The sequence below is a fragment of the Loxodonta africana genome, chromosome 11, assembly GCF_030014295.1.
Source record: "Loxodonta africana isolate mLoxAfr1 chromosome 11, mLoxAfr1.hap2, whole genome shotgun sequence".
Taxonomy (NCBI): domain Eukaryota; kingdom Metazoa; phylum Chordata; class Mammalia; order Proboscidea; family Elephantidae; genus Loxodonta; species Loxodonta africana.
The window spans coordinates 755,656-857,589 of NC_087352.1; the positions used below are offsets into that span (position 1 = coordinate 755,656).

Below are 101,934 nucleotides of genomic sequence, written 5' to 3' on the forward strand. Positions count from 1 at the left end.
TGAAGGATTTTCTTTTTTTGGACAGAGCTGAAGATATATCCAGCAGAAAATCTATATTTTGTATATTTATTTTAAAATTTTTTGTACTTTAGATGAAGGCTTACAGAGCAAACACATATTGTTTTTTGACATTGATTGCCAACCCCATGACATGTCAACCCTTTCCCCTTCTTGAACTTTGCTTCCCCATTAGCAGCTTTCCTGTCCCTTCCTGCCTTCTCATCCTTGCCCATTTAGTTTTGTTTTATGGGCCTGTCTAATCTTTGGCTGAAGGGTGAACCTCAGGAGTGACTTCATCGTTGAGCTATAAGGATGTCTGGGGGCCATACTCTCTAGGTTTTTCCAGTCTCTGTCAGACTGTCATGTCTGATCTTTTATATGTGTGTGTGAATTAGAATTTTCTCTACTTTTTTCTCCAACTCTGCCCGGAACCCTCTATTGTGATCCTTGTCAGACCACTCGGTGGTCATAACCTGGCACCATCCAGTTGTGCTGGACTCAGTCTGGTAGAGACTGTGATAGTTGTGGTCTGTTAGTCCCTTGGACTAATTTTTCTGTTGTGTTTTTGGTTTTCTTCTTTCTCCCTTGCTCCAGACAGGGTGAGACCATTGGTGTATCTTAGATGGCCACTTATGAGCTTTTAAGACCTCAGATGCTACTCACCAAAGTAGAATATAGAACATTTTCTCTATAAACTATGTTATGCCAATAGAGCTAGATGTTCGCTGAGACCATGATCACCAGGTCCCTCAGCCAGAAATTCGGTCCCTCAGGGAGTTTGGATGTGTCTATGGAGCTTCCCTGACCCTGTCTTGGACAAGTTGTGCTGGCTTCCCTATGATTGTGTACTGTCTTACCCTGAAAGAAAGATTTGAATGTTAAAAAAAAAAACTTGAAAATTCTAGATAAAAAAATACAGTTGAATATCTTTTAGACTTTGGGCAGAAAAATATTAAACAAAAATTACAGTGTTAATTAGAAAAGAAAGAATTGTTAAATTTGGCCATTTTAAAATTAAGAATATATTCATCAAATTATACCTTAAAGGGAAAAAAAACAAGTTAGAAATTAGGAAAATACATTTGCTATACACATAATTGACAAATAATTGATACCAAATATATATAAATGGTCAGTTATGTGTATATAAACTTCTACAAATCATTAAGTAAAAAAAAAATAGAAATATTGACAAGAAACATAAGCATTTCAAGAAAAGGAACCCTGTGAGGTTAATAAATACATGAAGCGATGAGACCCTGGTTCAGCTCCTGGCCAGTGCACCTCGTGCACAGCCACCGCTTGTCTGTTAGTGGAGGTTTGTGTGTTGCTATGATGCTGAACAAGTTTCAGCAGAGCTTTCAGACTAAGATGCAAAGGCCTGGCAACCTACTTCCAAAAATCAGGCAATAAAAACACTATGAATCCCAACAGTCCAGTCCCCAACTGAGCATGGGGATGATGCAGGACCTGGCAGCATTTTGTTCCATTGTGCATGGGGTCACCATGAATTGGGTCCAATTCCTCAGCCGTTGGGTCTACAGAAACCACAAGAGAGAGTATTATCCTGGAGCAGGGCTCCATTATCACTGCTAAGACTGAAGGCTTGGGGGAAGGGAGTGGTACCAGAACCCAGAGACAGAAAGGGCTGTGATAGAAGGATGCTTGTCAAGACTGTGACCTTCAGTTAAGGAACACAGACAGCCTGTTACAATCCCCCAGGGAGGGATCGGGGATGAATATCTCAACCACTCTGTTCTCTCTACCTGATCTCCTGGCAGAGGTCCCATTCTGGATGAATCCCACCAGAAATCAGGAGGGGAAAAAAAAAAAAGCTACAAATTAAGATATTTGCTATACATAACTGACAGAGATGCAGTCCACACAGGTCAGCCTCTGGGGCACAGAGGAGGGTAGAAAAGGGTGGCAAGTTGATCAGGAGGGAGAGATGGACGCTATTCAGCACAAACACCAAGTGCTGGAGAGGGTGCATGTTCCCAAGTTCAACAGAACAATTCATTGCAAGTGGGAACATAAATTGGTGAGCCGCTTGGAAAAAGTGTTATCTCCTAGGGTTGAACATTTACATGCCCCCAAATCCAGGAATTCACTCTGAGGTGTATATCCAAGAGAAGCCCTCACACATGTACATCAGGAGACGTATACAAGGACGTTCATTCTCTGGAAATATCCCCGAAGCCAACTCTTCAGACGCGGATTGGACTGGACCATAAGACAGAACATGATACTGGTGAGGAGTGAGCTTCTTGGCTCAAGTGGACACATGAGACTATGTGGGCAGCTCCTGTCTGGAGGGGAGATGAGAAGGCAGAGGGGGACAGGAGCTGGCTGAATGGACGTGGGAAACACAGGGTGGACAGAGGGAGTGTGCTGTCTCGGGAGAGAGCAGCTAGGCGTACACAGCAAGGTGTGTATGAGTTTTTGTATGAGAGACTGACTTGACTTGTAAACTTTTGCTTAAACACAAAACAGAAACAACTCAGATGCCCATCGATAGGGGAATGTGTTTTATTCTCACAATGCAGCATTTATTATATAGCAGTCAAAATGAGTGAACTGCAGCAACACACAATAGTATAGAAATCTTAGTGACAAAATAATAATAGGAGAAAAACTAAATTGCAGATTACATACAGAAATTATCCTTTTAATGAAGTAGAAATTAATGAAATAAAAATACACTCTTCAGAAAAACATGTTGTTGTTGTTAGGTGCCGTCGAGTCAGTTCCCGCTCTTAGTGACCCTGTGTGCAACAGAACAAAACACTGCCTGGTCCTGCGCCATCCTCATGATTGTTATGCTTGAGCCCATTGTTGTAGCCACTGTATCAGTCCATCTTGTCAAGGGTCTTCCTCTTTTCTGCTGATCCTGTACATTACCAAGCATGATGTCCTTCTCCAGGGACTGATCCTTCCTGACAACATGTCCCAAGTATGTGAGACACAGTCTCACCATCCTTGCTTCCAAGGAGCATTCTGGTTGTACTTCTTCCAAGACAGAAACACACATACGACTTTTATTTAAATTATTGTATGTATCTATATAAAATCCGATTGAGTAATATGCCTGTTGTAAAAATGGCATGGGGATGGCATCTGACCTCCTCTAACTTCACAAGGGGAAGAAGAATCAAGATCAACAGCCCAAGGCTGATTTCTGTGAGGTGGAAGTCAGACATGCCTCCTCTCTCTGCCGTCTTTACCAGTTCTGACACCAACCATCCCTCCCATGGCACTCTCTACTTTTCTACTGGATTCAATAATTCATTCCAATGGTCACACACAGCTCACAGACAGTACTCACAATTAGAGAAGTAACAGAGTATAATTCAGGCTTAGGAACACTCAGGATACAGTTCTTCCATCAGGACAGCATCTTTCTAGCCATGCTTCAGGCACACCTCTCTCTGGCCCCTTGGCCTCTGCCCTGCTCGGGCAAGTGTTATAAAGCTTTTTTAGTTGTGCCAATAAGTACCCAAAGGCACCGTACTCCACCAGTAAGCCTTGGCCTGAAGGTGCTCAACTCTAGTTCTGTGGGTCAGCAATCCTAGCTCTGCCAAGTGCCCAGAGGCACCCTCCACCTCAAGCAAGCCTCCTGCCCAAAGGCACTCAGCTTTCTCTGTTGGTGGTGTTTCTCTGCCACTGTTTCTTGCCATCTTCGGTGTTACAGCTCTCTTTCTCTCTCTCTGGGTCTTCTGGTTCCAGGAGCTTCTCAGTGCAGGGATCCCAGGTCCAAGGGCCCTCCTTCCTCTTTACTGCCTCTGGGATGGCTCACTTCAAGCCCATCAGGATAGCAAAACTGACCAATCCCCTTGGTGGGTCACAATTACCCTATTTGTACTTGAGTGGGAATTACAAATCTATAGCGAGAAAAGTCACACAAAAGGGATCTATCACACCACACCTGTCATTTAAAAATTTAAAGACATTTCATTATAAATGTTCATTTTCATCTTTTATTATATTTTAAAGCCTATACGTATTTTTAAGGCCTGGAATATATTTGTAGGTCCTTCATTAGTCCATAGGTATCAGCCTGTTTGCCATTCATTACTTCTTTCTTCCTCTACTCTATCCCTGACTCATGTCTCTAAAACTTCTGCACTTGCTCCTTAACTAAAGTGTTTATTGGTTTTTGTTTTTTTTTTAACTTTCTCTTTCCTGTTTAAAAAAATGAAGGATGATTTATAGGTAGTAAAAAATAAAAATCTTAAGTGTGCAATTTGTTAAATTTTCACATATGTATATCCCTGTGTATCCACAATCCAGATAAAGAAATAGAGTATTTTCATCCCCCCGAAAGCTTCCTTGGCTTCATTGCAAACAATCACTACAATCCACATTCTGAGTTAACCACTATTCTGACTTCCATCTCTATATATTAGTTTTGCCTGTTCTAGAGTTTCACGTAAGTGGAATCAAACAATGTCTTTGGTATCTGTTTTATGCTGGGTTCTGTAGAGAAGCAAAACCAGTAAAGCATATAAATATATATAGACATTTATATCAAGGAAATGGCTCACGCAGTTGTAGAAGCTGGAACGTCCCAAGTCCATGGATTGGGATAGAGACTTCTCTCAATTCATGTAGCCACAGGGGCTGGTAACCCAAGATCGGCAAGTTGAAGAGCGACAGATTCCAAGATCTGCAGATAAGCTGATAGGTCAAGTCCCAAGAGCCAGAGGTCAGACAAACAGGAGGCAGCCACAGGATCCAGAGTGAACAAAAAGCCAGAACGACTGCTATATTTGGATGCAGGCCACGCCCCCAAGGAAACTCCCTTTCAACTGATTGGCTACTCACAGCAGATCCCATCAATGGAGTGATCACATATAAACACTGAAAATCATGGATCAACCAAGCTGACACACAATATTAACCCTCCCAATATTTGACTTCATCTGCTCAGATATTGTGAGATTCATCCATGTTGTTACATGTATCAGTAGTTTATAGATGAATAATGGTACCAATGAGACTCTGAAACTTGCTCTTGGATGTAGAGTACCAAAGCAAATGGAAGAAATGATGAAGTAAAAGAGCTGAACAGAAGATTTCAAGGGCAGGTTGAGAAGATAAAGTATAACGAAATGTGCAAAGACCTGGAGTTAGAAGAGCAAAAGGGAAAAACTCAGCATTTCTCAAGATGAAAGAATTGAAGAAAAACATCAAGCCTCAAGTTGCAATTCTGAAGGACTCTGTGAAAATATTGAATGACACAAGAAGCATCAAAGGAAGATGGAAGGAATACACAGAGTCATTGTACCAAAAAGAATTAATTGGTCGACGTTCAACCATTTCAGGAGGTAGTGTATGTTCAAGAACCGATGGTATTAAAAGAGGAAGTCCAAGCTGCACTGAAGGCATTGGCAAAAAACAAGGCTCCAGGAATTGATGGAATATTTACCGAGATGTTTCAACAAACAGATGCAACTCTGGAAGTGCTCACTCGTCTATATCAAGAAATTTGGAAGACAGCTACCTGGCCAACTCACTGGAAGAGATCCATGTTCATGCCTATTCCAAAGAAAGGTGATCCAAGAGAATGCAGAAATTACCAAACAATATCATTAATATCACATGCAATTAAAATTTTGCTGAAGATCATTCAAAAACAGTTGTAGTAGTACATGGACAGGGAACTGCCAGAAATTCAAGCTGGATTCAGAAGAGGAAGTGGAATGAAGGATGTCATTATTGATGTCCTGTGGACTTTGGCTGAAAGCAGAGAATACCAGAAAGATGCTGTCTTAGTTATCTAGTGCTGCTATAACAGAAATATTACAAGTGGATGGCTTTAACAAAGAGAAGTTTACTCTCTCACAGTAAAATAGTCTAAAACTCCAAATTCAGGGTGTTAGCTCCAGGCGGAGGCTTTCTTTCTCCGTCGGCTCTGGAGGAAGGACCTTGTTATCAGTCTTCCTTGGTCTGAGAGCATCTCAGCACAGGAACCTCAGGTCCAAAGGACACACTTTGCTCCCGGCACGGCTTTCTTGGTGGTATGAGGCTCCCAACTCTGCTTGCTTCCCTTTCCTTTTATCTCTTAAGAGAATAAAGGTGGTGCAGCAACTGGTCTAAACGAAAAGCAAAGAAGTTTCCTGAATAAACTGAATGCTTCGAAGGCCAGCATAGCAGGGACAGGGGCTTGGGGACCATGGCTTCAGGCGACATCTAAGTCAATTGGCATAATAAAATCTATTAAGAAAACATTCTGCATCCCACTTTGAAGAGTAGCGTCTGGAGTCTTAAACGCTAGCAAGCAGCCATCTAAGATGCATCAATTGGTCTCAACCCACCTGGATCAAAGGAGAATGAAGAACACCAAGGATACAAGGTAATTATGAGCCAAAGAGACTACATCAGCCTGAGACCAGAAGAACTAGATGGTGCCCGGCTACAACGATGACTGCCTTGACAGGGAATGCAACAGAGAACCCCTGAGGGAGCAGGAGAGCAGTGGGATGCAGACCCCAAATTCTCAAAAAAAAGACCAGACTTAATGGTCTGACTGAGACTGGAAGGACCCTGGTGGTCATGGCCCCCAGACCTTCTGCTGGCCCAGGACAGGAACCATTCCCAAAGCCAACTCTTCAAACAGAGATTGGACTGGACATGGGTTGGATAGGGATGTTGGTGAGGAGCGAGCTTCTTGGATCAGGTGGACACTTGAGACTATGTTGGTATCTCCTCCCTGTAGGGGAGATGAGAGGGTAGAGGGGGTTAGAAGCTGGTGAAATGGACACAAAAAGAGAGAGTGGAGGGAGGGAGTGGGTTGTCTTATTAGGGGGAAAGCAATTGGGAGTGTGTAGCAAGGTGTATTTAAGTTTTTGTGCGGCAGACTGACTTGGTTTGTGAACTTTCATTTAAAGCACAATAAAAATTTTAAAAAAAAGGTGGTGCAGGACACACCCCCGGGAAATTCCCTTTACATTAGCTCAAGGATGTGACCTGGTAAGGGTGTTACAATCCCACCCTAATCCTCTTTAACATAAAATTACAACCACAAAATGGAGGACAGCCACAGAATACTGGGAATCATGGCCAAACCAAGTAGATATACACATTTTGGGGGGAACATAATTCAATCCATGACAGATGCTTACCTGTGTTTTACTGAGTATGAAAAACATTCAACTGTGTGGATAATAACAAATTATGGATAACATTGCAAAGAATGGGAATTCCAGGATACTTAATTGTGCTCATGAGCAATCTGTGCATAGACCAAGAGGCAGTTGTTTGAACAGAACAAGGGGGCACCATGTGGTTTAAAATCAGGGGAGGTGTGCATCAAGGTTGTATCCTTTCACCACATTTATTCAATCTGTATGTTGAGCAAATAATTGAAGAAGCTGGATTGTATGAAGAAGAATGGGGCATCAGGATTGGAGGAAGACTCATTAACAACGTGCATTATGCAGGTTGCTTGCTGAAAGTGAAGAGGACTTGAAGCACTTACTGATGAAGATCAAAGACGACAGCCTTCAGCATGGATTATATCTTATGTAAAGAAAACAAAAATCCTCACAACTAAACCAATAAGCAACATCATGATAAACAGAGAAAAAGTTAAAGTTGTCAAGGATTTCATTTTACTTGGATCCACAATCAAGCCCATGGACGAAGCAGTCAAATCAAATGAATTATTGCATTGGGCAAATCTGCTGCAAAAGACCTCTTTAAAATGTTGAAAAGGAAAGGTGTAACTTTGAGGACTAAGGTGCACCTGCCTGACCCAAGCCACGATATTTTCAACTGCCTCATATGCACGCGAAAGCTGGACAATGAATAAGGAAGACTGAAGAAGAATTGATGCCTTTGAATTATGGTGTTGGCGAAGAATATTGAATATATCATGGACTGCCGGAAGAACAAACAAGTCTCTCTTGCAAGCACAGCCAGAGTGCTCCTTGGAAGGAAGGATGTTGAGATTTCATCTTACATACTTTGGACATATCAGGAGGGACCAGTCCCTGGAGAAGGACATCATGCTTGGTAAGGTGGAGGGTCAGCAAAAAGAGGAAGACTCTTGACAAGATGGACTGACACAGTGGCTGCAAGGATGGGCTCAAACATAGCAATGGTTGTGACAATGGGGCAGGGCCATGCAGTGTCTCATTCTGTTGTACACAGGGTTGCTATGAGTTGGAGCCAACTCGATGGCACCTAACAACAACAACAATGGTACCACAACTTGTTTATCCAGTCACCTGTTGTTTTCAGTTTGGGATTATTACAAATAAAGCTACCATGAACATTTGTGCACGAGTCTTTGTATAGATACATCTTTTTGTTTCTCTTGGATAAATACCTAGGAGTAGATTGGCTGGGACATGTGGAAGGCATGTGTTTATAAAAGTTCCTAATGATTTCTGCTGTTAATCTAGTCTCAGTATTTTCATTTTTCTTAGCTTGGCAAGCCATGAAACATTAGACGCACTGGTAATTCCAACTGATAACTTTGTGTACCAACAAATACAGACGAATGTCAGCTGCACCAGCCCTTGGGCAAAGCGCCAGTACAAAAGCCAAAGCAATTGCCCCAGCAGCTGCTTCTGGGACATAATTAATGACTGTCTTCTAAAGACATTTTTGCCTTCCTGTGTAACCAGCTGCTGTTTCTCCTCTAACTAAATTTAACAACCAATAGAACATGAGCAGCCATTTTACCAAATATTCCAGTGTGGCCTCTGTTAATTGAGCTTGGCAGAGGGCTATGCTATGACTTGTGCCCCGTTGCAAAGTGGTTTCTTAGATACTCCTGCATGCATTAGACAGGGCCGTGCAAATTTGTTATACTAGCCTCTGAACCTTTGTGAAATTTGACTTTGCATGTTGGGCAGTAACTTTCTAAGGTCTCCTGGGATCAAGACAGCAAGGTTGATTTCTGCTCTGGCTGGGAGTTCCTTAAAAGGACAAATACTGAGGGCAGAGGGTAAGCCCTAAGTGCTACCTGAAAGTGTTAACTGAATCAAAATTATGAAGTGGACACAGTGGTGGTTGAGTTTGCAGCAGAAGACAGTAGGGCATGTCCCATGGGGTAACTGATGCCCCTAACATTAGTGGTGGAAAAGGAGCACTTTTAAATAAAATAATTTTTCTTCTGCACTCTCCTAGTTAGGATACTGGTCTTTAGTCATTTGGGGACATACAGGTGCCATGGGAGGAAATTACTGCTGGGCTTGTAACTTTCACTATGGATGCAGCCTTGATCTTTTGTCTTGAGTGTCTTTGGTCATATTAACTAAAATACAGATAAGCACTTAGCTATTTCTTCAAAGCAGAACATGTAAATATATCCCATCCCATCCTTTGTTGTTTAGAGCAGTGCTTCTCCAACTATCTGTGGTGAATGACAAGTTGTTTTTTCTTTTTTATAATTTGCAATCTGCTATGGGCCAAGATTTTTGGAAAATATAATAAATATGAATTTCTAGAAAAATAAAAAGACATACAAAACACGAACCTCACTTTTTTAATTTTTAGATTCAATAGTCATAAATTTCATTTTTATAAATATAATCAGAACAAACATAAGGAAAAACACAATAACTACAAAACTGCTCACATTGTTCATTAAAGCGTGCATGGGTGATTGACAGAGAATTGCGATTAAATTTGTAACTGCCCCATAGAGTTTCCAAAGAGCACCTGGTGGATTTGTACTGGCGACCTTTTGGTTAGCATCCGTAGCACTTAACCACTACGCCACCAGGATTTCCACTGTGTCACCAGAGCCCCATATCCATGTGACGCGATTGAAAATATCATGGCTTGGGTCAGGCGCATCTTAGTCCTCAAAGTGACATCTTTGCTTTTTAACACTTTAGAGAGGTTTTTGGCAGCAGATCTACCCGATGCAATATGTCTTTTTATTTTTTGACTGCTGATTCCATGCGCGTTGATTGTGGATCCAAGTAAAATGAAATCCTGGACAACTTCAATCTTTTCTCCATTTATCATAATGTTGCTTATTGGTCCAGATGTGAGGATTTTTGTTTTCTTTATGTAAGGTGTAATCCATACTGAAGGCTGTGGTCTTTGATCTTCATCAGTAAGTGCTTCCAGTCCTCTTCACTTGCAGCAAGCAAATTTGTTTCATCTGCATATTGCAGGCTGTTAATCTGTCTTCAATCCTGATGCTGCATTCTTCTTCATATAATCCATCTACTCAGATTATTTGCTCAGCATACAGATTGAGTAAGTATGGAGAAAGCATACAACCCTGACACACACCTTCCCTGACTTTAAGCCACCCACTATCCCCTTGTTCCATGTGCCTTTTTATCTATGTACAGGTTCCTCATGAACACAATTAAGTGCTCGGGAATTCTCATTCTTCTCAATGTTATTCACAATATGTTATGATCCACACAGTCGAATGTCTTTGCATAGTCAATAAACACAGGTAAACCTCTTTCTGGTATTCTCTGCTTTCAGCTGAGATCCATCAGACATCAGCAATGATATCCCTCATTCCACATCCTCTTCTGAATCTGGCTTGAACTTCTGGCAGTTCCCTGTTGGTGTACGGCTGCAACCCGTTTTTAATTATCTTCAGCAAAATTTTACTTGCATGTAATATTAACGATGTTGTTTGGTAATTTCCGAATTCTCTTGGATCACCTTTCTTTGGAATGGGCAGGAATATGATCTCTTCCAGTCAGTTGTTGAGGTGGCTGCCTTCCGAATTTCTTGGCATAGAGGACTGAGCGCTTCCAGCTTTGCATCTGTTAGTTGAAACATCTCAATAGGTATTCCGTCAATTCCTGGAGCCTGTTTTTTGCCAATGCCTTCAGTGCAGCTTGGACTTCTTCCTTCGTTACCGTCGATTCTTGATCACATGCTACCTCCTGAAGTGATTGAACGTTGGCAGATTCTTTGTGGTACAGTGACTGTGTATTCCTTTCACCTTCTTTTGATGTTTCCTGCATCGTTCAATATTTTGCCCATAAGAATCCTTCTATATTGCAACTAGGAAGGACCTGGCAATCTACTTCTTAAAAAATTGACCAGTGGAAACCTTATGTATAGCAGTGGAACATTGTCTGTTAAGTGATACATGGTAAGAAAATGTCCTTATTCTTAGGAGATATGTACTGACATATTTAGAGTGTAGTGTCATGACATTGAATTTATTTTAAATGGTAGAGTGAGAGGAAGAGAATCAAAAGGGCAAATTGTTAACAATTGGTGAATCTAGGAGAGGGACAATAGGAATTCTTTGTACTATTCAATGCTTCTAGAGATTTGGAAATTTTCAAAATGAACAACTGGAGAAAATGTGCCTATGAGTTGACTCCACATTATCATGTAAAAGAAATGTGAGAGGGCACTGAGCAGCATGGGTGTGTACCCAAAGACCCCCACAGGAAAAAAAGAACTAAGGAAGCTGGTCCCTTAATTTGTTTCTTTAAGACAAGAAGTTTCAGGAAAAGCAATGCAGAGGTGTCCATATTTTGGAGGTAGAGGTGGCAGGGGGTAGCATTTCAGGAAGTAAGGAGGAAGGATACAGCTTTCAGAAGAGTGACAGTTCATTCTGTCCTCCTGCTCTGAAGGAAGGTTCCCTCATCCAGAGATTGGGTGTTCAAATGTTCTGGCCTAAAGTCTAGGAGGTCTGGCTGCTATTTTAGGTCTCTCATTATTAAAACTCCTGGGTTCTAGAAGCATCTTAAATTTTGCTCCCAAACCTTTCCTAACACAAAGAGATGGTGAATGCCTTCCCCTGTTGTTTCTGAAACAAAGCCAAAAATCGAACATGGGCATTATCCAATTCCTTTGAAATCCTATGATTATCTCCTAAAATCTCGAAATCCTGAACTCCATGGTAAATGTGTCTAAGTTTTCAATAACTATAATGTTTAAAATACTTTTAGTTAAATTTCTTTCGTTTTTGTCCCTTCCCAAAGTTGATGCTTCAGGAAGATGGATATTTATCGTGCATCTTCATATATTCTTCCTGGGCTGTGGTGTACCACCAGGGGTGCAAATACCCCAGTGTGAGCAGCTCGGTGCTTGTGAATGAGAGAAATTTCTCTAAAGATTTCAACCCTGGAAGAATGAAAATAACATGGGTTTTTGAGTCAGACACACCTGTATTTGGGATTTGGCTCAGACAGTTTTAAGACAATTCATTGCCACACAAAACGCACAGACCACACTCACGATTATGTGGTTTATTAGGGAAGTAACAGGCTACAACTTGGAATCAGGATCAACTTGAAAGTAACAGGATACAGCTCAGGATACAGTTCATCAATCAGGATGGCTTCCAATCAAGATAGCTGTCAGCTCTCTCTCGGCCATGCTCACAGGCAGGCCCCTCTCTCGGCTGGCCTCCGCCTGTGGCCTCTCTCTCGGCCATGTCCACCACCAGGCCTCACTGGGCCTGGCCTTTGCCCTGCTCAGGCAAGTGTTACAGCCCTTTAGCTCCACCAAGTGCCTGGTGGCACCCCACCTGCAGCAAGCCTCCTGCCTGAAGGTGCTCAGCTCTCTCTTGTTCCATGAGTAGGCAAGCCTAGTTCCACCAACTCCCCAGAGGCACCCCACTCCACCAGGAAGCCCAAAGGTGTTCACTCAGCTCTCTCATTCCATGGGTCTGCAAGCCCACTGCAGCCACGTAGTAAACTGACCAATCCCTTTACAGGATTGTGGCTTAGTAAATCATCTTGGCACCATTACAAACCCTGGGTCAGAAAGGCTATATGTAAAGAGAAATCTGTTGCACTAAAGATGTCAATACTACCCAAAACAATATAAGGATTTGTCTTAGTTCTCGAGTTCCGCTGTAACAGAAAGATGACAAGTGGGTGACTTAATTAACAGAAATTTATTTTCTCACAGTTTAGGAGGCTAAAAGTCTGAATTCAGGGCACTGGCTCTAGGGAAAAGCTCTCTCTATCTGCTCTGGAGGAGAATCCTTACCTCAGCCTCTGTAGAGTTCTCAGCATTCCTTGAAGATCACCGCGTGACATCATTTCTCCATTTGTGCTTGCTTGTCTCAGTACCTAATCTGCTCTTTTTATAACTCAAAAGTGATTAGGTCTAAGGCACACCCTACACTGGTATGGCCTCATTAGCACAACAAAGAAAACTCTAGTCCCAAATGGGATTATATCAACAAGTATAGGGGTTAGGATTCCAACACATATTTTGGGGGGACACAATTCAAACCATAACAAGATTCAATGCAATTCCCATCGAAATTCCAAGTCTTTTTTGAAGAAATGGAATTGCCAATCCTCAAATTTCCATGGTACTGCCAGGGGCCCTGAATAGTCAAAGCAATCTTAAAAAAGGACAAAGTAGGAGGACTCACACTTCCTGATTTCAAAACATATTATATAATAATCAAAACAGCCTAGTACTAGTATAATGATAGACATATAGACTAATGGAATAGGATTGAAAGTTCCAAAATAAGCCCATACAGCTATGGTCAATTAATTTTCAGCAAAAGTGCTAAGTCCATTCAATGAGGAAAGAATAGTCTCTTTAATAAATGGTGCTGGGAAAACTGGATTTCCACATGCAAAAAAATAAAGCTGGACCCATACTGCACAACATATACAAAAATTAACTCAAAACAAATCAAGGACCTTAATGTAAGAACTAAAATCATAGTAATCTTAGAAGAAAACATAAGGACAACACTTTGGGATCTGGTATAACAATGTCTTACATAAGACAACAAAAGCATGAGCAGCAACAGACAAAATAAATAAATTGGACTTCATCAAAATTAAAAACTTTTGTGCATCAAAGGCCTTTATTAACAATGTGAAAAGACAACCTACAGATTGGGAGAAAACTTTAGGGACCATATATTGTGATAAGGGTTTAATATCCAGAATATATAAAGAACTCCTACAACTTAACAACAAACAGACAAACAGCCCAACAAAAAATGGACAAGGGAATTGAATAGACATTTCAGTAAAGAGGATATACAAATGGCCAACAAGCACACAAAAAGATCATCAACATCATTAGTCATTATTAACCCCAAAACCAAACCCACTGCCTTCTAGTCGATTGCAACTCATAGCAACCCCACAGGACAGAGTAGAACTTCCTCATAGGGTTTCCAAGGCTTGTAATCTTTACGGAAGCTGACTGCCACATCTTTCTCCCATGGAGCCACTGGTGAGTTCAAACTGCCAAACTTTTAGTTAGCAGCCAAACACTTAACCACTGTGCCACCAGAGCTCCATTAGTCATTATTAAACAAAAAAATCAAACCCGTTGTCGTCGAATTGATTTAGACTCATAGTGACCCTACGGGACAGAGTAGGACTGCCCCATAGTCTCCAAGGAGCGCCTGGTGGATTTGAACTGCCGACCTTTAGTTAGCAGCCTAGCATTTAACCACTATACCACCAGGGCTCCATTAGTCATTATTAGGGAGGAGATGCAAATCAAAAACACAATGAAATAACACTTCACCTCCACTAAAATGACTATGATTTAAAAAAAATAATAGTAAGAACAACAGAAAATAACAGGTGTTGGTGAGGATGTGCAGAAATTGAAACCCTCATTCATTGCTGGTGGGATTGCAAAAATGGTACAGCCCCTATAGGAAACAGTTTGGCAGCTCCTCAAGAAGTTAAACATAGCCAGCTACCATACGGCCCAATAATCAATCCCAGGTATGTACTCAAAAAAATTGGAAGTAGGAACACAAACGGAAACCCATTCACCAATATTCATTGCAGCCGGGCTCACAGTAGCCAAAAGGTGAAAACAATTGTTCATCAACAGATGAATGGGTAAACAAAATATGGTATAAACATACAATGTAATGTTATTCAGCCATAAAGAGAAATGAAGTCCTGATATGTGCGACGGCATGGATGAACCTTGAAGACATTCCTCCAAGTGAAATAATCCTGTCACAAAAGGACAAATATTGTTATGACCCTACTTATATGAAATAAGCAAATGTATAGAGACCAAAGTTTATTAGTGGTTACAAGGAGTAGGAGGGAGGGAAGGAGGATGAGTCTTTCCTTAGGGAGCACTGAGCTTCTGTTAATGGTGGTGGAATAATTAGGAAATGGATAGGGATGACAGTTGCACAACATGAAGAACATAACCTATGTCACTGAATTGAACATGTAAAAAAAAAAGCTGAATTGACAAATGTTTTATTCATTTTTAGCAAAACAATAACGAAGGTACCACATCCAGATGGTTTATAGAGGAGTATTAGCTAATTTTTGAACTAATAATTGTTATTTATTCATATCCTAGGAAATGATGCAACAGTCTCTAATTTTGTCTATTGTTGTTGTTAGGTGCCGTCGAGTCGGTTCCGACTCATAGCGATCCTATGCACAACAGAACAAAACACTGCCCAGTCCTGCGCCATCCTTAGAATTGTTGCTACGCTTGAGCTCATTCTTGCAGCCACTGTGTCAATCCACCTCATTGACGGTCTTCCTCTTTTCCGTTGACCCTGTACTTTGCCAAGCATGATGTCCTTCTCCAGGGACTGATCCCTCCTAACAACATGTCCAAAGTATGTGAGATGTAGTCACCATCCTTGCTTCCAAGAAGCGTTCTGGTTGTACTTCTTCCAAGACAGATTTGTTCGTTCTTTTGGCAGTCCACGGTATATTCAATATTCTTTGCCAACACCACAATTCAAAGGCGTCAATTCTTCCTCAGTCTTCCTTATTCATTGTCCAGCTTTTGCATGCATATGACACAATTGAAAATATCATGGCTTGGGTCAGGCGTACCTTAGTCTTCAAGGTGACATCTTGTGTCTAACTACCATAAAAGCTGGTAAGGACACACCAAACAGAAGTATAAATCAATTTCATTTAGGACCATAGATATAAAAATTCCAAATAAAAGGCTGATTTTAATAACATAGGATAAAATTTATACAATGAATTATGTCAAAACATTTCCTAATGTTGGGAGAACATTAATAAATCTAATGACAAAATGTGCTGCATGAATAAATTACAAGAAAAAAAAATACATATATCAAATGACACCAATAAGATGATGTGGTAGACAGAATGAATAATGGCCCCCCAAAGATGTCCGTGTCCTAATCCCCAGAACCTGTATGTTAATTTATATGGCAGGAGGGACTTTGTGGATGTAATTATGTTAAGGATGGTGTCTTAGTCATCCAGTGCTGCTATAACAGAAATACCACAAGTGAATGGCTTTAACAAAGAGAAATTTATTTTCTCACAGTCTAGTAGGCTACAAGTCCAAATTCAGAGCATCAGCTCCAGGGGAAGGTATTCTCTCTCTGTTGGCTCTGGAGGAAGGTCCTTCTTGTCAATCTTCCCCTGGACTAGGAGCTTCTCTGTGCAGGAACCCCAGGTCCAAAGGACGTGCTCTGCTCCCAGTGCTTCTTTCCTGGTGGTATGAGGTCCCCAAGTCTCTACTTGCTTCCCTTTCATCTCTTGTAAGATAAAAAGTGGTACAGGCCACACTCCAGGGAACCTCCCTTTATACTAGATCAGGGATGTGACCTTAGTAAGGGTGTTACAATCCCACTCTAATCCTCTTTAACATAAAATTACAATCACAAAATGGAGGACAGTCATACAATACTGGGAACCATGACCCAGACAAATTGATACACACATTTTTGGGGGGACATAATTCAATCCATGACAGATGGTGAGATGGGGAGCTTATCTTGGATTTTCCAGTGGGCCCAATGGAATCACAAGGATCCTTATAAGAGGAAGGCAGGAGGGTCAGAGTCAGAAAATAGGATGACAGAAGCAGATGTTGGAGAACTGTGTTTAGAAGATAGTGGGAGAGACCACATGCCAAAGACTGCAGGTAGCTTCCAGAAACTGGAAAAGGCAAGAAAATGAATCTCTCTAGAACATCCAGAAGGAACGCAGCTCCGCTGACACTTTGATTTTAGCCCACAACACTCATTTTGAACCTCGGACCTCCAGAACTGTAAAATTAATAAATTTGTGTTGTTTTAAGCTCCTGAGTTTGTAGTAACTTGTCATAGCAGCATAGGAAACTAATACAGATGATAAAATTCAGCAGTCTTTCCTAATAAACATTCATATTAAATGATTAAGTAGTAAAACCACTACCATTAAAATCAGGAATAAAACAGATGCTTAAATCACATGATGACTTAACATTGCTTTTACTTGTAACTAACGATCAAGGTCCTTTCAACACATGAAGAGAAATACTGAGAAATACGTGACAAAATGTATTTTATTTACACATAATTTGACTATAAGCCTATACAACCCAAGAGATGGAGATAAAACCTTAATAAAAAACTATTAAGAGAATAAACAAGATATGCTGAACCACTAGCTTTTGTTTAAATTAGAAATAATCAATTAAAGATATAGGGAAAAAACATACACTATAGAAATATAAAATGCATGAGAAAAAATTTTACAAAAAAAACCCATGAGACCTATTTGAAGAAAAGCATAAATTTCTCCTGAAGGATACTAATAACAACCTGGATAGATGGGAAGACACCAAGACTTCTCAAGGGAAAGCTTAATAGCCTAAAAAATTTTCATCCTTACCAAATTAACAAATAAATTTAGCACAATTTTAATAACATAAATTCCAATGTTGTCTTTTTGTGGAACTAGACACAGTGATGAGAAAACACATTTATTAAATTTGACCAAATAATCTTGAAAATAATAATGAGGGATTGCCTACCAAGTATTAAACTGTGCTATAAACTTACAGAGTTTCAAACAGGATAGAATCAGCATAGCCATTAAAATATAAACCTGTAAATCAGAATAATGTGATCAGAAACAGACTTCTCCTTTGTCTATTTTTAAAAGTTGATAAAAGAGTCAATGATAACTTTACTCTCGCCTGGGGGCAGTACAGGTGCATACAGGTCACGTCATGTGTCACTGCTGTGTATTTTATATGACCGTGCATGTGACAAAAACCCTTTAAGCCTCCTATTATCTCTGAAATGGGGTTAATAATGATGCATTTCCCTGAAAACATCAAATATTCTTTAAAATCAGGATAAAATGAGCTAAATAATTACCTGGTAAATAATTTAAAACAATATTTACGTTTAAAAAAAAAAAACAGATTTATTATTGACTAGAATACAAATTGGGCTTCAATTTTTAACAGATTTCAAAGGAAGTTCCTGCTATCAGGGCTGGTTGGGTTTTGTCCCAGATCCCATGGGTAGGCTTTCTTCACTGTTTAGGAGAATGCTGGGAAAGTCTGAGGACCACTTGACCTGGGATAAAGGTTAGCTCCTCAAGAGGACAGAAGTAAGAAGTCCTATGTCACACAGTGGCATAGCGGTTAAGTGCTACAGCTGCTAACCAAAGGGTCGGCTGTTCAAATCCGCCAGGCGCTCCTTGGAAACTCTGTGGGGCAGTTCTACTCTGTTCTATAGGGTCACTGTGAGTCGGAATCGACGCCAGGGCACTAGGTTTTTTTTTTTTTTTAAGTCACACAGTAGAAACCCTGGTGGCACAGTGGTTAAGACTTTGGCTGCTAACCAAAAGGTCAGCAGTTCGAATCCACCAGGTCTTCACTGGAAACCCTATGCAGCAGCTCTACTCTGTCCTGTAGGGTTGACAATGGGCTCAAATATAGCAATGGTTGTGAGGATGGTGCAGGAGCCGGCAGTGTTTCTTATACATAGGGTCACTATGAGTCGGAAACGACCCTGTTGGCACCTAACAACAACGTCCTCAATTGAGTTAGGCTCCATTATCCCCATTTCCTGAATGAGGAAAGGTTGGCTGAAAAAGGTCAGGAAACTTCTTTAAAGCTGTGCAAAGTAGTCAGTCAGGCCTGAGTAGAAGCCAGGGGTCCTGCCTGAGTCTTCATTCAGGTAAAGGTATTTCTAACCTGCTGAGCTGCAAGGCTGGATTCTTCTCTAGGGTTTCTTTCTCCCTCTCCAGTTTTAGTTTCTCATTTCAGGAGTTTAGAGGAACACAGACTGGTTACTTCATGCCTGTGAATTTTAATCCAGGTCTGAGGAAAGATTATTTAAAAACGATTCTATCCTGTTTTCCTCACTACTTGATACAGTGTCCAATTAACAAAATCTAAAAAGTAATGTGTTCACAAGTACATGATAATGTCTAAAACATAAGGCTATTAAACGAAAAAGAAAAAAAGTCACTCACAATTACACATCCTGGCAATAGTTACCGTTAACAATTGTTAGTGCAACTTTCCAGCGTTCGTATGATCCAAGTGCCTATCTATCTGTATCTATATATTTATAAACATTTCGAAAACAGTATTACCTGTAGGGTTTAGGAACACCTTTTTTCACCCCAAGTGTTTCTTGAACAAACTTCTGTCATTATTCTTTTGCAGCTTCATTTTTATAATAATTACATTGCATTCCCCTACACTGGTATTCCACTGTTTCACCCCGAGCCCAGGGTGGTCCGCTTCCCCTCTTTTCCAGGCCTTCCTCAGGCCCCCATCCTGATTATAAGGCTGCCTCCGTAAATCGTCTCTCCAGCCGCGCCCCCAGCCCGCTAGGCCCCAGGGCTGCGCCAGCACCAGCCGGCGTCCCAGCGGCCAGAGCTGCATTCCGCTCGGAGCTGCCAGACCACCTGTCCGCTGGCATCACTGCGTTCCCCGCCCCGGACTGACGTCCCGGAGGCGCCCGGGCCTGGGGAATGAATTTCCAGCCCTAACGACCACCCCGCGGCCCCGCCGGGGCTGTGGGACGCCAAGGTCTGAGCCGCCCAGGTTGGGGCCCCGAGATCCGAGCGCGGCTCCTTGACCAGAAATTGCTGGACGGCCTGCTCCCCAGCTTTTAACCACGGTTCCCAAAGGGCTGTGGTCGCCTCTCTCCTCCCTCTACCCGCCCGGTTTGGAGCCAGGGACACCGAGGCCGGATTGGCTTCGGGGACTCGGGACATCTTGGCGGCGGCCTGCCGGAGCTTTTCCGGGCTCTACACTACATTTCCCATGAGCCTCCGCCCCTCAGCGGCCGCCTGTTGGTCCCTCGGCCTATCGGTTCCCCTAGGTCCTCGGAGGAAGCTCAGGCCCATCTAGGCGGTCTCTAGGGTTTCTTTCTCCCTCTCTAGTTTTAGTTTCTCATTTCAGGAGTTTAAGGCAACACAGACTGGTTACTTCATGCGTGTGAATTTTAATCCAGGTCTGAGGAAAGATTATTTAAAAATGATTCTATCCTGTTTTCCCCACTACTTGAAACTGTCCAATTAACCAAATCTAAAAAGTAATGAAGTAATGTGTTCACAAGTACATGATAATGTCTAAAACATAAGGCTATTAAACGAAAAAGAAAAAAAGTCACAATTACACATCCTGGCAATAGCTACCGTTAACAATTGTTGGTGCAACTTTCCAGCGTTCTTATGATCCAAGTGCCTATCTATCTGTATCTATATATTTATAAACATTTCGAAAACAGTATTACCTGTAGGGTTTAGGAACACTTTTTTCACCCCAAGTATTTGGGGTGTCACCTTGGAACACGGTGCGACTCGGCGGGAAAGACAGTGCGGCCGAGGCCGGGGAGATGGTTTTCTCCGCTGGACTACATTTCCCATCGGCCTCCGCGGTCGACGCAGCTTTCTCTCGGAGTTGCGGGCCGAGCTGAGTTGGCGGGAGTTCGGACGCGAAGTTAGGGTGTCCTGGGCGGGGAGCTCGCTAGTTTGGAGGTAGACTCGGCCAGACCGCACTTCTAGGGCCCCGAGAAGTGGACGGTGAGGAGTCCCGGGCAGTGCTGGGCTCTTTGTGGACCTTCAAATCTGGACGACTGTCATCATGTCCGGACTGCGCGCCGGCGTTCGGGGAAAAAACGGGGGGGGGGGGTGCATTAGGGGTCGTGTGCTCGGGGCCCGAGGTGTCGGGGCTGCTCGCGCTCGCTGGGCGGAGGGAGGTCTCGGTCTCGGGCCGAGCCTGCACAGGGTGGGTGCGGCTCGAGCCCGGCGCGGGAGCTGGCTGGGGGTGTTTGGAGGTCAAGTGTCTGGCAGCTGCGAGTCCTACTGCACGGGCGGAAAGTCTGTGCGACATTCCCCGGACGTGGGCGGTGCGCTCGGCGCCCAGTGCCCGGCCACCCGTGATGGGCTCCCTCTGTGTGAGAACCCCGTGTGGCCGCGTCGCCGACGTTACGTTTGGGGCAAGGACTGAGAAGGAGGTGGGGCACCTTCTTCGTACATTCTAGGTCGACGCTGGGCAGTGTCCGGTCGTGACTGTCCTGGGTGTCTGTTTCACACCCCGATTTTGCCAGCTCTTGTAGCTCCCATTGCAGCAGAGCCAAGTCTCTTCTGCATTCCTGGGTCCAGGCCACAGCAGGGGCCAATAGCTCTTCAGCACAGTGAGTAATGCTCTCCCCAGGCGGTGTCTGGTGTCCGGAGATGTCTGGAGCTTGGGGCTGGGGAGCCACTGCTGCTTCTACTTCTCCAACCTTTAACCTCTAGCTGGTGGAGTTTCAGGCCCATAAAGGTGCCACCAGCCTACAGGACAGGAGCATGGAACCCTGACCGCTGGGTCCACTTAGAGAGAGCTGTCTTGGAGTCTCAGACCCAGTCCCAGTGTAAGATGTTGGGCCTGGATGGACCCCAAGTCAGGCTCCAGTGGAGGAAGGTGGCCACAGTGTGAGAGTGTCCCCCAGGATGCCCATCTGGGGCCCTAACGGTCCCCTGTCATTCTCTGTGATGCTGGAAGTGGGTGGTGGAGTTGCAGGCTCCTCTAGCCTCCCTCTCAGTGCCTGGGGTGGGGCAGGGGCTTATTCTCACTTGACCTCCTCCAGGCTCCAGGAAGAGGCCGGTATCTCATGGTTTCTTAAACCTTTTCCACCTTTTTTCTTTTCCAAGAACCCAGAGGAGTGGGGACAGCTGCTGTACATTCAAAACTATGGGGGAGGTAAGTTTTTGTCCCTTTCTTCTTGGAAAGGACTTCTTGATTTTCAGGACAGGGGAACATATGTTGGTAGTGTTATGGTAAAGGAAACAATAAACAACATTAACAGTGAATGAGCAAAAAAAAAAAAAAAAAACCAGTGAATGAGCGTAGCCAAGAAATTGTTAAATTTGATTCAATTGTTAATACCATATAGGGATTTGTAAGATGTTTTGAAAGACTCTGTCCAAGAAATTTTCTAACATTAGTGATTCAGTAAAGGGAAACAGATGAGAAGACATGTATGGAGCAGCTTTCCTGAACCAGCCCCACACTGTCTGCTTTGCACACGTTGTCTCTCGTAATCTATGTTTTCTGTTTCCCTGGAGCTTGTTCATTCCCAGAACCCTCTTGACAGTGAAAGTGTCTCAGTGAGGGTACTTTTTCAGTGAAGTAGAAGAATAGGTTAAGGTTACTTCAGTCTCACTAATTTCTTTGTGGTCCCCTTCCAGGTCATAGGTAGTAGCCTATTTGTTTACAAATTTCTAACAGCCTGTGATGCCTGCCTCCTCCCTTCAGCTCTAGATATTTTTCCCCCGAAGTAGAAATAACCTTATTGTTCTCTGTCCAATGATTAAAGTGATATAGGATTCTTGTCAAAATTTCAGAGATTTATTAAGAAAGTTTGTCACCCATGGTCCTACCATTTAGAGATAGTCACTGTTGATATTTTTCAAATATTTTGTCTGCAGTTATGTGTGAGTGTAATTTTGTTTTCAGAGTGGGATCTTGCTAATAATAGAGGCAGTTAACATGTTAAGCATGCACTTTGTGCCATTTGTAGTTTGAAGTTCTTTACGTGTTATCTTGCTTAACCCACATAATAACCCTATCAAACAGTTATTGCTATATTGCATTAATTCTGTGATACACATCCCCCCTGCCACATTTTAGCCTCTTTTAAATCAGGACTGGTTTTACAATTTTTGACAAATCGTGGTTTCATTGACAGCATTTTTTTTTTCTGATTTTTTTAGCGATTGCCCCAGAGTTTGCAGTATACATTTAAACTAATGTAACCTCGCTTTCAAATAACACAGCACTACTTCATGGGAATTACAGGTACCTTATAACAAAGTATTCCCAATTCCTCCCTCCCATCGTTTTTAACATTGCTGTCATACATTTCACTTATCCATAATCAATAATCATCTAACATACTGTGCAATTATTTTAAACAAATTATTGTCTGCTAGATCAGTTAAGAATAAGAAAAAATAAACAATTTTACCTTCATTTATCCCTCCTTGAATGTTCTTCCTTTATGTAGATTCAAGTTTCTCACCTATATTATTTTTCTTCTCTCCGAAGAATTTCTGTTAACATTTCTTGTAAGGCAGGTCTAGTGGTGACAAATCCCTCAAATTTTGTCTGAAAAAGTCTATTCTTCACTATTGAAGGATAATTTTGTTGGGTATGGTATTCTAGACTGGCGGGTTCTTTTCTTTCAGCACTTTAAATATTTCACTACACTTTTTTCTTGCTTGCATAATTTCTGACAGAAGTCTGATATAATTCTTATCCTTATTCCTTTAGTGTAATCCTTGTTCCTGTTGTATATTCTTGTTCCTTTGCTATAATTCTTATCCTGTTCCTAAGGTGTTTTTTGCTCTGGCTTCTATCAAGATTTTTGTCTTTGTCTTTGATTTTCTGCAGTTTAAATATGATATGTGTAGGTGTACATTTTTTGGTATTTATCCTACTTGGTATTCCCTTGGCTTCTAGATCTGTGGTTTGGTGTCTGTTAACTATTTTGGAAAGTTCTCAACCATTATGTAATTACTTCTGTTCCTTTTTTCTCATTCTGGTATTCCCATTATGCATGTTACACCTTTTGTAATCTTCCCACAGGTCTTCGATACTATGTTCATTTTCTTTCTGTGTTTTTTCTCTTTGGTTTTAAATTTGGGAAGTTTCTTCTGACATAGCTTCAAGCTCATTGAGTCTTTCCTTGGTTATTTCCAATCTAATGAGCCCTTTCAAGGCATTCTTCATTTCTGTTACTGTGTTTTTTTATTTCTTGTATATCCTTTTCAGTATTTCTCATAATTTCAGTTTCTTTGCTTAGATTACCCATCTGTTCTTGCATGTTGTCCACTTTTTCTGTTAGAGCCCTTAGCTTATTAATCATAGTTATTTTAAATTCCTTGTCTGGTAATTATAATGTCTCTGTCGTATCCTAGTCTGGTTCTGATCTTTGCCCTATCTCTTCAGACTGTATTTTTTTGCTTTTTAGCGTGCCTTGTAACTTTTTATTAGAATCTGGACACAATGTATTGACTAAGAGGAACTTAGGTTCTTTGAGTTCTGATGATATGATGTGGCAGTAAGGTATAAGGGGAGGCACAGCATTCTACAGTCCTATGATTAGGTCTCAAACTTTTAGTGAACTTGTGCTCTGGGTGGTGACATTCACAGGTACTTCCCAGCCTTTTTTCCCTACCCCTTAGATGAAATGTACCTAGAGTTGCATATTTCCTTTTCCGCACATCTAGCACTAGAATGGTCAGCAGACTCTAATAAAATGCCGTTAGCTAGCCTCTGTAAAGCGTTTTCCTTGAGTGCAGGCCATTGTCAAAGGGAAACAGAACACTATTTTGAAATGGTTCCTGCTGGCGCATGATGAGATTTTTCTCTGAGCTTCACAGTGAAAACTGGGTAGGGCTTCTGAAGGTTAAACTCACTAAAATGTGTGCACTCCTTTCCCAAGACTGGACCTCCAGGAGTTTTTGTCCCTTAAGCTCCTCCATACTCTGTCTCCAGCAATTAGTCTGTTACCCGTTAAGTGTTCCCACCTGACGCTGGGTCTGGTGGCAGTGATGGTGGTCTTTGCTCCCATTAGGTGGTGATTCTCTGTATTAGTCTGTCTTATCTCTCCAGCTTTGGGGGCAGCAGTTTGCTCTGTGACCTCAGTCTCCGATGGACCTAAGAAGAGTTGTCAATTTTCAGTTTTTTTCTTAATTGTGACAACAAGAGGCATCACTTCCAAGCTCTTACATGCTAGATTAGAAACTAGAAGTCCGTTTTAACCATTTTTGTGTGTACAATTCAGTGACATTACTTTCACAATGTTACGCAACCAATCACCATTGTCAGTTTCCAAAGCTTTTTTTTATCACCCCAAACAAACTCATTTTCTGTTTCTTCTTATTTTGAGTCATGCCACATCAGCAAATGACGGTCCTGAAAGCTTTACTCCATCGATGTTATTAAAGTTGATCTATTTTGAAGCAGCAGCTCTTCAGCAGTTGTATTTTGAGTGCCTTCCAACCTGAGGGCCTCATCTTTCAGCACTGTGTCAGACAGTATTCCATTGCTGTTCGTAAGATTTTCACTGGCCAATTTTTTTAGACAGTAGATCGCCAAGTCCTTTTTCCTAGTCTGTCTTAGTCTGGAAGTTCTGCTGAAACCTGTCCACCATGGGTGACCCCGCTGGTATTTGAAATATTGGTGGCGTAGCTTCCAGCATCACAGCAACACGCAAGCCACCACAGTATAACAAACCGACAGACCAGTGGTGGCATTAAACAGTAACTCCATTTTCCCCTACCCTCAGCCTCTGATAACCACTAACCCTCTATGATCTCTATGCATTTACCTACTGTAGGTATATATAAGCGGGATCATGCAGCGTTTGTTCTTTTCTGCCTGACTTATTTCACTCAGCGTAAAGTTTTCAGAGTTCGTCCATGTCATAGCATGTATTGGAACTTCACTCCTTTTTATGGCTAAATAATATTCTGTTGTATGTATGTACCACCATTTATCTGGGGGTGGATACTTGGGTTGTTTCCACCTTTTGGCTGTTATGATTAATGTTGCTGTGAACATTGGTGTACAGTTATCTGAGTTCCTGCTTACAAGTCTTTTGGGTATATAGACCTAAGAGTAGAATTGCTGGGTTATATGGTGTAAAAATGACAGGGGAGTGGTGCCTGACCTCCTCTAACTTCCCAAGGGGCAAGGAGAATCAAGATCAAAGCCCAAGGCTGTTTTCTGTGAAGCAGAGGTCAGACATACCTCCTCTCGCCAACCTTTTTACCAGTTCCAATACCAGCCGTCCTTCCCATAGCATTCTCTACTTCTCTGCTGGGTTTGATAATTCGTGGCAGTGGCCACACAGAATTCACAGACAATACTCACAGTTAGGGGGCTTATTAGGGAAGTAACAGGTTACAATTCAGGATCAGGAACAACTCAGGGTACAGTTCTTTAGACAGGACAGCTTCTCAGCCGTGCCCAGAGGCAGACCTCTCTCTTGCCCTCGGCCTCTTGGCCCTTGGCCCCTCAGGGCTCTTGGGCCAGCCTGGCCTCTGCCCTGCTTAGGCAAGTGTTACAAAGCGCTTTTAGCTCTGCTGATAAGTGCCTGGGGGGCACCTCACTCCTCTAGTAAGCCTCAGCCCAGAGGTGCTCAGCTCTCTTGCTCCATGGGTCAGCATCCCTAGGTCCACCAATGAGTGCCAGGAAGCACCCTACTCCACCAGGAAGCCCCATTCCGGGAGGCTCAGCTGTCTCGCTCCATGGGTCAGCACCTTGCTCCGTGGCCTGGGAAGCCCACTGCGCCATCTCGTGCCAGTCTCCTGGTTCTGCTGCTTCTACTTCTCACCGCCTCTCACCATCTCTCGTGTTACAGCTGTCACTGTCTCCTGGGTCTAGGAGGTTCTCAGTGCAGGGACCTCAGGTTCAAAGGATGCACTCCACTCGTGTCTCTTCTTCTTGATGGCAGTGAGATTCCCCACATCCATCTCTGGGATGGCTCATTTTAAGCCTAGTGGGATGGCAAAACTGACCAATCCCTTGTTAAGGTTCTATACACCTTATTTGCATGGTCCCACCCTCCCCCCCCCCACCCGAAAGGGTACCATGCACCTTATTTGTATTATTGCCAAGCTACCCAAGCCCCTTGGTGGGTCACAAGAGCCTCATAGTCCTCCCCAGTCATTCGGTGGGAGCTGTAAGACTGTGGTGAAAAGGGCCATATGAAAGCAGTCCATTGCATGGCTTCTATTTATTTATTTCTTGTTTTGACACCCTCGATGATGATTTGACTTCTTAAGTTTTCGGGAATGAAATTAAGTTTTTCTGTTTTCTCTGTGGTTGTTGTTGGTGAGTGGTTTAATTTCTGAGGAACTGCCAAACTTTTCCACAGCAGCTGTGGCATTTTCCATTCCCTGCAGCAGTGGACAAGGATTCCGGTTTTCCCACGTCCGCGCCAAGGCTTGTTTTCCATTTCGTTTTTGTAACAGTCATCCTAGTGGGAGTAAAGTGGTATCTCATTGTGACTTTGGTTTGCATTTCCTGAATGATTAATGGTGTTAAGCATTTTTCATGTCTTTTTTGGCCATTGGTGTATCTTTGGCGAAGTGTTCATTCAAGTCCTTTGCCCATTTTTTAATTGGGTTTTATCTTTTTTGGTGTTGATTTGTAGGAGTTATTTACGTGTTCTGGATGTTAACCCTGCGTCAGATAAATACACGACTTTGAAATGTTTTCTCCCATTCTGTAGGTTGCTTTTCCACTCTTGGATAATAATATCCTTTGATGCACAAAAGTTTTTAAATTTGATGGCGTCCAAGTTGTCTTTTGTTGATCATGGTTTTGGTGTCGCGTCTAAGAATCCATTTCCTAATCCGTGGTCCTGAGGCTTTACCCCTATGTTTTCTCCTGTAAGTTTTGTGGTGTTAGTTCTTATAATTAGGTCGTTGATCCGTTTTGAGTTCATTTGCATATTGGTGTTAGGTAGGGAATAATGTCTTTTTATTTTTTATATTTGTTTTTCGATGCAGTTATTTCTCTATTCCAAAATATTTATTTCACTCTATTATTTAATTTTAAGTATAAGTCAGAATCGACTCAAGGGCAAAGTTCAGGAGGGTTCCCAGCACAGACTAGCTTACGTCTCAAAAGGGACCTGCTTACCGTTCCGGAAAGCCAGTGTTTACTGTTATGGCACTGGGCAGGTACACCATAACTCAGGTATCAGCAGGTGCTCTGTGGTTCAGATGCTGGATTCACGTTGCTACGTCAGGTATTGGCAGCTGCATTGTGGCTGCTGCTGTTTCCATGGTCTCTCTAGCTGTCCCTCCCTCTTTCTGCGGCTCTTCTGGACCAGCTCTGCCCTTATCATTGACGGGTCCACCTCTCAACTAGCAGCCTTGGGAGCTCTCTGTGCTGGCTGAACCGTCAATCACTTCTTCCCAGTGGGTACCCCCATGTGCTCCACGGGGGTCCTGTGCACAGGTTTTCTGCAGCCCTGTGCCACCTGCTCTGTGAGCCAGTTTGGCCCCACCACTGTGTTACAGCTCCCAGCTGGGGCATCTGGGTCGGGACCCCTTGCTGGTTCTCTGGGCCTCTCACCACTGCCTCCCAGCTGTGGTCCTTTGCCTCTGCCTCTGTTCCTCTCACCACCAAGCATTATAGCCCTTGGCTGGGGTTTCTGCCATTTTGTATTCTAAAATATTTTTAATATTCAGTTTATCATTTTTTCTTTGTGAGCTTCTTAAGGACAGGAGCTTGGTCAAAATCATCAGTGTACCCAGTACCCACACAGAGCTGCAGGCATGGTGGTTTTTTTTTTATAATTTTTATTGTGCTTTAAGTGAAAGTTTACAAATCAAGTCAGTCTCTCAAACAAAAACCCATATACACCTTGCTACACACTCCCAGTTACTCTCCCCCTAATGAGACAGCCCATTCTCTCCCTCCACTCTCTCTTTTCGTGTCCATTTCACCAGCTTCTAACCCCCTCCACCCTCTCATCTCCCCTCCAGGCAGGAGATGCCAACGTAGTCTCAAGTGTCCACCTGATCCAAGAAGCTCACTCCTCACCAGCATCCCTCTCCAACCCATTGTCCAGTCTAATCCATGTCAAAAAGTTGGCTTCGGGAGTGGTTCCTGTCCTGGGGCAACCGAAGGTCTGGGGGCCATGACCACCGGGGTCATTCTCAGTCAGACCATTAAGCCTGGTCTTTTTATGAGAATTTGGGGTCTGCATCCCACTGCCCTCCTGCTCCCTCAGGGGTTCTCTGTTGTGTTCCCTGTCAGGGCAGTCATCGGTTGTAGCCAGGCACCATCTAGTTCTTCTGGTCTTGGGATGATGTAGTCTCTGGTTCATGTGACCCTTTAGCATGGTGGTTTTGACTGACAGTTTTTGATAAAAGAATTTTGTTTGCAGAATTGCTCCTTTGCTCTCCCTCCTACCTTTGATTTCGCCGTTTGCCGGGATTTGTGGTGACAAACAGCAGACTAAGCATTTTCTGCTCTCCCAAGTGCAGGGCTCAACTCGGGGTTCTTTCAAAAGATCAGAAAGTCCTAGACTCCATGCAAGAGCCAGAAGCTGAAGCCAGCAAGCTATGAATTTGGGGAAATACTGATTCAAAACCCAACAATGCCACTGCTCACGGTGAATTTGAACAAATGACTTCACTTATCCATATGAATTAGGCTCCCTGGACCTCTCCAGAGGATTAATACAAGAGACGTAAAGTGCATCCTGCTGGCTAAGTGTAACTGAGATGCAGTCAGTGCTGTGCTCCTAGCACTGAGGCTCAGGGGAGGGGTGAGGAAATAACGTCAGGCAGGAAAGCCATGGGTACCTAGTGGGATCTGGGGTATACTAGCCAGAGGATTCTGGGAGTTGTGGTTTCATCTAAGCCCACTGTAACATGCATTTGGGGTTTGCAGAGGCTGCTCAGCCCACAAGAATTTGTGGAAAGAGGTTTCAGTTTGGGTTCAGAGGCCCCTTGCCCTGAGACAGGACCAAAGCCAGGGAGTGCCTGGTAGACTGAGTCTGTTAGGCTCAGGCTGAAGGCCTCTGTTGGAGAAACCTTTTTCCACGGCTGGGTCTGCCAGGGTGTCCTGTGCTCCTTGGCCCCAGGACTCCACTATGTCCTTGGAGTACCCGCATGGATGAGGGGCTCAGTGTCTTCCAGGTTGTAAAATCAGGGTCTGCCCAGGCCATGTTAGAGCAGACCCTCTGGGCTCAGATCAGCTCGTTGTAGTGGGAGACTTGTCCTTTCTGAATCTGTTATGCTACAGTTAGGTACCCAAGAATTCAGGGAAGGCTGAGGTTTATTGATTCTCCCTCAAATCTCTGTCAGTTTGTGTGTGTGTGCCACGGGAGGAAAACTTACTCTCAGTCCCTTGGGAACTGTGAGGTCAGTCTGGTTGATTCAGGGCCGCTCTTTCTTCTTCCTTTTCCTTCACAGACTCTGCTTTTCTCTAGGACAAACCCAGGATAGAAATGATCTGTTCTCGCAATTCTGAAAGCCACAATCTGTGTGAGTTGGTGCTTCTCTCCTTCATGGAATGTATTCTTTTTGTTTTAGAAGAATTAAATAGTGGGTTTTGTTTTCCTGTAACTTTCTGCTTCCCTGAGCCCCACCAGGAGCATACTCCCCAGTTCTTCCCACTCCAGTGAGTGATGGTACCAGGGACTGTTAGCCTTCTTCCCACTCCAGTGAGTGATGGTACCAGGGACTGTTAGCCTTCTTCCCACTCCAGTGAGTGATGGTACCAGGGACTGTTAGCCTTCTTCCCACTCCAGTGAGTGATGGTACCAGGGACTGTTAGCCTTCTTCCCATTCCAGTGAGTGATGGTACCAGGGACTGTTAGCCTTCTTCCCACTCCAGTGAGTGATGGTACCAGGGACTGTTAGCCTTCTTCCCACTCCAGTGAGTGATGGTACCAGGGACTGTTAGCCTTCTTCCCACTCCAGTGAGTGATGGTACCAGGGACTGTTAGCCTTCTTCCCACTCCAGTGAGTGATGGTACCAGGGACTGTTAGCCTTCTTCCCACTCCAGTGAGTGATGGTACCAGGGACTGTTAGCCTTCTTCCCACTCCAGTGAGTGATGGTACCAGGGACTGTTAGCCTTCTTCCCATTCCAGTGAGTGATGGTACCAGGGACTGTTAGCCTTCTTCCCACTCCAGTGAGTGATGGTACCAGGGACTGTTAGCCTTCTTCCCACTCCAGTGAGTGATGGTACCAGGGACTGTTAGCCTTCTTCCCACTCCAGTGAGTGATGGTACCAGGGACTGTTAGCCTTCTTCCCACTCCAGTGAGTGATGGTACCAGGGACTGTTAGCCTTCTTCCCACTCCAGTGAGTGATGGTACCAGGGACTGTTAGCCTTCTTCCCATTCCAGTGAGTGATGGTACCAGGGACTGTTAGCCTTCTTCCCACTCCAGTGAGTGATGGTACCAGGGACTGTTAGCCTTCTTCCCACTCCAGTGAGTGATGGTACCAGGGACTGTTAGCCTTCTTCCCATTCCAGTGAGTGATGGTACCAGGGACTGTTAGCCTTCTTCCCACTCCAGTGAGTGATGGTACCAGGGACTGTTAGCCTTCTTCCCATTCCAGTGAGTGATGGTACCAGGGACTGTTAGCCTTCTTCCCATTCCAGTGAGTGATGGTACCAGGGACTGTTAGCCTTCTTCCCATTCCAGTGAGTGATGGTACCAGGGACTGTTAGCCTTCTTCCCACTCCAGTGAGTGATGGTACCAGGGACTGTTAGCCTTCTTCCCACTCCAGTGAGTGATGGTACCAGGGACTGTTAGCCTTCTTCCCACTCCAGTGAGTGATGGTACCAGGGACTGTTAGCCTTCTTCCCACTCCAGTGAGTGATGGTACCAGGGACTGTTAGCCTTCTTCCCACTCCAGTGAGTGATGGTACCAGGGACTGTTAGCCTTCTTCCCACTCCAGTGAGTGATGGTACCAGGGACTGTTAGCCTTCTTCCCACTCCAGTGAGTGATGGTACCAGGGACTGTTAGCCTTCTTCCCACTCCAGTGAGTGATGGTACCAGGGACTGTTAGCCTTCTTCCCACTCCAGTGAGTGATGGTACCAGGGACTGTTAGCCTTCTTCCCACTCCAGTGAGTGATGGTACCAGGGACTGTTAGCCTTCTTCCCACTCCAGTGAGTGATGGTACCAGGGACTGTTAGCCTTCTTCCCACTCCAGTGAGTGATGGTACCAGGGACTGTTAGCCTTCTTCCCACTCCAGTGAGTGATGGTACCAGGGACTGTTAGCCTTCTTCCCACTCCAGTGAGTGATGGTACCAGGGACTGTTAGCCTTCTTCCCACTCCAGTGAGTGATGGTACCAGGGACTGTTAGCCTTCTTCCCACTCCAGTGAGTGATGGTACCAGGGACTGTTAGCCTTCTTCCCACTCCAGTGAGTGATGGTACCAGGGACTGTTAGCCTTCTTCCCACTCCAGTGAGTGATGGTACCAGGGACTGTTAGCCTTCTTCCCACTCCAGTGAGTGATGGTACCAGGGACTGTTAGCCTTCTTCCCACTCCAGTGAGTGATGGTACCAGGGACTGTTAGCCTTCTTCCCACTCCAGTGAGTGATGGTACCAGGGACTGTTAGCCTTCTTCCCACTCCAGTGAGTGATGGTACCAGGGACTGTTAGCCTTCTTCCCACTCCAGTGAGTGATGGTACCAGGGACTGTTAGCCTTCTTCCCACTCCAGTGAGTGATGGTACCAGGGACTGTTAGCCTTCTTCCCACTCCAGTGAGTGATGGTACCAGGGACTGTTAGCCTTCTTCCCACTCCAGTGAGTGATGGTACCAGGGACTGTTAGCCTTCTTCCCATTCCAGTGAGTGATGGTACCAGGGACTGTTAGCCTTCTTCCCACTCCAGTGAGTGATGGTACCAGGGACTGTTAGCCTTCTTCCCATTCCAGTGAGTGATGGTACCAGGGACTGTTAGCCTTCTTCCCACTCCAGTGAGTGATGGTACCAGGGACTGTTAGCCTTCTTCCCACTCCAGTGAGTGATGGTACCAGGGACTGTTAGCCTTCTTCCCATTCCAGTGAGTGATGGTACCAGGGACTGTTAGCCTTCTTCCCACTCCAGTGAGTGATGGTACCAGGGACTGTTAGCCTTCTTCCCACTCCAGTGAGTGATGGTACCAGGGACTGTTAGCCTTCTTCCCACTCCAGTGAGTGATGGTACCAGGGACTGTTAGCCTTCTTCCCACTCCAGTGAGTGATGGTACCAGGGACTGTTAGCCTTCTTCCCACTCCAGTGAGTGATGGTACCAGGGACTGTTAGCCTTCTTCCCACTCCAGTGAGTGATGGTACCAGGGACTGTTAGCCTTCTTCCCACTCCAGTGAGTGATGGTACCAGGGACTGTTAGCCTTCTTCCCATTCCAGTGAGTGATGGTACCAGGGACTGTTAGCCTTCTTCCCATTCCAGTGAGTGATGGTACCAGGGACTGTTAGCCTTCTTCCCACTCCAGTGAGTGATGGTACCAGGGACTGTTAGCCTTCTTCCCACTCCAGTGAGTGATGGTACCAGGGACTGTTAGCCTTCTTCCCACTCCAGTGAGTGATGGTACCAGGGACTGTTAGCCTTCTTCCCACTCCAGTGAGTGATGGTACCAGGGACTGTTAGCCTTCTTCCCACTCCAGTGAGTGATGGTACCAGGGACTGTTAGCCTTCTTCCCATTCCAGTGAGTGATGGTACCAGGGACTGTCAGCCTTCTTCCCACTCCAGTGAGTGATGGTACCAGGGACTGTCAGCCTTCTTCCCATTCCAGTGAGTGATGGTACCAGGGACTGTCAGCCTTCTTCCCACTCCAGTGAGTGATGGTACCAGGGACTGTTAGCCTTCTTCCCACTCCAGTGAGTGATGGTACCAGGGACTGTTAGCCTTCTTCCCACTCCAGTGAGTGATGGTACCAGGGACTGTTAGCCTTCTTCCCACTCCAGTGAGTGATGGTACCAGGGACTGTTAGCCTTCTTCCCACTCCAGTGAGTGATGGTACCAGGGACTGTTAGCCTTCTTCCCACTCCAGTGAGTGATGGTACCAGGGACTGTTAGCCTTCTTCCCATTCCAGTGAGTGATGGTACCAGGGACTGTTAGCCTTCTTCCCACTCCAGTGAGTGATGGTACCAGGGACTGTTAGCCTTCTTCCCATTCCAGTGAGTGATGGTACCAGGGACTGTTAGCCTTCTTCCCACTCCAGTGAGTGATGGTACCAGGGACTGTTAGCCTTCTTCCCATTCCAGTGAGTGATGGTACCAGGGACTGTTAGCCTTCTTCCCACTCCAGTGAGTGATGGTACCAGGGACTGTTAGCCTTCTTCCCACTCCAGTGAGTGATGGTACCAGGGACTGTTAGCCTTCTTCCCATTCCAGTGAGTGATGGTACCAGGGACTGTTAGCCTTCTTCCCACTCCAGTGAGTGATGGTACCAGGGACTGTTAGCCTTCTTCCCATTCCAGTGAGTGATGGTACCAGGGACTGTTAGCCTTCTTCCCACTCCAGTGAGTGATGGTACCAGGGACTGTTAGCCTTCTTCCCACTCCAGTGAGTGATGGTACCAGGGACTGTTAGCCTTCTTCCCACTCCAGTGAGTGATGGTACCAGGGACTGTTAGCCTTCTTCCCACTCCAGTGAGTGATGGTACCAGGGACTGTTAGCCTTCTTCCCACTCCAGTGAGTGATGGTACCAGGGACTGTTAGCCTTCTTCCCATTCCAGTGAGTGATGGTACCAGGGACTGTTAGCCTTCTTCCCATTCCAGTGAGTGATGGTACCAGGGACTGTTAGCCTTCTTCCCACTCCAGTGAGTGATGGTACCAGGGACTGTTAGCCTTCTTCCCACTCCAGTGAGTGATGGTACCAGGGACTGTTAGCCTTCTTCCCACTCCAGTGAGTGATGGTACCAGGGACTGTTAGCCTTCTTCCCACTCCAGTGAGTGATGGTACCAGGGACTGTTAGCCTTCTTCCCACTCCAGTGAGTGATGGTACCAGGGACTGTTAGCCTTCTTCCCACTCCAGTGAGTGATGGTACCAGGGACTGTTAGCCTTCTTCCCATTCCAGTGAGTGATGGTACCAGGGACTGTTAGCCTTCTTCCCACTCCAGTGAGTGATGGTACCAGGGACTGTTAGCCTTCTTCCCACTCCAGTGAGTGATGGTACCAGGGACTGTTAGCCTTCTTCCCACTCCAGTGAGTGATGGTACCAGGGACTGTTAGCCTTCTTCCCACTCCAGTGAGTGATGGTACCAGGGACTGTTAGCCTTCTTCCCACTCCAGTGAGTGATGGTACCAGGGACTGTTAGCCTTCTTCCCACTACAGTGAGTGATGGTACCAGGGACTGTTAGCCTTCTTCCCATTCCAGTGAGTGATGGTACCAGGGACTGTTAGCCTTCTTCCCACTCCAGTGAGTGATGGTACCAGGGACTGTTAGCCTTCTTCCCACTCCAGTGAGTGATGGTACCAGGGACTGTTAGCCTTCTTCCCACTCCAGTGAGTGATGGTACCAGGGACTGTTAGCCTTCTTCCCACTCCAGTGAGTGATGGTACCAGGGACTGTTAGCCTTCTTCCCACTCCAGTGAGTGATGGTACCAGGGACTGTTAGCCTTCTTCCCACTCCAGTGAGTGATGGTACCAGGGACTGTTAGCCTTCTTCCCATTCCAGTGAGTGATGGTACCAGGGACTGTTAGCCTTCTTCCCACTCCAGTGAGTGATGGTACCAGGGACTGTTAGCCTTCTTCCCACTCCAGTGAGTGATGGTACCAGGGACTGTTAGCCTTCTTCCCACTCCAGTGAGTGATGGTACCAGGGACTGTTAGCCTTCTTCCCACTCCAGTGAGTGATGGTACCAGGGACTGTTAGCCTTCTTCCCACTCCAGTGAGTGATGGTACCAGGGACTGTTAGCCTTCTTCCCACTCCAGTGAGTGATGGTACCAGGGACTGTTAGCCTTCTTCCCACTCCAGTGAGTGATGGTACCAGGGACTGTTAGCCTTCTTCCCATTCCAGTGAGTGATGGTACCAGGGACTGTTAGCCTTCTTCCCACTCCAGTGAGTGATGGTACCAGGGACTGTTAGCCTTCTTCCCACTCCAGTGAGTGATGGTACCAGGGACTGTTAGCCTTCTTCCCACTCCAGTGAGTGATGGTACCAGGGACTGTTAGCCTTCTTCCCACTCCAGTGAGTGATGGTACCAGGGACTGTTAGCCTTCTTCCCACTCCAGTGAGTGATGGTACCAGGGACTGTTAGCCTTCTTCCCACTCCAGTGAGTGATGGTACCAGGGACTGTTAGCCTTCTTCCCACTCCAGTGAGTGATGGTACCAGGGACTGTTAGCCTTCTTCCCATTCCAGTGAGTGATGGTACCAGGGACTGTTAGCCTTCTTCCCACTCCAGTGAGTGATGGTACCAGGGACTGTTAGCCTTCTTCCCACTCCAGTGAGTGATGGTACCAGGGACTGTTAGCCTTCTTCCCACTCCAGTGAGTGATGGTACCAGGGACTGTTAGCCTTCTTCCCACTCCAGTGAGTGATGGTACCAGGGACTGTTAGCCTTCTTCCCACTCCAGTGAGTGATGGTACCAGGGACTGTTAGCCTTCTTCCCACTCCAGTGAGTGATGGTACCAGGGACTGTTAGCCTTCTTCCCATTCCAGTGAGTGATGGTACCAGGGACTGTTAGCCTTCTTCCCACTCCAGTGAGTGATGGTACCAGGGACTGTTAGCCTTCTTCCCACTCCAGTGAGTGATGGTACCAGGGACTGTTAGCCTTCTTCCCACTCCAGTGAGTGATGGTACCAGGGACTGTTAGCCTTCTTCCCACTCCAGTGAGTGATGGTACCAGGGACTGTTAGCCTTCTTCCCACTCCAGTGAGTGATGGTACCAGGGACTGTTAGCCTTCTTCCCACTCCAGTGAGTGATGGTACCAGGGACTGTTAGCCTTCTTCCCACTCCAGTGAGTGATGGTACCAGGGACTGTTAGCCTTCTTCCCACTCCAGTGAGTGATGGTACCAGGGACTGTTAGCCTTCTTCCCATTCCAGTGAGTGATGGTACCAGGGACTGTTAGCCTTCTTCCCACTCCAGTGAGTGATGGTACCAGGGACTGTTAGCCTTCTTCCCACTCCAGTGAGTGATGGTACCAGGGACTGTTAGCCTTCTTCCCACTCCAGTGAGTGATGGTACCAGGGACTGTTAGCCTTCTTCCCACTCCAGTGAGTGATGGTACCAGGGACTGTTAGCCTTCTTCCCACTCCAGTGAGTGATGGTACCAGGGACTGTTAGCCTTCTTCCCACTCCAGTGAGTGATGGTACCAGGGACTGTTAGCCTTCTTCCCATTCCAGTGAGTGATGGTACCAGGGACTGTTAGCCTTCTTCCCACTCCAGTGAGTGATGGTACCAGGGACTGTTAGCCTTCTTCCCACTCCAGTGAGTGATGGTACCAGGGACTGTTAGCCTTCTTCCCACTCCAGTGAGTGATGGTACCAGGGACTGTTAGCCTTCTTCCCACTCCAGTGAGTGATGGTACCAGGGACTGTTAGCCTTCTTCCCACTCCAGTGAGTGATGGTACCAGGGACTGTTAGCCTTCTTCCCACTCCAGTGAGTGATGGTACCAGGGACTGTTAGCCTTCTTCCCATTCCAGTGAGTGATGGTACCAGGGACTGTTAGCCTTCTTCCCACTCCAGTGAGTGATGGTACCAGGGACTGTTAGCCTTCTTCCCATTCCAGTGAGTGATGGTACCAGGGACTGTTAGCCTTCTTCCCACTCCAGTGAGTGATGGTACCAGGGACTGTTAGCCTTCTTCCCACTCCAGTGAGTGATGGTACCAGGGACTGTTAGCCTTCTTCCCACTCCAGTGAGTGATGGTACCAGGGACTGTTAGCCTTCTTCCCACTCCAGTGAGTGATGGTACCAGGGACTGTTAGCCTTCTTCCCACTCCAGTGAGTGATGGTACCAGGGACTGTTAGCCTTCTTCCCATTCCAGTGAGTGATGGTACCAGGGACTGTTAGCCTTCTTCCCACTCCAGTGAGTGATGGTACCAGGGACTGTTAGCCTTCTTCCCACTCCAGTGAGTGATGGTACCAGGGACTGTTAGCCTTCTTCCCACTCCAGTGAGTGATGGTACCAGGGACTGTTAGCCTTCTTCCCACTCCAGTGAGTGATGGTACCAGGGACTGTTAGCCTTCTTCCCACCCCAGTGAGTGATGGTACCAGGTACTGTTAGCCTTCTTCCCACTCCAGTGAGTGATGGTACCAGGGACTGTTAGCCTTCTTCCCATTTCAGTGAGTGATGGTACCAGGGACTGTTAGCCTTCTTCCCACTCCAGTGAGTGATGGTACCAGGGACTGTTAGCCTTCTTCCCATTCCAGTGAGTGATGGTACCAGGGACTGTTAGCCTTCTTCCCACTCCAGTGAGTGATGGTACCAGGGACTGTTAGCCTTCTTCCCACTCCAGTGAGTGATGGTACCAGGGACTGTTAGCCTTCTTCCCACTCCAGTGAGTGATGGTACCAGGGACTGTTAGCCTTCTTCCCACTCCAGTGAGTGATGGTACCAGGGACTGTTAGCCTTCTTCCCACTCCAGTGAGTGATGGTACCAGGGACTGTTAGCCTTCTTCCCACTCCAGTGAGTGATGGTACCAGGGACTGTTAGCCTTCTTCCCATTCCAGTGAGTGATGGTACCAGGGACTGTTAGCCTTCTTCCCACTCCAGTGAGTGATGGTACAGGGACTGTTAGCCTTCTTCCCATTCCAGTGAGTGATGGTACCAGGGACTGTTAGCCTTCTTCCCACTCCAGTGAGTGATGGTACCAGGGACTGTTAGCCTTCTTCCCATTCCAGTGAGTGATGGTACCAGGGACTGTTAGCCTTCTTCCCACTCCAGTGAGTGATGGTACCAGGGACTGTTAGCCTTCTTCCCACTCCAGTGAGTGATGGTACCAGGGACTGTTAGCCTTCTTCCCACTCCAGTGAGTGTTGGTACCAGGGACTGTTAGCCTTCTTCCCACTCCAGTGAGTGATGGTACCAGGGACTGTTAGCCTTCTTCCCACTCCAGTGAGTGATGGTACCAGGGACTGTTAGCCTTCTTCCCACTCCAGTGAGTGATGGTACCAGGGACTGTTAGCCTTCTTCCCACTCCAGTGAGTGATGGTACCAGGGACTGTTAGCCTTCTTCCCATTCCAGTGAGTGATGGTACCAGGGACTGTTAGCCTTCTTCCCATTCCAGTGAGTGATGGTACCAGGGACTGTTAGCCTTCTTCCCATTCCAGTGAGTGATGGTACCAGGGACTGTTAGCCTTCTTCCCACTCCAGTGAGTGATGGTACCAGGGACTGTTAGCCTTCTTCCCACTCCAGTGAGTGATGGTACCAGGGACTGTTAGCCTTCTTCCCACTCCAGTGAGTGATGGTACCAGGGACTGTTAGCCTTCTTCCCATTCCAGTGAGTGATGGTACCAGGGACTGTTAGCCTTCTTCCCATTCCAGTGAGTGATGGTACCAGGGACTGTTAGCCTTCTTCCCATTCCAGTGAGTGATGGTACCAGGGACTGTTAGCCTTCTTCCCATTCCAGTGAGTGATGGTACCAGGGACTGTTAGCCTTCTTCCCATTCCAGTGAGTGATGGTACCAGGGACTGTTAGCCTTCCTCAAGCGCCCGTCTGTTCTCAGATGAGCGTTTGGGTGTCCAGTCAGCAACTCACTTAGTATTTCCTAAATGCATCTCCTTCCACCAGGAGTGCTGATGGAGCGGAAAACCTACCCTTGCTGGAAATTTTAGATCTCCCTTGTTAGAGCTGTGCTTTGATGAAGTGGAGGTGAGTGCTAAAGTGGGACTACATGTTGCAAACTGGGGTTTCCAGTTAGACCAGAAGGGAATTGACGTTGAGTCGTAGTCTCAGTATCCGCCCATATCTCTAGTTCTCTGAGGTTTTAGTTCTGGAGATATGATGGTGGATATAATAGATTGACTTTATGGAGTTCTGGGATAGTCCCAGGGAGCCTCTGCGAGGCGGACACCAACAAATGAGTCCATTTTGAAGGTGTGCAGTGCGTGCTCATTCTGGGTCACACTGATGTTAGTCTGTACCTTCCTTCATTAGTTTTAGTAGCTCAGGAACAAGGAGAGTGTAGTTGGGAACAATTTATGGTAACAAGTACAGTTTAGCCATTGTCGCTGTTAAGAAGTAACAAATGTTGAGGAATAGTGACTTTCCAAATTGCGAAGGAATATTAAAGAACCTGTCCAACCAGTGCCAGTAAAAATGGGGACTGTTAAAGAATTTACAATAGTAGGGAAAAGTGATAGGGGTTTAATATCCTGACATATTTATGAGCCTGAAATTTTAAGGAATCATTAGATTGCATAAGTTATGTTTAAAGCATATTTTCAAAAATAAAGATTTTACAAGATAATTTAAAATGATTCAGACTTTTAAACAATTTTCTTTACTGAATGAATGGGAAGGAGGCGATCACAAGTGTTGAGAATTCTTGTGTACCAGGCATACAGTGTGCTGTGTACCTGTGTGTGTGGTTTTGTTTGTTGGGAAACACCAGTTGTCTGGACTTCCTTTATTCCCAGACCTGGGTGGAGTTACATCTGCAGGAGCAGGAATGTTCAGGAACTGTGGGAGTGGCAGCCTCTGGTTTCCACACCTGTGACCTGTCTGTGTTAAAGCGCCCAGCACAGCCTTGTTTCCCAGTAATGTCCCCGTTCTATATTGCTTTCCCCATTTGTTTTATTCCATCGTAAGGATGGCTTTGTTTGTTACTTTCACAAATAGTATATTTATTTATGGTTTCAGGGTTTGAAGTTCGAAGATGTGGCCGTTTACTTTTCTCAGAAGGAGTGGGAATGCTTGGAGTCAACTCAGAAGGAGCTGTACCAAGATGTAATATTGAAGAATTACGACACCCTGGTCTCGCTGGGTAGGTTTCTTTGTTCCCCAAAATTCAGACCTGGCCTTTTGAAATTTCTCTGTTCTTTGCTGTGAATTTCTTGTGAGCACTTTTCAAGTGTGTGGCTGAAGTAATGATTTGTCCCTTGTGGAGTTAAAAATAGGCTGCCTTATTCTGCCCTTCACCCCTTACTCTACCCCTTAATCGATTTGCTCTTCTTTCTTTGCTAATCACAGACTGATTTTAATTCTGGGACACCCGCAGCATAACCTTGTCCTTTTCTCCCCCCTTTTCCTTGAGCAGGACTTTCTGATTCTAAGCCAAGCGTGATCTCCTTATTGGAGCAGGGGAGAGAGCCCTGGATGGTTAGAAGGGAGGAGGCAGAAGGATGGTGTCCAGGTGAGTGACGGTGAATTGCATGGGAGGCCATTGTAGGTAGTAACTGAGGTGGCCTGGGACAAGTCAGCGCTCCTGAGATGTTGCTACTAAAGTTCTCTGTAAAGGCCTGAGGCTCAGAGAAAAAAGTACAGGTTTTCAGCATAAGCTTCCAAATGAATTTCAGTTTTTACAACTCTTACCACTCTCCTGCTGCGTTCTCTCGTATACCCTTCTCATTTCAGAGAGGATGTGCCCTCCTCCTTGCCCTCTGACAGCCATTTCAACTGTACTTTGGGTCCAGTTTTGTCCTCTTTTTTGAAAACAGCTTTGTTGGAATATAAGTTATGTATCGTAAAATTTACCCGTTTGTAATTTGCATTGTAAACTTTCACCTAAAACACATTAAAAAAAATATCACCCAGTTAAGGTGGTTTTTAGTACCATATTTTTACACAAATAATGCGCGCGTTCTGTGTTTGCCAACTGCGCCCAAAATACATTACAGACTAGTGCAACCATCACCACGGTCTAATTTTAGTACATTTTTATCAACCCCAAAATGAAACCCCAGACCCAATCACTGCCCTTTCTTTTACCCCTACACCCAGCCCTAGGCAACCACTAATCTACTTACAGTCTCTATGAATTTGCCTTCTGTACGTTTCATGTTAATGAAATCACACAATATGTAGTCTTTTTGTGACTGGCGTCTTTCATTTAGCATAATGTTTTCAAGGTCCGTCCATGCTGCAGCATGTATCAGTATTTCATTCCTTTTTATGGCTAAATAATGTTCCATTGTATAGCTATAGCACGTTTTATTTACCAACTCATCAATCGATGGACCTATATAGGTTTTCCCATTTTTTGGCTGTTACGAGTAATGTAGCTATGAACATTCACATACAGGTTCTCTTCTCTTCCTAGTTTGTTGAGTGTAATTTTATCATGGAAGGGGATTAAAATGCTTTTGTTAAATGCTTTTTCTGCATCTGTTGATATTTGTGTGGCTGTTGTCCTTTGTTCTGTTAATATGGTGTGTTACATTGATGGACCCTGGGGGCACAGAGGTTAAGAGCTCAGCTGCTAACCTAAAAGGTCATCATGTTCGAAGCCACCAGCCGCTCCTTGGAAGTAGTATGGGGCAGTTCTACTCTGTTCTGTAGGGTTGCTGTGAGTCGGAATTGACTTGATCGCAACAGGTTTGGTTTTTTGTGTTATTACATAGGTAGATGTTTGGATGTTAAACCAACCTAGCATTCCTGGAATAAATCCCACTCGGTCATAGTGTGTAATCCTTTTTATATGTTGCCGGATTCAGTTTGATAGTATTTTGTTGAGGACTGTACTTCCGTGCTCAGGGGATACTGGCCTGTAGTTTTTCTGTGATGTCTTTGTCTGGTGTGGTGTCAGAGTAACACTCACTTCATAGATTCGGTTGAGACATACTCCTTCCTCTTTGATATTTTGGAAGCGTCTGAAGGATTTGCATTCTTCTTTAAATATTTGCTGGACTTATCAGTGAAGCTGTCTAGTTTTGGGCTTTCTTAGTTGGTAGTTTTTTTTTTTTAATCACTTATTCAGTCTCTTTAATTATTATAGGTCTGTTGAGACATTCTGTTTCTTCTCGAGTCAATTCCAGTAGTTTGTGTCTTTGTAGGAATTTCATCTGCGTTATCTAATTTGCTGACATATAGTTGTTCATAGCATTCCATTATAATCCTTTTTATTTCTGTAAGGGTGGTAGTGATCTCTCCACTCTGATTTCTGATTTTAGTAATTTGAATTTTCTCTCATTTTTCTTAGTCTAGCTAAAGGTTTGTTGATTTTGTTAATCTTTTCAAAGAACCAGCTATTGGTTTTGTTGATTATTTTTGTATGCTCTATTTCCTTTACTTCTGCTCTAATCCTTATTATTTCCTCCCTCGTGACTACTTTGGGTTTAATTTGCTCTTTTCCAACTTCTTAAGGGGTGAGATCAGGTTATTATTTGAGATCTTTCTTGTTTTTCTTACTGGCTTTAACAGCTGTAAAATTCCCTCCAAGTCCTTTTTTAGTGGCATCCTGTATGTTTTGGTACATGGCCTCTTCATTTTCATTCATCTCAAAGTATTTTCTAATTTCTTTTATGATTTCTTGTTTGACCCATTTAGGAGTATTGTTTAATTTCCAAATATTTACCACATTTTTTGTTATTAATTTTTAATTTTTCTACATTGTGATTGGAGAACATACTTGGCATGATCAGTTCTTTAAAAACTTATTGAGGCCTGTTTGTGGCTTAGCATATGGTCTGTCCTGGAGAATTTCAATGTGTGCTTGAGAAGAATGTATTCTGTCATTGGGCGAAATGTTCTATAAATGTTTGTTACGTTTAGTTGATGTCTTAGTCATCTAGTGCTGCTGTAACAAATACCACAGGTGGATGGCTTTAATGAATAGAAATTTATTCTCTCACAATTTAGGAGGCTGAAAGTCCAAATTCAGGGTACCACCTCCAGGGGAAAGCTTTCTCTCTCTTGTCGGCTCTGGGGGAAGGTCCTTGTCATCAATCTTCCCCTTGGTCTAGGAGCTTCTCAGCACAAGAACCTCAGGTCCCAACATGCTCCACGCCCAGTGCTTCTTTCTTGGTGGCATGAGGTCCCCTATCTCTCTGCTTCTCTCTCCTTTTATCTATTGTAAGATAAAAGGTGATGCAGGCCACACCCCAGGGAAACTTCCCTTACATAGAATCAGGGCTGTGACCTGAGGAAGGGTATTGTATCCCACCCTAATTCTCTTTAACATAACCTAATCTTGCCTTATTAACCACAGAGAGTAGAATTTACAACACATAGGAAAATTACATCATATCACAAAACGGAGGACAACCACACAATACTGGGAATATTCCCCCCAAGTTGACACATGTTTTGAGGGGAATACAGTTCAATCCATAACAGTATTTTGGGCCTCTGTTATCAGGTTCATATATGTTTATAATGGTATAGCTTCCTGATGGATCAATAATCTTACCATTATAAAATATCCTTCCTTGTCTCTAGTAACAATTTTTGTCTTAAAGTTCATTTTGTCTGATATTACCATAGCAACTCCAGCTAACTTTTGGTTTCTCTTTGCAAAGTCTTATCTTTTTCCACTCTTTTACTTTTAACCTATTTGTATCCTTTAGTCTAAAGTGAGTCTCTTCTAGATAGCATGTACTTGGATCATGTCTTGTTGTTAATGTTTTTTAATCCATTCTACCAATTTCTGCCATTTGATTAGAGTATAAATACAGTATAAGCTCTGGAGTCTGTATCAAAGACACTTAAAGTACAAGATTTTTTAGAGATTATCTCTCAGGAACTGAGGGCAAAGACCAATTTTTTGGGTAAAGCTAATGTAAATCCCATAGTACCCTTCATCCAGCTTTCCGAAGTAATAATATAACATTAGTATATTGTCAACACCAGGAAATTGATGTTGGTACGATAGTAGTAACTACAGACCTTATTCAGATTTTATTAGTTTTTATATGCACTCATATTTTATTTTTTGGTATCTAGTACCATGAAGGAAAGCCTGGTGGCGTAGTGGTTAAGTGCTACGGCTGCTAACCAAAGGGGTCGGCAGTTTGAATCCGCCAGGTGCTCCTTGGAAACTATGGGGCAGTTCTACTCTGTCCTGTAGAGTCGCTGTGAGTTGGAATCGACTCAACGGCACTGGGTTTGGTTTTGGTTTTAGTACTATGAAGGAGCCCTGGTGGCGCAGTAGTTAAGAGCTCATCTGCTAACCAGAAGGTCAGCAGTTTGAATCCACCAGCCATTCCTTCTAAACCCTATGGGGCAGTTCTACTCTGTCCAGTAGGGTCGCTATGAGTCAGAATTGAGTTGATAGCGATGGGTTTAGTACGTGTGTATAGATTCTTGTAAATTTACCACTATGATCAAAATGTAGAAGCCTCATCATTTAAAAAAAATTTTTGTGTGTGTGTGTGTGGTAGGTACATTTTTCTTTCTTTATATTATGCTTTAATACAAAGTTAAAGCTGTAAAGCTGTGGTCATTGAACTAATCTTGTAAGATAGCTGATGCTAAAAATACCACTACAATGAAATGGAAACCATATTTCCTCCTGATTTCCTCCGATAACACCCTGCCTTCCATAAGGGGGAAGAAAAAAGCAAGACATTCAGACATTTAAATTTTATGTCCCTCTTTATCCTGTTTGTTGTTGTGTGCCATCGAATCGATTCTAACTCATAGTGACCCTATGTGACAGGGTAGAAGTGCTGTCCCATAGCGTTTCCTAGGCTGTAATCTTTTTTTTCCCCTAAATTTTATTTATTTTGTTGTTGTTGAGAATATACACAACAGAACATAGACGAATTCAACAGTGAATAGTGCTGCAGTGAACATTGGTGTATAAGTCTCTGTGTGAGTCTCTGCTTTCAAGTCTTTTGGGTTTACCTAGGAGTGGAATTGCAGGGTCACATGATAGTTCTGGAGCCCTGGTGGTGCAGTGGTTAAGAGCTGCGACTGCTAACCAAAAGGTCAGCAGTTTGAATCCACCAGCCGCTCCTTGGAAACCCTATGGTGCAGTTCTGCGCTGTCCTGTAGGGTTGCTCTGAGTCAGAATCATCTCATTGGCAATGGGTTTGGTTGTTTTTTTTTTAAATGGTAGTTCTATTTTTAGGTTTTTCTGGAACTGCCACACCGGTTTTCACTACAGCTGTATACCATTTTACTTTCCCACCAGCAGTGGATATGGGTTCCAGTTTTCCCACATCCTCGCCAACATATGTTCTGTTTTTTTTTTTTCTTTAATTTTTGCCATCCTAGTGGGAGTGAAATGATATCTCATTGTAGTTTTAATTTGCATCTCATGGCTGATGACACTGAGCATCTTTTCATATGTTTGGTGGCCATTTGAATGTCCTCTTTGGTGAACTGTCTTTTCATGTCCTTTGTCCATTTTATGATTATTTGTCTTTTTGTTGTTAAGTTGTCAAAGTTTTATATATATTTTGGTTATTAAATTCTTGTCATATATATGGTTTCCAAAGATATTCTCCTGGTCAGTAGCTTGTATTTTCATGTTTTTGGTAAAGTCTTTTGATGAACAAAACCTTTTTTCGTTTTCATGATGTCCCCTTTATTTTTTTGTTTGCTGTTTGTGCGTTTGTTATTATATTAGATAATCCATTGTTAAAAGCTGGGTCTTACAGCATTGCTCCTGCTTTTTCTTCTAAGAATTCTATTGTTTCAGTTTACACATTTAGGCCCTTAATCCATTTTAAATTTATTTTTGTGTGGGGTGAGACATGAATCCTGTTTCATTTTTCTGCACGCGGAAATCCAGTTTTCCCAGCACCATTGAAGAGACCTTTCGTCCCCCATCGAATGGACTTTAAATTATTCACCATTTTTAGTTTGTCATTTCTACCTTAGAACTTTCCTTTCTCGTGCGATATGAAAATACCACCTGTTTTTGTTTATCTTGTTATCTTACAGATTGGGAATCCAGAACGGAAACCAAGAATTTTTCTCTAAAGGGAGACATTTACGAAATTGAATCATTGCAACAGGAGATAACAGAAAGACTTAGAAGCTCTAACCTTGAGCGTACCAGACTCAGAGATGACAGAGAAGGTGAGTTCCAGTTAGAGGGACAGTTCAGCCCAGCAGTAATGACACTCGATGGACGACATCAGAGATTTCATACTGAAAAGAAATCCTGTGAATGCGGGGAGAGTCAGAAAGCTTTCAGGTACCAGCCATGCCCTGTTCAACATGAAAGAATTCATAGTAAGGAAAAAGACTCTGAATGTCAAATATGTGAGAAAACCTTTAATAGTAGATCAGACTTGATTCAGTATCAGAGAATTTATGATAACAAAAAAAGTAATGAAAATAAGAAATGTGCCTTTACTTGTGACTCTGAAATTCCTCAGTCTCAGAAAATTAATACTGATGAGAAACCCCATAAATGTAAAGAATGTGGGAAAGCCTTTAGTTCAGGTTCTCAGCTTAGTCAACATCAAAGAATTCATAGTGGTGAGAAACCTTATAAATGTAATGAATGTGGAAAGGCCTTTCCATCTACCTCACAGCTTAATCTACATCGGAGAATTCATACCGATGAGAAATACTATGAATGTAAGGAATGTGGGAAAGCCTTTAGCCGTCCCTCACACCTTTCTCGACATCAGAGAATCCATACTGGTGAGACACCCCATAAATGTAGGGAATGTGGGAAAGCCTTTCGTTATGACACACAACTTAGTCTTCATCAGATAATTCATACTAATGAGAGACTCTATGAATGTAAGGAATGTGGAAAGGTATATAGTTGTGCTTCACAACTGATTCTGCATCAAAGAATTCATACTGGTGAGAGACCCCATAAATGTAATCAATGTGGCAAAGCTTTTCTCTCTGATTCACACCTTGTTCGCCATCAGAGTGTTCATACTGGTGAGAAACCGTATACATGTAAGGAATGTGGGAAGTCCTTTCGTCGTGGCTCAGAACTTACTCGACATCAGAGAGCTCACACTGGTGAAAAGCCCTATGAATGTAGGGAATGTGGGATGGCCTTTACTTGTAGCACAGAACTTATTCGACATCAAAAAGTTCATACTAGTGAGAGACCCCATAAGTGTAAGGACTGTGGGAAGGCTTTTATTCGAAGGTCAGAACTTACTCATCATGAGAGAAGTCATAGTGGAGAAAAACCTTATGAGTGCAAGGAATGTGGGAAGGCCTTTGGCCGTGGCTCAGAACTTAGTCGGCACCAGAAAATTCATAGTGGTGAGAAACCTTATGAATGTAAGCAGTGTGGGAAGGCTTTTATTCGTGGCTCACATCTTAATCAACATCAGAGAATTCATACAGGACAGAGGGGTGAATGAAGAAATGGGGGAAGGCAAAGAACTTCACTGACATGAGAAAATTCATACTGGTTAAAAAAATACGCCGACTATAAGGAATGTGGGAAAGCATTTGAGGTTAACACCTTATTAAATATCAGAGTTTATACCTGTGGAAACAATATCAGAGTTCGTCCTATGGATGTAAGGCCTGAATGGTCCTTGTTTAAGGCCAGGATTTATTTAATGCTTGTTACTAATGAGAAGCCATATAAATGTTTAGAATGGGGAGGATTTATTTGTGTCTCAGAGTCCAACCAGTGAAAGATGGAGAAGCCCCATGATATAAGGAAAGCAGGAGGCTTTTCCTGTGGCTCAGAGAAGGTAACGTTGGGGAATTCGTAATTAGGAGACGCTTAGAAAGGATTTGATTATGTTAGAGACATCAATCATTTCTCAACAGTAGGGAATTCGTATTGTTCTGAGAAATCAGAGGATTGATGATAAAAATGTATGTGTGAGATACCAGTTTGCCATAGCTAACAAGCCATTCATCTGATAATTCATACTTGAGGAAGACTACATTAGTGTTAAAAATGTACAACTTAAATCTTGGTAAATATTAGTGTGCCCATTCTCTAGAATTAACCTGAATTGAATGCAAGTGGGAAAGGATTTAACCAATATTTTGTCTTTACTTACCCTAGCCATTATAACTTGTTTCATAAAGGGCAAATTCCTTAACGCTGAGTTTTCTCATGTATAAATTAGCGCAGTCGCCACATTTCTTAGTAGCATTGTGAGGATTGAAAAAATACACTTATGTCCCTGAGAACACTGTCCAGCTGGTAATGAAAGTGTTCAGAATGAGAGCTGCTTTTATTATTCCTTCACTTTGTTATTCTCACGGTTGCATCCTATTAGAGATGACGGAAGGAAGGCCATGTGCACGGTGAATGTGGGAACATCTTCCATCACCTTGCTGTCTTCGTTGAGTGTTAGGTAATTCTTTCTGGAGAGAACACAGTAACTGTAAAGCTTTCATTCATAGTTCACCCTTGTGCCCATCAGGGGACTCCTAATGTAATGTAGAGTAAGTGTGGGGTGCTGTGAGGTCAGCCATTAGGAATTCAGAGGGAAGATGTAGATGATTTATTAAAACCTTTCACATAACAAAAGACGTGCCACAATCTCTGGCGTCTGTCTTAGAGAATTAGAAAATAACAATGGCTTGGCAAAATCTGGAAAATCTAAAAGATATCTGTCTAAATAACTCTGTTAAAAAGGAGATCAAGGCAAATTACCACTAGGAACGAATGACAAAGGATGCTGCATGTTGAAATTTGTAGGATGTGAACAAAGCTATACTCTGAGAAAAGTTCTTACTGTGTGTAGAGAACAGGGGCAGTCAGGCCAGGATTCATCCCGACCTCACAGCACGTGGTGAACTGCCTGTTCCTGGGAGGTTCCCAGTAAGTATCTGTTGATCGAAGGAATGAGAGAGTGAAAAATCATTCAACTCAATATGTAGAAAAGCTTTAACGGGAAGTGTAAAGCGAAAAAGGAAAGGTGTTGAATTCATGAAATGGAAAAAAAAAACTATTTGAATGAAAAGAGTGCACCCTAAACCTTGGTAAGTTTGCAAGAAAGCAAGCATCACGGATGAGAAAGAATATGTTACTACAAAAATGGAGGAGATTTAAAGAAACAAGGCAGTGTTGTTCTGGCAGACACTGTTGGCCACCTACCTTCCGTCCGTCATTACCAATTTCCCTTTGCCATGAAGAGCCTGCCACCCACCTGAGGTTGTCAGTGCCAGAACCTTGCTCTCCTAGCTTGCTTTGCAGAAGCCACGGAAAAGGTGAGCCTGAGTCTGCAGCCGAGCTTCAATTTTCTTTCCTAACAAAATGGGAGGAAACATTCACCTTAGAATCAGTGTGCATATCTGTGTGAGTCCTAGAATTGTGGTCATTTTGCATCCGGAGGGGTGATGGGATGAGATTGCCACAGGGCATGGGTTGGAATTACCCATGTCCTTGACATGAGCTGCTGAAACAACTCAGAGCCGCCCTGTCCCTGAACTTGTGTGAAATAAACCCCATGCATATCTGGTAACAACCAAAAGCATCTCAAATGTTTGTGTTTATACCCAGCCTTTTGCAAAATATCTGATTCCTGGAAATTACCATTAAAAAAAATTATATATACAAACAGTCCCCAAGTTATGAGTGTCCGATTTATGTACAACCCTTAGTTACAAATCAACCCCTGTAAAGCCTGTATTAGAAATTCGAGGCACATACAATGGTTTGTAATAACAAATGGGCGCTACTTTGTGCATCAAAACATTATTGTGTTGAAGATGTTTTAGGGTATCTAGACGTGTTTCTTTAATGTTTTTGTGCATAGAAAGTTACACTATATACTAAGATGAACATGTGACTGACATTAGATACGAATGGATCTCATTTGTAACCTGGGAACATACACACACTCATGTATATATATACACATGTATACACACACATTTATTGAACTTTAGGAAGACGACAGCATGTTTATATTGAGCTCTCTACAGTATATCTGAAACCTGAAAAAGTATTGTTTTCCTGAATAAAGTAAAAACCAAGAAGAAACTGATTTATCAAAAAGCTACACCATAAAATTCTTCTAGTACCAGATTATCTCAAAGGTAAACTCCTCTGAGTCTTCAAGATACAAAGAGTCACAGCTGTGAGGCTAGCATAACCCTTCTACCAAACTGGGGAAAACAGCATCCAAAATCAAATCAGCTATAAAAACAAAACAAACCATCGTACTTATGATAAAATCGCAGCAAGTCAAATCTAGCAGCCTGAGGAAGGTAGAAAACTATCCAGAGTGTCCACGACCTGCGCAGCTGTTAAAGCATGTGTAAATACAGTGTTTACACATTGGAAACTAGACACTGAAATACCTTGGCTGTCTAAAGTAGTAGCTGAGAACTAGTGCAGATCGCGCATATTCAGCCCGAGTTACTGCGGCTGTCCACTTGGCCTGACCTGGTCTTCGTTCACGTTTGAAGTAATCCCCATCCAGTGGACTCTGCTGCCCGTGCCGTGGAAAGAACACTGATAAAGCGAGTTAAATGTAAACGTGTGTTACTTCAGTTATCACCAAATATTAGTCAACCCACTGGAGGACAATTTGTAACAAAAATTTAAGCATTTTTTTAAAAGATAGAAATGAATTATTAAAAATCATCTGCACTGATATATTTATTTCATAAGTCTGATCTTGAAAGTTGGAGGTATTTTTTTTAAGAGGGAAAATTGTACACTTTAGAAGAATTAATAAGCCCGGGAAACTAGACATGGTCATGGTACTGGTTTCATTACAACCTTGTAGCATTTTTTGTTATAATAAATGTTGAGATGTTACTTTTGTGTTCTGCCCATGTATACATATTTTTTAAGACTTAAAAATTCTCTTCCTGCATGTTTCACCAAAACCAGGGGAAGGATGCAAAGGTAAATCAAACCTATTCTGTCCACACTGGTCCCCTAAAGGATGTGTCCTCCCACGACGTGGTAACTGTGTGTATTTTAAATGGGGTTGTGCATACACGCTGAGGTGCAGCCGCCTTTTCTGACTTGGTAACACACCACGGGCCTCCTTCCACTCACTACCTACAGATCTATTTAGATCTTTGAAGACTCAAGTAATATGGACAAACCATAATAGAGTCAGCCCATTTTACCACAGATGAAAGTTCAGGTTTTCGGTTGTTTTTACAAACAATTGAACAATAAATGGCTTTACTAATATGTTATTGCATGCTGGTGCTTTTATTTCTAAGGGTGGGTGAATTCCTACTAGTTGGATTCCTTGCCTGCCGATATAGTATATTTCAAATGTAATAGTTAATGCCTTATTATTTTGTAAAATTCACCATTAATCTCTCCAGGAATGACTCTATTTCCTGTCAACTGGACCTTTTTTGTTAAGTTGGATAAAGGGAGAGAAAAAAAAGGTGCCCTCAATTTTGATTTTCTTAACTGTCAGTAAGGCTGAGCATCTATCCCACCTAAAGGCCACTTGGACTTTTTCTATGAATTGCCTATTCGTATCTGTTTCCTTTTCCTTAATTGGAGCTGTTTTTCTAAAGCACTGTATAGGAACTTTGTTAAGGAAATTGTTTTTGTCACATGCTTTGCAGCTTAGTTTCTTAGCTTAGTTATATATCTTCTGCCTTTGTGGGAAAAGGGGCCAGTAAGCTTTTTGTATGAAGGTTTGTTGTTAGGTGCCGTCAATTCGGTTCTGGCTCATAGTGACCCAACGTACAACAAAACGAAACACTGCCTGGTCCTGTGCCATCCTCACAATTGCTGTTATGCTTGAGCCCATTGTTGCAGCCATTGTATCAGTCCATTTTGTTGAAGGTCTTCCTCTTTTAGTATGTAAGCCAAGCCAATGGTTCCCAACCAGGGGAGTTTTGTCCCCTGAGGGACGTTTGGTGATGTCCAGAGACATTTTTGGTTGTTAGAATTAGGGTAGAGGCCATGGCTGCTGCTAAACATCTTACAATGCACAGCGCAGCCCCCACAACAAGCACTGTCCAGGCCAGAATGTCATGGAGTCTGAGGAATATTGACTGTTCCAACAAGACTTTATAAAAACCAGCAGCAGGCCAGATTTGCCTGTAGACTGTAGTTTGCTGACCTCTTTTAGGTTAAGTTTTCTGGCTTTGTTACTGAATCGTCTCACCCTAAATATTTTTCTTGAAAAATACTGATCTAATTCTCAACTGCTGTTATATTTTTTCTCTCACTGTTAAATATATTCTGGTACCGTTTATTGATTGATGTCTCTATTGGAAACCCTGGTGGCAGAGTGGCCAAAAGCTACTGCTGCTAACCAAGATGTCAGCAGTTTGAATCCACCAGGCACTCCTTGGAAACCCTATGGGGCAGTTCTGCCCTCCTACAGAGTCGCTGTGGGTTGGATCCACTTGACAGCAACGGGTTTTTTGTTTTGTTTTATTAGAACAGAGAAAAAGTTGCAGATAACAAAATCCATCATTCTGTATATTTTAAGCAGTAAGAGGTTTAATAAAGGATATTTTGTAATTAAGAATATTCAGGAGGGCCAAGCATCATGGTTTGAATTGTGTCCCCCAAAAATATATGTATCAATTTGATAAGGTCATGATCCCCAGTATTGGGTGATTGTCTGCCATTTTGTCATCCTATGTGATTTTCTTATGTGTTGTAAATTCTGTCTTTATGAGGTTGATGAGATGGGATTAGCAGCAGTTATGTTAATGAGGCGAGACTCAATCTACAAAATTGTATTGTGTCTTGAGCCAACCTTTTGACACATAAAAGAGTGAAGTGATTGAAGAGCGGCGTCTGGGGTCTTAAAAGCTAGCAAGCAGCCATCTAAGATGCACCAATTGGTCTCAACCCACCTGGATCAAAGGAGAATGAAGAACACCAAGGACACAAGGTAATTACGAGCCCAAGAGACAGAAAGGGCCACATGAACCAGAGACTACATTATCCTGAGACCAGAAGAACTAGATGGTGCCCGGCCACAACCGATGACTGCCCTGACAGGGAACACAACAGAGAACCCCTGAGGGAGCAGGAGGGCAGTGGGATGCAGACCCCAAAGTCTCATAAAAAGACCAGACTTAATGGTCTGACTGAGACTAGAAGGACCCCAGTGGTCATGGCCCCCAGACCGTCTGTCGCCCCAGGACAGGAACCATTCCCAAAGCCAACTCTTCAGATACGGATTGGACTGGACAATGGGTTGGAGAGGGATGCTGGTGAGGAGTGAGCTTCTTGGATCAGGTGGACGCATGAGACTATGTTGGCATCTCCTGCCTGGAGGGAGGATGAGAGGGTGGAGGGGGTTAGAAGCTGGCGACATGGACACGAAAAGAGTGGAGGGAGGGAGCGGGCTGTCTCAGGGGGAGCGTAATTGGGAGTGTGTAGCAAGGTGTATGTGGGTATTTGAGAGACTGAATTGATTTGTAAACTTTCACTTAAAGCACAATAAAAATTATTAAAAAAAAAAAGGAGTGAAGTGAGCAGAGAGACATGGGGGCCATATACCACAAGGAAACACGAGCTAGGAGAATACATGGGGGCCATATACCACAAAGAAACACGAGCTAGGAGAATACATGGGGGCCATATACCACAAAGAAACACGAGCTAGGAGAATACATGGGGGCCATATACCACAAAGAAACACAAGCTAGGAGAATACATGGGGGCCATATACCACAAAGAAACACGAGCTAGGAGAATACATGGGGGCCATATACCACAAGGAAACACGAGCTAGGAGAATAGTGTGTCCTTTGGACACAGGGTCCCTGCGCTGAGAAGCTCCTAGACTGGAAAGATTGACGACGAGGACCTTCTTTCAGAGCCAGCAGAGAATGCCTTCCCCTGGAGCTGGCACCCTGAAGTCGGACTTCTGGCCTCCTGGACTATGAAGGAACCATTTCTCTTTGTTAAGGCACCCACTTGTGGTGTTTCTGTGACAGCAGCACTAGATGACTAAGACACCAAGGAAAGGGGCTTACATGCTGCAGAATCCAGAAAACGGGTGGTAAGATTCCTGTTGAAGGGGAACCACCACTGCTGCTACCACCCACTGCTCAGCACCTAGTGTCCTAGGGTCTGGATGCTGGAAACTGCCATAGCCCCCTCAGAAGCCATCATTCCTGCCACCGGGTCCTGTCCCTCCACACGCTGCCTCAGCCCAGTGATGCTCACTTCCTCCACCCCCAAGGTTCCAGTAGTGCCTGCGGAACCTAGATTGCACGCCAACCCTCAGCTGCGGTGGAGTTCGGTGAAAGTATGTGAATGTCATAATGAGTAACCACGACTTGGGGGATGTGGTCATAAGGCAACTTCATTCTTGTCTAACGTTATCCCATTAAGTTTGGTGGGACAGGTATGAGATCATGGTCAATCCTGTCCCTCCTTGCTTGCCCTTTCCCTGCCCCAATCTTGAGTCTGGCGTAGAAAGTAGAACCTTAATGGTTATTTGCAGATGAGGCTTCTCGCCCTCCCTTGGCTCAGGCAGGTCATAGAGGGGAAGATGGCAAATGAGGCAAGACATGGATGGCTTGTACCTTTCCACTTCTCTTTTTAATCTCCCAGCCTATTTCTTGTTTCTGATTACTATGTGACTGAAGACGAAAAGAGACCATTACTTGCATGATACTGTCATGGTAATGTTGCCACATGCTGTCTGCACTTGGCTGGATCTCTGTCAGGGCATTTTTATGGGTCCTTTGGAGGTCCCAAACACATAAAAAGAGATGATCTGTTCTTAGGTCTATTTTGTTAGGAAAGCATCATCTTCTAGATATTTTTAAGATAGGATATGTTTAAATTTACAGAAAGATTGCCAAGAGAGTACAGAGAATTCCACATACCCCACACCTGGTTTCCCCTATTATTATCTGTGGGGTAAAGAACTTTACCCAAAGAATTTGGTCTTTGTCCTTTATGCCTAAGAGATAACCTCTAAAACCTTGAACTTTAATGATTGAAGTGTCTGATGAGAACTCCAGACTATACCTGAGGGTTTTATGACTCACGTTAGATGGGGTCTGACTGCCAGAAAGACCCATCATATGATACAGACTTGATATTAGCCTCCTGATGTCAACCTCATCATATCAGTTAACTTCATGGGAGAAGAACTGGAGTTTGCATTACTTAATAAGATCCCCCCCCCCAAAAAAAAGCTCTGGACACTGAATCCCCATGTCTTCCTAGTTGGTGAAAGACATTGATGCATATGGGAAGGTAGTGTGCCCTTTTGGGACATGGCAGTTCTGTACTGGGAACCACTCCAGACCTCATCCTATGTGTCTTTTCATTTATATCCTTTTCGCTATATTAGAACTAAGTATAGAACTTCCGGTGAGTTCTGTGAGTCATTCTAGCAAATTACAAAACCTGAGAAAGTGGTGGGAGCCAGCAAGTCAAATAAGGAAGGACCTGGTGACCCCCAAGCTTCTGGCTGCTATCCTGAGGGAGTAGCAGGAACCTCCACATTTGTAGCCAGCAGGTCAGAAGTGAGGGGAGCCCTGGGGATCCCTGAGTTTATGTATGATGTCCCAACGAGGTAATAGGAAAAGCCTGGGTTTGTAGCCAACAGGTCAGAAGTGAGGGTGTTGGGACTCCCAAGATTTTGGCTGGCATTTGAGGTCTTAGGAAATCCTGGTGGCATAGTGATTAAGTGGTATGGCTGCTAACCAAAAGGTCTGCAGTTCAAATCCACCAGGCGCTCCTTTGAAATTCTATGGAACAGTTCTACTCTGTCATATAGGGTTGCTATGAGTCAGAAACAAGTCTACGGTAATGGGTTTGGTTTTGGTTTTTTTGGTTGAGGTCTTAGGCAGGCCTGGAAGTCTGGAGGACTGTGCCATTTACCTGTGAAGTCTGACCTGCTTTCAGGTGGTTTGGGTCAGAGGAAGAAGCGCTGCATGTGCAGCTGGTGTCAACAGGAGTAGAACAGTTGGGAACAGAACTTAATTGGTAAGAGATTGGAAATTTTTCCTTACAGCATGATGAAGTATATTTACCTACACAAATTATTCTAATTTAACTTTTTAATAACTATATTCTTTTAATTGGGATACTATGCTGTGATTGGGCATTGAGGGAACAGGAAAAACTAAAATTTTTTTAAAAAACATTTTTATCATAAAGGTGGGTCTTTATTTTATATTGGTTCCTACTTATCAGTTTATACATACGTTCGTACTAAGGCAGAAGGTCTTTCTCTCCAAATCTCCCACCGTCACACAAACAAAATGGCCCAGGACTTCACTACTTTAATCATAGGGAAGCTCAGCCCTTTCCAAAGAGATGTGTTAACCTGATTGTATCATATTTCAGTTATTCTCCACCCCACTTGCACTGTGTCTTTCCTTCAGTTTTGCGAGAAGGATCCAGGAAAATTTTAAGAGAACGCCTTGCTCCAAAGGAAGAGGTAAGCTGGAGGATGAAATTGAACCAAAGTGAAACTATAAGAGAAATGACCGTTGACAATACAGGCTGTGTCTTGGTTATCTAGTACTGTTATAACAGAAATACCACAAGTGGGTGGCTTTAACAGACATTTATTTTCTCACAGTCGAGGAGGCAAGAAGTCCAAATTCAGGGTGCCAGCTTCAGGGGAAGGCTTTCTCTTTCAGTCAGCTATGGAGGAATGTCCTTGTCATCAGTCTTCCCTTGGTCTAGGAGTTTCTCCTCATAGTAATCTTGGGTCCAAAGGATGCACTCTGCTCCTGGCGCTGCTTTCTTGGTGCTATGAGGTCCCCATGTCTCTCTGCTTACTTCTCTCTTTTATATCTCAAAAGAGATTGGCTCAAGGCACAACCCAAACTTGTAAATTGAGTCCTGCCCCATTAACATAACTGCTGCTAATCCCATTGACATCACAGAGATAGAATTTACAAAAGATGGGAAATGCAGGGTGGAAAGGGGGAGTGTGCTGTTCACATTATAGGGATTGTAACTAATGTCACATAACAATATGTGTATAAATTTTTGTATGAGAAATTAACTTGAGTTGTAACCTTTCACCTGAACCACAATTTAAAAAAACATTGTGTGTTGTTTAATGAGATACTAATTTTCTCTGTAAACCTTCATTTAAAGCACAGTTAAAAAAAAAAAATCACCACAGTGACTGAAAATGAATAAGGAGTAATCTGTGGTGTATATATTATATATGTTTTTTATTATATATATATATATATATATATAAAATATATGAAAACCCTGGTGGTGTAGTGGTTAAGAGCTACGGCTGTTAACCAAGAGGTTGGCAGTTCGAGTCCGCCATGTCCTCTTTGGAAACTCTATGGGGCAGGTCTTCTGTAGGGTGGCTATGAGTCAGAATCAACTCAATGGCAGTGGGTTTGGTTTTTATAAATATATATATATATATATATATATATATATTTAATCTTGACCACCTGATGCAATTAGAAGAAAATACAAAAAGGTATGAATGAACTCTAGTGAGTATAAACATATTCCATAAAATAAAGCTTACATAGCTACAAAGGGGAAGGGACATGCTAAAGATTTTCCATGGGTGGGAATCTCACAGTGGTTCTCAAACTTGAGTGTATATCAGAATCACCTGGAGATTTTGTTAAAACACCATTCTCTGGGAACACCTCTCCAGCCTCTGATTCGGTAGGTCTGGGGAGGGCCCAATACATATACTTTTCTAATATTCTCAGGTAATGCTGCCGGTCTATGGAGGTTCTAAACAAGAACCCATCCCTGATCCCCAAGCCCAGAAAATCGCAGACATCCCCCCTTGGCTTCTTTGGTTTTTTCTTTCTTTTTTCGTGGTGAATGAGAGAACATTTTTAAAGGTGTGCTTTAAGTCACAGAACAACACTCCCCCTTCTCCACAGCCTCACCAGTGAGTTCCCAGGGGTTGCAGAACAAGGAGTCCACATTGCCAAAAGCTAGATTGTGGGAGTAACGTTTTGTACAATTTTCTGGTTTGTGGCTTCAACAAACACCCAGACCCAAAGGTAAGGGCAGAGAATTGATTCTTGAAGACCGTGAAGCTTCCTCCGTGACTATAAGCACAGGATTAAAGCTTGACATACAGAATATTTCATCTCTCCAGAAAGTTACCTCCTGCCACTTTTTAGGCAATTCCATGCCTCTCACCCCAAGCCTGAGGCAATCACTGACCATTAAACTTGGTCATGGAGGACCCTCAGACCCTGGCAAGTGAGGCCCCTGCTCCAGGAGCCAACCTCTGGGATCCCTGCCTCTTTGAGTACCTTCCTGGAAATCTTGAAAGGCTCTGTTCTATACCTTGGCTTAGCTGTGGCCTTCAGTTCCTTCTGGGTTGTACAGGCCAATTTGCTGGCCTATCATCAGTTGGAATCGACTCGACGGCACTGGGTTAGTTTTTTTATCTGCTAATTGACACGGGGCTGGGGCGGGGGGTGGCGCTTACACTTCCCAGGAGCCTTCCCAGGTCAGGGCTCCTTCCCAACTAGGTGGCCTCCTAGAGAGTCTAAGGCCAGGTGGCAGCAACCATACTTTCTTTTAGAAACCAGGAAAGGCAGATGTAGCTGCTGTCCCTCTGACCTATGTTTGGATACACTGAAAGGGGACCATGGCACGACTTGGTCTAAATTGGTTCTCAGCAAGGCTTCTAGCCTCCTAAGGCCTTCACCAGTTCAGCATTTCTCCAAGATAAGTGCCCTCAGAGTAGGCAAGCATGGGTCCTGCCTCCCTAAAAGACACCTTTCAGGGGAGGTGAAATTTCCTCTTGCGATGAAGAGAAAATTCCACATGCTATTTTGTCTTCCAAGGGCTTTCTTGTTTTTCTCCCTGACATGTGCTCTCTCTGTGTGTCAATGGCGGCTTGATAGTCTTTAACCTGTTGCCATCAAGTCGATTCTGACTCAGCGACCCTATGTGACAGAGCAGAACTGCCCCATAGGGTTTACAAGGAGCAGCTGGTGGATTTGAACTGCTGACATTTTGGTTAGCAGCCGAGCTCTTAACCATTGTGCCACCAGGGCTCCAACGGAGTTCTTAGGCCTCTACTTTCTGGTGAACGATGGAGGCAGGAGGCTGGAGGAAAGGCAGGTTGGTGAAGGAAAACCCTTTCTCAGGGCCTTTTTCCCTCCTAGCTGGTGTCGACATACTCATTTGGCAAGCCTTAAAGCTTTCCTGTGATTATGAGACATTTCTCCCCCTGAAGGGAAATGTTAAAGCCTTTACTCAAGACCACATTCAACCTTCTCCACAGGCCTGATGTGAAATGGAAGAGAAGTTGTAAGCATTTGTATCAGTCATAAAGGGCAGGGGCTTTGCTTTGACACAACGTCACCCATAGCAATTGACTGTGTTTGGGGGCACAGAATTTTGGGTCAAGGGACAGGAGTGTACCTGGAGAAGACAGGAGTCAAACGTTGTAGTAAGAGTGCAGATGGTTTTTTTTATGAAAAGACGCCCCAAATAACCAAAACAATACTGAAGAAGAACCAAGTAGGAGGCCTCACGCTTCCCAATGTCAAAACATACTATACAGCGATTGTAATCAAAACAGCCTGGTATTGATTCAATGATAGACATATAGACTAGTGGAATAGAGAGCCCAGAAATAAATCCATCCATTTATGGACAACTGATTTTTGACAAGGGATCAAAGTCCAATCTAGGGGAAGAAACAGTCTATTTAATAAATGGTGTTGGCAAGATTGGATATCCACTTACAGAAAAATGAAACAGGACCTATACCTCACACCATACACAAAAACTAACTCAAAATGGGTCAAAGACCTAAATGTCAAACTAAAATTATAAAGTTACTGGAAGAAAACATGAGGAGAAAAATAATCTTTTTTGAAAAACAGGCTAAAAGACATAACTACAAATGCATGAATAGAAGATAAATTAGATAACTGCGACTCATAAAAATTAAATACACTCATCAAAAGAGGAAAAAGACAACCTACAGACTGGGATATATCTTCGGCAATGACATATCCAATAAAGGTTTAATCTCTAAAATATATAGAAAACTTCAACAGCAAAAAGATTTAAAAAAAAAAAAAACCCAATTAAGAAATGACCAAAGGACATGGACACTTTATCAAAGAGGACATTCAAGTGGCCAAAAAATACATAAAAAGATGCATGTGATCATTAGCCAATAAAGATATGCAAATCAAAACTACAATGAGATACCACCTCGCCCCTGCAAAAATGGCAATGATAAAATGGAAGGCAACAAATGCTGGCGAGACTGCAGCAAGACTGGAACTCTTACACACTGCTGTTGAGATTGGAGAATGGTACAACCACTATGGAAAATGGTATGGCGCTTCGTCAACAAGTCAGAAATACCTTATGATCCAGCAATCCCACTCCTATGTATACAGCCAAGAGATATAAGACCAGTAACACAAATAGACATCTGTACACCTATGTTATTGGCAGCATAGCCACAATGGCAAAAAATGCAAACAACCTAAGTGCCCATCAGGGGATGAATGGATAAACAAATTGTAGTGCATACATACAATGAAATACTGTGCAATTATAAATAATAACGAGAAGTCTGGAAAACATAGCATGGATGAATCTGGAGGACATTATGCTGAGTGAATAATCACAAAAGTACAAATATTGCATGGCCCCACTATAAAAGTCAAGAAAAGCTATATACACAGAAAGCAACATTCTTTGATGGCTACCAGGGAGGAAAGGGAGAGAGAAGGGGAATAACTTTCTAGACAGTAGATGCTTGTTATTTTTGGTGATGGGAAAGGCAATACCAAATATGGGTGAGGTCTGCACAACTGGACCAAGGTAAATGAAGACACTAAGAAGTACACAAGAAAAAGGAACAATTTTGGTGAACGCTATACCAATTGACAGAACACCAACTGAGATGTTTCAACAAATAGATGAAGCACTGGCGGTGCTCACTCATCTATGCCAAGAAATTTGGAAGACAGCTACCTGGCCAACTGACTGGAAGAGACACATAATTGTACCCATTCCAAAGAAAGGCGATCCAATAGAATGAGAGAAATATCAGACAGTATCACACACAAGTAAAATTTTGCTGAAGATCATTCAAAAGCAGCTGCAGCAGTGTATCGGCAGGAAACTGCCAGAAGTTCAAGCCAGATTCAGAAGAGGATGTGAACAATGGATATCATTGCTGATGTCAGATGGATCATGGCTGAAAGCAGAGAATACCAGAAAGATGTTTACCTGTTTTATTAACTATGCAAAGGCATTCGACTGTGTGGATCATAACAAATTATGGATAACATTGCAAAGAATGAGAATTGTGCTCATGAGGAATTTATACAAAAATCAAGAGGCAGCTGTTTGAACAGAACAAGGGGATACTGCGTGGTTTAAAGTCAGGAAAGGTGAGCATCAAGGTTGTATCCTTTCACCATACCTATTCAATCTGTATGCTGAGCAAATAAGATGAAAAGCTGAACTATATGAAGAAGACCGTGGCATCAGGATTGGAGACTCATTAAAAGCCTGCATTGTGCAGATGACACAACCTTGCTTGCTGCATGTGAAGAGGACTTGAGGCACTTACTGATGAAGATCAAAGACCACACCCTTCAGTATGGATTACATCTCAGCATTAAAAAAAAAAAAAAAAACCACACAGAAATCCACACAACTGGACCAATAAGCAACATCATGATAAACAGGGAAAATACTGAAGTTGTCAAGAACTTCATTTTACTTGAAAACACACACCTCACCAGTATCATCTTATGTCTTATAGTCCAGTCTAGTCTTTGTCTGAAGAGTTGGCTTCAGGAATAGTTTCAGTTTTGAGCTAACAGAGAGTCCAGGGGTCATGTCCTCTGGGATCCCTCCAGTCTCAGTCAGACCATTAAGCCTGGTCTTTTTACTAGAATTTGAGGTCTGCATCACACTTTTCTCCTGCTCCATCAGGGACTCTCTGTTGTGTTCCCTGTCAGGGCAGTCATGGTGGTAGCCAGGCACCATCTAGCTCTTCCAGTCTCAGGCTGCTAACCAAAAGGCCAACAGTTCGAATCCACCAGGCGCTCCTTGGAAACTGTATGGGGCAGTCCTGCTCCATCCTGTAGGGTCGCTATGAGTCGGAATTGACTTGACGGCAACGGGTTTGGATTTTTGGTTTTATACTCATCAAAAGAGTAAAAAGAGAATCTACAGTCTGGGAAAAAAATTTTGACTATTACAAATCTGACAAAGGTCTAATCTCTAAAATCTACAGGAAAATCCAACACCTCTTTGTCCGACAACAAAAAGACAAAAAATCCAATTAAAAAATGGCCAAAGGAAATGAACAGGCACTTCACGAAAGAAGACATTCAAATGACTAACAGACACATGAGGAAATGCTCGTGACCACTAGCCATTAGAAAATGCAAATCAAAACCACAGTGAGATACCATCTCACCCAGACGTTACTGGCAATAATAAATAGAAAAAAAAAATAACAAATGTTGGAGAGGCTGCAGGGAGATTGGAACTCATGCACTGCTGCTGGTGGGAATGCAAAATGGTACAACCACTTTGGAACAACGATATGGCACTTCTTTAAAAAGCTAGAAATAGAAATACCATATGATCGAGCAATCCCACTGCTAGGAATATGTCCTAGAGAAATACGAGCCGTCACACGAATAGACATATGCACAGCCATGTCCATGGACGCATGGTTCACAATAGCAAAAAAATGAAAAAAACCTAGATGCCCATCAACAGATGAATGAATAAACTACAGTACATACACACGATGTAGTCCTAGGAAATGATAAAGAACAATGATGAATCTTCGAAGCATCTCACAACATGGATGAATCTGGAGGACGTTATGCTGAGTGAAATAAATCAATCACTAAAGGACAAATATTGTATGAGACCACTACTATAAAAACTCATGAAAAGGTTTACACACAAAAAGAAACCACCTTTGATGGTTACAAGGAAGGGATGGAGTGGAGATGGCAAAACACTAAATGGACAGTAGGTAAGTGGTAACATTGGTGAAGGGTAAGACAGTACACATGGAGACCCTGGTGGCGTACTGGTTAAGAACTACGGCTGCTAACCAAAAGATCAGCAGTTCAAATCCCAGGTGCTCCTCGGAAACCGTATGGGGCAGTTCTACTCTGTCCTGTAGTCACTATGAGTTGGAATCGACTCAACAGCAATGGACTTTTATGGGTTAAGACAGTACATAATACTAGGGAAGCCAGTACAACTGTACAAGGCAAGGTCATAGCCCGTACAACTGTATAAGCCAAGGTCATAGACACAGCCAAACTCTCTGAGGGACTGAATTACTGGGATGGAATCTATGGGGACCATGGTCTTAGGATACATCTAGCTCAACTGGCATAACATAGTTTATAAAGAAAATGTTCTATGCCCTACTTTGGTGAGTGGAGTCTGGAGCCTTAAAAGCCTGTGAGCTGCCATCTAAGATACTTCAATGGTCTCACCCCTTTGGGAGCAAGGAAGCATGAGGAAAACTAAAGACACAAGGGAAAGATTAGTCCAAAGGACTAACGGACCACAATGGCTACGGCCTCCACCAGACTGAGTCCAGCATAACTAGACGGTACTCGGCTACCGCCACTAACTGCTGTGACAGGGATCACAATAGAGGGTCCTGGACAGAGCTGGAGAAAAATGTAGAACAAAATTCTAACTCACAAAAAAAAGACCCAACTTGCTGGCCTGACAGAGACTGGAGAAACCCTGAGTATGGCCCCCAACAGCCTTTTAGCTCAGTGATGAAGTCATTCCTGAGGTTCACCCTTCAGCCAAAGAATAGATAGGCCCATAAAACAAAATGAGACTAAAGGGGCACATCAGGCCAGGGGCAAGGACTAGAAGGCAGGAGGGGACAGGAAAGCTGGTAAAAGGGAACCCAAGGTCCAGAAGGGAGAGCACTGACATGTCGTGGAGTTGTTAACCAATGTCATAAAACAGTATGTGCACTGTTTAATGAGAAGCTAGTTCTGTAAACCTTCATCTCAAGTACAATTAAAAAAAAAAACTCATTGATAATCTGTAGCTATATCACCTTTATCAATGTTAATGATTATCTTTCTTTTTTTTTTCTTTTGTTACAAAAAAAAACTCGTTGCTGTTGAGTTAATTCTTATAGTGACCCTATAGGACAGAGTAGAACTGCCACACATAGGGTTTCCAAGGAGTTTCTGGTGGATTCGAACTGCTGACCTTTTAGGTTAGCAGCCGTAGTACTTAACCACTACGCCACCAGGGTTTCCCTTCATTCATTAGACCTACCAAAATCTAGTCATTGTTAACACTGGATAAGTCTAATAGTGTCTAGTCTCTTAATTTCTACTTTTAATTGTACTTTCCTCCTTTTTACTTGTGTTGGTTTTATTTTGTTCCATTTCTGTTTTCCTGACATACTATTCATTCCTTCAACACATTTATTTATCAAGTGTCTACTGTGCAACAGGACCTTCATTGTTGCTAGAGATGAAGTGAATAAGATGAAAACTGGGTTCATGCATTAGAGAGTATTAATTTCCCACTGTATAGAACTTTGGTGACACCCCACAAGTTTAGATATGTAGTCATTACATTATCATTCATTTCTTAGAAGCCTATCATTTCAGTTTTAATTTGCATTTTAAACTTTTTATTACTGAAACTTTCAAACACATACAAAAGTATAAATATTAGAGCAATGAACCTCCAGGAACAAACCACCCCACTTCAATAATTATCAATATTTTGCCAAGCTAGTTTCCAGTTCTTTTCCTCAATTTCCTTTTTTCCTGGAATATTTTAAAACAAATCCAGACAACATTTCATAAATTGTAAGTATGTATCTCTAACAAGATGTTTCATTTTTTAATAACCACACTAACATTAGCACCCCTAACAAATTAATATTTCTAAATATCATCTACTATTTGGTCCATGTCCACATTTCTCCCACTGTTTTTTTTTTTTTTTAATTTTGCTAAAATTAGGTCCACAAAATGGATACATATTGAATTTAGTTAAGATGTCTCTTTCAATCTGTTAATGGTTGCCCCTCCTCCAACTACCACTCAGTTGAAGAAATCAGGTCAGTTATTCTGCAGAATTTTACACATTCTGGATCTGGCTGATTGCTTCCTTGTGGTGTCATTTACCTTGTTCAGCTCTTCCTGCAAATTCTTGATTTTAAAGAATTTTATTTAAAGGCTTCATTCCTTCATTATTTTGGCAATAAGGTGTCACAGGTAGTGCTGTGAACTGCCTATGGCACTATATCAGGAGGTGCTTACTGCCCCACAATCCCACTTTTATTGAGGTTAAGATTGATCAAAAGGTTCCAGAGGTGGTCAGCTTGATAAACTGATGATAAAGTTCTCGTTGATCATTTTCTGGATTCCTTATTCCAGTAGGGGCTAGAAAATGTTAGTTTTCCTAATCCTATCATTCTTTCTGTATATAAATACATTAAAAACAAAAGAACACTTTAATTGGATAAACTTTGGGTGGCCCTGGTTGGTTCATATAGGAAAGGCAAGATAAATGCTCAATTTTGCCCCTTATTTATCAATTTCCAGAATGATGAGTTGGTGGGATAGTATCTTCTACAGCTGAGCAAATTGTGCAGCCAAAACCAAGTAAGCCATCAAACTACTGGTCGGGTCGTGTCAAAAGACCCAACTCGAAAGAACCCCCACTGGTAAGAACGGAGCAATTTGAACATTAAAAAATACATCTATTTTCAATTGAATTTCAATTATGGGACTTGCACACACACACACAACACACACACACCAATATTAAATTCCCAAGTGGTTTCTTTTTTGCCATCTTTTTTTATCATTTCTAATTCATCCTGAATTGTGGTCAGATAGTGGGGATTGTAAACCATTTGTTTTTGGAATTTACCATGGGAAAATCATTTCATATTCCTGATTTGTTAACAGCTGTACATTTAATAACCCCACATTCACAAAATCCAGTTTCTTTTCAACGAAAAATTTCTAATGTAGCTGAAGGGATGAAGAACTTACATTCACTGTAATCTCCTCGCTTTTATCCACAATAAATTATTTTAAGTTTAATAAGTGCTGAGAGGTGATAGAAGGCATTTCTACATTTATTACTTCTATAGGATCTTTCTTTCATGAATAAACTAATGATAACAATTATAGAAAATATTTACAGAATACATGCTATGTAGCTGCTACTCTTGCAAGTATTAACTACTTAATCCTTACAACCATCCTTTCACATAGTGTGGCAGGCTGACTCTAAAACGGCTCCCAGTGGTCCCCCACCTACTGGTATTCACGTTCTTGTGTAAACTCCTTCTCTTGACTGTGGGCTGGCCTCATGACTTGCTTCTGACCAAGAGAAGTGGATCCCTCCTCAGCCAAGCCTTCAGATTCGACCCCAGCCCTGGCTGAAACCTTGACTGTAGCCTCATTAGAAACCATGAAGTAGAGGGACCAACAAAGTCATGCCTGGACTTCTGGCTGATAGAAACTGTGAGATAATAATTGTGTGCTGTTTTAAGCTACTAAGTTTGTGGCAATTTAATAACTAATATGCATCACCATTTTAAAAATGAGTAAAATGAGGCACAGAAGTTTAAGTATCTTGTCCGCTGTCACATTGGTAATAAAGTAGTGAAATGGATATAATAATAGATAAGGCTAAGATTTTCCTACATTCATTATACTATTCTCTCACAAGTTTGGTAAAGATAAACAATATTTGAGTGGTAGTAGGAGACTTTTAAATCAACATATTTTTATCTAATATAAAATCTCTTAGGCTGAGTTAATTGTGAGAATGAAACAAACTTTCTCAAGAATGAATTTTGTGATGTCTGGTAACACAAAGTCCATTTGAAGGGTTTCTTGTATTAAATTACATTATGAATTTTCTGATGTTGAGTAAGGTGTGAATGTTGTCTAAAGGCCTTCTTACATTCCTTACATTTGTAGGGTTTCTCACCAGTATGAATTCTCTGGTGTTGAGTAAGAAATGAATAAAGTCTAAAAGCCTTACCACATTCTTTACATTCATAAGGTTTCTCACCAGTATGAATACTCTGATGTTGAGTAAGTTGTGAGAGCAGTCTAAAGGGTTTCCTACATTCCTTACATTCATAAGGTTTCTCACCAGTATGAATACTCTGATGTTGAGTAAGTTGTGAGAGCAGTCTAAAAGCCTTCCCACATTCTTCACACTCATAGGGTCGCTCGCCAATATGAATGCTCTGATGTGAAATAAGTTGTGAGTAACTACTAAAGGTCTTCCAACACTCCACACATTCATAGGGTTTCTCACGAGTATGAATTCTCTGATGGCGAACAAGTTGCTGCCTTAATCTAAAAGCCTTCCCACATTCCTTACATTCATAGGGCTTCTCACCAGTGTGAATACTCTGATGGACAGTAAGTTGCTGGCATATTCTAAAAGCCTTTCCACATTCCTTACACGCGTAGGGTTTCTCGCCAAAATGAATTTTCTGATGTACTCTAAGGTCTGGACCACATACAAAGGCTTTCCCACATTCCTTACATTCATGAAGCTTCTCAGCCGTATGAAGTCTCTGATGTCGAGTAAGGTGTGTACACTGTCTAAAGGTCTTTCCACATGCTTTACATTCATAAGGTTTCTCACCAGTGTGAATTCTCTGATGTCGAGCAAGTTGTTGATGTACTCTAAAGGCCTTCCCACATTCCTTACATTCATAGGGTTTCTCACCAGTGTGAAGTCTCTGATGTTGAGTAAGTTCTTGGAGCACTGTAAATGCCTTCCCACATTCCTTACATTCATAGGGTTTCTCACCAGTATGAAGTTTGTGATGCCGAATAAGGTGTGCGCGCTGTCTAAAGGCCTGCCCACATTCCTTACATTTATAAGGTTTCTCACCAGTATGAATTCTCAGGTGTTGACTAAGTGTTGAGCGACGAATAAAGGTCTTCCTACATTCCTTACATTCATATAACTTTTCTCCGTTATGAATTCTCTGATACTCAGTAAGGAAACTGTGTTTTTTGTAAGTGGTCATTTTTTCAGGGATAAGTTTGACTTGCCTGAAATATCCCTCTTGTGGTTCCTTTTGCCCCTCAATCTTGTTTTGGCATTCCCAATCATTTCCATAAATGCAGCCCTGAAGGCTATAGCTTTTAATTCTTTCCATTATTTCCCATTGGAATGAATATATTTCATAAATGTCCTTCTCTGGAGATAAATTATTGGTCTTGTAGCTGGACTCCAAATCTGGAAAAAAATAAAATAAATAAATAAATTAAACACATGGTATTTTCCTGTTCCAGAAGAAAAATTCCATAGAGAAACAAAGCAAAGTGAAAATAATGCCTATTTCAAGTGAATGGATTGGACATTCTAAAACACAGAAATTTGTTCTACAATACCACACACGTGTTCCTAAAATATTTCACCTTCTGCAAACTTACACACCAAAATTTACATGTTTCTTTGGAAAAATAGGGCTGTAGGAGGCCATTAAAACCTATGCAACTTTATAACCAGAACACTAACAAAAATAATAACTGACTAACCAACGGACAACTTGGATAACCTAAAAAAGGCAGCTCAGCATGGCTGAGGGGTGCTTCATGTATACCAAAATGCACAAATACAGAGTGCAAATGCTGAGTTTCAGGTACGAGACATTGCTTTCCTGAGGAATGCAATAAAGAATAAACTAAAGAAAAGCAAGAGATGCCTAGGAAAAAAAACTAAGTCATAAAAACTGTTGTGAGCAGCAAATCTTTTTAATTCTTCTGACTAATATCAACACAGAAGGATAACAGAACATAATTTACATGGTATTTACTCTAAAACATAGAAATAATAAAATGGAAAGGGAGGCTATTGCTTCTGGTTCTGATGGAGAAGCTGATATCAGACTAACTCACTAAAAACAAGTAGAAAGTTGAATTAAAAAAAAAAAATCTGCTTGAAGACACTAATTAACAGCCAAAACAGGCAAGATTAGATGACCACGGTCTTAGAGAGAAAGAGAATATGCTGGATGAAAAGCTTTGGTAATCATCCTAGACTTTCAGTGGGGACACTACAAGGGTCACACTTAGGACACTAGGAACAAAGAGCAAAAGATCATCCTTGAATAGATGAAGCTGAAGCTGATCAGTCCATACTCTATCTGCCACCAGAGGTAAATCAAATTCTTTCTGGAGAAAGACAACATATCATTCAGAAACAGAATTATTTAGAGGCTCTAAAACTTTTCGAATATAATGTCCACCATTTAATTATAAATTATCTGATATAACAAGACAGGAGAAAAATGACCATAAACCAAGAGATAAAACAAAATAGAAACAAATGGAAAGATGTTTCCATGTTCGTGGATTGGAAGACTGAATATTGTTAAGATCTCAATATTACCCAAAGTGATCTGTAGATTCAATGCAATCCTGATCAAAATTCCAACAATCTTCTTTACAAAAATAGAAAAACCAATCCTCAACTTTATATGGAATGGCAAGATGCCCTGAATAGCTAAAACAAAGTAGGAGGACTCACGTTTGCTGATTTAAAAACATATTATACAGTTCATCTGACATCTGGCTCTTGGGACTTAAGCTAGCAGCTTACCTGAGGTCTTACCTGCCGATCTTGGAATTCATCGATCCTCGAAGCCTATGAGCAAGAGCCCTGCTGTCTGACCTGCCGACCTCAGGTTCATCAGCCTCTACAGCTACGTGAGTCAGGAGAAGCCTCTATCCTGACCCACAGACTTGGGACGTTCCAGCCTCTACAATTGTGTGAGCCATTTCCCTTATATAAATCTCTCTATACAGGTATTTATACACTTTACTGGTTTTGCTTCTGTGGAGAACCCAGCCTAAGACACCAGGTGATGGGGAGGGGAGTTGGGAGTGATTACTTAATGGGCATGGGGGGGGGGTTGTGGAATGATGGAAAAAAATTGCAACTAGAAAGAGGTGATGGTTTCACAAAATGGTGAATGTCTGAAATGCCACTGAAGTGTACGTTTTAAAATGGTTCATTGTATGTTATGTAAATTTCACTTAAAAAAATTATACAGTTACAGTAATACAAAAAGCCTGGTACTAGTATGAAAATAAACACACAGACCAGTGGAACAGAATTGAGAGTCCAGAATTAAACCCATACATCTATGGTCAACTGATTTTTAACAAGGGTGCTAAGTCCATTCAATGAGGAAAGAAGAGTGTTCTTCAATAAATAGTGCTGGGAAAACTGGATTTCCACACGCAGAAAAATAAAATAGGACCCATGTCTTACACCATACACAAAAACAAATTCAAAATGGATTAAGGACTTAAATGTGCAATCTAAAACCATAAAATTCTTAGGAAACAAAAACGCAGGGGCAATGTTGTCAGGCCTAGCTTTTAACAATGGATTATTTAATACAATAACAAAACCACAAACAGCAAAAGACAAAATAAATAAATGGGATCTTTTAAAAATTAAAAACTTTTATCATCAAAAGTCTGATCCAAAAAAGTGAAAAGACAAGCTACAGACAGGAAGAATATCTTTGGAAACCATATGTCGGATAAGAATATAATAACCAAAACATACATAAAACTTTGGCAACAACAAAAAGATAATCTAATCATAAAAAATGAGCAAAGGACTTGAATAGACATTTCACCAAAGAAGACCTTCAAATGGTCGCCAAACCCATGAAGAGATGATCAGCATCACTAACCATCAGAGAGATGCAAATCAAAACCACAGTGAGATACCATTTCACTCCCACTAGGATGGCTACCCTGGTGGCACATGGGCTAAAAGCTAGGTGACACACGGGCTAACCAAAACGATGGCAGTTCAGACACACCAGCGGCTCCTTGGAAACCCTATGGGGCAGTTCTACTCTGTCCTATAGGGTTGCTATGAGTTGGAATTGAGTTGACAACAAGGAGTTTCGTTTTGGTTTTGTGCTAAGAGAAGGTCCGGGAGCATCACCAAGCTCTCCCAGATCTCGGTTTCTAAATACCATTCCCCCTTAAAAGGAAGCACGCCTCTTTAAAGAAATGCTCATTCAGGTTGTTGTCAGGTGCTGTAGAGTCGATTACGACTCATAGCGACACTGTGTACCACAGAACAAAACACTGCCCAATTCTGTGCCATCCTCACAATCGTTGTTACGCTTTAGTCCATTGTTGCAGCCACTGTGTCAGTCCGTTTCATTGAGGGTCTTCCTCTTCTTTGCTGACCCTCTGCTTTACCAAGCATGATGTCTTTCTCCAGGGACTGATCCCTCCTGACAACATGTCCAAAGTATGTGAGACGTAGTCTCGCCATCCTTGCTTTTAAGGAGCATTCTGGTTGTGCTTCTTCCAAGACAGATTTGTTTGTTCCTTTGGCAGTCCATGGTATATTCAATATTCTTTGCCACCACCACAATTCAAAGGCATTAATTCTTCTTTGGTCTTCTTTATTTATCATCCAGCTTTCACATGCACGGGAGGTGACTGAAAAACACCATGGTTTGGGTCAGGCGCACCTTAGTCTTCAAGGTGACACCTTTGGTTCTCAACACTTTAAAAGAGGTCTTTTGTAGCAGATTTGCCCAATGCAGTGCGTCTCTTGATTTCTTGACTGCTGCTTCAATGGCTGTTGATTGTGGATCCAAGTAAAATGAAATCCTTAACGACTTCAATCTTTTCTCCGTTTATCATGATGTTGCTTATTGGTCCAGTTGTGAAGATTTTTGTTTTCTTTATGTTGAGGTGCAATCCAAACTGAAGGCTGTGGTCTTTGATCTTCATCAGTAGTTGCTTTAAGTCCTCTTCACTTTCAGCAAGCAAGGTGGTGTCATCTGCATAATGCAGGTTGTTAAAGAGTCTTCCTTCAATCCTGATGCCCTGCTCTTCTTCACATAATCCAGCTTCTCGGATTATTTGCTCAGCACACAGACTGAATAGGTATGGTGAAAGGATACAACCCTGGTACACACTTTTCCTGACTTTAAACCATGCAGTGTCTCCTTATTCTGTTCGAACGACTGCCTCTTCATCTATGTACAGGTTCCTCATGAGCACAATTGTTCTGGAATTTCCATTCTTTGCAATGTTATCCATAATTTGTTATGATCCATACAGTTGAATGCCTTTGCATAGTCAATAAAACACAGGTAAACATCTTGCTGATATTCTCTGCTTTCAGCCAGGATCCATCTGCCATCAGCAATGATATCCCTGGTTCCACATCCTCTTCTGAATTCGACTTGAATTTCTGGCAGTTCCCTGTTGATATAAGGCTGCGGCCGCTCTTGAATGATCTTCAGCAAAATTTTACTTGCGTGTGATATTAATGATATTGTTCGATAATTTCTGCATTCTGTAGTATCACCTTTCTTGGGAATAGGCATAAATATGGATCTCTTCCAGTCAGTTGGCCAAATAGCTGTCTTCCAAATTTCTTGACATAGATGAGTGAGCACTTCCAGTGCTCTATCCGACTGTTGAAACATCTCAACTGGTATTCCGTCAATTCCTGGAGCCTTGGTTTTTGCCAATGCCTTCAGTGCAGCTTGGACTTCTTCCTTCAGTACCATGGGTTCCTGATCATATGCTACCATATTCTTTTTGGTATAGTGACTCTGTGTATTCCTTCCTTCTTCTTTTGATGCTTCCTACATCATTTAATATTTTCCCTGTAGAATCCTTTAATATTGCAACTCAAGGCTTGAATTTTTTCTTCAGTTCTTTCAGCTTGAGAAATGTTGAGTGTGTTCCTTCCCTTTGGTTTTCTATTTCCAGCTCTTTGCACATGTCATGTTAATACTTTGTCTTCTCAAGCCACCCTTTGAAGTCTTCTGTTCAGCTCTTTTACTTCATCATTTCTTCCTTTTGCTTTAGCTACCCTACATTCAGAGCAAGTTTCAGAGTCTCTTCTGACATCCATCTTGGTCTTGTCTTTCTTCCCTGTCTTTTTAATGACCTCTTGCTTTCTTCATGTATGATGTGCTCAGTGTCATTCCACAACTAGTCTGGTCTTCAGTCATTAGTGTTCGATGCCTCAAATCTATTCTTGAGATGGTCTCTAAATTCAGATGGGAAATATTCAAGGTCATACCTTAGCTCTCGTGGACTTGTTCTAGTTTTCTTTAGTTTCAACTTCAATTTGAACTTGTATATGAGCAATTGATGATCTGTTCCGCAGTCAGCTCCTGGCCTCCTTCTGACTGATGATACTGAGCTTTTCCATTATCTCTTTCCACAGATGTAGTCACTTTGATTCCTGTGTATTCCATCTGGCAAAGTCAGTAAAAAAAGGTATTTGCAATGAAGAAGTCATTGGTCTTGCAAAATTCTGTAATGCCATCTCCAGCATTGTTTCTATCACCCAGGCCAATTATCCAACTACCAGTCCTTCTTCTCTGTTTCCAACTTTAGCATTCCAATCACTAGTAATTATCGATGCATCCTGACTGTATGTTTGATCATTTTCAGACTGCAGAAGTTGGTAAACATCTTAGGCGTATGGATATTATCCTATCACTGACAGCGCTGTACTTCAACATAGATCTTGAAATGTTCTTTTTGATGATGAATGCAACACCATTCCTCTTCAAGTTGTCATTCCTGACATAGTAGAACATATGATTGTTCCACTCAAAACGGCCAATACCAGTCCATTTCAGCTCACTAATGCCTAGGATGTTGATGTTTATACATCCCATTTCATTTTCGATAATTTCCAATTTTCCTAGATTCATACTTTGTACTTTCCATGTTCCGATTATTAATGGATATTTGCAGCTATTTCTTCTCATTTTTAGATGTGCCACATCAGCAAATGAAGTTCCCCAAATCTTGGTTCCATTTATGTCATTAAGGTTGAATCTACTTTGAGGAAACAGCTCTTCCCCCGTTATATTTCGAGTGTCCTTTAACCTGAGGGGCTCTTCTTCCAGCACTATATCAGACAGTGTTCCACTGCTATTCATAAGGTTTTCACTGGCTAATGCTTTTCAGAATTAGACCGCCGGGTCCTTCTTCCTAGTCTGTCTTAGTCTGGAAGCTCAGCTGAAACCTGTCCACCATGGGTAACCCCGCTGGTATTTGAATACTGGTGGCATAGCTTCCAGCATCACAGCCACACACAAGCCCCCACAGTATGACAAACTGACAGATGTGTGGGGGGTAACTTTATATCTCAAAGTATCTTAATGTCATGTAGTCTAAGTCCTAGATTACACTCTTCCTTTTCCAAAATTGCTTTAGATATGCTAGGTCCTTTGTTTTCCACATAAATTTTAGAATCGTTTTGTTATATTCTACAAAAAAAAAAAAGTTTGCCGGAGAGTATGACTGGAATTGTGTTGAATCTATAAAATAAGCATTTTTACGATACTGAGTCTTCCAATTCAGAAAATGACATCTCTCCATTTACTTAGGTTTTCTTTAATTTCCCTTAGCAATGTTTCATGGTTTTCACCATGGAGGTCTTACATATGTTTTGCTATATTTATTCTTAAGTATTTTATGTTTTTGACATGATTGAGAATTGAGTTATTTCATTTTCCCTTTTTTGCTCCTAGTATATAAAAACACAACTTATTTTTTATATTAATCTTGCATCCTTTGTCCTTATTAAATTCACTTATTACTTTGAGTAGTTGTTGCTTTGATTCTTTAGGATTCTCAGTCATACCATCGTCTAAGTAGAGACAGTTTTACTTCTTTTTTCCGATCTTTTATGTCTGTTATTTCTTTTTCTTGCCTATTGCAATGGCTGGACCTTCAATACAATGTTGAATAGATGTGGCAAGTGTGGGCCTCTTTGCCTTGTTCCCAATCCAAGGGGGAAATTCTTCAATTACTGTGTGTGATGACGTTTATGATGTAGCTTTTTTGTGTTTGTTTTAAAGCAGGTGCTCTTTATCAGGTTGAGAAAGTTTCCTTCAATTTCTAGTTTTTGCAGAGACTTTATCATGAACTAAATTTTGTCAGATGTTATTTTTTTATCAGTGGAGATGAACATGTGGGTTCATTTTTTTTGTGTTAATAAGGTGAATTATGCAGATTAATTTTTTAATGTTAAACTAAGATTGCATTTCTGGGATAAATCCTACTGATCATTGCTTTATATATTGCTGGATTTTATTTGCTAAAATTTTGTTAAGGATTCTACATCTATGTTCATGAGGGAAATGTATCTATAATTTCCTTTTTGTTGTAATTTATTTATCAGGTTATGGTATAAGAGTTACACTGACCTCATAAAATGAATTGGGACATGTTCCCTTCTCTTCTGAAGGGGTTTGTGTAATTTTGCTGCTATTTCTTCTTTAAACATTTAATAGAATTCACCAGTGAAGCTCCCTGGGAGTGGCATTTTCTCTGTGGGAAGACTTTTGATAACGAATTTAATTACTTTAATAGACATAGTTATTAATATTTTCTCTTTTATCCTGTGTCAGTTGTGTTAAGTTGTATTCTTCAAGGAATTTTTCCATTTTATTTCAGTTGTCAAATTTACCGGCACAAAGTTGTCCATGATATCCTCTTATTTGCATATCCTTTTTACAGCTGTAGGATATGAAGTGAAAACCCCTCTTTCCTTCCTAATATTAGTAATTTTTGTTGTCTCTCTTTTTTAATTAGTCAAGTGGACCCCTGGTGGCACAGTGGTTAAGCGCTCCACTGCGACCCAAAGGTCAGCAGTTTAAATCTACCAGCCACTGCTTGGAAACCCTATGAGGCAGCTCTACTGTGTTCTATAGGGTCACTACGAGTTGGAATCAAATCAGTGGTACTCAACAACAACAGTCAAGCTAGGTGTTTATCAATCTTGCTGATATTTCCAAAAGAACATTAACTTTGGGCTTCATTAATTTTCTCTGCTGTTTGTTTTTATATGGTTGATTTCTGCTTTTATATTCATTCATTTATTTATTTATTTTCTGTCTACTGAGAACAGCTCCTCTCTTTGAGGAAGGAGAAGAACACAAGAGATGAGAAACAAAGAGTTGTAAATTGAGGTCAAAAGTAAGTTTCTTCGTTAGTCCAGGGTTAAAAGATCTTAGCTTGCCTTCCAGGTCTCAGGTCTTTCCACCAGAGGCCATGGGCCTTTGAAGACAGTTCTCCAGCTTCTCCAGGATGTAAACCCTAACAAGCTTGGCTGTTACCTGTGTAATGACCTCCCCGTGCCTGCTCAGCCCTCACTCACCAGGGCCGTGCTTTCTTGCCCCTTCCCTCACAACCATCCAGGGCTCCTTGCCTTCATCCAGTAAGGTAATCACATCTGGCTTAGAAATGGAAGGACCTGCTTAAAAGAGAAATATAACATGAAATTACAAGCCCCAAAGTCCTTAAATTCAGCCTTAGTTAAATTTATAATTACTTACATAGCTCAGAATGGTAGTTTATAAAGCCCAAGAGCACAGAAAGGCAAAAAGATTGAAGAAAAGTCCTATTAGGGTAACCTTGGAACCATAAAAAATAGAGACCAGACAGTTGAGAAATGGTCTTGTTATAATTTAAACTCGCACAGGCTCTGCTGAGAGGCAGGAATGTGCAGTGGTCGAGAACAAGACTCTGGATCCAGACTGCGTACATTCTGACTCTCCCTGTTGCCTGTGTCACCCCAGCAAATTATTAACCTCTTGTACCTAGTTTTCTCATCTGAAATGGGAATGATAATAGTATCTTTCTCATAGAATTGTTGCGAGGATTAATCAATAATGTAAAAACCACAGAGCAGTGCCTGAGCACGAATATACCCAGTTATATGTATAAAAAAAAAGTTACATGTATACGTACATGGAATATGTGTGTGTCAGCTATTGATTTTTTATTGTTATTTTTGCTGAGAGGAGTAGCAGCAGCTTCCTGGGACATTCACAGATCCTGCCTAAGATATTCATTCGATATTAAATGTAAAGTTCTTAGATTTTAACTTTCAATTAGAACCGGGTATGTCTGTTACAGGAAACAGAAAGCACGTTTTAACGAACTCCGTGAATCCAAACCACATAAATTGCACAGGCTCCTCTGGTCATGAGAGAACTCAGGTCTCCCGTGTCCACAGGTAGGTCAGAAAGCAGCGCTAAGCTCAGTTACAATGTGAAATTTGGTTTCTTGGACACTGCTTTTGCTGAACATAACCCAGAATTCAAATCCAGCTCCCCGGATATCGAAGAAAAGAGGAAATTACAGAAAAAGCCTCTCCCTATCCCCCCGCCCCAAAAAATGTAACAGCAGGATGGGAAAGATGAGGTATTAATTTGCAGGTCCATTTCAAACCTCATAAAGCCTTAACCATTCCCTTGAGAGCAGGGAGCATAAAGTAGCTAGTTTCTCAAAATAAGAGTCCTGAACTCAACAGCAGAGAGCGCCAATCTCATCTGGGATAAACAACCTTACCTAGTGAGGCCAAGTTGCTGTAGTTCTCCCACATCACATCCCTATACAAGTCCCTCTGAGCAGGGTCCAGGCATTCCCACTCTTCCTGTGAGAAGTCTATGGCTACATCCCCGAAAGTCACTGAACTCTGAAAATATAAACTCATATTACTGGTGAAAAGGAATGAAATATTCTTAAAATAGAAAGAGAAGAGATTGAGAATTGCATTGCAGACAGAGGGGCACACAGCAAGCAAACAGGCTAGGACTAAAAAGTGATGACATGAGCAGAGGACAGGGGGGGGAATTCCTATGATGGAGGCAGAATGCCTAACGTCTTCAAGAGTCCACTGGCTGCGATTAAATTCTTGCACAGTGTGGAATACCTTAATTATCCAAACAGACCTGAAATGAATAAAATAACCAGAGAATATCCCAATTAAATCAAACAGTGTGCACACACCTACTGTATGCTACATGCCTCCATCATAAATTCTTAACAAGTTTGAAGACTTCCACTCTCTTTTAACAATCATAAAAAAAATGATAAAAATTCCCCCAAATGTAACACAAAATCTCTAATAATATTTGCATAACATTAAAGACCTTTCCAAGACTCAAGCTGATCACATTGCAAAGTCAGATTTTAATTATAAACATTTTCCCTGTTATAGCCAATTCTTTTATAAACCTTAAAAATGTGTTACGTAGTAGTTCACATTTTGAATACATTACATTCAATTTTTTTTAACATGGACATCTTAATTCAATCTCAAAGTCTTCCCCAACCCTCAGTCTGCAATCACCTAACCCTTGTGCATCTGGGTGATTTGGCTGTTCACCATCCATCATCCTTCACTGAATACCTTCCCTTGTTCCCAAGTTAGAGGGCACTGAATTGTGAAGATGTTGTGAACATAACAGCATAAACCAATGGTTTTTAATGAAGAGTGATTTTGCTCCCCAGGGGGCATTTGGCAAAGTCTACAGACAATTCTGGTTGCCACCCCTGGAGAGGAGAGTTACTGGGTATCAAATACATGGAAGCCAAGAACAGTGGCTCACTACTGTTGGTGTCACCCAGTGTGGTAACTCATGCTGTCACCCCCCCCAGGGCTGAAGTGGGCGGGCCACTGGTGAACCCCTCCTGGTGGGTAGAGCAGTGGGCCTGCCCCCCCAGCAGGGCCCAGCATGCACTACCAGGCCCCACCCTTCCCAGCCTTGCCCTCTGTGGTCCCCTGCAGCTCCTCTCCTCTCCCATTGGCCCAGGCAGAGACCTCCTCTCTGGATAATGGCAGGAGCTGCCTGGCCACTGGTGTCCTGACCAGTGGGTGACATGTCTGTCTCCTTTGCAGCCCCTCCCCAGTGGTGCCAGCACACCCGCCACCACCACCACCATGGACCCTGGGGTCATTTTGGTGTCACCCCCTCTGACAGTGTCGGGGGTGCAATCCGCACCCTCCCCCTGACCCTCCTAGTGACACCACTGTCCAGGAATGCTGTTAAACATCTTATAATGCAAAGGACAGCCCCCACAATAAATGACTATCTGGTCCAAAACATCAGTATGCCGAGGTTGAGAAACCCTGGCCTGGACCAACACATTCTGTAAAGCCACACGATGGACCTTGTTCCTGGTATTCTTCTTTCAGGGTTTTCCAGAGACGATCCTTGATCTCTTTATCTGCATTCCTCATCATGTCCTACCCAGTCCTAAAAGCCCTACAAAGCATAAGATCTTAACATACACAGAGACCTAGGCCAGTCACACCAAATCCTATGCTATCAGCTTAGAAAACATATGTCTGTGGAGAAGTTAACAGTGTTCTCCATTAGTCAAAGAGGACCCAATTCTCTTTTATCAAGCTACAGATCTTCAAGGAAAGCTCAAAATATGGACTAATAATCTGTTCCTGAAAACCAGATATTCCAGCACTACATTAAGGACCAGGTATCTACTTCCCCATCATTTTATATCAGGAAACTATAAGGCACTGTATGTCAATCTCAACCCTCCAACCAACTTCACAGCCTTTTTCCCCAACAGAGAATTACAGTATGCACAGGGGTGACTGCCCTGCCCAGGGCATACGTGATGTCTTTGGCTTTATTATTTTCATCCTCTCTTCTACTAAAATATTTCCTTATTTACTTCTTTCTATACAATTTTCTTCAATATTTTTCCAACTTTTTAGGGACTCATTTATATTAGACAAAAATAAAAGCTAAATATATGGAAATGCCTCTCAAACCAGAATATAATGGCAGGAATGGCTCACGCTCACTGTGATGTCCTGATGCGTCCTCTGTCACCAGCAATACCTACTACGTATTGCAAAACATCTGCAGATGATTCTGACGGTCTAGCAATTTTATGTGGAATATAATGAGATGCTTCCTGCACATTTTTTTTTTCTTGTAAAAAATGCTGTATGCCATTTTTATGAAGTTCTAAAAATAGGCAAAATTAATCTACACTGTTTACAGTCAGGTAGTGGTTTCATTTGGGTTCAATGGGCGGGCGGTGGGTAGGGAGTGGCTGAAAGAAGGGCTTCTTGGTAGTGGTAATGTTCTCTTTTGTGACCTAAGTGCTGGTAGCACAGATGTGTTCAGTTTATGAAAATTCATTTAAGTGTACTCTTATGATCTGTATACTTTTCTGTATGCATGCTGTACTTCAATAAAAAAGTTTAAAAAAATGTCATGTTGGGTATTGGAGATAAACATTTTTCCTATATAAGACTAGACCCAATAACAATGTACTGGGAGAAATATACTTTCTCTGAAGTATTAAAACTGAAAGGTGCTCTATTGGAACACGTTAACAGGGGTGACATTCTGCAGGGAAGGCCTGTGTTTCTCAAGGCGTTTTATTTTTACTCCCTCACCGCTCTCAACACAAGATTTACTACACAGGAGATGCTGAACGTTAGCTGAAGAAGGGAAGGGCTCATAGCAAGGACACTGGGCTGTTTGGCCCCAACCCTCACGGGAATGAGAGGAACTGGGGAAGATGCTCTTAAATGGAGCTCTGCTAAGTAGGAAGTTTCAGGACAAGGAACGAATACGTATACATGACCTAGAAATTGGTATCATTTCAAAAAGGAGAAACACCAACTTACATGGGCCATGGTTTTGCAACTATAGGAACTGGTCGATCCTTTTCAAGATTTCTCTGTTGGAGAATTGCACAGTCCAGGGAAGTCAGAGCTGGAAGAAGAAAAAGAAACCATGAAACCAGATGTGCCTTGTTATTTTTCGTTGCTCTCAAGTTGGTTCTGAGTAAGGGCGGCCCCATGTGCCTTAAAACCAGGAAAACAAAACCAACTGCCATGGAGTCGATTCCAATTCAAAACTGCCCCATAGGGTTTCCAAGGACCAGCTGGTGGATTCAAACTGCTGACCCTTTGGTTAGCAGCCAAGCTCTTAACCACTGTGCCACCAGAGTTTCCCTATGTGCCTTTAAAAAAAAAAAAAACTGTTGCCATTGAGTCAATTCTGACTCATAGTGACCCTATAGAACAGAGTAGAACTGCCCCCACAGAGTTTCCAAGGAGCACCTGCTGGATTTGAACTGCCGACCTTTTGGTTAGCAGCCATAGCACTTAACCACTATGCCACCAGGGTTTCCCCCATGTACCTTAAAAAAAAAAGAGCCCCCAAAATGACTTATATTAATACAAGCTTCTTTTTCCTCCATTCCTGCTTTCAAACTATTCCCCACCACTATACTCATACGCATCCCACACTCACACAAACTGGAAGAGACTAGAGGGGGTCTGAAGAAATCCAATCATCTTTCTCCAACCTTGAGAAAACCCAGCTGAACAATGACGGACTTGGCGTAGAAGCCCAGATACGTCAGCAGAATTTCTGATTAGTTCCCCACCTGGCAGTGTAGATCTGGTCTCGACACTGGGTAACTCAGACTATTTCCCTGAGCAGCGCCTCTTCCAACCAGTAGAACTTTCCAGGGCTGAGAAGGGGCTATACCTTCCAAACAGAGCCTCCTTTGAGCCCCCAGGATCCTGTCCACACTTCCCAAACGCAAAGACACAACAAACTGAGGCTGCCAGCTTCCACCCCGGCAAAACTGCGCTGACCTTTCCCCAGCCAGGACAGCTCACCGCTCCCTGTTTCCCAATCTCAACCTCTGGTATTAAGACATCCTCACCACCCCCTCCTTCCACCCCCTCCTCAGTATCCAGCTGGGAGGAGAGGATTCAGGACATTCACCGAGAACTTGAATGTGACAGGTACTTTGTACGTTACCGTTTGACACTCCGCACTGTTCTACGTTGTAGTCCTTCTCTCTTCTCAGTAGCTCAGGGAACTCACGCTCAGAGGTCAAATCATCTGCCCACATTCAGTCATTACGCGGCAGAACTTCGTTTTGAATCCACATTTCTGTAACTGAAAATCCAGTCCTCTTTCACCTTTGCTTTTTGCCTGTGAAGGCTAGGATTTCTCCTTCATTGTAAGAAACCTGGGAGCCCTAGTGGTGCAGTGGTTAAGAGCTCGGCTGTTAACCAAAAGGTCGGCAGCTCAAATCCACCAGCTGCTCCTCGGAAACTCTTGAGGCAGTTCTACTCTGTCCTACAGGGTCGCTATGAGTAGGAATCGACTCCACAGCGACAGGTTTGGTTTGGTCTTTATGCAAGAAACCTGAGCACGAGCAGTTCACTAAAAACTAGAAATAACCGATAACCTTTCCAAAGATACCAGGCCTCCCTACTACTTCAGGAGACGCATGTTAAAGCAACCTTTTTATACGAACTGCATAGGGAGATCTAAAAGTCTGAGGCTGTCGCATATTAACACTGTCCCGGGAAAACAGACACTTCAGTTGGTCTAAATTTACAATTATGTGGGAGCAGCATTTAAACCCCATGAACCCTGTGACTCAGATACCCCACATCTGGGACTAACGGAACTAATTGCACGTGGACATATTTATGCAGAGCTATGCTGACAAATGGAAACCGTGGTGGTGTAGTGGTTAAGTGCTACAGCTGCTAACCAAACGGTTGGCAGTTTGAATCCGCCAGGTGCTCCTTGGAAACTCTATGGGGCAGTTCTACTCTGTCCTGTAGGGTCGCTATGAGTCGGAATCGACTTGATGGCGTTGAGTTTGGCTTTTTTTTTTTTGGATGCTGACAAATATGGTCCATAATGGATAAAAGCTGAAAAGAACCTAAATGAGGAAATGGTTAAATACAGCGTCATGCCTCCACACCATCAAAACCACGCAGCTATTAAAAAGCGATGATGCTCCTCTAATTTTGACAATGGGGTGAAGCCAGTGTGTTAGAAAAAACAGAGCTGTTGTGTGAAACTGTTTTGGCAGAAAAAATAATCACATGTATGCCTAGAACCAAAAAAAAAAAAAAATTGCTGTTGAGTCGATTCCAACTCATAGTGACCCTATAGGCAGAGTAGAACTGCCCCATGGGGTTTCCAAGGAGGGGCTGGTGGATTCGAACTGCCAACTTTTTGGTTAGCAGCCGAGCTTTTAACCACTGCCCCACCAGGGCTCTGTATGTCTAGAAGGACCAGTTAAAATGTTCACGGTGACACGCACCAACACTCACCACATATTAAGCAGAGTGTGAACATACACAGATACTCCAAATAAGGGAAGGACTTTCTTTCAGCCTTCCTTGAACTGGGGAAAAAACCCCAAAACTTAGGATACTTTAAAAACAGCTGTTTTTCATGAGTGGCTTTTCTTTGTTTACTTCAGCTTCCAATTCATGAACCAATTCTATGAATTTTGTATGTCCATGTATGTTGGAATAAAAAAAAAACTGCCTAGAAAAGAATGGCAGAAAGTTCCCGACTGAAGTCTTTTAAATACTGATGACTCTCACATGGTTGCTTCCTTTCACATTCTCTTGACAGATGGGTTTATTTTGTTTCTGAACCAGTCTTTTAAGTAAGATATCTGTAAAGCTCTTGGATTTCCTTTTGGATTTTCTTGTCCTGCTAGGCTCACTTTACATATAAAAACCCATTGCCGTGGAGTCAATTCTGACTCTTAGCAACCCTACAGGACAGAGTAGAACTGCCCACAGAGTTTCTAAGGAGTGCCTGGTGGATTCAAACTGCCGAACTTTTGGTTAGCATCCATAGCACTTAACCCCCGTACCGCCAGGGTTTCCCACTTTACATACAGTATCATTAAAATAAAAACCGTAAGGCACAAAGTTTACTGTATGAAATCCATCTACCTCCAGAGACCCCAGAGCTTCAATATAATTTGGACGTAATCCGACAGCATTTACTGTCATCAGATTAATGGCTCCTCCCTAGCAGCTCCCAAGGTGTGAAATCTGAATTCTCAGATGACCTTTATTACACCCTTCCTTAAACCTATTGTATACATATTTTATTTTGTGTTTTCAATTATATGCAATTTAAAGACAGAATCTATGCTTTTTTAATGGTGACAGTCCCCAAATACTAGAATAAGGTCTGGAAAATTGCAGGTACTTAATAAATGCCTGATGTTTGACCCCAAAATCATATGTATTGGAATTTTCTTTAGGAAATAGGTAGGAAAGCACACAAAGATATATCACACGCTCAGGGCAGTTAATTATGGCCCTTCTAGCCATAGCCTTTGTGACTCCCACAATGATTGGGTGGGACTATGAAAATAGGGGGCTTGTGGCCCATTAAGGGGATTGGACAGCTTGCTGCTAATGCAAATAAGGTCTATGGAACCTGTGATGGTGGGGATTGTCTGTCAGCTTGGCTGGGCCATGATTTTCAGTGGTTTGGCAGTTATTTAATGATGTAATTGGCAGTTATGTAATGATGTAGTCATCCTCCATTTCACAAAATGTAATTTTCTGATGTAACTGTCCTCCATTTTGTGACATGTTGTAAATGCTAGCCTCTATGCCTGTGGTTATGGTCCCACTTAGGAGGGAGCTGTCCGTTATGTTGATGAGGCAGGATTAGGGTGGGATGCATCTTAAGTCACCGCCTCACTAGAGGATATGACTCAAGTCATCACCCTTACACAAGTCACCACTCTTGCTTTAGTCACACCTTTTATCTTATAAGAGAAAAAAGGAGAGAGAGGTGAGCAGAGTGGGGGGTTGGGGGAGACCACACCAGCACCAAGAAGAAGATGGGAGCAGAGCATGTCCTTTGGACCCAGGATCTCTGCGCTGGGAACCTCCTAGACCCAGGAGAGAGAGAAGGAAAGAAACAGTGGCAGAGAAATGGCAGCAGTAGAATCAGGAAACCAGCAGGAGATGGCAGTGAGCTTCCTGACCCACAGAGCCAGAGAGCTGAGCGCCTTCAGCCAGGAGGCTTGCTGGTGGAGTAGGCTGCCTCTAGGCACTTGGTGTAGCTAGGCTCACTGAACCTCAGAGCAAGAGAGCTAAGCACCTTCAGGCCAAGGCTTACTGGCAGAACAGGGTGTCTCTGAGCACTTAATTGGCAGAGCTAAAGAGCTCTGTAACACTTGCCCAGGCAGGGCAGAGGCTGGGCTGAGAGGGCGAAGGGCCAAGGGCCTTCCTGCTGGCACAGCTGAGAAGAGCCTGTCCTAATCGAAGAACTATATCCTGATCCTGAGTTGTAACCTGTTACTTCCCTAATAAACCCCATGATCACTACTACTACCTGCGAGTTCTGTGTCGTCAGTGCAACAAATCATCGAACCCAGCAGAGAAGGAGAGAGCGCTGTGGGAGGGATGGCTGGTGTCAGAACTGGGAAAAAGTTTGGAGAGAGGAGGTATGCCTGCCCTTCGGCTCACAGGAACCCGCTTTGGGCTGTTGGTGCTGATCTTGATTCTCCCTACCCCTTGTGAAGTTAGAGGAGGTCAGACCCCACGCCATTTTACAACAAGGATGTTTATCAGAGAATAATTTATTACAACCAAAAATTAAAAATAAATATCTAACAGTAGTCAAGAGGTCAAATTATACGACGGCAATGGGGGATATGATAGCATTCAATATCATTATTAATAATGATGATGGCCGATATTAATAAAGGGAAGAAGGCATCATGATGAATTACTAAGGAAGGCAGGAGGAGTCTTTTTAACAAGTACACTTGATGATGGGAATTGATATCGTATTGTAATTATTAATATAGGATTTGCTGTCAGACTCTGCAGATATAAAAGTGAGCTCTGATAGTTATTAACTGTGCGATCTTGGACATGTTACTTAACTTTTCAGTGCCTCAGCTTCCTCCTCTATAAAATGTTGATAACAACCTCAAAGGGTTGTTATACGGCTTAAATAAGATACTACATAAAACAGCACTTAAAACAGCAAATAAGCATTTAATAAAAGTCAGCTGTAATCATTGAAGAATGCTGCATATCTTCTTTTCCACAACTATTTTAAAAAATTCTCTTCTGCACTTTCATTTTTACTCCCATAAAAAAGTTTCTCAGCCCAGCTCTTTCTTACAGTGCTAATAAATTTCAAAGCCTCGCCTTGATAGGCAGTTCTTGATTAACAACAATTTATAAAATTGTGTGGATAGATGAAGTAAATGTGGCAGAATCCTGATAATTTTTTAATCTGGGTGACAGAGAAAAACATGGAATCACAACATGATATTAACAGCACTTATTACGCACCAGGCATTGTCGAGGGTTTCACGCATACTAATTCATCCCTTCTCAGCAACCCTGTAGGCAGGTTCTACCATCATCCTCACTCTACAGAAGGAACTGCTGCACAGAGAGAGAAAATAATTCACCCAAGCTCACCCAGGTACAAGCGCTAGGTTTCGGATCAGAACCCTGGTGATTTAGCTTCATAACCCCTGTTACTCTGTGGTGCGATTAATACTTCTGTGTGCGGCCTTTCCAGCCACGGTCTTGTAACTCCCACCCAGGTGATTGTGTGTGATAAGGTTAACTGTGGCCTACCAAGGGGATTGGTCAGTTTTTTCTTAAAAGAGAGTCAATTCCAGAGCCAAGGGGAGGAGCCCACCACCAAGGAAGGAGAGACCCAGCAGCAGGAGGCAGCATGGTGGGCTTCCCTGCCCATGGAGAGAGAAGGCTGAGTGCCTTTGGGCAGAGATTGAGGGCCAGGGAGAGGCATGCCTGTGAGCACAGCTGGGAGGAAGCTGTCTTGCTGGAAGAGCTGTATCTTCAGTGTTCCTGAGCCTGAATTATAACGTGTTACTTCCCTAATAAACCCCATAATTGTGAGTATAGTCTGTGAGTTCTGTGTGGCCACTGCAATGAATTTTCGAACCCAGTAGACAGTGCTGTGTGAGGGACGGCTGCTGTCAGACTTACTAAAGATGGCAGAGAGAGGAGCCTTGTCTGGCCTCCACCTCATAGGAGTCAGCCTTGTGCTCTTGATCTTGGCTCTCCTTACCCCTTGTGGCCTTGGAGGAGGTCAGACACTGCCCCCACATCGTTTTTACATACTGCCACTACTCTAAAATGCTTATCATAAGACCACATAAGTATGTGGCCTGAAACAAACTCCTGCTGTCAAAGACTTCTAACTTTGTCTCAAATCTCTACTACTGCTCCTTGGAGAATAATCCTTGTCCTCGCTGACACAAACTTCCCCACTAAAACCAACTAAAAACCCTGCCACATTACATTAAACCAAAACCAGCTGCTGTCAAGTTGATTCCAACTCATGGTGACCCTATGTGTGTCAGAGTAGAACTGTGCTCCATATGGTTTTCAATGGCTGATATTTTGGAAGTAGCTTTCCAGGCCTTTCTTCCGAGGCATCTCTGGGTGAACTAGAACTGCCAACATCTCAGTTAGCAGTCAAGTGTATTAAGCATTTGTACCACCCAGGGACTCCATCCCATTACCACTTCTAAAAGCCTTACAAAGCAGAATATCCTGTCAACAATCAGACCTTCTCCCATATTTCCTTGGTTCTGGAACTCCGGTTTGTGGAAAAGACCAAAGACACCTAGTAGGTGATTCCATCTAAACTGAAATCTCCTCAAACTGTAAAGCCTAAAATAAAAGGTTTGCAGGTAGCTTCCCTTTAAGAGGTTCAATTGCAGACCATCCAAATGATTAGCAAGAGACTGCTCTAAGCAGAAATTAAATATTCATGTGAGTACCCTCTGTTATGGACCAGATTGGGTCCCCCAAAAATGTGTGTCAGCTTGGCTGCGCCATGGTTCCCAGTATTGTGTGACTGTCCACCTGTTTGTTATCTGATGTGATTTTCCTACACATTGTAAATCCTACCTCTATGATGTTAATAAACTGAGATTAGAGGCAGTTATGTCAATGAGGCAGAACTCAGGCTACATTAGGTTGTGTTTTAAGCCAATCTCTTTTGAAATACAGAGAAGCAAGCAGACAGACACAGGGACCTCACACCACCAAGAAAGTAGAGCCAGGAGAACAAGTCCTTTGGACCTGGGGTCCTGGGCTGAGAAGCTCCTCAACCAGGGAAGGTTGATGACAAGGACTTTCCCCTAGAGCCGACAGAGAAGGAAAGCCTTCACCTGGACCTGGTGCCCTGGCAGCCTACTAGACTGTGAGAGAATAAAGTTCTGTCTGTTAAAGCCATCTACTCGTGGTATTTCTGTTATAGCGGCACTAGTTAACTAAGACACCCTCTAAAGAGAACGGACACGGCGTGTGTTGTGGCCTACCCTCTTGACTCCCATCATATACTGGGAAAGACGGTCAAACGTCCAGGTCCACGGACAGGGCGTTTCAGATGTTAAAGCCTAACTGGCTAAAGACTAACTGGAACATGCCTGTATAGTCTGATAAAATCAGGTTTATGGACTCTTACTGACTTCCTGAATCACAGAGAGAGGAGGTAATTCCAGAAGACTGGTGGAATCAACAACGAGAAGAAATGCCTCTTTATTAAGGGTTGGGTTCTTGCGGAAGGATTCTGAGGAGGATAAGGGAAGCCGAGCAGTCCCTGGGTGGTGCGAACGGTTAATGCGCTTGGAAAGAAAGGCCCGGTGATCTACTTCCAAAAAAACCAGCGGTTGAAAACTCTACGGAGCACAGTTCCACTCTGACACACGAGTCACAACTGACTTCACAGCAACTGGTTAAGGGCAGCAGGGGTCAGTGCGTACTGGCTGCTGTTTCTAAAGTGAGATCAGGAGGCCCAAATGGAACCCAGTGCCGTCCAGTCTGTTCCTACTCATAGAGACCCTGTAGGGGTCCCAAGGCGCTACATCTTTACGGAAGCCGGCTGTCACATCTTTCTTCCCTGGAGCACGCGAACCTCTGACTTTTTGGTCTAGCAGTCGAGCACTTTACTCAGTGCGCCACCAGGGGGGCCTTTGAGATTAGAAGTGGGGATTAACTGGAGATGATCGGGTGCTGTCATGAGTGGGAGTGGCTCAGCAACTGGGCATCCCCAGTAACGAGACGAAAATAGCAAAGCAGGCGGCCGGCACTATCGGTAAGAAGGCAGTAACCTCTCAGAGGGGGCCGTTAGGGCATTTTTACAACCGCTGTACGACCGGGGGCGAGATAACGTTTTCTGTCAGTTGTGCAGCTGCCTCTGTCTGTCTTTCCCTTCTCAGCCTGACTAATGACATGGCTGCTTTTTCTCTTTTCAGTCCGAGCTGGTTTTCTTTCATTGAAGAAGGAAGCAAAAATGCTCCCATACCCGGAAAAATAAAAATTCCGTTTCATGGAACAAAGAGGAAAGGTGAACTCATTCTGACCTTGATTTATGCGCGCCTGCAATTCTTTTCTCCTTTCCCTCGTCCTTCCCTGGGTCTTTCTATTAAAGATCGGCAGGCCTGGAGAGGACGGGAATCTGGCCCTGGGAGCTCAGCTCAGTCTGGTTGAACGGGGACAGCCCTGCTCCCACACCGGCTCCCACCATCCCTCACGGACTACCGCGACGGCAGTCAGAGGGAGCCTGGGAGAGCCGCCCCTTCCCGCTATCCGCACGAGGGGCGGGGGCCGCAGGCCGTCTCGAGTCCAGGTAGTCGCTCGGAAGGCAGCTCTCGGCAGTCGCGGGGCCAGGTTCCTCTCAGGAACGCACCTTTTGTCGGGGCCTCTAGGCGGGGATCAGACGTCTAATTCGGAGCCATTCCCAGCCGCTGGGCCTCTGCGGCCCTGAAGCCGGAGGGCAGAGGACGCAGCAGGGCACCGGGCGCCCAGCCAGCACCACAAACCCCACAACTCCCATAACCTCGCTCACACCCCAGCCGGCGCCGCCCCCGCGCCGCCCCCGCGCCCGTTTCCTCAGCGCACGCCACCAACTCACCTCAGGGCGCGACCGCCGCGGGGAGGCCGGAAGGAGGCTCGGCGCGGAGGCCTGTGGGAAACGTAGTCCGGGCTGGGAGGGCCTCGGCCCGGCTCCACGCCGCGGTGCCGAGTGCGCGGGCGCGACGCGGGGGACGGCTGGGGGGCCGTGCAGGACTGCGGAGTTGGAGGGCAGGCGGGCTGGGTGGGCCCTGGGGGGCGTGCGGACCGGCGGGGGTGTGCTGGGGGGTGTGCGGGCCGGCGAGGGGGTGTTGGGAGGCGTACGGGACGGCGTGGGGAACTGCGGGGCGTGCGGGGTGGCGGGTGGGGGGCGGGCCAGCGGGGGGTGCTGGGGGTCGTGCAGGACTGCGGGGTTGGAGGGCAGGCGGGCCGGGTGGGCCCTGGGGGGCGTGCGGGCCGGCGTGGGGGTGCTGGGGGGTGTGCGGGTCGGCGGGGGGGTGCTGGGGGGCGTGCGGGACGGCGCGGGCCGTGTCTCAGGTTGCTAGGCAGGAACGAGGCGTGCCCTGTGAGCAGCGGTTTGTGTTTGTCCCTGAGAAACCCCCTAGCTGACCTGGGAAAGAAGTCTAGGCAGCAGCCCACCGACCCGTTGAGGTGGAGTGGATTCCTACTCATAATGACTCTATAGGACATCCCATAGAGTGTCCAAGGAGCGGCTTATTGGGTTAACGTGGTTGATACTGTCAATCAGATGTTTTCTGTCCTAGCTGATTTTTTTAAAATCTAGTTTTGTTAATTACTGAGAGTTGTGTCTATTTCTGTTTTCTCTCTAGTTCTATGACATATTGCTTCAAGCATTTTCGAGGTTTTTAAAGCATAGGCATTTATAATTGTTAATGGCTTCCTGATGATGAGGATTGAAAAGTGAACATTATTAGAAAGAGATCTTCATAGGTCTTTCTCAGATGAGTAATCGTTGATTGTGTCCTGTCCTGGGTGGTTCAGGGAGGAGAAAGATACAAGCCCATCAGGGATCACACTCCGACATCCTCTTCATCCCAAACTCTTTGATATATTAGTTAATAGATGAAAGATTTTATTTTCTGGAGAACGTAAAATTTAAAAAATGTTTGAAAGTGTCTACTCCAATCTTGTTTGTCTCATTTTGCAAACAGTAGGTTATATATGAACTAGAAGATACATGGAAACTCTAAGCTACTTTACAACTATGAAGAAGGTCTTGGTATCACTACAGCACTATTCAAAATAGCCAAAATTCAGAAAGAATCTAAATACCCATCAACAGATGAATGGATAAACAAAGTGTGGTACATACATACAATGGAATACTACTCAGCCAGTAAGAGAAATAATGTCTTGATACATGCTACAATACGGATGAAGCTTGAAGACATTATGTTGAATGAAATATGTCAATCACAAAAGCAGAAATATGGTATGACGTCACTTATATAAAAAGACAAGAAAAAGCAACTGTATAGAGACCAAATTTGATTAGTGGTTACCAGGGATAGGAGGGAGGGGGAGAGGGGAAGTTACTGCTTATGGAGTAGTGACTTTCAGTTTACCCTGATGGAAGAATCACATTAATTGAAGGTAAGGTTGCACAGCCAGCCAGTGTAATTGCTGTCAGTAAGTTATACAGCTGTAAAATGTTGAATTGGCAAAACTTGTGTGATAGATATAATGACCAAAAAAAAAAGTAGCTGTTGAGACTGCTTATGTATAACTGAACACCTCATGGGATTTGGTTCCTTGGTTTGGAGGTTTAGGGTCATGGTTTCATGGGACATGCCAGTTAATGGCCAAATACCATGCTGAGTGATTGTGTCCTATCTCCTAATTTGTTGCATAGTGCCTGGGGTCTTATAAAGCCGCAGGCGACCATTCAATTGGTCTTGATTTGCCTGGAGCAACAGAGGAAGAAGGAGAGTCAGGTCAGGTCTAGTTCTGGTGTTTGCTGGCAAGGGACCTTGAGTCAATTTAAGTGCCAGATTAAGAGCCATGAGCACTTAGTGCCGTCCCCTACGAAAACTCCTAAGAAAGCCAGTGAATTGTTAAAGAAGACTCCTATCCAGTGTGCCTGGGAACTCCTATTAGGATGCCAAAGTGCTGGTTCTCCATACTCACTGCTCAAAGACGACCCAGGCACCATCGTGTTAGTGGAGGGCGACCCTGACCCTGATGAGGTTGACTGGAGCATCCTGAGGGAGGAGCAGCCGCCTATGTGCAGGGCCACTGGGGACACACCAGAGCTTCCCCATAATGACACCGAGTCAAGGGGGTGGGAGAACAGCGTGAATTAGAGGTAGAAACCCATAATTTTACCATGCTGGGGATTCAAACCATTCTTAAAAGATTTCGTTCAAATGGACTTAGAGCGGAGGGCTGAATGGTTACTTAGAGTTTTTAATACAGGTTCCACAGCCACAAAGATGAGGCGACTGGCTGGGATTGCTGAAGATAACCTCTTAGAAAATCTGCATATGCTGGGGGGCTAAATTTTTACATGATACAGTGGGTTCTGTGCCTCCCTCAGCTCAGAGGAAGCCTCAAATGAATGGGACTTGGAAAACCCCTTAAAGAAACCAAACCTTCCAAGGAAGTAATTGAAACATCCTAGAAAGAGGAGAAGCCTCTGTTAAAAAAATTTCTGTTTTCCCATGGGGATCCAGAAAGGCCCCTCCACTGGCAATTAAGAGGCATGGATTTTCCTAATGACTTAATCATGGGGCAGCCCCTGTGTGAATTACGAAACTTAAGGATACCCTTCTACAACTGCAACTCCCCAAAACTGCCACACAAAGTTTGGAGACCCTCCCCTCAAGTGCCCTTTAACACCCCTCCAGCATATCCTGACTTGCTTGAATGGCAACCAGTGAGGTCCCTCCCTTAGGGAGATGGCGGCTTCCCAGATCTTGTCCCACCTCCCGGGGCAATCACGGGTTCACAACTATGGTGGTCCATTGGGATAAAAACAATAAACAGACTCACTTGGCTCTGCTGAACACCAGCACACAAGTTACAGTCATTCCCGGTAACCCCTCCAAATTTACCTGGGGTTCATCTTACTACAGGGCATTGTGGGTAAAACTATTCAAGGTAAACAAATTTTATTAGATGTCATATTGGAACTATTCTTATTGAACAACTGCCAGCTGTGGTGCTGCCTCTTGCTCTTTCTTTCTCAATCATAGGGACAGACGCCCTGGCACGCTAGCACCATTCTTGGAACAAAGTCAAGTCTGTGGCTCTCATAGTAGGAACTGCCAAATGGGAACCCATGCAGCTGCCACCTTGGGTCAAAACTGTAAACACTCCCCAGTATCAGCTGAAACAGTGTACTGAAGGCCTACAGCCTGTTATCTGGTAAAGATTGAGGTTATTATACAACAGATACCGCTGAACCCAGAGATGCTATGTCTAGTTCCCTGGTTGTCTCCCAATAAACGGGCTACATCGCTGCTAACTGGGTTTCAGTCACTGGTCACGATAAGAATAGGAATTATTCCTAATAGTTGCCTTAAATGTCGTCTTAGGTAACTAAATTCCTTTCACTTTTAATATCTTTACCACACAAGTGACCAATGTCTTACATGCAGATTGATAGATTGATGCCAAGGCACGGCAGGGCTGATTGTCATAAAGCCAATATGCAGTCTATGTAATTTGCTGCCTCAGCATCCCTTAATTCCTCCCAGCTACCCTTTCATCTGGTTTCTGACGTGATCATCCCTACCTTTCACCTAGCCTCTCAGCAGTTGTGGTCTCTGCCTGCCTCCCCGGCCATGCCACCCATCGTCTGCTATGATAATAACTTCTCCCCTTCTCCATGCTAATGCACTAGAAATTTTAAAACTGACCAATAAGACTTCAACACGCACTAACCTCGAGACCCCCAACCCCAAGCCTAAAGGCTTCAGCCTACAGGCTCTCTGTCTCAGTTTGCTCCCCATCACTAGGTTAAACACATTCTGGGGTAGTGTCCTTACTGTGTGGCCCTGAGAAGCATGCTGTGGTTTTCACTCTGGAACCTATGAGAAATAAATTCTCTTTGTTTTCCACATTCCTGCATAAGTCTCACGTTCTCATACCACATACTATACACTGTCCAAGACACCCAGAGACTCCCTTGGGTCAAACGTAGTGCAGTGTCCCCCAAGTTCTTTAGACTCACTTCACTTTTCTTTATTCTTTTTGCTCCTCAGACTCGATCATTTCAATTGTCCTATCTTCAAGTCCCCCATGCATCTGTCAATGTGTCGTACTGTGGGGGCTTGCAAGTTGCTGTGATTCTGGAAGCTATACCACTAGCATTCAAATACCAGCAGGGTCACCCATAGCAGACAGGTTTTAGCTGAGCTTCCAGCAAAGACAGACTAGGAGGGACCCGGTGGTCTACTTCTGAAAAGAATTAGCCAGTGAAAACCTTATGAATAGCAGTGGAACATTGTCTGATATAGTGGCAGAAGATGCACCAGCCATGTTGGAAGACCCTCAAAATATGACTGGGGAAGAGCTGCCTCCTCAAAGTAGAGTTGACCTTAATGACATGAATGTAGGGACCTGCATTTGCTGATGTGGTATGACTCAAAACAAGAAGAAACAGCTACAAACATCCATTAATAATCAGAACATGGAACGTACGAAGTATGAATCTAGGAAAACTAGAAATTGTCAGAAATGAAATGGAGCACATAATCGTCAATATCCTAGGCATTAGTGAGCTGAAATGGACTGGTATTGGTCATTTTGAATCAGACAATCACGTGGTCCACTATGCTGGGAATGATATCTTGTAGAGGAATGGCATTGCATTATTGTCAAAGAGAACATTTCAAGACTTATCCTGAATTACAATGCTGTCAGTGATAGAATAACATCCATACACCTAAAAGGAAGATGAGTTAATGCAACTCTTATTCAAATTTATGCACCAACCACTAAGGCCAAAGACAAAGAAATTGAAGATTTTTACAAATTTCTGCAGTCTATAACTGATCAAACATGCAATCAGGATGCATTGATAATTATTGGTGATTGCAAAGTGAAAGCTGGAAACAAAGAAGGATCAGTATTTGGAAAATATGGCCTTGATGATAGAAACGATGCTGCAGGTCACATGATAGAATTTTGCAAGACCAACGACTTCTTCACTGCAAATACCTTTTTTACCAACATAAATGGCAACTATACACGTGGACCTCACCAGATAGAATAGACAGGAATCCAATCGACTACATCTGTGGGAAAAGACGATGGAAGGGCTCAATATCATCAGTCAGAACAAGGCCAGGGGCCGACTGTGGAACGGACCATCAATTGCTCATATGCAAGTTCAAGTTGAAGCTGAAGAAAATTAGAACAAGTCCACGAGAGCCAAAGTATGACCTTGAGTATAATCCACCTGAATTTAGAGACTATCTCAAGAACAGGTTTGACGCGTTAAACGCTGATGAACAAAGACCAGATCATTTGTGGAATGACATCAAGGACATCATATGAGAAGAAGGCAAGAGGTCATTAAAAAGACAGGAAAGAAAGAAAAGACCAAAATGGATGTCAGAAGAGACTCTGAAACTTGCTCTTGAACGTTGAGTACTGAGAGAGAAAAGAAGAAACGATGAAGTAAAAGAGCTGAACAGAAGATTTCAAAGGGCAGCTCATGAAGACAAAGTAAAGTATTATAATGACATGTGCAAAGAGCTGGAGATGGAAAACCAAAAAGGAAGAACATGCTCAGCATTTCTCAAGCTGAAAGAAATGAGGAAAAAATTTAAGCCTCGAGTTGCAATATTGAAGGATTTTTTTTTTTTATGGTCAAAATACTGAACGATGTAGGGAGCATCAAAATAAGATGGAAGGAACACACAGTCATTATTCCAAAAAGACTTGATTGATGTTCATCCATGGAGGTAGCATATGATCAGGAATCAGTGGTACTGAAGGAAGAATCACAAGCTGCAGTGAAGGAGTTGATGAAAAACAAGTCTCCGGGAATTGACGGAATATCAGTGGAGATTTTCCAATAAACCCATGCACTGCTGGAAGTGCTCACTGTCTATGCCAAGAAATTTGGAAGACAGCTAGCTGGTCAACCAACTGAAAGTGATCCATAAATTTGCCTATTCCCAAGAAAGGCAATCCAACCGAATGTGGAAATTATCAAACAATATCATTAATATCACATGCAAGCAAAATTTTGCTGAAGATCATTCAAAAGGAGCTGCCACAGTATATCAACAGGGAACTGTCAGAAATTCACCCAAATTGAGAAGAGGACGTGGAACCAGGGATATCATTGCTGATGTCAGATGGATCCTGGCTGAAAGCAAAGAATACTAGAAGGATGTTTACCTGTTTTTTATTGACTGTGCGAAAGCATCCAACTGTGTGGATTATAACAAATTATGGATAATATTGCAAAGCATGGGGATTCCAGGACACTTACTGTGCCCATGAGGAACCTGTACATAGATCAAGAGGCGGTTGTTTGAAAAGACCAAGGGGATACTGAGTGATTTAAAGCCAGGAAGGGTGTGTGTCACTGTTGTATCCTTTCACCATACCTATTTAATCTATAATCTGAGAGGCTGTACTCTGAACAAGAATGAGGCATCAGGATTGGAGGAAGACACATTCACAACCTGCATTATTCAGAGGACACAGCCTTGCTTCCTGAAAGTAAAAGGGACTTGAAGCACTTACTGATGAAAATCAAAGACCACAGTCTTCAGTATGGATTGCACCTCAACATAAAAAAATCCTCACAACTGAATCAATAAGCAACATCAAGGTAAACAGAGAAAAGGCTGAAGTTGTCAAGGATTTCATTTTACTTGGTTCCATAACCAACACCTATGGAAACAAGTCAAGAAATCAAATGACACATTGCATTTTGGGCAAATCTGCTGCAAAAAACTTCTTTAAAGTGTTGAAAAGCAAAGATGTCACCTTGAAGATTAAGGTGTGCCTGACCCAAGCCATGGTGTTTTCAGTTGCCTCATATGCGTGCGAAAGCTGGACGATGAATAAGGAAGACCAAAGAATTGATGCCTTTGAATTGTGGTGTTGGCAAAGAATATTGAATATACACCATAGACTGGTAAAAGAATGAACAAACCCTGGAAGACGTACAACCAGAATGCTCCTTACAAGCAAGAATGGTGAGACTATGTCTCACATACTTTGGACATGTTATCAAGAGGGATCAGTCCCTGGAGAAGGGCATCATGGTTGGTAAAATTGAGGGTCAGTGAAAAAAAGAAAGACCCTTTACAAGATGGATTGACACAGTGGCTGCAACAATGGGCTCAAGCATAACAACAGTTGTGAGGATGGTGCTGGACCGAGCAGTGTTTTGTTCTGTTGTACATAGGTGTCTTATGAAGTCAGAACTGACTTGACACCACCTAACAACAATAATTTTTAAGTTCTCTGATCCTTTCATCTGCCTGCTCATATCTGGTGTTCAATAACCCCAGTGAATTTTTCATTTCATTTATTATATGTTTCAGTTCCAAAATTTTTATTTGGTTTCTTTTAATACTTCTCTTTATTGGTATTCTCGTTTTGTTCATGTCTCATTTTCCTTATTTTAGTTTTGTCCTTTAGCTCTTTGAGCATATTTAGTATTACTGCTTTAAATTCTTTGTCTAGGAAGCCAATTATCTGGACTTCCATGGAGATGATTTCTGTTGCTTTATTTTGTTCTTCTGAATGGACCATTATTTCCTGTTTCTTTGTGTGCCCTTGACTTTTGCTGAAAATGGGATATCTTAATATTCTCATGTTGTGAATCTGGAACTCAGATTCTTCCCTTTCCCCAGAGCTTACTGATTTTCAAAAAATTGTCAATGGCTGTAATAGTTCATTTGTTTACTGACTTGCTCTATTTTTGCAAGGACTGCCTTCCTCTTTTCTTTAGCTTATGTTCAGCTAGGGTTTTGACAGAAATTTCCTTGAATGCTGGCATGGGGGGAGGAGGAGATCTCCTTTTCCAATCTTTCAGATGAGGTCTCTGCTGGCGCAGTCCTTTAACACTTAGCCAAACTTATGCTTAGCATAGGAATCAGCCCTATGTGAAAATGTAGGGTCTTCTCAGTTATTTTCTGTGCATGTATCTTGCACTGGGAATGCATGTGGCTCTCTCAATACCCCTGTATATATATGGTGCTTTGGAATGGCCTATTTTCCCAAAGAAAATCTCTCCCTAGCTTCTTCTTCCAGTCTTTAGACATTTAGTCTATGCCTTAATGAAACTCTTAACCACTACGTGGCTATAAGAAGTTTGGGCATTGCCCTCTGCCCTTCCACCCTACGTGAGCGCCAAGACATGCAAAGGTGACTGCTTTGCATCTGTCCTTCAGACAGTCCCCAGACAGGTTAGAACAGACCCACACGATAATTTGTGAATAAAATCTACTCTGCTTTTTCTGCTTGCTCTGGAGCCAGAGACCAGGCTCCCTCTAAGGGAATGTGGGCTGCTGTAGCTTTAAGACACCACCCAGCTGGGGAGTGGGTGGGGTGTGGTACCTAGAAAACTAAAGCTTTTCTACCACTTTGACAGTCTTTTCCTTAATTCCGTGTTTGCTTGGTTGTTGTAACCCTTTCACTGGTTTCCAGAGTTCTGACAAAGTGAGCTCTTCACGAGGCCTTCTTGCCCCGCCCCCTGTTGTAAAAGTTTATCTATGAACATATGTTTTTATTTATTTTGAGTGAATACCTAGGAGTGCAACTACCGGGTCATGGGTAGGTAAAGCTGAATGTTCAACTTTATAAGAAAATGCCAAATCTTTTTCTGAATTGTTTATGTTATTTATACCGCCAACAATGTAAGAGAGTTCTAGCTTCTCTATATCCCTTCCAATATTTTGTGTTGCCCATCTTTAAATTTTAGCCATTCTAGTGGGTGTGTAGAAGTATCTCATTTGGTTTAAAACTGTATTTCTATGATGACAATGATGCTGAACATATTTTTTATATGCTTATTGGATTTGGATATTTCTATAGCTTCCTTTGTGAAGTGTGTGTGTGTATAAAGTCTTTCTCCCATTTTTAAATTTTTTGTTCTTTTGAGTTGCAGTTTTTCTTTTAATATAAATTCTAGATACAAGTTCTTTGTCAGATGAATGCTAAGCAAATGTTTTATATTTCTCCCAGTCAGTCTGTGTCTTGCCTATTCATTTTCTTATGGTACCTTTTTTAAAAAAAAATTGTGGTGGAAATATACACAGCAAAACATATACCAATTCACTAATTTCTACTTGTATAATTCAGTGACACTGATTACATTAAGTTGTGCAACTGTTCTCACTATTCTTTTCCAAATTATTTTACCACAATTAGCATAAACTCACGGCTCCCTAAGCCACAACTCCTCCTGTCCCCGCACCTCACTCTGGCAACCACTAACAATTTTTGATTTCTAGATATTTGCTTATTTCATATAAGTGAGACCATACACTATTTGTCATTTTCTGACTGATTTTCTAAGCATGATATTTTCAAGGTTTATCTATATTGTGCTCTGTATCAGAAGTTCATTTCTCTTGATGGCTGAGTAATATTAGGAATTTGAATCAACTCGATGGCAATGAGTTGTCTTTTTTTAATATACCATTTCATGCATACACCACATTTTGTTTATCCATCTGTTGATGAACATTCGGTTGTTTCCACTTACAGTTATTTGATAAAGCATAATTTATCAACTTTTTTCTTTTATGGATTTCTTTCTGTATCCTAAAATTTTTTTGTCTTATCTCAGGTTGAGAAGATATTCTTCTATAATTTCTTCTAGAAGCTTCATACCTCAAACTAATTTTCTATGTGGATTAGGTTTTATGTATACATATATATACAGTCATGCACCACATAACGTCCATTGAGGCAATGTCCGACTGCATATATGTCCGCGGTTCCATAAAGTCATAACAGAGTTCAGAAATCCCTGCTGGAGAACAGGACATAGTGGACATAACTGGATGTAGCAAATGCAATAAAAAACATTAAAGAAACACTTCGGGATACACTAAAACATCTTTAACATTAAAATACAGTAATAATAATAATAATGTTTTGTGCATGGCAAAGTAGCGCCCATTTGTTATTACAAACCGTTGTAAGTATTTTGAATTTTTAATGTAATAGGCTTTATGGGGATTGGTTCATAACTACGAGTTGTACATAAACTGGACATTTGTCACCCAGGGGCCACCTGTATATAATATGGTGTTTGTACAACATCCAAATCACATAACATCCTATTTCACCAAGGTATTGTGGACATTAAGCAATGCATAACTGTACGGTAGCACAGTGGTTAAGTGATAGGGCTGCTAACCAAAAGGTCACCAGTTCGAATCTACAAGCTGCCCCTATGGGGCAGTTCTACTCTGTCCTATAGGGTCGCTATGGGTTGAAATCGACTTGACAGCAACAGATCTGGGGTGTTTATATGTATATATACATATGTTGGTGTTAGCTGCCATTGAGTTGGTGCAAACTCTTAGCAACCCTATGTACAACAGAACGAAACACTGGCCGGTCCTGCGCCATCCTCACCATCATTGCTATGTTGGAATCCACTGTTGCAGCCACTGTGTCAATCCATCTCGTTGAAGGTCTTCCTCTTTTTCACTGGCCCTCTACTTTACCAAGCATGATGTCCTTCTCCAGGGACTGATCCCTCCTTATAACAAGTCCAAAGTACATGAGATGAAGTCTTGTCATCCTCACTTCTAAGGAGCATTCTGGCTGTACATTTTCCAAGACAGATTTGTTCTTTCCTTTGGCAGTCCATGGTATACTGAATATTCTTTGACAACACCCCAATTCAAAGGCATTAATGCTTTTTTGGTCTCCCTTATTCATTGCCCAGTGTCATGGACTGAATTATGTCCCCCCAAAAATGTGTCCATTAACTTGGTTGGGCCATGATTCCCAGTATCCTGTGCTTGTCTTCCATTTTGTGACTGTAATTTTGTGTTAAGGAGGATTAGGATGAGACTGTAACACCATCCTTACCAATTCGCCTCCCTGATCTAAGGTAAAGGGAGTTTCCCTGGGGTGTGGCCTGCACCACCTTTTATCTTTCAAGAGATACAAAGGGAAGCAAGCAGAGAGTTGGAGACCTCATACCACCAAGAAAGCAGCACCAGGAGCAGAGCGCGTCCTTTGGACACCGGGTCCCTGCGCCTGAGAAGCTCCTCAACCAGGGGAAAATTGAGGACAAGGACCTTCCTCCAGAGCCGATAGGGAGAGAAAGCCTTCCCCTGGAGCTGATGTCCTGACTTTTGACTTGTAACCTACTAGACTGAGAGAAAATAAATTTTTCTTCATTAAATCCATCCACTGGTGGTATTTCTGTTACGGCAGGACTAGATAACTAAGGCACCCAGCTTCGCAGGCATATAAGGCAAATGAATACACCATGGCCTGGGGCAGTCACACATCAGCCCTTAAAGTGACATCTTTGCTTTTCAACACTTTAAAGAGGTCTTTTGCAGATTTGACCAAAACAATGTGTCATTTGATTTCTTTTTTTTTTACTGTTTGCCTTGTACATTTTATTCAGGGTGAGGTTTTTTTTTTTTTTAGTTTTTCTTTTTTGTGTGCTTTAAGTGAAAGTTTACAGTTCAAGTTAGTTTCTCATACAAAAATTTATACACACATTGTTATGTGACCCTCATTGCTCTCCCTACAATATGACAGCACACTCCTTCTTTCCAACCAGGGTTCCCCATGTCCATTCAACTGGCTTCTGACCCTTTTTGCCTTCTCATCTCGCCTCCAGACAGGAGCTGCTCATTTAGTCTCACGTATCTACTTGAGCTAAGAAGCACTCTCTTCACCAGTATCATTTTATGTCTTATAGTAGTCCAGTCTAATATTTGCCTGAAGAGCTGGTTTTGGGAATGGTTTCAGTTTGGGCTAACAGAGAGTTGGGGGGCCATGTCTTGTC

General features: G+C 42.9%; 2 protein-coding genes across 9 annotated transcripts; one reads left to right on the plus strand and one right to left on the minus strand.

The window, feature by feature from the left end:
* Positions 1–20,621: 20,621 nt before the first annotated feature.
* On the plus strand, positions 20,622–55,421 carry LOC104847146 (zinc finger protein 568-like). 3 transcript variants are annotated; one of them, XM_023541479.2, is made up of 6 exons: positions 20,622–20,735; positions 21,849–21,897; positions 22,911–22,995; positions 40,526–40,649; positions 40,923–41,018; positions 46,493–55,421. In XM_023541479.2, the coding sequence occupies exons 5-6, from the start codon at positions 40,982–40,984 to the stop codon at positions 47,890–47,892; spliced, it is 1,437 nt and encodes a 478-aa protein (XP_023397247.1). In that variant the 5' UTR covers positions 20,622–20,735; positions 21,849–21,897; positions 22,911–22,995; positions 40,526–40,649; positions 40,923–40,981; the 3' UTR covers positions 47,893–55,421. The 3 variants fall into 3 exon arrangements, with proteins under 3 accessions (XP_023397247.1, XP_064149328.1, XP_023397246.1); XM_064293258.1 differs by lacking the exon at positions 22,911–22,995 and adding an exon at positions 39,455–39,535; XM_023541478.2 differs by lacking the exon at positions 22,911–22,995 and having other exon boundaries at positions 46,493–55,418.
* A 6,702-nt stretch (positions 55,422–62,123) lies between these two features.
* ZFP14 (ZFP14 zinc finger protein) lies at positions 62,124–90,048 on the minus strand. Of its 6 annotated transcripts, none has more exons than XM_064293261.1 (6): positions 90,013–90,048; positions 82,069–82,209; positions 80,919–81,006; positions 77,819–77,945; positions 76,623–76,721; positions 62,127–68,675 (listed from the first exon to the last, which is right to left on the minus strand). In XM_064293261.1, the coding sequence occupies exons 3-6, from the start codon at positions 80,925–80,927 to the stop codon at positions 67,309–67,311; spliced, it is 1,602 nt and encodes a 533-aa protein (XP_064149331.1). In that variant the 5' UTR covers positions 80,928–81,006; positions 82,069–82,209; positions 90,013–90,048; the 3' UTR covers positions 62,127–67,308. The 6 variants fall into 6 exon arrangements, with proteins under 6 accessions (XP_023397249.1, XP_010599895.1, XP_064149332.1 ...); XM_023541482.2 differs by lacking the exon at positions 90,013–90,048 and adding an exon at positions 86,406–89,967; XM_064293262.1 differs by lacking the exon at positions 82,069–82,209 and having other exon boundaries at positions 62,126–68,675.
* Positions 90,049–101,934: the final 11,886 nt, after the last annotated feature.

Bases quoted from the DNA above. Each gene is read 5' to 3' on its own strand.
- LOC104847146 (XM_023541478.2), top strand. The intron at 40,650-40,922 runs GTAGGTTTCTTT...TTCCTTGAGCAG, and splicing joins CGACACCCTGGTCTCGCTGG to GACTTTCTGATTCTAAGCCA. The intron at 41,019-46,492 runs GTGAGTGACGGT...GTTATCTTACAG, and splicing joins GGCAGAAGGATGGTGTCCAG to ATTGGGAATCCAGAACGGAA.
- ZFP14 (XM_023541481.2), bottom strand. From the start codon at position 77,963: ATGAGTTTATATTTTCAGAGTTCAGTGACTTTCGGGGATGTAGCCATA. The intron at 76,722-77,818 runs GTAAGGTTGTTT...TTCTCTTTTAAG, and splicing joins CAGCAACTTGGCCTCACTAG to CAGGTCCTTCCATTTCTAAG. The intron at 68,676-76,622 runs GTGAGTGAGGGC...ATTTTTTTCCAG, and splicing joins GGCAAGAAAGCACGGCCCTG to ATTTGGAGTCCAGCTACAAG.